The sequence below is a fragment of the Lates calcarifer genome, linkage group LG6 (assembly GCF_001640805.2).
Source record: "Lates calcarifer isolate ASB-BC8 linkage group LG6, TLL_Latcal_v3, whole genome shotgun sequence".
In the NCBI taxonomy this organism is placed as follows: domain Eukaryota; kingdom Metazoa; phylum Chordata; class Actinopteri; family Centropomidae; genus Lates; species Lates calcarifer.
Window position 1 is genome coordinate 6,925,195 of NC_066838.1, and position 122,268 is coordinate 7,047,462.

General features: G+C 40.6%; 9 protein-coding genes across 12 annotated transcripts; 3 read left to right on the forward strand and 6 right to left on the reverse strand.

Moving 5' to 3' along the window:
- Window positions 1-292: 292 nt before the first annotated feature.
- Window positions 293-27,095, reverse strand: spen (spen family transcriptional repressor). The gene is made up of 15 exons (XM_018675161.2): window positions 26,538-27,095; window positions 23,543-23,863; window positions 16,094-16,708; window positions 13,132-13,289; window positions 12,753-12,953; window positions 12,524-12,675; window positions 12,284-12,409; window positions 11,993-12,106; window positions 11,793-11,906; window positions 11,593-11,693; window positions 3,662-11,471; window positions 3,152-3,496; window positions 2,850-3,044; window positions 2,513-2,671; window positions 293-2,393 (listed from the first exon to the last, which is right to left on the reverse strand). Exons 1-15 carry the CDS (start codon window positions 26,618-26,620, stop codon window positions 2,262-2,264), a joined length of 10,626 nt encoding a protein of 3,541 aa, XP_018530677.1. The 5' UTR covers window positions 26,621-27,095; the 3' UTR covers window positions 293-2,261.
- Window positions 27,096-30,264: 3,169 nt separating this feature from the next.
- tmem82 (transmembrane protein 82) lies at window positions 30,265-33,138 on the reverse strand. Its single transcript, XM_018675160.2, has 6 exons — window positions 32,810-33,138; window positions 32,628-32,697; window positions 32,280-32,478; window positions 31,665-32,079; window positions 31,221-31,408; window positions 30,265-30,717 (listed from the first exon to the last, which is right to left on the reverse strand). Exons 1-6 carry the CDS (start codon window positions 32,901-32,903, stop codon window positions 30,643-30,645), a joined length of 1,041 nt encoding a protein of 346 aa, XP_018530676.1. The 5' UTR covers window positions 32,904-33,138; the 3' UTR covers window positions 30,265-30,642.
- smim1 (small integral membrane protein 1) lies at window positions 32,097-35,478 on the forward strand. Its single transcript, XM_018675005.2, has 4 exons — window positions 32,097-32,237; window positions 34,098-34,370; window positions 34,603-34,773; window positions 35,070-35,478. Exons 3-4 carry the CDS (start codon window positions 34,679-34,681, stop codon window positions 35,191-35,193), a joined length of 219 nt encoding a protein of 72 aa, XP_018530521.1. The 5' UTR covers window positions 32,097-32,237; window positions 34,098-34,370; window positions 34,603-34,678; the 3' UTR covers window positions 35,194-35,478.
- A 1,738-nt stretch (window positions 35,479-37,216) lies between these two features.
- mad2l2 (mitotic arrest deficient 2 like 2) lies at window positions 37,217-40,257 on the reverse strand. Its single transcript, XM_018675159.2, has 9 exons — window positions 40,156-40,257; window positions 39,915-39,970; window positions 39,403-39,521; window positions 39,229-39,300; window positions 39,049-39,149; window positions 38,835-38,929; window positions 38,270-38,343; window positions 38,071-38,163; window positions 37,217-37,924 (listed from the first exon to the last, which is right to left on the reverse strand). Exons 2-9 carry the CDS (start codon window positions 39,952-39,954, stop codon window positions 37,886-37,888), a joined length of 633 nt encoding a protein of 210 aa, XP_018530675.1. The 5' UTR covers window positions 39,955-39,970; window positions 40,156-40,257; the 3' UTR covers window positions 37,217-37,885.
- Window positions 40,258-41,782: 1,525 nt separating this feature from the next.
- On the forward strand, window positions 41,783-46,994 carry LOC108882586 (solute carrier family 25 member 45). 2 transcript variants are annotated; one of them, XM_018675156.2, is made up of 7 exons: window positions 41,783-41,914; window positions 42,399-42,455; window positions 42,546-42,589; window positions 42,672-42,743; window positions 42,846-43,034; window positions 44,007-44,241; window positions 45,058-46,994. In XM_018675156.2, exons 2-7 carry the CDS (start codon window positions 42,419-42,421, stop codon window positions 45,336-45,338), a joined length of 858 nt encoding a protein of 285 aa, XP_018530672.1. In that variant the 5' UTR covers window positions 41,783-41,914; window positions 42,399-42,418; the 3' UTR covers window positions 45,339-46,994. The 2 variants fall into 2 exon arrangements, with proteins under 2 accessions (XP_018530672.1, XP_018530673.1); XM_018675157.2 differs by having other exon boundaries at window positions 41,783-41,898.
- On the reverse strand, window positions 46,664-53,447 carry LOC108882585 (solute carrier family 35 member E2A). Its single transcript, XM_018675155.2, has 9 exons — window positions 53,133-53,447; window positions 52,236-52,674; window positions 51,372-51,507; window positions 50,994-51,121; window positions 50,559-50,679; window positions 50,429-50,482; window positions 50,261-50,333; window positions 49,774-49,919; window positions 46,664-48,872 (listed from the first exon to the last, which is right to left on the reverse strand). Exons 2-9 carry the CDS (start codon window positions 52,513-52,515, stop codon window positions 48,644-48,646), a joined length of 1,167 nt encoding a protein of 388 aa, XP_018530671.1. The 5' UTR covers window positions 52,516-52,674; window positions 53,133-53,447; the 3' UTR covers window positions 46,664-48,643.
- Window positions 53,448-54,886: 1,439 nt separating this feature from the next.
- LOC108882584 (uncharacterized) lies at window positions 54,887-63,545 on the forward strand. The gene is made up of 9 exons (XM_018675154.2): window positions 54,887-55,054; window positions 56,521-56,617; window positions 56,917-57,091; window positions 58,574-58,719; window positions 60,702-60,878; window positions 61,441-61,557; window positions 61,645-61,731; window positions 62,659-62,806; window positions 63,017-63,545. Exons 1-9 carry the CDS (start codon window positions 55,041-55,043, stop codon window positions 63,034-63,036), a joined length of 981 nt encoding a protein of 326 aa, XP_018530670.1. The 5' UTR covers window positions 54,887-55,040; the 3' UTR covers window positions 63,037-63,545.
- Window positions 63,546-64,011: 466 nt separating this feature from the next.
- nadka (NAD kinase a) lies at window positions 64,012-81,084 on the reverse strand. 3 transcript variants are annotated; one of them, XM_018675151.2, is made up of 12 exons: window positions 80,918-81,084; window positions 79,939-80,101; window positions 77,202-77,285; window positions 69,729-69,858; window positions 69,495-69,603; window positions 69,306-69,391; window positions 69,113-69,215; window positions 68,891-69,033; window positions 68,103-68,202; window positions 66,885-67,042; window positions 66,512-66,594; window positions 64,012-66,006 (listed from the first exon to the last, which is right to left on the reverse strand). In XM_018675151.2, the coding sequence occupies exons 2-12, from the start codon at window positions 80,085-80,087 to the stop codon at window positions 65,859-65,861; spliced, it is 1,293 nt and encodes a 430-aa protein (XP_018530667.1). In that variant the 5' UTR covers window positions 80,088-80,101; window positions 80,918-81,084; the 3' UTR covers window positions 64,012-65,858. The 3 variants fall into 3 exon arrangements, with proteins under 3 accessions (XP_018530667.1, XP_018530669.1, XP_050927033.1); XM_018675153.2 differs by lacking the exon at window positions 80,918-81,084 and adding an exon at window positions 80,750-80,893; XM_051071076.1 differs by lacking the exons at window positions 77,202-77,285; window positions 79,939-80,101; window positions 80,918-81,084 and adding an exon at window positions 72,451-72,863.
- A 1,677-nt stretch (window positions 81,085-82,761) lies between these two features.
- Window positions 82,762-117,318, reverse strand: gnb1a (guanine nucleotide binding protein (G protein), beta polypeptide 1a). The gene is made up of 11 exons (XM_018675150.2): window positions 116,924-117,318; window positions 95,566-95,672; window positions 94,818-94,856; window positions 94,544-94,650; window positions 91,019-91,082; window positions 90,241-90,403; window positions 88,794-88,860; window positions 88,193-88,394; window positions 87,577-87,793; window positions 85,511-85,626; window positions 82,762-85,012 (listed from the first exon to the last, which is right to left on the reverse strand). The coding sequence occupies exons 2-10, from the start codon at window positions 95,620-95,622 to the stop codon at window positions 85,520-85,522; spliced, it is 1,023 nt and encodes a 340-aa protein (XP_018530666.1). The 5' UTR covers window positions 95,623-95,672; window positions 116,924-117,318; the 3' UTR covers window positions 82,762-85,012; window positions 85,511-85,519.
- Window positions 117,319-122,268: the final 4,950 nt, after the last annotated feature.

Consider the following 122,268-nt stretch of genomic DNA (forward strand, 5'->3'; position numbering starts at 1 on the left):
TATGTGCTAATATAAACTTTGTGAAACTGGAACCAAGGCTAACTCAATTGAAGCAAAACCAAGCAAAACCAGGAGGGATGTCTCAGGTATTTTCACCATTTTAATTGTCGTAACTCTCGGAAAGTGTTGCAGCACGTTTCAGAAGCATGAGATGTTTTCAGATAGTGAACAGAGACTGTAGCTGTCAGGCTGTAAACTGCAGGAAGTCTTTTTTGAACCCACCCTCAAGATCCCAGACAAATCTTTCTCCATCAACATAACTTCAGACGCTAAAGGAAAAAAAACACAAAACCAGAGTGACTGACCATTTAATGATCTTCAGAAGTTAAACAACAATTTATTTTACAGTTTAAAATGTCCTCATGGAGGAACAGCAAAATACACTCAAAATGAAGATTGATCAAAAGACAGTTTCATATTAATCACCGTTTTAAGTTTGTTTTTTGTATTTTCTTCTCATTTGTTTATCAAAAATTATAAGTGCCTTCAACATAACCATGAGAGTATTCAGCTTGCAGTCATAGAAATATTTACACCACAAAACTGACAAGCATGGTTTTACTTTCAGCATCGGTTTCACGCGCCTCATCTCCTGTCTCTTTCAGACTGCTTTGTTTTGTTGCACAAAACAAAAATAACGACCCTGAAGAAAGACAATTATAAAGGGGAAAAAATACACAAGAGCACAGGTTAAGGACATTAGTATTTACAGCTTGGCTCAAGGAGACAGTTAAGGGAAGGGATGGAGACAGATGATCAACACATCCATTAGCGGCATGATGTCAAGTTCAAGTCACATTCTTTGCCTTTATGATTTTACTTTACCCTTTAAGATTTGAAAATAAAGCATGCTATAGCAAATCTGTCATGAAGTCACGGCTTAAATGACCTCAGGATGCAGTCCTTAATGTGTGAATGATTTCCAGACAGCAGGGGGCAGTAGAGGACCACATCACGGATAAGGAAAACAGGATTACAAACGCAAAGGCAACCCCTAAAATACAATACAATGGTTCCTTCAAAACGAGGATACAGTTCCAAAATGTAAAAGCACTGTAGTAACAGAGTTGGACTGATGAACAATACCCAAAAAAAGGAATCAAGTCTGCCCTCCGAGTGGCAAAATACAAAGTCACATATGAAAATAGGTTCTGATCAAATTTTGTTTTAGATACATTATGTGTTGAGCGTTAGCAAAAGACATTTTGGCACTGAATCAATTTAAAAAATATTTTTTGTGAATATCACTCCTGGATCCTGTACAGATCCTTAACACCGTTCCCCTTCATGCCCTTGCCCAAAGAAAAGAAAGAGAGAGAGAAAGAAAGAAAGGAAGAAAGAAAGAAAGACAGAGAGGAGGAAAGAAAACATTGAGATTTGATGATCTGTCTTGTAAAATAATTCACTTGGTCTCTCCACATTGCTTCAGTCTTTAAATATTTATAATATTTACAGTTTCACAATTGTCCACAATACCCTTAGGCTTAAAGAAGATGCAAACAAAAATAAACAAATTAAATATTCTTTATATAGTCCCCTGTTGAGGCATTGAGTGTAAACTGTACAACTCTAATCGTCCCCTCATGAGTTCCTGGGGTAGGGAACACTTCGGGATGGAGAGTTGAGTCCGGAAATGAAGTAGAAGTTGCCTGATGCAGAAGGAGCAAAAGCAGTATGACTGATCAGGCTGAAATGATTCTTGATCATTTTCCGGGCAATGATTTTTCTTTTATCTTGCGCAAGCATGGCTGATCATGAGAGTAATTCCATAACATGTATCATATTATACTCAAATCTGTACAAAGTTCACAATTTTTTCCTTGACATAGTGCAATGACTTCTCACATCATTTGTCTTTTAAAAAAAAAAAAAAAAAAAAAAAAAAAACACAATCATTTTTATGAAGGTAAAAAATATCCCATAGGAAGGTCTCAATCCATAGCTTTATGAATACTATGAATTAGAAAAGGCTATGCACAACACCTCCAAAAATGGCAAAAATGAAATGAGTAATCAGAAATGATCATCAAAAATCCCAGTTTGACCCTTCATATCCTCTCCATAAAGGTATAGTTTTTGGAATTCAATGTCATTGAGTGACTTAAGGACTCGGTGAAGTAAAGGAGAAAAAGGTGAGTGCATGCTAAATTAGATTGTTAAAAAAGTTAAACTCATAAAAATATGAGGCAATTCCAGTTTACAAAACTGGACGAGTCCAAAAGGGCTGGTGTTGGCTTTGTTCAGGAAAAAAATGGAGGTAATTAAACAGAGGCAATGACAATCATGAGGTGAGGGGAAATGCTGGAGATGCTGTTGAGAAGGTCTGGTGCCAGGCGTGAAAGGTGGCTCTCCGAGAATTCACACGGTGGGAAAATCTGCACCACATAAGCTGGCTGTGAATCCAGAGATGAAAAATAATATGATGAGAGAGAGAACAAGCTCCTCATAGTACAGAATTTCATTATGAAACACAGGTTGAACTAAAAGAGGAAAAGTGTAAATGCAAACAGACCTGATTAGAGCCAGGGTTGGGCACATTGATGATTCCAGCTGCCTGTTTGGCTTGCAGGTAGGTGATGAAGCCACTTTTCAAGGCTTGTGTTTGACCAAGGACATCTTCTTGGTCTCGACCACAGGGTAGAGCCAGGAGCAAACAGTAGTCACTCTCCACCTGTGGTAAATAATAAGTCTTGATTATAAATGTAAACGTAAAACATACATCTAGATCAAAGATAAATGCATTATTTTACATTCTCAATCAAGTCTTCATATTAATTAGTCTCATTTAATATATTAACATTTAATTTTAAAACCTGCTGCTCAAGGGTAATAAAGAGCAAAACACTCACAGTCATTCTGCGTGCCACACTGTCCAACTGGGAAGCCTCAAGCCTCATTCTCTGGACGATACGGAGAAGAGAACCTCCCTCTGGGGGTGGCAGAGAACGCTGGGCGAGGATGGTGTTGCCAGAAACAAAGTGCAACTGGACAGCAGCCTGGTCATTCTTCAGTGCCAACAGACCTTGCCATACAATAGGATATTTCTGTACAAAGAAAACACAAACAGGTTGGAAACTTATTTTGCTCTCCGGTATTGTCTTGAAAATATATCCCATGCATGACGACAGTGCTGGTCCATCTGTCTTCCTACCGTCAAAAGCTGCACCATGTCAATGGAACGGTGTCCTGTATGTTCCAGCTTAGCATCAGGCCGTGGCTGCAGTGAACTTGATGTGGGTACTGCTGGCGGAGGTGCTGGCAGGAAGGCTGGGGGGCCTTTCTGCAGAGACAGATCTGGCTTGTGAGTAAGACTCATGGGGGACGTCATGGGAGACTGGTATGAGGGTGAGACTGTATCCCCTGGTATTCGGGAAATGTGTGAGAGGTCAGTAGAGGTAGCATGACGAAGATGGGAACTCTCAGGCTTGGAATCACTTCCTCCCCCATGTGACTGAGACATTTTACCCCTGTGACCCAGGTCAGGCTCCAAAGGGACCTGATTTAAAAAATACACCAATAAATAAACCAAATTAACAGAGCTACACATATTTTGTATGAATAATATGAGTATGATCTATAACTTCAAAATGCAATTGTACATACTACAAAAATGTTAGAATATTTGCACAAAAGCACAGGTAATAAAAGCATATCAAATGACCTGTGAAGATGCAATGCCTTGGTTGGCCAGGCTGTGTCCCGATGAAGGATGTCCTGGAAACTGAGATGGGAAGCCCCGCATGTCCCGATATACTGGAAAGGAGCCCACACCTCCTGGATGCATCAGCTGAACCCCATGAGGGTGAGGGGACACCATGACAGGACTAGATGCATGGACTCCCCGGATTCTACTTTCATTGGAGGGTGGATGTATCAGCTTTCCTTCTAATGGTTTGAGGGATTCTTTTGCAGAAAGTTCAATGCCCTTCCCCACTATAGCACTCTTTGAAGGCCCAGAAATGTTGCTTGAAGACGTTGTCCCAGGATCTGAGGTGCGTGACTGTCTTGTTTCTACAACGGCCTGCTCTCCCAGTTGCTGGTGCATGAGGATGCGCTGGTGCATGTCTCTGTACTGGTCCATGCGTATGCTTGGATGGAGCCCTCTGTGATCACTGTGAATCAACATTACGTCCGACTGAAGCTGGGGCACTGATGGTCTACTAAGGGCTTGGTTAAAGTGTCTGGGGTCTTCTTCAGTTACATTGCTGCTGCCACCACCTGAGACTGACCCCTGGGGACTTGAGTGAGACTGCAGTACCATATCTCGGATGACATTTGGCTGCGGTGTATTTGAGCGCTGCTGAGGCCCTGGGTGGGGAGAAGATAAGGAGTCACCTCGCCTTCCATAGTTCCCAGATATTGGTGGGGTGTTCATCCTGGCTTCGTGAGCCATTGACTGGGTGACACTGTGAGGCTGAATTATGACAGAGGACTGTTCTGAGTGTGGGTGATGCATACTAGAATGATATGTAGACATTGGTGGCATCCCATGACCTAGAACAACAGATGTTCCAATAGGGGAACCACTCGGAGGCCCCGCTTTCACAAAGGGTGAAGGGGAGTGAACAGCTGTTCGTGGAGACTGGGGTTCTTGCTTGAGGTGGAGAGCTGACCGATCAGTTGGGATGCCGGGGCTGGGGCTCATGCGGGTTCCAGATAACGATGGGTGGTGTGGACTCATGACTGGGCTGAGGTTAGACTGCTGAACAGTTTTGCCAATGTCCATCTTCTTTGATTCTGTCCCCAGTCCTCTCTTGCCATGCTGCTGCTGTATCACAGCTTGGTTGTACATCAAGACTTGAGGAGAACTAACTGGCTGATGGAACATCTTTACAACACCACCCTGGGATGATGTGTGATATGGAGCTTCAGATTTGTCACTCCCTAGACTCTCCTGCTTGGTACTGGAAATAACAGGTTGAGAATTATAGGACTGGCCAGTCAAGAGGACCCCTGTGTGTCCATAAGTTGTATGAGCTGGGGCTACTTTTGGGGTAGGTGACTGGGATGATGTTATGAGTGGCTCCTGCTTTATCTGAGATTTAGACACAGATTGCTGAAACTCTATATCACCAGCACTGGCTTGGGGGATCTGACTAATTTTGGCTCTCATCCTGTGAGAACCCTCAGTTTTTTGACCCGAATAACTCAGAACAACAACACCTTCTGATGTATTGACCCTTAGGCCCAAACCAGAGCCTGTACTGTAGGGAGTGGTCTCAACAACTGAGCGCCCTCTAGTCCCATCTTCTACTATATCTATGCTGTGGTAGCGATTATTCTCATTGGAGTTTGATCTAAATTTTTGCTTGGGAATAGATAAGCCAACACTTCTGTTGCTTAGGGAAATTCGTGGAGTTTCCTCTGTATCATAAGGCATTGGAATTCGACTTATTACTGAGGTAGCAGGAGAAATAATTGTATGTTGGGTCTTCTCTCCACAGTTCTGCTGGGATTCTGTCAGTGGAGAAGGTTTGTGGTGTATGGGCTGGATGGGGAAAGGTGGTCTCTCTTCAGGATGCAACTGTCTTGAACCCAGCGTATCAGAGCGATTTTCAATCTCTGACATCCGTGAAGGATCTGACAGTGCAGATGTAACTATGGTGGTGGGTATGGAATTGCTGTTTGATGCAGACACATATTTGGGTTCCATTAGAATTTTTCTTAAGGTACTCGAACTAGGGTCAATATCTGAAGCCTTGGTGTCAGGGGGCATTGGGGGATTTGTCGAAGGGGTTCCAATTGCAGTTGATACAGAGGGAGTTACCACTGTGACGTGACATGAGGATGCAACATATATTCTGCTTTCTTCAGATCTTTGAGGCCAATCAGGCGAAAGAGGCATTTTGGCTGACCGCAGCAGGGGTACACTGAACTGGGATACAGTCTGAGGGCGAGCAGGAGCAGGGGTAAGAGTAGGAGTAGATTGCTCTGCTGCTTGGGGATGCTTTTTACAGCTGGAGATGTTGCCTGTGCCTGAATGAAAGGCAGATTCTTTGGGTACAGGCTGTTCAACCTCAGGCTGTTCTGCCTCTTTAGGCGTGTCTACAGTTATAGCACTTGTAACATCACGCCTACAAGTTGCAACAGCAGTGACCACAGAAGCTGCTGCAGTTACCCCTGCTGTAACAGTAACTGCTTTAGAATTGATGGTTTCTGGGTCCTCTGGGATTGACTCAGGTAACTTTACTGGAGAGGTTTCTGGTTGTGAAACGTCCTCAGCAGGATCCCCTTTCTTGTTAGCTGCACATTTACGACTTCTTGATTTCTTCGGGGTTTTTGCTCTAACTTTGCCTGTTTTCTTGGGTGTTTCAAGTAGAGGGGGATCTTCAGCTGCCTTAGCCTCTGTCATTGGCCCCTTTGGGCTGGGTGTTAAAGGACCATCATCCGAGTCTGCTGCAAGAATATTGTTGATCACCATGTGTGTTTCAGGTTCCATAATTTCATTGGAGGAGGGGGATATCAAAGATTCAGGGGTAGGAATAAGTGCAGTGTAAGTAGGAGGAGCTGTGAATCCATCTGCATCTGCACATGTTTCTTCAGCTGTAATTGAATCAATAGCAGCTGCAAGTTCAGTTTCACTTGCAGGATTAGCACGCTTTTCCTCCTCAACCTCAATTTGTGGCTCCACTATGACAGGAGGCAATATGGTAGGTTGTACTGAAGGTGGTTCCTTATATGGCCGAGGGGGTTGCTCAACTGTAAGTTTGGCAATATTTTCAACTGCCTGCTCTAGCTCCATCTGCCGTGCCAAAAGGGCAGCAGCTGGATCAGCAGGAACTTCAGGTTCTGATAGAGTGTCTTCCTTTTCCTGTACACCAAGCTCTTTTGATTCTTTTGGTAAGCCTATCACCTTTGTTTCCTCATTTTCTTGTGCTACTGTCTTGGTTTTTGTGATAGCAGAAGCTTCAAATGACTCAGGCTCATCATCCTCTGAACGAAGTAAACCTTTTACGTCATCAACACTTACACGAATCTCAAGATTTTTTAAGCTGTGCGATTTGTCTTCAGTGACCTGCTTGGTATTTCTTTTCAACCTTGGTGTTTTCATTTTAACACTCTTTTCAGGCTGTCTTCTCTCAGAGGAGCTGGTGTCTGTCTTTTCACCATCAGTAGGTTTCTTTCCACAAGAATCTTTTAAATCTTTTTCCTTTCCATGTACCAGTGGGCTTGCATTTTCTGTCCTTTCTGGTAACTTCATTAACAGGTCTGAATCAGCCTTAGGCTTAAGTTCTAACTCATCATGACTTGCCAGATCAGCTAACACTGTAGGGCCACCAGACTGTTTGTCTATTCTACCTCCTTTCTTGTTAACTGCAGGAGATGAACTTAGGTGAGTTTGTACTTTCTGGGTGCGGGGTGAACGCCATCCCTCAGAGGCTTTCACAACCTCCACAGTACTTGGGGTCTCTTTGACCTCTGTGTCATCTTCAATCATTTTCTGCTGTTCCCCTTTCACTGGTGAGGCATCCTCACCTCGTTTGACACCTCTCTTAGGTGGACGTCCTCGCCTAGCATTGGTAGATGGAATTTGCACATCTTGCTGTATTGGTTCTTTATCAGCACCACGTTTGCGCATGGAGCGTGATGACTCAACCACCTCTTTGCCAGCTTGGTCGTCTTCAAGTGGCTTGGCATAGACAGACCTTACATTCCTGCGACGTGTTCTCCCATGGATCAAACTTGACTCAATGGTTTGTTCAGAATCTGATGCATGAATTGGTGACTTGGATGTTGTTTTACACTCAAATGATGCTTTTGGTGCTTCTGCTCGAGGAGATGAGGCCCTTTTGAGTTTCTCTCTGTCAATCCGTTCACTCTTTCGTATTGCAGGTTTCTCAGTGGCAACATTTTGGGAAGGCTGTGAGGTACGCAATACTGATAATGGTTTTGACCTTTTACTCTTGGGCTGCCTGCGGTTTGGTAATGGTTTTATTTCAGCCTCTAGTTCTGGCATACATGCCTCACTATCTGTCTCAGTCTTCTGAGATTCCTCAATTGTTTCCTGATTTTCCATTTTAGGTTCTGTATCAATTTCAGATTTTTCTTCAATTTTTGGATAGTCTGTATAGGGAAATTCTGCTGTCTCTCTTTCAAACCCACCTAGGCAACCACCAGGAGTGGGAGGCTTGTCCTCCACAAAAGGAATGTGTTCCACTGTCAAACTATCACCACTTTTGATTTTGGGTTCATTTAACTCTACTTTTGTTTCCATTTCATTTTCCGGTTCGGAAAGCGCAAGTGGAGGGGTTATGGTTAGCTTAGGAGCAAGTGGTTTGAAGTTTTCCGTAGGAAGAGAATGAGGTGGAGATGACTCAAGAACTGGTTCAACTTTTTCTTCTTTGACAATTGACACAGGCTGGTCTGAGGATGGAGTTTCAACTTCTTTCTTTTCTGGTGACATTTCTTTAGGGGAAGGAACAGATGGCGACACGGACAAAGTTAGTGGGGGGCTGACTGATTTGTCACCAACCTTCAGTACTGGCTCAGATTCCTTATCAGACAGCACGTTATCACAATTCTGCACTTCATCTCTTTTGATCTCGGTCACTATCAAATCATTCTCTGTATCAGGTGGGGTATGGTCCTTGTCCTTTTGTTGTTGAAGCTCCAAAAAACGACTGTGGAAAAGCACTATGGGCTCTTGTGGGATATCACTTCCCCCAGATTCAGGCTGTGACTCAGTAACACCTGGTTTACCAAAGGGCCTACCAATTCCAGGCTCTAAATCTTGGTCTTTACGTTCAAGATGCTGCAAACGCCGGGAATCCTGTTCAAAGATTGAGCTATGCAGGAAGCGAGAGGCAAACAGTTCCTGGCGTTCTTGGTCCTGTGGCTTAAGCTCCTCCTTTTTATTGTGCAGCTTTTCCTCAGAGTCAGTACGAATCTTCTTCTTCTTCATATACCAAGAAGGAATAGGTCGAGGCGCTAGCTCTACCTTGTCCTTATCTGAGCAACTGTGGGAGGTTGGAAAGCGTGAGGGAAGAAAGGACCAATTATCTTCCCTGGAGGAATACAGCGTCTTGGCTCTTTCAAGGAGTGCTTTTGTATCAGGAGTTATAGTTTTATCTAACGCAAAAGAATAAAACTTATTCTTTTCCAAGGATCCTGAAAGTTTAAGGTCTGTCATCCTCTCGTCACGTTCCCTGAGGATATAAGACAAGGAACTATTGGGCTTGGGAGAGATGTGTTTATTTTCTACATCATCATCTGAATCAGACTGCACTTCACCAGGTTCTAAATCCTGGCCAAGGCGTTTGCAAATACTTTCACGTTTTGCAATATCACTTGGGAAAGTCATTTCCATTCTTAGTGAATCAGACTTGATCCTTCTCTCCCAGCGTTGCATTAGCTCCTCATCACATCCAAGCAAGGTTGTCTTAAGTTTAGGGAGGTCAGTGTCAGAAGACTGAAAATGTCTGGCTGTCAAGCTCAAACTGCTTTTTATTGACTCTGTGTGTGAAAATTTATCATCTGCCGGAGATGATTTTCTTTCTTTGTTAATAACTGCCACAGAAATCGGGGCAGCTTCATCTTCCTCATTGGCAGAAAAGTGACCAGTTGATATTGATGATGTCATACTTTGATAAATGACCTCATTCAACTTTTGTGAGGTTGCAAAATTACGCTCACTTTTTGCAGTGACTAGTTCAAAGTCAAAATTCTCCAGTTTCTTTCGTTTAGAGGAAGAAAACTCATCACTGGCCATATCCTGAATTGGTTTTCCAACATCATGTACGACATAATCCTTTTCAAAGTCCCGAGTTTCATTACTTGGTGGGTTTTCAAACTTGACTAACTTATCAGGATCGCAGAGCTTGGGTCGAAGCCATCGACTCTGTTCAATTTGTTTTGTACCAATATTAGTCTGGTCAACGTGCACAAAGTGTTCATCTCCGTCATCGGAGTCTCTGCACTTTCCTCTCCCTTGTTCATTTTCTAACAAAACCTGTTTCTGTTGTTCTTTTAATTCATCCAAATCTAGACTGCCATCATCTGACATCTTTGTGAGACTGGAACTGTTTTCACTTTTTGAGCTCTCTAAATCCATTTTAAGGTAAGTAGGATCTAATTGATCTGTAGAATCTTCAGGCAGCTCCCCTAGCTGAGACTGCCGCTCCAGAGAAAGGCCTACAGAGTTGCTTTCACAGTCTCTACCATCTTTAGGACTGTTTACTGAGACCGTCCGGACACATTTGTCCTTGTGGTGCTCCTTTTTATGCATCCCTTTTATCAAAAGGTTCTTATCCAAATCTGTCTCCTTAGCACTGTTCCAGAGTTTATGAAGTCCAGGTCTACCAAGGTCCTCCTCACTAGTTCTCTTTTGTCGATCAGTTTTCCCAGAGTCTTCAAAGCGCCTTTTCCTTGCAGCTAATCGATCAATATCCACAGAAATACTGCTGTCAAATCCCATTTCAGATTTTCCGTGTTTTTTGGATTTGACTTTAGCATCCTTGTCAATAATCTCCACTAAACTGTGCACATTTTTGTCTCTGGGCACCTTTCCATGCTTAGGGATATCACCTTTCAATGGTTCTGATCGGAACGGTGGACTCCTCTGGTCAGCTGAGGGTGATGCCAATCTAGGACTGTCACTCCCACCCCTCTGCATCTGTTTTTCTTGGACAGCATGACCAATCAATTTTCCTTCTTTTTCTTTAACACGGGTTAACTGCACAACACAAGGCAGAAGGTCTAAACGTCCTTTGCTTGAGTTTTCCTTTGGAATTTTACTGTTTTTACTTCGAAGAACAGACTCAGGGCTAACATCTCTCTCAAGCTCAGGTTCCATTTCACATGGTTGGATAATAGGTGATGCAACTTTGAGCTTCTTAAGCCTCTGTTTTTCACTTTTGTCCTTGTCCCCTCGATCCTTACATCCAGCCCGCTTCTCTTTTTCAACCAGATTCCCTCTTTCAACTTCAAAAAGTCGATCCTTCTCAAGTTTGTCAGTTTTATTATACCTTTCAGAGCGTGCTTTTTCAAGTTTTTCAAATCTCGGTGGTGAGATTGAGCTGCAGCTACCACTTCTATCAGAAGATCGACAACAAATGCGGCGGTCTGAATCACTTGGTATCCTCTCAGAGAGTGAAGGGGATGCAGTGGGGCTAGCAGGACGACGAGTGGCAATGTGAGATGGGCTTTGGCTTCGCTCAATGGTCCTCCTCCCATGATCACGTCCACGATCTGTTTCAAAGCGCTCCCTCTCTCTTTCACGTTCCCGTTGCAAATAACTATATTTGCGAATGTCCTGCTCATACGGGTCAGCTCTGTATTCCCGATACTCCCGGGGATCTTCAAAGTATTGTGGATCGTAGTAATCTCCCTGATATGGGTCCCATTCAGTGTAGAACTCCCGACTTCTCGCAGGGTATTTACGACGTGGATCTTCAGTATATGTTCCTGTCGTTCGCACATTTTCATAATATTGTCTTTCTGCTTGAAATTCATATTGAGTTCGTCGATCATCCCTGCCAAGAAATAAACCCAAAGGAACAAGCTATAATTTCATCACACTCAATAATTTCAGTTTTAACATTAAGACAGAACTTAGGTGAAATTAGTATCATTCCTTCAGCAATCTACACAAACCTTCTTTCAGAGAGAATGTCGTAGAAGTCTCGAATATCCTGGCCAGATGCCTGCATTGAGCGATAGAAAGCCATCTGACTTTCTTGATTGGCAAAGTCCACCTAAAAAACAAGAGAATTTTAAGTTGCACTTTTTACAGCCTGTCAGACATTGAGAGCACAATATATTACCATTTTAGAGTAAAGCTGAATCTTACTTGCCTTGATTTTACTGCCACCTATCTTCCACCCCTTTGTATCTTTGACAGCAGCTTGTGCATATTCAATGTTGTTATACAGGATAAGAGCCATTCCTTTCATTCTGTCAAATACAACCTGCGGAAGACAGAGGAAAACAGAGTCACAAAGTGCCAGAAGTAAACAATAAGCAACTATGGGGGGAGAAAAATAAACAGACTTACCTTGACAACATGTCCATAGCGGCAGAAATGACGAGTAAGAAACTGCTCAGTTGTATTTGACGCTAATCCATCCAACCAAACACACGTCGTGGGCATACTCTTTCCAAAGCCCAGCTGAAAAAGGAAGGATGAAGTGTCAGGTTGCAAGTATTTTATTTATTAAACAGCTCAAAGAATTCAACAGTTCATATAAATTGTGCTCATAAATAACAAAGTATGATTGTGGAGGACAAGAATGTGGTAGCAGTGTGAAGACAAGATTTAAAACTAAATTAACATGAATATTCTCACCTTTAGTCTGTTGTTACCAAGGTACTCGCCATCCATCTTCTTTATGGCCTTGCAGACACTGGCAATGTCGCAGTATTGTAGAAAGGCATACTGTGGGGCTCCATTCACCTTCTTAATGTCAATATCCTTTGGAGATAATGAAAACAGAAATGTTAACAGTAAAAATGGGAACCTCAAACTGTGGAGGATGGTAACCACTGCATATAGCCTGATTCTCAACCACTTACAACATTAACCTACCACTATTTCTCCAAAGCGTTGAAAGATATTCAGCAGGTCATGGTAAGTGGTGGTCTTCTCCAGGTTTCCAATGAATAATGTCCGTGTTGCTTTTGGATGAAATTCATCTATCCTTTCATCCAAGGGCCGAAATTCGTTCTCACTTTCTGTCTCTGAAAAATAAGTTCCTATTGTAACTTTGTGCATTTTGATAATCATTGTGTTTTTACTTTTTAACAGCAAAACTTACCAGGGCCATTCCAAGCTGTGACGTCAATTTGCATGCCAAAAAAAAGCTTCCCCTTTGATGCGCCCAGTGCTTTCTCTTGGTCCTCTTGCTGGCGGAAAAACACAAGTCCGTAGCGTTCCTCTGAAGCTCCGTGGATTTGTACAGATGTGACCTTTCCATGTTTCTTAAATTCATGGAACAAACCATCCTTCAGGCTTGTATCTGTAGTAAATATATCAAATATTTTATTAAGTATGAGTGCAGAAAAAAGTATCATTACTAAATAATGAACTATTTGTGATAATATGTGTCAATATTTGAGGGATATATAGGAATACAATGCATCACTATTTCGTGCATATAGAGCTCTATGTGCCTGCAGGAGCACCCCATCACCAACCTGTAGAGCGCACAGGAAGATTCTGGACCTTGATGCCAAAGCTTTTACGTGGTTCATCCTTGTCAAGGGAGGATAAAGGAAGTGCTGAGGGTGCAGGAACAGCAGCAGACTGCACTGAGCGTGCCGGGGAGTCATCACTTGAACTACTGCTGGAATCACTGTCGCAAAAGAGGAACATGGACTTAGAGGAAAAAAATGTGAGGCTTGCAACATCCTCTAAAGAACTTAGAGATAAAAGGAGGTTAATTTATGTTACTGTCACTGGCTGTTCACTTTGCCTACCCATGAAATACTTAAGAATAAAGCCATTAATAGAAAACTGAAAAAAATACAGTGCTACACTGGAAGTGCTACATATTCTGTCTCTAATTATTCATAGTTTGGAGAATACATGCTACTAGCTATATTTCAATGTGCAGTCAAGAACAGCAGTTAAAATGTGGTTTCTGTAAACACTGACTCAAAAAAGGTGACAAAATGTGTGGTTGTTCTGGCCAAACTAGAGGAAAACAACAGAGGATTAAGTTTACTTATTGTACTGAAAAGGCAATATTGTGCACACATTTTAGATTTAATATATAGAGTAATGCATTTGCATTAAAGCTTGTGCAATGCACTGTGAATGTGTCTTTCTACTGTTTAAAACCGCAATCTCTGTCAGCTGCATAGGAAAAAAACCTCCCCCTTTCTCCTCCCCAATTGATATTTATATAGCACCTCTGACTGTCAGTATAAAAAGATGGATTTGACTGTGGAAAATTCATGGCTGCCTCGTGCACCTTTTTTCCCAAACCATTCCCATGCCTGTCTCAGCTTTCTAGGCCCTCTGCTGTTTGTTTCCTTCTCACTTTCTCCTCCTGTGCTCAGACACTCCCGGAAGTGCTGCTGACGGAGCCTGGCCTGTGGGAGTGGGCAGGCAGCCAGCACTGGCCAGAAATTTCCAGTTCCAACTGGATCTCACGGAGGGGGGGAGCCATTACCCATACAGAGAGGTAGGCAGTGAGAAAAATATACCAGCCGTCTCCTGAAATTCCCCCCATAGCACTACCTTGTCAAGCCACATGTGTCGCTACATGTCGATCAGAGCAGTGGACTCCAAAGGTGATGCAGTTTAACAGAAAATAAACAACTGCACGAGTGAGGTGAATTAATGCAGAGGAGCGAATCCCAGGGGCAAAAATGCTTATGTTTTTTAAAGTGCAGACCTCATTTACATTTGATTATCTTTACCTAATTATTAATTTATTAATTGCTTGTACAGTTACTACTCAACAATAACCCAGATTAACTAATGAAGAGAAATAAATTTACAAGAACTTCAACACAAACATTATTACAACAAATGCAGCCACACCAAGGAGAGCACAAAAACAGCTGAACTGGCATGTCAAATTTCAAACAGAGCTGAGACCAGATTGACTGGTACAAAAACACACACACACACACATACAAACTGGCTGCCACTGTTGTGTTGACAGACATTTGGTTGTAACACGAGAATTAAAACACACTCACAGCATGCCAGGAAAACATCTTAATTACTAATAGTTATGTCTGCAATTGATTCAACCAAAGGTCAGGGTGTTTCAGTTTATTTCTCAACTTAAAAAAATATACTAGAAAATACTGGATGAGATTTCTCTGGCAATGAACAAAGTGGTTCATTTTGTCCAAGGTACATAAAAAGATGTTGGTGACACTGTAAACTTGTATATGTATCTGTGGTCTCATGACTCATCAATGGACTGAATACATGCAACTAGAAATAACCTCAACACCATCCTGATGAAGGTGATATGGTTGAAAACATTTAGTGAATCAAGCAAAGTGCACTGGAGAGCGAGTTTTAATTCTGCAAGAAGTCAAACAGTTCTTAACTTAATCCTAAATAAGAACAATGGTAATAAATTCATTCAGATCAAACCATAAGTCAGTGGAGCAGCTGCATTTAACAAAGGTTCTTTTCCAGAATTTGACCCTTTAGAAGTCAACCTAGTGAACACAGGTTTGTCATCTGAACAGAGACATGGGCAGAGTGGATGTTTGCAGACTGAACAATGCTTCAGAGTTTACACATTTACAACTTGTGTTAAACAAATGGATTTGAAATGATGGAGCTGCTGCAAATCTATATAATGGACCTTATACATGGGGTCATCCTTACCCATAGATTACTTTTAATTAAAACCAGAACAGGGTGTACATCAATTAATTTTCCCTGTCTTTATGCATCTTTGTAGTGTTTTTCTAACGTGCAGATGCGTGAAGATGATTGGAGCATGGAGGCATGTTCACATGAGCCTGTCATTGCAGCAGTTACAATTTAAGTGAACTTTTGAAATATGCAGCCTTGTCTGTTTTTGTTTCAAATCACTGCAAAGCATTAAAGGCCAATTCCATTAATCATCCTTGAATGAAAGTAATGATACAGTATCTGCTGGAGAAACAGACTTAATGACACAGCATTAGGAGTTATGATATGTTGAAATGGTTAATGTTATAAACCACAGCTTCTGCATAGACGGATGTTGTGCAACAAAATGTTCGTAATGGGAGTCCCCACTAACCAGTGACAGAAATTAAATGCACACACAAAGCACACAAAGCTGGTGTACAGCTGCAGAAATACAGCATGAGTTTAGCCTTGAATTCATGTTAGGAAAATTTCATTATGTTTAAAAAGACACTAAGCTCAAAAGAGTAAGCTAAAGAATTCTGTTTAACAGTGTGTATGGTGTAAAGGCAAGGACGGTGGCATTGTTAACCTTCTTAAACATGTCCAGTTTAATTTTGAAAAATACATTTTACAGTAATTTGAAGCAGCATTCACTGTCACTGCATTCAAACATTTTTCTTTAAATGCTCTGTCCAGCCCCTGTTCAGGACCCGGGTGCACAGAGGTAAACAACAGTCATTCACATAGCAAAAAAAAAGTCTTGACAGTGAGATTGGCTTCACTCACCTGCCACTCGTGCTGCTGCTGGTACTGCTGACTGAGTCTGAACTGGAAGAGCGACTGCGGGAGCCTGACCCACTGTGGGAGCGTGGAGGACGGGTAGCCTGACTTGCTAGTCTCTGCGGAGATGGATTTCGCGAATGCGTTGAGTGCGGAGACCGGCTGCGACTGTGGCGGTACGACCGCTCCCCACGTCGACCCCTGTCCTCCCGGTAAAGGTCCCTGTGAACCACACTGGCCAAAGTAAAGGGTTCCCTGGTACGAGACTCATAGCGAGGCTCCGGTGTCTCAAAGCGACAAGGGCTCCTGCTGTGGGATCGGTAGAAGCCGACCCCGCTGGACGTAGATCCTCCGCTTCCTCCCGTCGTGGCCCCTGCTGAACCACTTGTTCCTGTGTTGCCAGCAACAGCACTAACGATAGTTCCACCGACTCCTGACGACACCGTTGTACCGCTTCCACTGGAGGTACCAGACCCGCTTCCTGCTGTGCTCAGAGTCCTCTCTCTTGCATCACGATAATAGTCTGTTTCGTAGTGCCGCTGGCGCTCAAAACTGCTACCAGGACGCTCATGATGTCCGTAAGTACTGTGATCATATGCCCGCTCCCGACTTTCAGCAGTCCTAACAAACAGGAAGAGAGAAGAACAGCACATTACACTCACATTAAAGATATTTAGGAAAGTTGCTGGCATAAAACAGAAGACAAACTAAATGATCAGGTGTCTCTGGTAGGGTTGTCTTAATTGGACACATGGGGAGACGGGGCACTAAAGTGGAGTTTTGAGGAGGGTCGATTTTAAGCATCTAAAAAGAGAATTATTTACCAGCCTACAAACTGAACTAGAGGGAGGTTTAAATGATTGAGTGTTTGAGACAACTGAGCATTAGGTCTTGCATGTTTTCTTAGCCTAACTGTTTATGACTTGGAGATTAAATGTATCAGATCTTTCTGCCACCACACCAACCACTTATTTCTATAATGAAAAAGTTGTTGAGTAACTGTCTCTCATGCATTTCTATCAGCTGTGAGGTGCTGACATAAATTTTAAGATGACTTTGTTTGAACATATTTTCTTTGAGTGCAGATGTGTTTTCATTCAGGAATCAAAGAAATACCTGTTGGTATATCCTATTGTAAAATGCAACACATTTTATCGAAAATACAATCAACACAGATCAACGAGAGGACATTTTAAACAAACATGCATTCAGTGTTTAATAGAACAGAAATCTGCAGCTTATTTCAAAGTTTAAGATGTAACAGACTTGCACAAAGATAACTTATAATAAAGGGAGTTAAATGAGAGACTATGACTTTATAGATTGCCAAGTCATTCTGGTCTTGTAACATCTGGCAGCTGTAACAAAAGCCACTTTTGAGGCATTTTATCATTCATCTGAGAGGCTTTGTTGAAGGTTTTTGGAGGTGACTTATGACAAGTCTTTTGTTTATGATGTTACACAATTTGACACCATTTGTTCTCCTGACAAAAAAAAGCTCCTCAAAGCATCTTTTATGAAGATGCACATTAGAAATGGTGCAAAAAAGGATGTTCTATTCAGACCTGAGCACCCTCTGTCTGAATAAAGCAATCAGAATTTAATTTGTTAATACGACTGCTGTGTCATTACAGCAGTCATATTACCAAACTCCCCGTAATGAGCAGGACAGGACAGCAATTACCACTGTTTGAATTCAGATTAAATTATAATCAGCAAATTAGCCATGATGTTCCAACACAGGGCAGAATATGTTTTAATATAACAACAGTTACAAACCCTCATTATACTGGTAATTAAAATAAGAGAGACTGTGTTTTATTCTTTGTCCGGTTCAAACAACAGCATGAAAAAATTCAAGGCTGTAATGGGAAGCAACCCTCAACTGTCAAAATGTTAAAAACTTTATATTTCTGAATAATTTGCTACAAAATTATTTAAAATAATATGAATGTGTATCTGTACATATGCAGGTATATATCTGTGCTGGTATATGAGTTGTACTGAATGGGTTTATCTATGAGTTTCTGTAGATCCTATAAAAAACTGCTACAGGAATAGTGTTTTGTACTATGTGACGTGTAACTAAGAATGAATAGAATGAGTTAGTAATGAGTGTGTCTATATTATCATAGAAATCAAGGCTGACTCGATGGAAATCCTAAAAGTAATGTAGTGTTCAAACCAGAAATGATGCAACCTGGTTGATGAGCATGGCGTCTTTTGGTTTCCTGTTCTAATGTCCATATCATCTCACTGTGACATTCTTGGTTTGAGTCTGGGCAGAGACAAAGGTCCCAGGCTCCTCCTTCTCCCATCCTCATATATGTTACACACCCATTCTCCTTCTACTATGTAATGAGGACAAGATGGTTTAAAGAAAAAAAATCTTGAGTCCAGACTGTAATCTAAGTTTCAGTATGATCTGCTCTGTTTCCTCTCAGGTTGATAATAATCATATCAAGTATGAGAAAAGAGGTCTGAACCTCAAGAAAAATAACCCCAACTGATTCACAGATTTTCCTTGCTGATAATTACTAAAGGAATCCAAATATTTTGGATCTTTTATTGATTTGGACAATCAGAGATGTTCTGACTACATCTGTGTAATGAATTCTGATCACTCCCTGGCTTTCATGCCGCTAAACTGTCTGTGCCAACAAAGATCTCTATGTACAAATCAAATAAATCTGCAGAAGGAGAAACTTCTGAAACAGTTTATCTCATTAAAGAGAAGTTGGCAGCAGCTTTTGGTTAGTATTTTCTTAATAGTAGTGCAAAAGAGGGCACAATGTGTTTCATTTTGAATCTCAAGCAAATGTTTGTAATTGCTTCCTTCAGCAACATACTCAATGTTTTTATGGGCTCTCTTCTTTAATGTTTTTATTTTTATGATTTTCCAACTTTCTTGCGCTTTACAAGTTTGAAAGATGTGTAATGTGGTGTTTCCTCTGGAGATTATCGATTCATTGCTTTGGATTGTACTAATTTGTCAACCAGTCAATGGGGAAGCTGGTCCTCACAAAAAAGAACAGCTACAAACATTTCAGTGTTTTTCAGTAGTTTTCTTAAGTCTGGTCCTGGGGTTACTCAAAGATTTGAGGATCTAAATATGTGAAGTTACTGAAATGATCTGCCTGCATTTCAATCTGAGCTTTTAGAAACTAACCTGGGCTACATCAGGTGCTAACAAAAGGCTGCTGTAATTTCTCTGAAGATATATGACACAAGCCGTTTCCTTTGCACCACAGAAACGATCTGGTGAATGATCCATAGGATGATTTCCTTAAAATGTCCAACCTGACCTTTACACTTGACAAAAAACGTTTTACATATATTCACATTTTACTGCTCATTTTAATAGGATTTTAACAGACTGCACTCATCCTTAAACCCCTGTACCAAATAATAAACCCTTTAAAAATGACTCTCATTTTAATTTCATCCCTCGCAAAGATATATAATTTTTAACTGGGCTAAATTTTAAGTCTACATCAAGTTAATATTATTTGATGAAAAGTTTGCACGATTAGTCTCTGTGCAATTATTTGACACTAAACTATGATAACAATAAGATATGAGTGTAAGAGATTTGACATAAATAATGCTGACTAACATTATTTTAGGTAATAAATGGAAATCTTGCTTCACACCACATTGTTTTGCTGTAGGGCACAAGAACAAGAGACTGCATGGGATGCACATACTGTCATGTATGTAGAGATAAACTGTTTTAGGAGACGGCCACAATGTCTGTATTTCACTGCACTATACATAAAGTACAGCAGGTCAGGGGCAGATTCTGTTTTAGCTTATTTGATTTAATCATGTGTGTGCAGGATTCATGAATAACATCTATGGCATAACGTTTTCTGCTGTGAAATTGATGGATTACCTTGACCCCTAGATGCTCTCGAAAATGCTAATTTGGTGGCGCAGGCTCGCTGCTCAATAGATAGCTTTCAATTTCACTTCAATTTCACTTTACACAAAACAGCTTCTACATTATTCATGGAGCTTAAAAATAATTCAGTTAGACTTTTTTTGGCAGAATTTCCATCAGTGTTTGATTATTAGTCTGCTCTGGTGCATGCTAAGCACATCAACTGTTTTGGGATTACGTGAACAGCATAATTATCAGGATGCATTCCAGCAGCATGCAAAAGAGGTGTCTGATGTGGAGGCTCAGTCATGTGGGAGTAAAACATGTGTTTCAATTTGATTAAAAATTTCCAAAAGTGTTATCAACTGTTTATTGTTAAATATCCTTCTGCTAACAGTTTAACTGTGCAGCTGTGGAGCATCCTGTTGTCTCTGCAGACTAAAGCACAGACATGGAGCTGGGGTCGGTTTTTAGTTAATCTAGTAAATGAAATACCTGACAAATAAAAGTAATCCATCAATTTGTTGCAAAAATCTTGTAAACCCAGTCCTACCATCAGTCAGTCCTGCTCACTGATTTACAACATCACCTACAACAGTCTGATACAACCAGAAGAATCTCTGACATCTCACAGTAATTATCATTTTACTGGCCAACCCTACGAGGAGCTGTGACACCCTGAGTGTGAATTCAGTCAGGAAACTTGGATGGATGTTAAACATCTATCTATATACATATCTGCTGCCACTTACTACAGTCAACTCTTTACAAAGTGTGAAATGCTACAAAAATAATTTTAAACGTGTTAAATTTCTCTCACAGTTTCTCTCACAGTTCATGTCTGAAAGAGGTTTTGAGTCTGCTCCCTGTGACAGGTTTTACAGTATTTATCTTCTACTATCCTCCAATAAAAACACAAAAACTGAGGAAATTTTAAAACAGTAACTGCAAGGCTGGGACAAAAGATACTGGGGCTGGAACTAATGATTATTTTTTTTATTACTGATGCACTGATGCATATACATATCTTTTCTAATTAATCAAAAAAATGTATAGAATAAGAAATTTCAGCAGTTTTTCCTGTGAGATATTTGTCTCACCAACAATCCAAAGAGTATTTTATCTAAAATTATTACAAACAAATCCTCATGTTTGTCATTTTGCTTGATAACACTTTTTGTGTCTTTTTGAAAGACACAGGGAAAAAGACATACTGCGTTTATTTATTAAATCTTTGAAATTGTATATTTTTTCTAATTTCTAATCCTTTTTTTACTCTTCATTCATTATTATTATTGCACGTTAGTCTTTTTGCATGTTCTCTAGAGTATGCTGCCCCCGCTTCTCACTGCACATACTGCAAATATGAGTATGTGAAACATCTTTGAATCTTTAGGTTTGTTTCCACAGGCCAATCCTTGTGTCATATTAAGATGTGTTTTGCTTTGATCACTCATCAACAACTGCAATATGGATCTATTGATCATAAGGAGGACAGGGGATAGGAGCTGAAGGTGGGGTCAGGTAAGAGGAAGAGAAAGGAAAACGATACAAGGTAAGGTACAGATTTCTGCATTTAGACACACAGGCAGTGACAATAGTTTATGTACCAGCTACTTCGGTTAGTGGGGAAAAATGGAGAGAGACAGGGGTTCAAACTAGGGGGTTAGAGAGGACAGCTAAAATACACAGGGCAGGACATACCAACCTTTTGAGAGAGTGGTAACTTGACCTATAATTCCAAATACAATCTAGGGAGATAGAACTTTGTGAGCAGAAAAAATGGGCAAAAATGTTGAGTGGAGGGGTAAAAAAACTGAAGCAAAATTGTTCACAATAGCAAACGTAATCCTTGTCTTCAGGGCAGGGGTCCTTGTGTGCACAGATGAGCTGGAGTGTCCATTTGCGTTAAAATGATGAAAACAAACTTGGTCTTGTACGGATCCAGGTCAGGACATTTTGTATGCTGGAAAATGTTTATTTGAGTCTATATATCCATCCAAACACGTGGGGAAAAAATAAGAGTTGCACTTGAGTCCAGTGATATAAATACATGATATCCAGGAGTCCGTTTTCACTAAGTACTGCAATGTTGATTCCCCAACATCAGTGATGGAAAAAGTCTTGCATCGTCATTTGTGAAGTCCTGCACGTTCCAGTTTGATCGAACTGTGCACAGCAGTAAAGTAGTCAAATTCCTTTGGTAGAAGGAGGGAAAAAACGGCCATGGCAGATTAAGAATAAAGAAGTCTCTTAATGGTAATCCAGGTTTTTGTTCATGGTAGCGCTGTAGTCATTCCCTGGGTGGAGAACATTGAGTTTGAAGCTCATGGACGCTTATGTCTGTCGTCTATCATTTACAAGCAGCAGAGCCTGTTTGCAGTCCAAACCTGAGCTGAGTCAATGAGAAATGCAGTTCATGGCTGTAACATAGTCCTATGATTGTGTGTGTGATTGTATCCAAGGTTTAGTTATAGTTCCACATTCAGGAAACAAGAGATAATCCACAGACATGAGGTGAGGTTATCTCCAACATTGCCAGTCACAATTTCCAGCTTTCTTCTTTGAACTGTACGATCCAAACAGAGTCCATCTTGGTCCTCGGCAGATCTGTGAGTCTCAGGTGTTAAAAAATAAAAATATCTCCACAAAAATAAGGCAGAAAAAAAGTCATTTGCTCACTTGTTATTGTGGTCTCTACTGACATGGATCACCAGCAGAGGTCTCCCAGCACTCAAATTGAAATGCCCTGATCTCAGACATAATCCCAAATAAAATCAAAAACAAAAATAAAAAAATAAAGTACCAAGAAAACAACCCATACCTTTAGCATGATAGAGTATCCTTTTGGTGTGTGGCCAGTATTAATCCAACAGTGGGGAATAAATATCCTGTGTACGTTATCCACATGACTCCAGCCCACGAGAGAAGTGAACACCTCAGTGAGGTGTGCACCATAATTGAAAACCAAATTAGACTAATCCAAACAATGGTGTCTGATACATATAATGTGTGATCTTGGTTGTTTTGTTATATGAGGAAAAAGGGTGACATTAATCCATCGAGCAGGGCATGTAACTCCAGATTAGGGGAATCCCAGGGATGGCCGTTGGACCACTCTCTCTTTTTTTCTCTCTCCCTCTCTCTCTCTCTTTTTCTCTCTCTCTCCAGAAATCTCCAATAATCCTGGGATATTTTACGATATCCAATCTTTGCCCCGTGTTTTCCGCAAATGATATATCCACCTCACAGAGATGTTTAAACTCACAAAGATAATCCCCAACAGCCATTTAAACTACCCCCTACTCACTTAAGTATCAGATACACATGTGTACAAAAAATGCTTTCATTTATCTCAGGGTCTACCTGTCAGTATGAATCCAGGAGCGCTGGCCACGCTCTGAGGACTTTAGAGGGGATCCCTAAGAGATTTAATTCTTGAGCATGAACTTGTTTTCTCCTCTTTAACCCCCAAACAAGTAAATGAATAGATGGTGGAAAGATGCTTGGAGGTAAGGTGTTTACCAGAAACCACGGTTCCCCCTGCCTTCAGAGAAACTTTGTCCACTTACCCGTCTAGTCTGCGTTCATAGCGTCCATCTCTGCTGTGGAGCGACGTGGGGGGCCCATACACGGCCCCCCCTGCCGCCCTTGTGAACCCTGATACATCCCGGCCACGAGAGCCTAAGGACAGACTATCGTCCAGCCCCCTCGCGGCACTAGGAATCGTTCCTGGTTCATTGTAATCAGTGCGCAGGTCTCTGTCCCCCATCTTGTTGATAGCATTATGAGCCTTCTGAGCACTTTTAATGTCAACAAAATCCACAAAGGCTGCGACTCCACCCTCTGAACCCCGCTTGGGCAGGACCTTGACACTCTCCACACGTCCATATCTAAAGAAAGCAAATGAAAAAACAAAGTGATCATCAGGTTTTCAATTGCATCTGTGTTTATGAGTTTTGAAACAGGATATTCAGTTTGAATTATTAGTGAAAATCGTGCAGTTTGTCAAATGACGACACCTTTTTCAAAGTGCTTAGTGTGTGAGTGTGTGTGTGTGTGTGTGTGTGTGTGTGTGTGTGTCTGAGAAGGGGTGGAGGGGTAAGGTGGCTTTGCTACTCTGATTTTCTGCTCTGTGATACGTTCTTACAAGGCAACAGTAACCCAGCAACTGGACTTGAAACTGTGGCACAATGCATGTTAATAAATGCATATACTCTCCAGTATTAGCATATTGTTTTGTAGGAGGAGGTGCTTTCAGCTCTGCTCTGAGCTCAGGGAGAGAACACACATGAGGTCTGGGCAGCTTTTACAAAGAGGTGATATTTCCTGATTTGTGAGTTTTAAAAAAAAAACTGTATGCATTATGCAACTGTACATGTCTATTTCACTCAAATAAAATAACATTTGGTGCAATTTTACAAATATATCCTAATATAAATCCCCACCCCCTACTTAAATATAACTGATTTAAATACAACGAAGCTTTTAACACATATAGGTGAAGCATTTCATTGTTTCTTTAATCAGCCTGTAAAGGACAAAATGCCTCGCTGAATTGACTGATGTGAAGCCTATTACACTAAATTTAACAGCCCAGTGTAGGATTACAAAGCCTGCTATCATCTTTAAACGCTCAGTATTTCCCTCTAACAATCTCTCGGCCGTGCATTTTGTCTGTCCGACAGAGACAGTGGGGTGCCCATAAATTTATTGGCATGCCAGTTCCCAACATTGAACAGCCTCCGACGCCATTTTAGAAAAGCTGTTCACACTGCTTACTCATTCTGCCGTCCCCCATCTTCAATGACTTCTATCACACATCGGGCTGTCATGCACCTGCATGCTCTGACTACCTCTGGGTTACCGCCGGAGCTGAGACAGCAGCTAAAAGCACCGGCCGACACCGTTTCCCCTCCGCTACCGCAATAACATGCTGTCAGTCACCACCCTCCCCCCCAAAAAAACATAACCATACGCACATTAAAGCACGGGCTAATGTAAATAAAAGTACACGGAGGTAGAGCGGGACTGAGCGTCCTGCAGGGCTGCATGAACCAGGCACGGACCATGTTCATAGTTTGGCCGCTGCATCAGTTTACCGTCAATAATAAGACTGTGCAGAGCGACACATTATTATCAGATTGTAGATTTTACAGTGTTGTATGTTTTGGGGGGGGGGGGGGCTGTGCCTCTCGGTTACAGCTCAGTTAAACAGACATGTAGGGTTTCTGCTGGTAATTCAGCTGCTTTGGTCCGATATGGCGACGCCTCCACAGAGAAAAACGCAGCGTTGCTCACATAGGTAGACTGATGTTTTTCAGCAGTCTGCTCTGAGCACATATGGACGGAGAGGCGGGCTGCTATTTCCTTGACAGCCGAGTAGAGAGAGGGGCGAGAGCGCGCAGACAATCGTGAGAGCCACAGAAATACACATCTACATTTTCTGTCCGTCTGAGGAAGACAACAAAGAGCTAAAAGCCCAGAAATGCCCCGTGTGTGTGTGTGTGTGTGTGTGTGTCTGCTCTACTCCTGCAGCCCAAACAAAAACAGCATCTCAATTCCAATCTCATAATTGAAATATCGACGTGTTGTCTGATGTCTCTTCAATCGGATCAGGTTGTGCGAGTCAGCAGCTGTGGCGAAGCAACGCGCTGATAATGTGGCAAAGAAGCATTTAGTGTGCACAGAGTAAACAGCAGTGACCGAGCCTACTACAGCCTGACAATGTAGCAGATCAGTTAACACACAGCTCCGTGTTCAATCACAGCCTCCTACAGTGTTGCAGCGTGGACGGCGGCGTGATGTCGCGTCACCTTTGAGGTTTCACTGACTTGTGTTAGATTAGGAGGAAAAATCCCGTCTGTTGCAGCGGCCGCGGTGCACTCTGATAGATGAGGTACACGGTGTGCACATTAACCACGCTCTGTGCACACGTTTGGTTTGGAAGCAGTGACCTGACAAACTCACACGAGAGTCAAGTGAAACACCGGGAACCAGAAACACACAGACCTGATCCGGTCTGCCGAACATGCAGAGCCTGTTCAGGAGCTGCAGCTCCCCCGGGTTCAGGCTGAAGTTTGTTTACACTGTCTGAGGCTGTTCGCTGCACAAAACTGTTTTGTTTCCGCTCACCAGGTGGGAAGGTGGGCTGCTCTTACAGTCAGACTGTTACCTGGTGGGAATGTAAAGCCACGCTACATGAAAGTCTCCTCGCCTGCAAGTTAGTAATCGTGTCAAAATGGCAAAACCATATGTTGGCTGTCTGTGTGAGGAGCGTGCTGCTGCTGGCCCTGCTCCTCTCTGCCTCAGCTCAGATGCAGCAGCAGCAGCTCAGTGGTGGTGCTCATGGAGGAGCTGACAGCACAGAGCCAAATGGGACTTTGCTACAGGGGAACCTCCTGCTTCATCCCGACTTCACTAAAATGTGACACAACAGAGAGAGATGCTGGCCGTGCACTCGTCGTTACATTACAAAACAGACACACACACACACACATACACACACAGAGAGAGAGAGAGACGCACGCAGGGAGACACACGTCGCTCATTAATGTTTCTACTCACCGCTTGAAGTGCTCAATGATTTTCTCTTCTCGCACATTTTCGGGTAAATTTCCCACCCATAAATGTCTGGTTTCCCGGACCATACTGTGTGCTCCTGCTCCCCGATCATACAGATGAGTTTCCTATGTCAGTTTCTTCCCGTGCAAAATAGAAAAGCTTTGCAGAATAAACGCCGGACGAGGAAAAAAATACTCGGCGCAAATCATTGACTGGTCGTTGTGACCCAATGTAAACCATTAGGTTGGATCCCCGCACGCTGTTTGATACTCTTCACTGTTAAAGCGCGATCTTGCACCTCATGAACGCGCCCCGGACTGTTCCCGTGACTAGGCGCGTCCCTGACACCATGCGACCTTTGGGTATCGAAAGAAAGCATGTAGCTTCCTAAAAAGATGCAGCAACTTCGCTTGTAATGAGAGGCACACAGCGCAGGCGTGGCTTTGTGTGTGAACTTCTTTTTTTCTCCCCGATGAGATAGTCGCCCGCCGCTGCGCATGCGCGAGAAAACCCCTGGTTGAATGTTGGTGCTTTGACATCCGAGACGCTTTTTGACTCACAGGAGGATCCCATCAGTGCATGTTGGCTGTGGCAGGGCGAGGCACTTAGCATGTAGGAAAACTAAATTATTCCGAGAGTTGAATGTTTTATTTTAATGCACAGTGCATTTCACTTTTTATCAGTGGGGGAAAGGGCAAAATAATCACCCCAAAATGAACCATAGGTCCACATTTAAATAAAAATAACAGGAGAATTCAAGATTGTCCCTCTTGGCTGACAGTTTGCTGAGGTATATCAGTCATTACTAATAACTGGCTAAATACTAATGATTACAGGGTGTGTGCCGGTGCAGGCTCCAGCACTTGTGAACCTGAACAGAATAACTTGTTTGAAAAAATGGATGAATGGACTGATTACTAATAATCTATTAGTCATCACTAATCGTTTTACAATACTACATGCAGAGATTCAGACGTACAGGGTCTGGCGAGTTGAACCACCTCCCTTTAAAAGTCTAAACAGTTGTGTTGAAGACTTACATATATGCAGGAAGCAGGACACTAAAGGCATGTAATAGGCGACTCTGAGTGTTAATGATCAGAGCATTTTTGCCTGTGACACAAGACTCCATTAAATATCATTCAACTATTTTCAGCTCCCTAAAGACTAGACTCTATACATTTAAGAGAGATTTTTTTATCCTTAATTTACGAGCCCGAAGAGCCTGGAGAAACAACATGTGGGGCACGAGGGCTCATTTGTCACCCATCTGTATAATATCAGACCAATTACTGTAGCCTGTAAACTGAAAAACTCAGCTCTCACGTCCATAACATTAGGAATAGTTCTGAGGAACTGGGGAAATTCATATTTGTCACTTGTACATCACCAAAGCTGGTACAGCCATTAGTGAAAATAAGAGCTAGGGCCTGTTCTCCATTAGTGTCAGAGATTAACAGAATATTCTCAAAAAGTTAAAAGCAGCTGTTGGATTGACGTGTCGCAAAAGAAGAAACAGGGAAGTCCCTGCTCCGTGTCAGTCAGTTGATTGGATATATTCAGATGAAGAAACTCTAATATTCTCCAGTGATGCGGTAGAAATTGTGAGAAATGAATAGATCGTGTTAGAAGGTTTTAACTTTATTCTGTCTATTAACCTGCTGTCTGCATTTTGCTTGTAATACTGTCGGTCTGTCAGGACAAATAATGATTTGACTACTTTACCTCTACAGCTGTTTGTGGGTGACAAAATGCCTCTGAGACTATTAAGTCAAGAACTTTGACCTGGTCTGAGCTCTGTTTTAAGCTAATAAGTAACATAAGAAAACTGGGCCCATGTCCAAAGGTCCAAGAGACCAGTGGTGATAAGCACTGATGAGGGGTAAATAAAACCTGTGCTTTCGTGTGTTTTCCCTTAAACACTTTATACATTATGCATGTATTACAAACATGTTACTAACAAGTAGAGTATTAGAAACATGGCAACCTTATCAGAGGGTTATTAAAATGGTGGAAGAGCTGAGTTTTTTGTGAGTTGACTCCTCAGAACATTTTGTCTGAACCCATGCTGGAGCTGAATGTAAAGTATGACCTGTAGAAAACAATCCCTGAATTAAAGTTTAGGTTGGAAAAGCTCTGTTACTACACAACAGCATTATTCTGCTTTTGTTACTATATTAAGCATGCTTATTAAAGGCTGAAGTGCGCCTGCGTTAGCATGCGGTAACAGGGGACACGCGAAGCCGTTGTGCGCATGCGTGCAGCGTGCCTATCAGATGAGAACAGAAAAGTCTGGAAATCTCCAGAGGAGGTGACAACAAGCTTTCAGCCATTTCAATGGGCATTTTCACCATATTCGGGTGCTCATGGAGAACGTCCTCCCTGTGTCTACTGAATCCGTCCTGATGTGGAATTTTATTCAATCCAAAATCTAATAAACCTATGGGAGTACAATTTCCTATTTTGGTGGATCGACTAGACACCAAATCTAAATGTCCTCTTCTGTGGTTTTCCAGATCTGGATTATCTTGGAAACTGGACCGCCAGGCTAATGTGCCCACTGTAATTTCACAAGCCTTTTTTGTCACGGAATGACGGGACTGATATCACAAAAACCCTCCTCATGGAATATGTTTCTGTCAGTCCTCAGCTCTCAATAAAGACACATCTAATGGGCATAATACCGGCGTCAAAGTGTGGATTTAATTTGACGTGGGTGTCAGTGAATGTCTAAATTGTCACAAGAAGTCAGGTTGTAACGTTATTGAGACAAAGTAGCAAAGACTCGCATTTAAAGGCGGTTGTAAAAAAGAAAAAAAAACAGTAACATCCCTCATAAGAAAAAAACCTCTCGGGTGATATGAAGTGAATTTGGTATCAGTGCGCCAACAGAGTCCATTGATGCGTGTTGTTGACTTTTGAAAATGGTCTTTGTTCGACAGAGCAAAGGTCAGAGTAAAACCAAGTAACCTAGCCTTTTCTTTGTCTAACGCCATTTTGTGTGACTTTGAAGCACTAACGGTGTCGTCAGCCATTTTGCCTTTTCTTTTCAGCGAGCAGACAATCTCTGGAGAGGCATGACAAAAACGGAGCGATATTTATAGACCCGTACGTTATGTGGAAAGGAGCTAACCGACAATATAATACAAAAAATAATAAGCTTACCCACTGCATTAGCTGTTAGTGTGTTAATGAACGCACTGCAGAAAAGGTAAATATTTCGAGCTGGGTCTTTTTTGTCAAACGTGTCATCACGTGTTGGGTTCAGTGCGTTTATGTGTTTTAATAGCGAATAAGAACCTGATGTGAGCTGTGTGTTACTGTTTTTATCAAACACATTTATGGGTTTACGTCTTTTAAAGGTAGAAAACGTTTATCCCATTGTTGGAAAATAAAAGGAAATAAAGTGCATTCTTTAGCTGTGAGTTCTTTCTCCCTCCTTACAGCACAATTAGATAATTAGAGGTAATTGGATACAGCCTTGATTGCAGCAATAGCAGTAAACCTCACTTATTTCTATCTTCATCTGTCAGACGGCAGGAAAGGGTTACAACACCCTCAGGCTTTTGGGCCCCACAAAGAAAATTTGGAACAGTGAATCTTCCCAGGAGTAACTGGCCAATATTTCTCCAAGATTACAGTGTTAATTCACCCAAGAGGTCACACAGACTCCTGGAATAACATCCAGAGCTGCAGATCTGTTGCCTGAATCAGTGTTAGTGAACAGACAGAAAGGAAATGAGATTTATTTTTAAAAACAACAGTCAAAAACATCAATTTTTGACTTAGAGAAAAACATAACGATAAACCCCAAGACCTCTGGAATAATGTTATATGGGGCAGTTTACACTGAGGGTCATGTTACTGTTCTGCTCAGAGACTGTGGTTGTTAACATATTGTCTGTGAATAAATGGGATAACGTGCTACATCTTAATCTAATTGTGGTTGAAGAGCTGGAGATAATTTTCACAAGTCTGAGTTTTCCAGTCACATTAGTCATAATATGCTGCTTTGAATTTTTAATGAAAAAATATTACAAATACAAAAACATGAATTGTTGGTGTTACACTAAATAACCCCATAAAAAAGTCTCTCTAGATTTTATCTCTAATGCTCCTTCTCTTGTGCTCGTGGTCTTCGTTGTCGCTCCCTCTTTACGTAGTGTGTATAATCCTCTTCATCCTGTATGCACACAACAAACATGACAGATGAAATGCATGACATAAGATATAGCTGCAGGAGGAACATAGACTAAAGGATTTCTACTGATAATGCCCTTATATATTATTAGAATCAGTGCTATTAACAAAACATTATAATAATAGGATTAATAATGTATTTAATTTGTGTCAGGGGTTTTAACCTGCATGCATTCGTATGTGTTACTAGAGTTGTGTCTTAAGTTATCTGTCTAAACAAAATGCTTATTGAAGTTCTCAATTATTAAATGAGGCTAGCTCAGTAAAGAGAAAAGTAGGCTCAGTATTCTGAATCAGAGAATACTTTGACCTGAATCTGTCTTGGGGGTCTTAAACCTTCTCCACCTGGGATACAAGTTTGAGAAGTTCATTCTCAACTTGGGACCCAGTCTAATGAACACATTGATATTCTGCCCCAGTTTTTGAGTCTCAGTGGACAGAGAGTGCTTTTGGCCCTGTGTGCTGCTTCCAGGGAGACTCACTGACCTGTGAGGATGCTGCATCCAGCAGATCCATGGTGGGGATTAGACAGCTGGCCTCACCCAGGAAACACATTAGGATGTGGAGCACGTCAGCCCAGCGTCCAACAGTCAGCATCAGGACCATCAAACCTCCGAGACGCACCACCACTGTGTTGAGGACAGCCTGGCTGCCAGGCAGACGGTGCTGCTCCTCTGCACCAAAACACAGCATCACAGGGGAAATATTGGACAGTAGTTCAATTTTCAGGATGCTTAGATTAATGACATATTGCATCGGTGATCAGACAAGACCAGAGGGAGGCAACAAACTGATAATATATCCTTGATTTCTTGAAATGGGTCCAGACTATCACACAGTTAGAGGCTGTGATTATTGAAGGTCCCGCCCAGGTTTATCAGAATCTGATGAGCATTGCACCAATAATTTGTATGTTTTCACGTTTCTCACCCTGCATGTACACCACCAGCAGTGTGTAGCAGATAGTCAGTGGTGTCCAGAACCTGAGGGCCTCTGTTGCAGAGAGGAAGTGTTGATTAATGATGGATACAGCAGCCACCACAGCCACAGAGAAAGTAATGACCATAGTCCTGCACAGCATGGGCAGCAGGCAGCGGCCTGATGTGAGGAGGGTGATGCAAGTGCCGCAGTAGCGCTGTGAGCTGTGGAGTTTATACAGAGCCATGACATGGTGCAGCAGGCGTGTGGCCTGCCGAGCCAGGAACCAGCTAAGTGCTGCTGCCAGCAGCAGGCATAGCCAGCGCTGGGATGCCCCCTCGTGGAGAAAGTGCAGACTGCAGGTCAGAGCGCAGCCCAGAGAGAACTGGCTTTGAACTAACAGTTGCTGCAGAAATTTCCTGGGCTCCTGGGGGAATAAAGGAGCACATGAACAGAGCTGAAGGATGAATCAAAACAGATGATAGTCTGTTTGTTATAACAGGCATCCTGAGTCATAATGACACAACAAGAAATCAACTCAGCAAAATGTAGCCATAGATGAAACAAACAACTCAATTGATACAGGTGAGTATCAGGTATGTTTTTATCATGTAACTGCTTTCTTACCGGTCCAGCTGTAACGCTGCCAGAGACAGCACGAAGACAAAACTCTAGTACCACCAGGGAGGCCACACGGGAGCCAACAACAGCTAGGATCCCAGTTACAAATAGAAAGTGAAGCTTTTCAGTAAGGCCAGTTATGGTTTTCCTTTGATGACTGGGTGCCCTCTGTCTTGATTTGTCTTTATCATCATCATTATTCCAGCTGTGTGTGGTGTGGGAAAAACACAGGTAAGAAAGTAAAGTAGAAACAGTCTGAAGCGGCAGTGAAAATTTGAAATCCTGAAAACTGATCAGATTATACATCTTAAATTTACCTTCAAGTACAGAGCTATTAAAGAGCATTTTCCTCACCTTTCCTCTAAAAACAAGTGCACTCTCATCAAGGAGCACAAAACAGAGATTCCACATGCACCCACCAGTCCTGCAGGTCACACAACACTGAATTATAATAACACACTTCAGCCACCTGTGCAGTTAAGAAACAGTCTGTAGAAATGTTGATGTCAGAGGAAATGAATGGATAAGGGGCTCACCTTGGAGTAAACTATCCAGTGGGTTTATATCTAGAGTCAGCCACCCCGGTAGGAAATAGGAAGTCGGAAGAAACGACGTGATAAAGGATAACATCGTATTACCTTTGTCTTAACAGAATAAAATTTGATTTAAAGGTCACTGGTTTTACAAAAATGCATGGAGATAAAACTTAAGAAATCAGACACCCAGGAACCATATTTAGTGGTTACTCCAGATCAGGTTACAATAATGTGGATTATCTGTTCAGCTCTTCTGTTTATTTCGGTTGCCTCAGTGTTGAGCTTTGCTAGAAGCCTGTTCTATGTCCTGTACCAAAGGTCATCTGAGCGTCAGTAGAGCCCTCAGCAGACTGAGTCATAACAAGATAATGGAGGTTATTGCACCATGAGAAAAACTTTACACTCTAAAGTGATGGCAGGCGTTAGTTGAGCTCTAGTGGTCCAGAAGTTCCAAAATAAAAATAGATCTTTTTGAAAAATAAAACCTTCACAAAGAGCAAGCTTATTTACACAGCCTGACATCTCAGAGGGGCTTTTAGTCTGCACAACACACAACAGCCTATATTCTTATGTAATGTTAATATAAAAGAAGTTTGGTGATGAATATATGGGCTTGTATCATTTCTCGGTACAATATCAGAGAGGTAAGGTCAGAGAAGTAAAGGTTTGACAGATGTTCAGAGCTTACAGCCTGTCCCTGAGGAGGCAGCACCGTACAACATTCACACAGTTAATAAATGAACAGTTATTACCTCCATCAGTTCCTGCAGGGTGACCAAAGGGCAGCAAAAACAACACAAGAGCAGGGTGGAGTCTTCCTGTGGGTAACATAAAGCCCACTGGTGCCTTGCAGGTTCCCTGTGTAACTGTGAATCCCAGAGTCATGTTTAATCCCTACCCTTAATATTAGTGTAACAGGCAGTATATTTTCCTTTGACACGATCGGGTGATTTGGATTTGGAGTTTCAAACATCTGGCTTCACATGTAGACATCTTAAGGAATCTGTTTTCCTGCTTAAAAGGTCCTGTACATGACATTTAAAGATCTTCACCTCCTGATGCACTAGTATATTTACAGTAATAAAATGAGTGAGTAGCTGAGATTACTGGATTTTTTTTAAAACACAAGAGGGCACTGTTACTCTGACTGAAACAGATCTGCATGATTCTTTAGTACAGCTACAAAAAAAAGAAATCAACATTATAATATTAAATCTAACCAAACCACAGTTTTTTTATGCAGGTGGGGAAGCATCATGAAATCAACAATACTATTTTTGCTCTGCAGCCAACTATCTGCACAGGATGTGATGAAACCGGAGGCTGACGGCAGCATTCAGAGTTTGAACTACCCTTTATCACTGAGAAGGAGTCATATAAGGAGAAGAAATACAACAGCTGGATTACAACCAATGAATTTATGACAGAATGGCCTCAGTGAACATCTGAACTATGGTCAACCTCTCACACCAAGGAGGAATGGCTCTTAGTCTCAGACGTGACTTTAAAAGTGCTGCAGACCGGATCTTTAAGTGCAGACTGTCGACTGGTTCAGACTCAGGTGAGTTCAAATTAACTTTGTTTGAATGTGTGAATATAAACTGAATTAAACAACATGAATCCTGGACTAACATGATTCATCTGCATCAACATTTTAGATGTCATATAATCACACTTTGATTAAACATAAAACTGTTTTTGTGGTCGTTTATCAACACCAGATCCAGACATTTTGTTGCACACAAACGGTTCTTGATCGTCACAGTGTCAGTGAGCAGAGTGTCTGTGTGCAGGCTGAGCAGTGAAGCAGTGAGTGAACAGTGATTCCAGGCAGCTGATAAACCTCTGAGGAGAGGAAAGACTTCCCACATGGACTCTGAAGGTGCTAGCAGTGTGCAGTATGATCGCTGGAACGAGGACAACATCAACTTGAACGTAGAGGCATCACAGTCCACAGTGATGAGGTGAAACAGAAGCGAAGCCGACATAAAGACTGAACACTGAGTTTTCATATTAATGAGAATTTTCTGATGTGATTTAACAACAAACATGTAGAGATGCAGGAAGATGTGGATGAGATGAAGCCAAATACTGGTACTTGCTTGGTTTAAGCTGATGAATGGGGTTGAAATAATTTAACTTCATGTCACTAAATATAATGTTATCTTTTAACCCTGCTGAATGTTATAGTAGTAGTAAATGTTCTTTCCAACAGCAGCTGTGTTCCTCTTTGACTCTGCCTCCTCTTCTACATTCACAGGCTCTACAACAGAGTGTGTGTCGGCAGCACTGGAATGGCAGTGAAGGTAGCAGGAGCTCTGGCTGCGCTGGTGTCCATCTACATCATAGGATACGTGACAGGATACTACGTCCACAGGTGCTGATGGTGGAGCCTCATCCGGGGAAGACAAAAACCTGGACATTGTAGATAAATTTAGGTTTAAAACAAACAAAACAAAACTCATCAAAAAGAGCACACTCACAATGAAGTGTTTTTTCTGCCGATTTCAGCAGTGACTGGTTTAATATGGGCATAGATATTACAAGTAAAACATCAATTTGTGACAGAATTTTGTTTTGTACATGTATCTCTCACCATATTTTTTATATATGGAAATTGAAAGTTATATAAAGGTTTCAATACATAAATAAAGATTCAATTCAATTAATATCTGTTGTCTTAATAAAGTTAGTGTTACAACCATGCTTCCATGTTACTGAAATTTCATTCAGGAGATATAAAGTGAATATAGTGACAGAGGCAATAATACTTTATCAAACAAACTCTCCATCATTGTTAAAGTTGTTGCGTCCTGCTTTTTCAAGGGTTTTGAACTTCTCAGCTCCTCATGCATCATGTTAAACCTTGACTGACATCTTCATGCCACTGTCATTGGTTTTAAGATCATTTTTCTTTTGCCCGGTGGTGCAGGTCACAGGGCATTAAACCTTCTGTTTATCAGTCTGCTGTGAATTTCTGAATCCTGGATGGTTGCCCTGCTGCAACATTGATTTCATTATATTCATCAGTCTTTCAACACATGAGAGACAGTATTTTTAACAAATTGATGACAGGGTGTTTCCTGCTTTCGGTGAGACAGGCTCACTCCCATGTACTGATACAGCAGAAATGTGTTCCAGTTTGTTAAAGATGCCTCAAGATGCACTGATAGTGACAGCAGCAGTCTTAGTCTGTCTCAGGACAAACTCATCAGACATTTTGACCTGGTCAGAATGTGTGCAGTTAATGGATGATTTTGACATTTTAATGTTTTCTGCCGCTGGTTTAACTGAAGCCTAAAGAGTTTGTTACATCTTCTGTCCTGCACACGGATGCACATGGATCCATTTAGTCTTTTATACTGCATGTTTCCTCAAGATGTCCACTCCACACACACAGACGGTGACTTGACCTGTGAGTAAGCCCATTCATAGTTTACCTAAGGAGACAAGGAGCCATGTTGTACCAACACACAACCTCAAACAGATCCATTACTGAGGTTTTCATGTCAGTTGTCTATTTCCAAAAGTCAAACACTCAGCTCCTGCTGGTTCCTTTCTATGAAAAAGGGAATGTATTTTATTCTTAGATTTCTGAGGGGACTGTGCATGAGCACCACCACATACTAAAACTCAGACTTAACATCAGTGCCATTAGTTTTATTATTGTTACAGTTGGGTAATTAGGTTTCAAACTTACCTCTAACCCTCCTTATCACACAGATTAAAACAACCTGCTCTATTAACTGAATCTTAACAAGGGTGTGATACCTTGTATTAGCTTAGTTATGTGTCAGAGTCTCTTGCTCATAAACTCAAATAACTTTGCCAAATTTAAAAAGTTTAATTATAACAAGTGATTTCAGCACAGACAAACTACAAACTACACCGTATCACTGATTCCAAACTGACTAGAAACATCAGCTGTGGTCTGACAAACAGTAAATACTGTTCACTGTTCTCATGTATTTTAAGACGAGCTTTACCACAACCAGCCTGAGAGTCCCCCTTTGGCATGAGTCCTGTCCACCATTAGCAGCTGTAGCAAACAACACTGATAGCTAGAAAAATATTGTCGAAAATAAACATTATAGTCATTACTGCAGACACCTGTACAGAGCCAGTAATTTTTAACATAATGTAGATATTTGGAAGTCTAGAGATTTTATCAAATTAACCTCTCTGTCCTTTTCCATGTGGAAACTAAACAATCTGACATCTATCAGGGAAACATGTCATTTCTGTGTGTTAAAACTTGTTACCTGTGAAAATAGCTGCCCTATGTGGTGCTGGTGAAGTTGTAAAGACTTTCTTCCTGAAATGTTAATTCAAAGCTTATTTCATTGAACTTATTAGCATGTGTCGTTCTACTCAGACCTTTCTACATACTCAGACAGAGATTTGTAATGCTGGTGCTTTAAAAAGGTTTTATTACATAAAAAATACTTTTTACATATTAATTCACAAAATGAAAAGCAAATCACAACTTTGCATTTGTCACATAACAGTGGAAGGTACAAAATGTACTCGTGTAAACACACACTTTGACACAGTATTCTGGATGCTGCTGTAGACACCATTATATGACATGGATCAGTGAGACAATGTGGTTGGTTTAGAAACCATCCTTCAAACAGAGTGACATGTGTTAACCTCTGACCTCCCTGTGTGCGTGATGACATTACTTCTTCTCAGGGAACGTTGGCAAAACAATTTGCCCACAAGGAAAAATGGGGGAGTGAATATTTTTACAGCAAAGTTACAACACAGCTGAGGGCATTGGAAATGCAAAGATCTGCATTCAAAAAAAACAAAAGACACTATAATAAAAGAACTGCATTCATGCATGTGTGTATGGGATGTGTTTTAATCACAGACAACAAATATCAGCCAAATATACCAGTTCAGCACAGACTGCAGCATAATGCAGGAACATCTCGCTCTAAATAATCCCAAGTGTTCAACAAACACTCATCTTTCTCTCAGACTGAGAGCATTGTGTACTTTGCTCATGATTCAGTGTTGTCACAGACTCGACTCGTGCAGCGATATCCTTCATCTCTGCAAAATGAGGATCTATGTTTTCTGGGCTCTCTCTTCCACGTAGAGCTGCATCTGTCAGAGACAAAGAACAAACAAGTCAGATATCAATGACAATTCAACAAAACATAACCACAGTGTCAGTCCACACAGTGTATATCAAAGTGTTAATCTGAGCAACTCCACTTGATTAGAACAGATGAACTGATGTTTCTGCTCACCTTTACTATGTCAGATGTCATGGTCTTCAGTGGGATGAGTCTTGGCTCTTGCATGTGAACTTCTTGCTCATCAGCAACTATCCATGGGAAATCCTGAAGAGGGAAATACCCAAATATGAAAACCAAGAAATAAACATGCTGTTTGTGATAGTACATCATGTTTTTAATCTGTGGAATTGCTCTGTTTTCAAAGCCTCACCTTGATGACTTGAACCTTCTCCATGTTTCGTGTGGCAACATCTCTGGTGTGAACTAGAACTGTAAATGAACACCCTGTGACAAAAAACAACAAGTCACACAAACAGCTCTATGATTTGTATCTACTCCCTCCTGAAAATTATTTACATGTCATATAATCTCCTGAACAACAAAGGCATTGCCATTACAGGCTTAATTCCCTTTTAATTGTGCAGTCCCTCCACTGTCAGCTCAGATAGCTTAAAGAAGTCATCTACTTCCTTGAATTCTTGTTCAATAACACTCTACAGTGATTTCAGAGACACATATATGACCCAGGAGAATGTTACACCCTGAACTACACTTCACAGGCGTACCCTTTGTCTTGGGGTTAAACACAAATCCTGCCTCCTCCACGGCCCTAGCCCTCATTATAACCATCACAAACACAACCTGGTGGACTTAGTAACCTGTAAAAAAAAGTACCTTGTCCATTGTGTGAGAGGCAATCAAGCACTTAGGAGTATAATCAGAATGTTATGTGTTTGTAGTGCACTTTGTAGTGCAGTAATCATCCATGATGTTACCTGGTGGATTATTATTTAAAACAGCATCACACACACTGATCTTCAGGATGAATGCCCTCAACAGTTGCTCCACATGTGAGAGTAGTGTGTCAGAGCTGTAAAGACAAAACCAGAGTTAGTCACCACCATCACACCGACAGCATGTCACTAAACAAACATGTTAACATATAAAATGTTTATATTCAGTTTTAAATATGTTTTAGAGGGTAAAAACCTGATGGACAGCAGTGGAGGTTGGGAAATCTCAAACACAAATCTCTCTACTGGGTGATGTTCTTTATCCATGATGACCACCACCACCTTCTCTGCATCATTCTGGGAAGGAAAGGAAAACTTCAGCAGGGGTGACACGTGTTACTTAATATTAACCTGTAAGTTTCAGGTCATGTCTTACCTTCTCAATGAGTGGCTTTACACAGTGTAGTGTGTCCTGGATATACTGATTCAACTCTGGGTGACAAGACATCTAGAATAAAACACACCAAAGACAGAGGACTTAGAGATTTAAACAGATGTGTCTCCCTACAAACTGTGACCATATAATAGGCACACGGATGTTCATCTCTACCTGCACAGGTACATTGTATTTCTTTCTCTTCTGAAATATTCCAGAGGGATAAACTTCACGGACATACAGGATGAGATGAATGGCGACCTCCAGAAACTCACACAGGATGTCAGCAACAACTGAAAGAAGATGAGTTCACCGGTTAGTATATTTGTTGCAGTTTTTTTTTTTTATTTCTATATAAAGAGACAGTTGCCACTTAAGTATTTCCTTATTGGCTTGCATATAATGACAAACAACATAGGGCGACAAAAAGTTAGGGAGGTTTTTTTTAATGAAAATACACCGCTGATTTGTATTGAGCCGAGCCGAAATGACCAGCATATGACAATGATTCAGCAAATGTATCAAATACATATCTGTGTAAAGGAGTTATTTACTAATCGGTAATGTCAAATATAATTGCCATACATGTCAATTAGATTTCGTCGACTCATTCGCTTTACAAATCAGGGGCGATCACAGTCAGAGGAATAATACTTCATCATTTCGTGCTAATTTAGTTTCCTCACCTTGTCCAAAATTGAGGTCTTGTCTTGTCAGAGTTGTCATATTTTCTTCCCAGAAACTGTCAAATAAAACAAATTGGTAAATTTCTAGCTGGCTAACATTAGCAAAGCAGCCTGTAAGCGTTCATTTTCTATTTGAGGCTGATTTTACTTGTCCGATATTATTGTTTTGTCGCTGCTTGACCTGACGATGTCAATCCAAGGGATAGGAGAAGTATAATTTCAGTTTTTACAAAGATATCACCAAATCAACTGCAGCTTGAATACATTTACGACCCGAATCTTAGCAAAGCTAAATCAAAAGCTTCTTGGCGCATCACACCGACATCATTCGTTGTTTACATTCTGTTTGCCGTCCACTAGTGATGACGTTCATACTAAAAAAAAAAGTGTACTTTCTGCTAGAAAGAAGAAGAATCTTTAATGCATTTGTATTACAATTGCGATTTTTCCCCTGAGTTTTTGGAAAGAGGTAGACAAATATTTAAAGCATAATCATTGACATCCATTATTTGGCAAATATACAAAAATCAAAAATTTCCAAATTTAACATCAGGTTTTTTCCCCCAAGGTACTTTGAAATCAGTTACTTGTAACACAAAAAATGTTAGGGGAACATATAATCAGCTACTCATTGGCTATTGAGGTGGTAATAGGAATAATTAATGAGTTAGTGTGTGGTGCTGTTGAGATTGTAAAGACTTTCAGCCATCTGCCTAAAACATAATTTCAAATCTTATTCCATTAAACTTATTCCCAAGTGTCATCATCATTATTATCATTACTCAGATCTTTCTACCTACACATATCACAACTTTGCTTTTGTCACATATCAGTGGAAGGTAACACTACCAATGGCTGCAAATGTACTCGTGTAAACACAGACACTTTGACACAGTATTCCTGATGCTGCTGTAGACACCATGTACAGAACTTGCTGAGTGAGACAATGTTTAGAAACCATCCTTCAAACAGAGTGACATGCGTTAACCTCGGACATGCCTGTGTGTGTGATGACATTACTTCTTCTCAGGGAGCGTTAGGCAAAACAATTTGCCTACAAGGAAAAATGGGGAGTTAATATGTTAATGATCAATCACCTGACCTCAGTGTCACTGAGACCTGCACAGGACCAGTCACCAAAGAGAAAAAGTTCCTGAAACAAGCGATGATAAGATGACAAACAGTACATTTCTAGGCATGCATCACCAACGAGGAGACAGGAAGGAGCCTATGATTGCAAACAACAAATATGAAAACTTTATTTAAGCTTGTGTTAAATCATGCACTACACAGTTTCTGTCCCTTAACATTTGGAAGACTGTAAAAACATGGATACAATAACTGTTGATCTGATGTGGATGTAAAAAACCGTAACTCAGAGGGAGCACTTCAGTCAGTACTTTAATTTAAATACTTTTAACTCCTGGAGTAAGAGAAGACTTCGACCACACAGCAAAAGTCAGATCAACTGAATAAGATTTGCGGAAGTTGTGCGATTTCATCTTAATATCAAAATAAAATCACACACACCTGGAGGAAGCGAAGCTGTATAAAACTCTAAATCTACAAGGGGTACTATTATATTATCTTAAATCGAAATTTACGTAGGTCTAATAAAAACCATTATTAGCTTATGTAAAGCAGCTCGATTTACAGCAACACCACTATGAACCTACTACTCAGACAATTTATGACTTCATGGTAAAGCAGAACCAGACTTAAACTGTATTAAATTAAGTCATAAATGTTTTATTGTTTATTATTTAAGGTGCCAGCCTTGTATTTAAAGGCTGGCCTACAACATTGCTATTGGTGGGTTGCGTTTATGAATTTCCATGCAACTTTTATTTTGAAAAGGCAGACATTCAAACAAGAAACGCTGCCTCTTAAATGTCAGTTGACGGTGGTGTTGGTCTCTCAGCCACAGATCATTGATGAGCTGTGATACCGCAGGAAAACATTCCGGAGATGTTCTAATAATGAGGTGACTTTTACTGAAGGTAAACCAGCTGTTCTCAGATAACAGACCTTTTATTTGCATGATGTAAAGTCAGTGATACACCGTATGATAACACAGTGTAAGTGTGTAACGGCTTGTCCTCGCGAAATCTTTGTTTTAAGCTAATATTGGTCAAGCTAAACACAAGCGGAGGAAACGTCTAATGTAGAGGTGTGGAAAATGGCACGAAAATGAAATTGAATCAGTCACATGATGTTGAATCATCTGCACAAGAGCTTTGATAAAATTATAATAAATGTACTTGTATGAAAAGATCATTCAGTTTTACATTTTTATGACGGTTGAGCAGGATTTTGCCATCACCTTGGCCCTAAATTTGATGGAAACATGCAGCTTATCCGTATGTGACTAGTCAGTCATACATTAACTATCCTGAGCTGTGAGACCACAGTCAATCCTCAGGTATTATCTTTATGACAGTTGGTCTCTGAGGCTGTGAATAAAAAGACTGCTCTTCTTTTCAGGTTGTGAAATTGTGCAAGCCATGCCTTTTTTGGAATTCATAGCTGGGAGCATTTCAGGTAAAATAAAGATTAAATACAGCTGGCATATGTGGTGTAGTAGTACCCATGTGGAGAACTAACATGCCTGTGTTGGTGATTGTATTGCAGGTGCAGTGGGACTGGCAGTTGGACATCCATTAGACACTGTGAAGGTTGGATGACACACTGAAGTCCACAAAAATGTGCAAATGCAGAAAAAACATGTTTTTCTGACCCCTCATGTTTCATCTGCAGGTGCGTCTGCAGGCTCAGTCAACGTACAAAGGGATACTTCACTGTGTGGCTAAAACATACTCTCATGAAGGGGTAGGTGTCACATCCTCTGAAATTGTTCCACCAGTTATCGCTGTGTAAGGATAGGAGGTACTGATGCACACTTATCTATTTATTACTCTTTTCTTCTATCAGATCCGTGGATTCTTTAAGGGCATGGCGTTCCCGGTGCTGACCACCGGCATCACCAACTCTGTTGTCTTTGGCTCTTACAGTAATGCCTTAGATTACCTCACTCAGTCTAAGCGCAGTGACCGCACTCAAGACAAACCAGCTTCTGCTGCACAGGTCTTCACCGCCGGCTGCTTCTCAGGTCTGGTGCAGGTAAGAACACCTGACATTCACTGGCTGGTTTCATCCAAAGCACCTTGCAGATATCACTAACATGATGAATGCAGGGCTCCGCAGGGTGTGAAAGTTCTCCATTCACAGAGATAAAGTTATTTCTGCTTTCATTTAGTGTGTGTGATCCCTACCTGCTGCACGGCAACATGGAGAATTCAGATGTTGAAGGAAAATAAGACCTAAAGTGCAAAGTGCTACTGACCCCTAGAGGTTGCAATGTTCACTACAACCCACTAGAACAAACCTCTTGATCAGAAAAGGGTTAAGGGTGTGAAATTTGACCTGAGCCAGGTGCCAGAGGAGAGGCCAAAGGTTCATGAAGATCAAAAATGTAGCAATCAGCCATGTAAAGGTTGATAATAATTGTATTTGATAGAGGACATGCACTGAAGTGTTGTTCATGAATTAATTCTGCCCTGATTAAAAGTCAGCAGATCACCAAAATCATCCTGAGTGTATCATGAACACCTAAAAAAGAGACAAGCTCTTGAGGAAAGAGAGAGGAGGCACCTGAACACATTCGCCATGGACGATGATGTGTTTTTTTGGAATGAGATTTACTATGTGGACAGTGATTGGACAGTAGAGGTCTCTACGCTGGCTAATTCCTCATAGAAATACAAAGTAGAGGATACTGATACTGTTGCCTTAAAACAAGGTGTTGGTGTTCAGTCTGTGGCTTAATTGTACCTGCAGCAGCTCTGCATAGCATATCTTTCTGTCATCAAAACACTTTACTTGTATTTTAAGAATAAAGTTTGCATCATTCTATATTTGTCTCAAACAGCACTTTACCATCTCTCAGTACTTGGTGACTTCCCTACACTTCATCAGCCTTATCCTTTAAAGTATCATAAATGTTTCAACAGCACTGACTAAAATAAAAAATAAATCCTCATGGCTTTTGAACAGTTTTGGGTGGACTGACCCTTTAACATGATCTGCTTTCAGGTGTTTGTGTGTGCACCCATTGACTTGGTGAAGGTGCGTCTGCAGGGTCAGACAACCGCTGACCGATACCGTGGACCCTTTCACTGTGTCACTGTGATCCTGAAGGAGGAAGGACCCAGGGGTCTGTTCAGAGGAGGACTGGCCCTTGCCCTGAGGGATGTACCCTGCTACGGACTCTACTTTCTGCCTTATGAGGTCACTCGTAAGGCTCTGACAGAGAGCGGCAAACAACCAGGTCAGTTACAGAGAATACGACTCTGCAACAGAGCAACAGAACTGACTCTCAGAGTCTGAGATAAAAAAAATACAAAGTTAGAAATTAGAAAAAAAAATACTCATTGTAAAGTAAAATTATGAGATGCTAACGGTTTTTCTCCTCTGGCACCTGGCTCAGGTCAAATTTCACACCCTTAACCCTTTGTTTTTAGTAAATATTTAAATTAACCATGAAGAGTTTTTTTTTCCATTCCTATCATTTTTATCTTTCATTTCCTTTCCTGGCATAAATGGGCTTCCATATAAAAGATAGATATTTCAGTTCAGTTCAGTCATTTATTTATCCCAGATGGGAAACTTGGCAGTCTGGTGATGACGCTAAAAAACAACAAAGTACAGAAAGAACAACACAAAAGTTTACTTAGTCAGTCTCTCAAATACTGGCTATAGAAAATTATTTTTTTAAAACGTGCACATTTTTTAAATAATAATTTATATAAAATTACATGTGCAAATTAAGCAGGTTAATTGCACTCGTCACCTCACCAGTCACCTTCACAATATGGCTCAAGTGATTTTTATCATTGACGTTCAAGTTACCGTACTAAGCAATAACACACGATGTGAGAACAGATTAGTTAAAAGACTTGTAGAACAAGGACATCATTTTACTGTCTACATTAAAAACACTTAACTCCTTTCAGGAAGTACAAATAGAAAGATATTTAAAGAGTTTTTAAAAACTGTTGTTCAGAAGACATTTTGGATTTACAGTAGATCAGTGCACACGTGACTTCAAAGATTTAAATTAATTTCTAAGAATTTCTGTCATCAGGCACGTTTGCGATATTGATGGCCGGTGGCGTGGCGGGCGTGGTGACCTGGTCCTTTGCCACGCCCATGGACGTGGTGAAAGCGCGGCTCCAGATGTCAGGGGCTGGCGGGCGTGAGTACAGCGGGGTCCTCCACTGCATGAGAGTGAGCGTGCGAGAGGAGGGACTGAGGGTGTTTTTTAAAGGCCTCCTGCTGAACAGCCTCAGGGCCTTCCCTGTCAACGCCGTCACCTTCCTCAGCTACGAGAGTCTGATGAAAATTTTCTGTCCTCCGGTCAGGTGACCTCTCTCCTCCTGATAGTGAATGTGTTCATGCTTTGCCTTGCAAATTCAAAGATCTTCCTGCAGTGAGGAGATTTCAATACACACCATCAGACTGTAGGTCAGATATTCTCAGGCTTACTTCATGTTACCAGCTGAAACTGTCTCAGGTTTACACTCTTTTCTTTTAAAGATGATGAGTGTTGAAGTACTGTTTTTAAGGTCAGGATAGGTCAACTCTCACCTGGCTGCCTGAACACACTTTGAGGACTGTTTGATGAAACTGTTGAAGCTGCTGTGAAGTCCTCTGTCAGGTTTCAGCTGCTCGTATTTACTGGAGACCAAATCCATTTTACTTGACAAATTGTGAATGTAAACACTGTAACTTTGTTGCATATAAGACAACACCATGTTCTACATGTTATTGACTGTAGGTTTATTTTTTTTATTTCAAAGCATTTTACCCCTGTCAACTGGACACAAACACAAAATGATTTCTTAATAAATAAACAATACAAAGACTGTCACTGACTTCATTCTTGGGGAGCGGCCCAGTGTGGACCCCACAGGCCACATGTAGATGATAAATATGGATAGGTAGAGCATTATAAGATGTCACTGATAAGATGTTCTGCTATGTGAGGGAGGGTCCTCACCACTCATTCTTTATGTTTCAGGTGGTGGTTGGAGTTGAAATTGTTGAGATTTAAAATGACAGCTGAATAATCTCCATGACAACTGAGCAAACTTGACTGCTGATAAAGGCCATGAGATGTGGCTGAAAACAATCCAGTACTGGACCTTGAATTAAAGCAGCTATAATCAATATTTTTATGTTAAAAATGAATCAAATGATGGAGTTTCATGTGAAGAGGGTTGCTTGTAATGACAAATTCAGAGAAAATGATCACCTGACTCTATCCCCTCCCAGCTTACTGAGCTGTTTACCTTTTTTACTGTGTTAATTCACTCCCACTGCTCGCAGTGTTTACCCATTGAACACTATTTGTTCTTAACCACAAAGCAGATACAGTTAGTAACTAGCTGATGAACACAGGGGAGCATTTAGTAACTGAAGATATTTCCCTCAAGAGTTGGTGGAGACCAAAGATAGAACAGGAAGGAGGAGGTGGATAATGGCTGAGCAGACAGAAACAGGATTCCAGATGAACGCTAACACTGATCCATGTTTGCTAACACGTTCATCACATTCACGTGAACTTTCAAGTCCAACATGAATATGATGTTTACACATACCAACAGGATAAAGGGGTATTTCTAACAGGATCCTGATGTGCATGTTGATACTGGCTGATGATCGAAATATAAAAAACACTGACAAGGTGCTGAAGAGAAAATACATTTACATCACAGAATATTTTTTACATCTATGATTTGCACGTTCCCAAACATACAGTTCATAAGCGCTCTGTCCTCTACACCTTCCACATGTGAACCTTTGATGATACAGTACAAATACACAGAAAATCTGCCTCTTGAGGCAGCGCCTCCATTACTTACTATGGAAGATTAGTGTAAAAAGACATATTCAAACAAAGCAAAGCTCATTCCTGGAGTTTTAGAGACGCTTTACAGAGAACCAACTCCTCAGACAAAAACAGGAAACAGACAAGTAGAATGAACATGTTTGTTATGTAAAAAAAAATAATAATAATAATTCAAGTCAGACAAACTTTATGATCAAATGTGTAGTGTCTGAGTGTAGGCAAAACACAGGTGAGAAAATTAAAAAAAACAACAACTTTCGTTGAGGCACAAAAAGTAAAGCAAACAGAGCATTAACAAAATGCTTTGAAAAACAAAAACACCACACAGCTATCTGACAATGATTAACATAGGTTTGTCCTATCAGACACCTGATGGACTCTGTTAGTACCTGACCTCTGAAAAATTGGGAAAGACATCTGTACACTCACACAGGAGCAGCATGGGAGACTACAAGCAGTGAGCGGACAGTAAGGCTCCTGTATGTTAGACTACTGGCACCGTGCAGCTGTTTTTGGCAAAACTGGCAAAGTGGCACTGAAGAGTTTCCATGGAAGAAAGACGTCTGTGGAAGAAGCTCACGTTCACCACAGAAACTGAACTGAGGCTCAGTGAGGACAGAAGGGGAAGCACTGTGAATAACGGTGACACTACTAGAATAGATCCAACAGGACGATCAATTAATCAGATGACTAAAGAACAAACCATGATTTACCACTTTATTTGGAGGTAAAACTAAATGTGAGCATATCTGTACTATCACTAATGATCCCTCATTGCACAACAAGAAAGTTCAAACAACTACAGTGAATACAGTGGGTCAAAGTTGAACCAGCAGTGATGGATCATTAGAATAAACAGTTTGTGTGTCTTATTTTACCGGGCCAATGTGCTGAGCTACAAAAACAAACCCAGCTTGTAAGAAACCTTTTTTCTTGAAGATTCAGTTCATTCTCTAAACTCCCTTTCCTGATCAGGGCTGCTATCCCAGCATGCACTGGGGAGGGATCAGTTTACAAAGAAAAACGAAAACACAGGTTTTTAAAAAAAAAGTCCCTACACACACCCACAACCGTTCATGATAGATGATGAGCATTCCCAGAATGCATTATGTGGCTTTCAAATGTTCCACACATTTATTTAACATGTGTCAAACAGCTAAGTCTAAGCTTTGGCTGGACAAGCCTCCAAAAAGCCTCACATCTCAGGCACTTGTGCCCTCTTCACATCTTAAATTCAGATGCAATCAAGAGACATTTTTACATTGTATCAAACAGTGTAGGTTACACCATGACAAACTGAAATCTTACAGCTTCAATGCTCTACAGATATTCACAATAGCGTACATTCAGCAGCTGCTGTACCACAGATGAGAGATAAACCGGCACACTCTGGAATGTAAGACAAAAAGCTTACAGAAGTCACCTCCTTCAGAGAGCTGAAGGACACCCTGAGCTTCCACTTTACTGACCAATATTAGACAAAGCCAAGGATCAGGGATGTTTAAAGTGTGAGTAAGATCACCAGGACAGGAAAGAAATACTGTATATATTGTTCCACAGGACTGAGGACGGCTTGGTCTAACACACAGTGACCTTTTTACCAAGCCAGTTCCAACAGTTTGTTTTAAGCTCTAAGACATGACAGAGACACTGAGGAGAACCTGGAAAAACAACATGACTGGATCCTCTTTAACTGGAATGTGTACATGATGGAGAACAAACTAATATCCAGTCATTTCATCCAGACAGCCACAGAACTGAATTCTCTTAATACCTTGATCCCATTTCAAGCAGTGCGTTGGTCTGAAGTGCTGAGCTCTCAGTGAGACTGAGAAGCTTGGAAGTCCTGGTCCTGGAGGAGTGGTTTGTGGTTCTGCTCAGCAGCCATGGCCTGTAAGGTTTCCCTCTGGATCTGCCTGGCCTTGTTGTACAGGAAGACGCCGATGAACACGAGGGCAGTGCCGACGGCGCTGAGGATGGTGATGTGGTTACTGAACACGATGATGCTCAGCCACACTGACAGGGCATGCTTGACAGTACTGGCAACACTGAGGAGGAGATGGGGGTTGTTACAGTCTGGGTTAAACTCAAATTCATCTAGTTCACGGCCTGGGTGAGATCAATATCTGCTGGGAGAAACACTGTGTAGCTGCCTGGTTTACTCTCTTTTTAAACTGGTTTATCTCCCTGCTTTCACATGATAATAACATCCACACTGCAGATCACAAACATAAACTCAGTAGGTCACTAGTAGTTATTATGTGGTATCATATGTTTCCCAGCTCCTCCCAACAGCCAATTATGTGGCTGCAACTCAATGCATGAAGCCTGCAGCCACAGTCAGGAGGTTTAGTTACAGGCTGACTGTACATTAGAACAGCCTGACACTGTGGGCCTGTCCTGAGACAAAAATAATACAACTACACCACCAAACACCCTCATCTGAGACTTTCTGAGACAATAATGACAAAAGGATATTGATATTGCAACATGAATAAAGTTTATGTTTATTGATTTTGGAACTTGAACTGACACCATTAAAGCTGACTGAATTAGCGATTAGCAGCTCCTATCTGCAGAATCTATAGAGGTACAGACAACCGTCACTGGAGTTAAAAAGAGCTTCTTTTTTCTCTGATTTCCCAGGACCTGTAAACAGATGCTGATGTGTCAAATCAGTGCAGTTCTCCTTTAAGATAAGGTGAAACTCAGGGTGTGCACACATGGCTGGAAAATCTGTGGACGCTGCATGTTGTTATCTAATGAACACGTTTCTAAACCTTACCAAGAACTCTGCTGTAAATACAGATAAGAGGGAGGCGTTTGTAATAAAGTGACCAGCAGTGTGCAGAATTATCTTTAACCAAAACCTGCAGCCAGACTGGCTAACATCAAGTTCAGTACAGATGAAGTTGCCTGCTATAGAGGGGTTTTGTGGCTGTCTCCTACCTAAAGGTAACAGGTGAAATCCGTCCCATCAGAGCATAGGCGGTGACACTCTGCAGGTGGAACAGGCCGCCGTCGAAAAGCAGCAGCAAGACAATGTCTTGACTGAAGATGAAGCTCCGACCGCTTTTCCCAATCACTGGAATGTCCTGAAAACATGGACACAGGCAGCGGCTGGCATCAGCATTACAACTGGTGAAGCAACCTCGACCTTCAGGCTTGCCACATTTCAAATGAATAAACTCTCGAATTAATAATAATAAACTATCTGTTCCACACATTCCTGTCTGTTTTCTTATGTAAATGTTGCCACTCTATTGTCTAACATCTGATTGAAGTTGTCTGTGTCGCTCTGCTTTTCTATTGCAGAAAATTAATCTCAGAAATGATCACAGCCTTCAGCTGTATTATCTGCTACAATTACACCGGCTTAGCTGTGACAATAATTCAAGACAACAATAACTGCAGCAAAAATTATGTGTTGACATACCAAGAGGAACACCCAGGCAGGTATAAGCATGATGACTGCGGCTGCACTGGTATAGAACTGCAGCTCTGGAGGGCTGAAATAAGTCAGTTAGATAATTAATGAGTTTTTATAGAACAGATGTATGTAATAAATAGAAAGTTATAAATAGAAAGTATCACAGTCTTTCACCTGAACTTGTATGTGTCTCCACTTAGCAGTTTTTTGGAGAATACATTCTGCAAACTGAGATCAGAGATACAAGGTTAGAGAATACATCACAGTGCTGTGGAGCGGCTGTGTGGAGTCAGTGCTGCAATACCAGTCCATGATGTTGGTGGAGAGAGCAGCGGAGAAGCCGAGCATGTTGAAGCTGATCTCCGTGGCTGTGCAGAGCGCCAGGCCGGCCATGACAGGGAACAAGGACAGGTTCACCCAGAGCCCTGCATATCAGAAAACAAACAGTACGTATAATGAAATGAGCCACTGCACTTATCACCACACAGCTATTGATCTTGTTTTCCTGTGGATGTTCAACTGGTATGACCACATTTCATGCTTACGCCAACAAAGGGTTGGCATCTGATGGAAGTGTTGTGAAACCCAAGAAGATTTAAAGCATGAGTTGAAATGCTCTGCAGAAGCAGTGATTTATGTGTCAACTAACCCATGACAATGTTTTCAGTGTGTCCTGGCTCACTAAAGCATAGGGCTGGTGTTACAGACATACGTCGGTGCACCTGTCAGCAGTGTCTACCTGTGTACTCCCCGAGGATCAGTCTGGACATGATGACGGTGAAGATGGGTGCTGAGCTCTTCACTGTCTCTGCAAACGACACTGCCACATTCTTCAGGCTCACCAAGCCCAGAACGACTGTGGTGAACCTGACAGAGAGACAGAGTGTCAGAACTGGACTTTAAGACATGCTGCATTACTAAAATTCATTCATTCATTCATTAAACTGGTATGACTTTCTTTGAAGCTACTAGTCTCTAACTGGTGATTTGCTAATTTTGGTTGCACTGGTAAAAAAAAAAAAAAAAACCACAAGTAAAACCCTCAGTGGTTGTTATTTAGACATGCTTCTATGTAAAGAAACATTTGTTTTAATGTAATTATTTGTAAGCAGCTCACCTCATGAGTCCAACAAATAACATGATCATGATGAAGTTGGGAGGGTACTCGGTTCTGGACTTGTGCTGGTACAGGCAGCAGGGGACAAACATCTTTAGGCAGCCAATGACTGTGGTGGAGAGCATCTGAACAGCACCTGGGGATGAAAGATGACAAAGCAGAGTTACAGCTACAAACCCCTGCAGCATGACTGTCAAACAAACGTCTCGAGCTGCAGCTATAACCTAATATTTATCTTTAATTTTGTTTTTTTTACATCTATATCAACAAAGACAGAGGCATTTATTCTAATGACGTACAGGAGTACAGGTCCTCCTGTAGGGTTTGTGTGTTTTGGACATGGCCATAAATCAACTGGCAGTGACATGTAAATACCTGAGTTAGGAATTCCACCAAGGTAATCATTTTGATGTTATATTATCTTCATATGTAATTGTAGCTGTACAACTACTGCTTTAATGACTAAAAATTCAGATCCAGTCATTTGAACTTGGTTGTGAACTTTGAATTACAATTTTTGTCATTTGGCAAGAAATTCAGGGTATTGAGGTGTCCCTGAATGCACCAGAGGAGTCTCATTAAAACAGCCTCTGCTCAGGACTGCACTACCACTTATTGCGTCCATTTGTCTTGAGCAAGCTTCATGTCTCTCCATGTTGTTTTTCATGCCTGGAGGGAAGTAAAACTAAAGACTCATGGTATGTTTCAGATCAACAGTGACACAAAGTGCTGACGTAACACTCTGGATAGTTAAAGAGCTAAAAACTGCAAAACACATTAGCTAATACTGTACAAGTCTCATCCCTTATACAGTCCAGTCTATACTGATAATAGTAGTAGCACAAGTGTATCATTTCTTCTTACCCAGCATGCTCGGCTCCCCCTCCAACAGTGACAGAATGTACTTGTTGAGGAACAGGGTGCAGAAACTGAAGAAGTACCAGAGACCCAGGTAGGCCAGGGAACGCCAGTTCCAAACCCCGGACTCTGCCTCGATCACCGTGGTCTCTGTGACTGTGATCTTCAGTACCTGCTCCCCGGGCAGGCTCTCGCTGCGGGCCAGCACCACCCGCTCCTGTCGGGTGCGGAACGGTGACAGGAGGCGCCACAGCGGGTGCCTGGCAGTCTGCCTGCTGCCGGGCATCACGCCTGGTGCCTGAGGGCCCTCAGGGGGCCCAACAGGTGGGTGAGAAGAGGGGAGATGACGAGCTGATGACGGTTTTTAAAGGTTAGTCCATCTTCTGATTGGTCCAGGAGCTGATCAGACTCTCAGTGGCTGCTGGGAATGTTTTAAAGACTGGATCTGGAAATAAAAACCGTCTTCAGTCAGGTGATAAAAATCAGGTTCTTTATAAACAAGTGTAAATCACAACTACTACAACTTCATGTATTGTTCACTGCTCTGTATTTAACACGTGTGTGGCATACTGCATTGACTGCAAACACCTCACTTTAAAGACTTCTTTTCCTCCATAATTCACATGTGAAACAGAGACAGAGATCAGAGAGAAGATAAAAGATGAACTGAGCCCAACCACAAGCTCAACAAATATTCACATAAATGTGTGAAAACTGCTGTTTTCAGGGAGTTTCCGTATATTCAGAAGCCCCTCAGGTTTGTTTTCAATGCAGACGATATAACGTTACCTTCACACACACAGATGAGATATGAAGTTTGGTGCAGCTAGCTGCTTCTGGCGATAACTCAAGATGTAAATAACAAACTCCAGATGTAACCGTGCCAAGTAGACTGGCTCTTACCTCTCTCTATGAACGTGAACGCTTCAGTTTGGATTGAAAAATAAATCCAGCAGTCGGTCACAGCAGTGAGTACAATAAAAGGAGGAAGTTGCACATTGACGTTAGCTAACCACGGTTTGTTTGCGGCACCACAGGACGCGGCGGAGCAGGAGCTAACATGCTAACAGAGCTGTCCGCCACAGCCCACAACATGAGGGAGTGTTAAATGAATCTACACCAGCTACGTGCAACTGTTCGCCCTGCTGTCTGTGCTCACCACATCTATGCACCTGACTTTGAGACGTGGCTGCTAACAATCACCGCGCAGTGTCAAGCTAACACCAAACAACAGAATGCACGGAAAAACCTTCAAATTAAAACCTCTACTCGAGAATTATCTTCAATATTAACCCAAATGCTGGTGACTTAAAGTTTATAATCCACTACACTGAACATTTTAACATTTTTGTTTTTCAGTCAGATAAAAACTTGCCCCTAAATACACACCTTTCGCCAGAATTTTAAAAAGAATGCTTTTATTTTAAAAATACAAACATAGTGTTTCCTGTTAAACTTGACCCGGCTGCCACGAGACCGAATAAATGATGCTAAAATGATGTTTTCAAAGTCTGCATCCAAGCTTTCTATTCAGAGTGTGACATGTTTTTGGCCATTAAAAACACGCACATTTCAGTCTGTTGGAAAGTGAAATTTATTAATTAAAAACTCAATAGAAATAATAAGAATCAAATCAGTGTGTTGTAGTTCCAGGCTGAGGCCAGCAGAGGCCAGTGAACACATCTGATGAGTCTAGATCACAGTCTATGGACATAAATCAAAAATCAACTCCGCTGCATCAAGTGTCAACCACATTAAATTTCATAAGGTTTTAGTTTGAACTAATTTACAAACAGTATGGAGGTTTGGTACAGTGGTTCCCAACCTGAGGGTCCGGTCCCTCTATATGGTCACCAGATAAATCTGAGGGGTTGTGAGATGATTAATGAGAGAGGAGTCACTGTTTGGGCCTTAAAAACTGTTGAAACCATGTGAGAAGCAGAGAAGGGAAATGTCTCTTTGATGGACATCAACTCTTAGACACCAACAGACAAAAAACCCCACCGGTTTAATCTTTAATAAAGTGAAAAGAGAGAAAACATTCACAGTGGTAGTGAATTATTTATTACAGGAATACTGAAATGAATTCAGTTGTACTGTTTGAGAGTCAAGTGATGCTTTTAATCTCTTCACAATGATTTTAGTCCAAACCTCAGTCATTTGAAATAAAACTTAGAAAAAGGAAATTAAGCATCACATCTGAGAAACTGGAACTGTGAAATATTTAGTATTTTGTAATAAAGACAAATTTAGTTATCCATGAGTTTTGTCAGTTGACTCATCAATTCAGCTCTGCTTGTCCTAAATACTGTTGTATGGTTTAATCATGTCTGTAAAAAAAAAAAAAGCTCAGTCACTAAAACTGTCATTATCCCTCTGAGATGTGGAGGAGTAAAAATGTAAAGTGACTTATGGGGAAATAAGTTCAAGTAATTCAATTTTATACTGAAGCACAGTACTTGAGTAAATGTACTCCGTTACATTCACCACTGTGTAACTGTTGCAGGCAGACCCACCAGGAACAGGTCTGAGAGTCCAGGAGGACCTGGTCCAGAGTAACTCATGTTTCCTGTTTGTGTGGTCTGGTCCTGCAGGGGGCAGCAGCGCTGTGGAGCAGCCGCGGTAAAAGGAGGAAGAAGTAAAAAAAAAAAAAAAAAAAAAAGAAGCAGCAGCAGAACAAGAAGCAGATGATCTCTGTTCCTGTTTATATTGTCAGATGTGAAAGTGAAGTTGAGAGAGAAGGAGGCAAGGAGGACTCAGATCATCTGAGGGATGTGAGCTCCGGGTCCCACAGTCTGGTCCCGAACAGACATGGACGAGATCAGGTCAGAGGATTTAACTTCTTTATAACTGGTTGTTTTTATGTTCGGTGGTTTGCGTCTAGAGGAAAAGTCAAACCCCGTAACTGTCAGACAGATTACTGTGGATGTAAACTGTCAGAGCAGGTTCATATAGAAAGACTGTATCAATATATGATCTGTCTGCTGTGGACTGACCCTGACTCTGGATATTACATCTGCATATACATGATTTAAAAGGTGTAAATAGAGGAACTAGTATAAATGAGTGTTAAATACATTTTCCTTCATGCAGCCTTTAACTCCTCAGGTTACCCTCAGGGACCTGGTCTGTCCTGTTCTGTCCTCAGACTGGTCCCTCAGTTATTTTCCTCTGAATGGAAACATTGGGGAAGTCCAGGATATGATTATCCTTCCTCTCTGACCGAGCTGCTTTATTATCTTATTATGCTCCTTTACACACAAAAACCCATGGAAGTACAGAGGTTGTTCTCCTTATTAAATCAGTCATCTGAGGTTTTACTGGAGTTTAATCTTCCACTGTGACTGTCATTTCAGACAGTGGAAGTTTTGCTTTGATATCTTTTTATAGCTGCTCCTGTTCTGTTGGTATCAGGCCGTTTCTTTTTCACATCCTCGGCCAGCTGTTTGAAAAAACCCATTAATGTGAGCTGACCAGAAAAGCTTAGGTCTGTTATTAAAGTGCTGCTCAGTGAATGAAAACAGAATATGAATATGGTGAATTTAAATTGTTAAAACGCTTATAGGCTCTATAAATGTTGTCAGATGTGCATTTTATCGTCCCGTGTTTGTTTTTATTTAAAACTGATTCTGAAAAGATCATTTTAACCTTGAACAAATCATTTTCCACCTCATCACGCTCTGACTGAGTGTTGATGGCTTTTTCCTCGTCCCAGCTGCTCTGTTGTTTTTTATCATTTACCATCTGAACAAATCATCAGTGTGAATCAGAGTCTGAGACAAAATCAGCTATAGATCCACACCCACGCTGTTCTGGTCTCACGGGAGGATCAGTTTCAGGACTCTCCTGATTGAGGCTGTGATCCTCAGACAACAGGGTCAACAGGGTGTCTGACAGGACATGTGTCGAAGTTTTGTGTGTAGTGTTGTTTCTCTCACTCTGACATGTCACAGGAAGAAAATCACAGGAGCGAATAACATTAATGAGTCACTGTCACACTGTGATGATTTACTGAGACACTTGAATACAAGAGAACGATTGTTAAAGTTAGTCACACCTGTGCTTTATTATCTCTGGATCATTTCCAGTTGCACTTCGAGGTAATGAATTACACATATTCTCAATGTGGTTTGGTCCAGTATTCGTCTTTATATCAGAGCTATAGGGGACACTGTAGTGGCCAAAATGAATATATTAAACCCCTGTGTCTCTCAGTTCCACATGAATTACATTAAAGAAACTGCACCTGTGTGTAATTAATTCTTTTTTAAAATTTTATTTCACCCTTCAGTCCTCTGTTGGGCAGCCAACCACAAGAGAGCCCAGACCTCCTGTCTCCGAACCTGAGGCCCAGACACCAGGAGCTGATCCCAACACCGTGTGGACCGGTGAGACACTCTGCTCTTTATCATGATGCTGCAGACTGACTGAGGAAACCAAACTCAGACAATAGAGTTCAAGTTTAGGACTGAAACTAACTTTGTGGGTGTAACAGAAAAAACTGGGGTTCTACAAATGTTCACAGAAATGATCATTAAATTAATAGGAATCTCCCTCCGTCAGTCCTCCTGTATTTATATTTCCATTTGTGAAACACTGTTGGTCTTTAACTTGCTCAGACCTGAAGACACTGTTCATCACAGGAGGTTTCACGGTCTTTATCGTCTCCATCTCCACCCTCCTGCAGATAAAGTCCTGGTCGGAGCTGTCATGTCTGCTGAAGCTCTACTTCTGCTTCACCATAGCGTCTCTGTTGGCGCTGCTCGGCCTCACGCTGAACAGTATCTACAAGCAGCGCATGGAAACAGACGTGTCCGACGAGGACAACCTCACCGTGTCTCTCATCCAGCTGCTGTCAATACGTGAGTACCATCTCTGCTCCATCGTCACTCCTCAGGAAGCTGGTGTCATACCACGCCTGTTAACGGCCAACCACACTGATGTGTCAAACATTTCCTGGTGATGAAAACAGGAGGAGATGAATGCAGTGGTTTAAATATGCCACTCTGTGTGTGTGTGTGTGTGTGTGTGTGTGTGTGTGTGTGAGATTTTATGAAATGATCCCACAGTGCACGCTGTGTGTGTTACCGGTGATTCATTTCCTCCACGTGGCTTCACTACCTCATTCTCTACAAGCAGAAAATAACTGTCTGCTGAAGACTGAGGTGTCTGGATTGATCTGTTGTCTCTACAGTGATTTACACCATTCCACAGTTAAACCTGTACAACAGCCACCTCTGTAATAAGCAAAGTTGTCAGGCTGAAAGTACCGATCAATTGCCACATCTGTCACAATAATTTACAGATTATTTTCTAGATTAATCTGCATGTCGCATGTCTCCAGAGAACTTACAGTCACTGAAAACTAGAACATATTCACATTTACGAAGCCTGAATCAGTTATTTGATCATAGTTATCCTCAGTTATCAAATGCACATTAGTGCACATTAATCAGCACTGCACTTTAAACTTCAGTGGAAATGTGCTGGAGTTAGCTAAGAAGCTCATTTTTATCCATCGTCCCTTGGCAGGATATGACAGGTTAGTGCTTGGTGTGGGCTGAACAGAGCCTCCAGTTTTACAAAACACTGCATACATGTATCACAGAGTTACTAGAAAGTAAAGGCAGCACCAAGGGTGAAGTAATATTACCCCTGATCGCATGTTTGGTTTGCTTTAAACCGCATTTTAAGATTAGATGTGCATTCTCTTAACTCAGTAGGTACTAGGACTGTTCCAGTAGTGGGTTAGTCTGACTGAGAAGACTGTTTATCCAGATGAATTACTGTTTATTGTTTTGGAATAAGATGTTTCCTCCCAGTTTCTCTGAAATGTTTGGTTATGTGATTTGTTAATTTCCTCATTGAGCGATGTGGAGTGAGGAGTTGATGAATGAATGAATGACTGATGGTCATGTCTTTGGGGGCAATGTGGGGTTTCAGTATGTTGTCTAAGGATACCTCAGCATGCAGACTGGAGGAGCAGGGCCTCAAACCACTGACCCTCTGGTTAGTGGGCGACCCGCTCTACCTCCAGTGATGAGCAGGACAGATGCAGTTAGACTGGAAATGTCGTCGCTCGCGCCCTCAGCCTGACGGCAGCAGAGGATGTGATGAGTCTACACATGTGTTCTCTGTTATGATCAGGAGAATGCCGGCTGTGTGTTTGTTCATGTAAACATCATATCCTGTTTTCAAAAACCAAAAGGTTTTGGGCTTAACTCAGGTTTTCTGGATTCATGAAGGTCGCTCACCTATAACCACCACTGTAATATAACACATGCTGCAGGGTCTGTCAGTGAACTGACCTGACCTTTGACCTCTGTGCGTTCTGTCTCCTGCAGTGTTCTGTATCTACTACATCAGCCGTGGCGTGCTGCAGGAGAACAGACAGGAGCTGGTGGCGTTCGTCCTCAGCGTGTTGGTGGTCATGATCCGATCGGTGGTCAACTTCTCCGTGCAGGGGTCAAAGGGCAAACAGGAGCTGCTGGTAGGTCGCCCTCTGCTGGAAGAACACACTGTATGATGAGTCTGTGGAAGCTCCTTTTATAATGTAGTTTATAAGAGATCACGAGATTCACGTAATAAGAATTTAAAAAGACAAACACAGACACAGATTTGGCTTTGTGCTGACACCAAACTGTTATTTAAGGATGTTTTCATGACCTAGTTTCTTATTTCTTCAACAGATTTATTGATTTTATTTATGGATTTACAAGACAAACAAGAATCTAAGAGATAACATGTTAGAGTGAGAACACATTATTCCTCTGTTTGTATATGTTTATATCAGTCACACAAATGACAAAGTATTTTTAAATGTTTATCATGTAAATTAGATACTGTGTCAATTGCTGCATTATTAATACACTGACCCTAAGATCCTGACCCAGTGCTTTCTGACGTTCATTCTAGGTTCTTCTATGAGAACATTAACTGCAAATGAAACATATTTTGAATGTGTTTTTTTTTTTTTTTTTTTTTTTTTCACTAAAAGACGTAGGGAAGGTGGAAAAAAAAATCTGTAGTTTTCTTCTCAGGCTTCATACAAACCCAACAACCTCTGTCAATGCCTGTTTTCACGGCAGAGGTTGTTGGAAGGTGCTTGTGTGGAAACTACGACCTTCAACCTGTCAACAGTCAAAACATGCTACAGCTTTAATTTCAAAGACCACACAGTATCTCAAATGATACCGAGTGGACTTCAGCACATTGTGAAACTCATTTCAGTCTCACCACAGTTGCAGATGAACTTTTAGTTTTGTATTTGACTCTGTGATCACTGGATTCAGGAGACAAACCACCTGTGTTCCTGTGTTGTGCATCAATATTAAAACACAGTGAACAGATTGGCACTGACATACAAACCTGACTGACAGTGATTCACAGCAGCTGCAGACAGCTGCCAGTGATCTGACAGGAAACAACCTTCCTTCCTGTCAAAGGACATCATGTTTCCACCACCTGATGTCACTGTTGTTGCAGGTATCAGTCACAGGTAGACATGTAGCATGCAACAAGTACATAGACCAAATAATATGCAGTATAACAATAAATAGAATACAATAAAAATAGAATAGAGACTAAAAATGGAACTATACCTACACTGTGTGCTGAATAGACACTGTACAAGGATTTTAATATACTGTAATACAATAGAGGATAAATATCAACAACTTTACACTGATGTTTAATATATGAATAATTTATATACATATGATAATAGTATAAACAGAGTTTGGTGAAAGTGAACTGATGGTAAATTATGGAAAACTGGCTCTGGTTTGTACAGAAATAAAAACCATTTTGTTCCAGACTGAATATTAAGCACTGGGGAAATTTCCATTAAGTGTGTTGAGACATTCATGTCCTCCAGAGGATGAATCCTGATGATTTTGATCCCATTACTTTTCCTCACTTTTTCCATCATGAGGCTGATGTTTGAGGTTTGTTGTGAAATGTCACAAACAGTTATTGAAGACACTGACATAACTTGCACCTGTGGGTGTTCTGTGATAACTTCAGTAATCTTTTCACTTTCCCTACAGCACCACTGTCGAGTTGATGTTTCACTTTGTCCAGTGCATTGGTTTGTTACAAAATACCTGCAAAATTAATGACATTCTCATCAGACTCAGTTGTGTTTGAGTAGTAGGTAAATGTTAGTGTTGTAGCCCTCCAAACAAAGTTAGTGACATTGGTAAATATTTCACCTGCATTGTCATTTATCTCAAAGAAGCACTGCGCCAGTAGGCTGTAGACTTTAGTCTTGTTGACATGATACATGTCATTAGATAAATAATAAACACATTAAACTTGCGGTGTCACTTTGTCACATCTGCAGTGTGTGTGTAACATCACTGACAAATGTTTTCAGATGATTTGCAGTGATGTTTGAAACGACGTCATGAAGCTGAGAGACTGTGAAAGTGTTTATCCGGAGTTATCAGCTGTGATGTGTTTGTGTCGCAGGTTCGTTTTGTGTGCATCATGTGTCTTGGTGTGGTGCACGTTTTCTGCACCTCGCTGCTCATCCAGAGGCCCAACATGATGGCGTTCCGTGTGGGCGGGGCCTTGGAGACCCTCCAGGAGCAGTACTTCCTGCTCAACCTGTGTTTCTCCATGGTGACCTTTGACCTGCAGGCTCAGGTATGTCTGCAGTCCTTGACTCTGCAGAGGCCAGTAATTAGAATGCTAAAAAACATAATGATCATACCAGTGTTTTCATGAGGTAAAATCCACTGTCACACTTTAAAATGAATTATTTCTTGTTTTTTTTTTTCCCCATGTGATTGTTTAATTGAGCCAGTTTCCCTCTTCCAGAGATTTCTCATCAGTCTTAGAAAGACCTTGAGTCGCGTCCACAGAACAGGTCTGGACCTGCTGCACGAGACTGGCTTTGTTATGGTTCTGAATTAAAACAGTGAGAGCAGACAGAGGGCAGGTTTTTCTGGTCAGACATCACATGTTGAGAGATGGTTGCATTTATTACCAGATCTATTCCTGCCACTGTTGTTGGCCTCTGTGCTTCATCTGCAGAGTGTTTCTTCTGTGTCTGATGAACATTTGTTGGCACAAAATGGCCGACCTACAGGAAAGCCCTGGTGTGTGATTTTAGAAGAAGAGGGAAAAAAACAAATTGAAATACAAATTTGTGTTTCAGAGAACCGCTGGCTGGCTTCATTAACGATGTGTTGTTGGTGTGTTTCAGTTGTGTCTGTGCATTCTGATCACGACGTCGGACTCGGCCATGTTTGCACGCAACAGCATCATCCTGGGTGTCGGAGTGGTCTGGGCCTGTCTGACTGCCGCTGTAGGAGCTGTCGCAGTGAGTGAATCCAAACAAAAAAACGAATGGCAAAAATATTGTGAGGCTACCAGAGCAGCCTGGTCGTAAACACATGTTGTTTTTCAGGTTTTAAAGGAGGCCAAGGTCCTGGTTTGGGTCTTCATGGTGCAGAACCTTCCTCAAGTCGCCTTCTTTGTTTATCTGATGTACACGGTGAGCTGACTTTTCCCTCATTTATTTCAATAGTTGAATTTCTCTGAATGGGTACAGTGTGCTTTGTGAAGTGGACTGGTTCCATACTGATTCACGTATGAGCCAGTCTCAAAAGGTTTCCCCCAGAATGCAGGAAACTCAGTTTATTCCAGCTGAAGACATCCTTTTTAAAAACAGGTCACAGCTGTACAGTTTCATTTTTAACAAAGACTCAGCCATTTCCTAAAGTATCTGGGCTCTGCAGTTTTCAATGAATATCACTCAGACAGGAGTAAATAGGTCATTTGTTGGGGACTATTTTCAGCTACGCATTTGTACACAGCAGGATGGTGTCTGTGGGACTGAGTCTAAATAAACATCAACGTCCATATACATGTTTGTGAGGCTCAGTGAACTCTAGAAAACTAGTTTCGTTTTTTTAATTTTTCCAACCTGACAGACTTTAACATCAAGTAAAAGTACAGAATATACATACAAATATTTTCAACTAAACATATTCATCAAAATAACTAGTACAGATGTTAAATGTAAAGTTAATAATTTTTTTCCCCTCTCAAATGGAAAATAGTGTCTAAGTAAAAAAATACTCAAGTAAAGCCTGGCACACACTAAAGGATTTTTAAAATCTTAACTGATTTAGAAAACATGAGAGACTACACACACAACGAGAAATAATGACAGATTTCACAGTTTTGTTCTTATAGTGTGTGATGTGCAGGGAGAAGACCAACACAGCACACCACACACTAACAGATTCACCACCAACAACCTGCTTCTGTCTGTGCTTCATCTGAGGAGACAGTTCTTAAAACAGTTCCGCTTCACTAAAGCACAGTCCGCTGAAGGGCTGGAGTCTTAACACGATTTCTGTACAAACTCTGAGGAGCTGAACATTCAGAAACAACTGCTGCTTTGCTTTGATTCCAGGTGGCAGTGAAATGGTTCGCGGACAACACATACACACTGGAGGCAGCTGCTGTCACCGGAGCTTTGATTTCACTGGTGATTAAACTGGTTTTATTCTGGGGCCTCATCAGGCTGGTGCACAGCTTCGGCCAAGGCCTGAGGGAGAGAAGTGAGTACGCTGTCTGACACCAGGCTGAGCAGGAGACTGGACACACACCACATTAGGAGAAAATTAACTTTGCAGCATCACAGATTTCTAAATATCCCTCTATCTGTTGTCCTGATCACATCCCCTGACCTCACCTTGAGGGGTGTTTGTGTTGGCTAGAAAGTAGCGAAACACCAAAACGTTCATGTGACTTTTTTTTTCTTTTTGCAGTGTTTGCAGCCAGTAAGTGATAAAACACGCAGCGGCCGTGGACCAAGGACACAGCTGCAGATGAGGGCCTGACATTAAGATTTATCTCTGAGGAGCTCCAGTTTTTATTCAACAGTAACTCCACCACAATAATCAGTCTGATGTTTCCTGTATAGTTTCTATTTTATTCTGCTAACGTGTCTTTGGTCAGTGTGCCTCTCGTTTATTTTACAGGATGTAAAATCAGCTGTAAGACTGAAATCAAACAGTTTTATATGAAACCACAGGAGATGCCTTTGTAGCTTGGATACACGATAGTTATTAACTGTTCTCTGTGTAGACACCAAAGTTTTTAAGTGGCCAACATGCTCCATTTAAAACAGAGTTCTTATCTTAAAAGGGTTTTTTGTGTCGAAGTTGACTGACTTTAGTTTGCTTTTTTAAATCGTAACTTAAATCTTGTGATCTGCATTGTCTTGGCTCCTTTTTTGGGCGACTGGAATATTTTTATTGACAGAATTTTTTTTACTAAACTTTCTGCTGCACCTTACCTCATCTGCTCAAGTGTTTTTTTCCATTCAGGGTTCCTAATGAAATACCAAAACTAGTTGCTATTTTTTGGTTTCAGGCATGAATCACTTGGATCAAACACACTTCCTGGTTGAACTTTCTCTCCGTTTATTAAAGTGCTCTGGGAAAAAAAGTTCATATTAGAAACATTAACAATCTTACTGATACAAAAGAGTTAGAGGGTCTGAGTTACAAAAGTGAGAAGAGTTGACAGAGAAGCTGAAGTCTGGACTTTACTGAGATTAAACAGTTCAGACAACAAACTGTATCAGGTGGCAGTATCTGCTTTGAAAACTAGGGTTAGACTAGCTTTGGCTTTATTAAATGTTGGAGTACTCGCACTGTAGTACAGGGTATTTTCTAACCAACTACAAGCTGTTGAGAAATCGAGTTAGAGAGAGAGAAAACTTTTCTCCACCAACAGACAGAATTAACAAGTGAAGAGCTTATTAATGTAAAAAAAAGTACCAAATAGATTTATTTTCAGAAATGATACATTGTAAACTGGTTAATAAACATATAGACGTTACAAAATACATCTTCTTCAAACATCACATGTATATACACACGCAGAGTTAAAGGAATGATTGCCTTTCAGAGCTCAGTTGGTCCTCTTGAGTTACGACAAGTCGACACCACATTTCATTTTTTAGTTTGAGCCAATTCACACAGAATATATATTAACATCTAGACATTATATCTGAGCAGATGTAAGGTAGGCCACCTCGAAATATTCAGCAAAGGCTGTGCAGTGGCAGACTGGTAGCAAAGTCTGTAATAATTTAATCCCTCAACACCACACACACACACACACACAAACCATTAAAGCACCCAGAGCCCACAGATGTCGGTTTATAAAAACTACAGAGTTCAGCTATGGCTTAAAGGACAGACGCTCCTCTCTCTGCCTGGAATGAATATCACTCAACACATTCACTACATGACTGCAGAACAGAGATACTGTGGAACATAGATAATTCAATTAGTTAATCAAGTGTCACGTGCTGCAAACAGCAGAGACAGGTCGACATCTAGTTATAGTGAAAAATGCACGAAACCACAAATCTGTGCAGGTGTGTGATTAAAAACATTACCATGATGTAAACCTTAAAAAATAATATTTCTATACATGAGTGAAACCAGTGTTTAAGGCACAGTCTGTACAGTCGGGCCGCTATTGCCAAGTAGATGTCCTGTTAAAAACGTGTCATTCAATGACGGTGGAACATCAGTTTCTCCTGATTTGATAAAACTGAATTTGGGAAAGTTTGAGTCAACAGGTTTTTTTTTTTCTTCCATAAAAGTGCAACCTGACCTTCACCTCTACTGGGACAGGGAGCTTATTATAAAGTAGCAGACACGTCCCTGCCTGTTGTCTCAAAGAAAAAGTGCTAGAACAGACTCGATACCACCGGTCAAGAGTATTGTAGTAAACTGCTGTCCACAGCTGAACTTGTGCATTTAGTCTCAGGTTGTCCCATACTTTGCATTACCCTCTGATTACTGGTCCAACAAATTGCATTGGACAAAAGACCAGACTGAAAACACACTGGGACAATCCTGGACCAGTAGTGATGCCAAACTCCATTCAAAAATCCACCATTTTAACATGATGTATAATGAGGCTCCTTATTAACGCTGCATTTTTCTCATGTCGTCATCGAGGTTCTCTGAGGAGAATGAGTGAGTGTCTCTCTATGGAGACACAAAGTGTTCAATAAACTGTTAAGTTAGTAAGACAAATATTTTGTTTTTTTGTCTTTTCATCTTTTTGTTTCATAGTAACAGTTATTTAATATCATTTGCGCTTCATTACAGCTTTTATTTCCAAATGTCACTTTTCAAGACTGTTGAGTTTCAGCCAATTGAAATAAAAATGAAAAAGAACTGAAAGAACATTTTACAGTAATTCTGTCATTTTAAAAATGATTTAAGTTATTTATATTCTATTTAATTCATTCATATGATCTTTTTTAAATGTCTTATTAAATGAATTGAATTGAATTGAATTGTTGACTTTGAGGTTTCATAGTTCTCCTATTTTTTCTCACATATTTATTTTTGCCAAATCCAATATGGAGGACCACAGTAAAGAGCTGTTTGGCCCAGTTCTTTCACCACAGTCATTCTAATACACACAAAGAGAAATATTATTTTGAGATTTTTTTGAGTGGAGTTTGGTGAGACCCTCTTTTCATAAAAGACCAAGCGGCACGGAGCACGGGCGAGCTAAAACCAAGACTTTGGAGTCGTGGAGACCTCGGAGAAGATCCTGAAGATCATGGAATCGGCCTCAGAACTCCTCGTCCTCTGAGCTGAGGTAGTTCTGCTTCTTCCTGACGTTCCAGTGCAAACACTGGGCCAGGCTCTCGAACCAGTCGTTGACCGGGTCACGGAAACAGATGGAGGGAACAGGGAAGCAGGAAGTGGTGATGGTAATACTGGAAAAGGAGTGGGGAAAAAAGATCATCAAAGACAATAAAGATCTGAAAAGGTTTTGTGTCACAAAGGTTGGAGGTGGAATGAGGAAGGAAAAGTTCAGGTATTTGCAATCACAAGAACAACAGAGGGGGTGTTGACATCAGCTGCAGCAACACAACTTCCTTCTGAAGCAACACTGAGTTTTTCTAAAAAAATTTCCAGTGAGTAATAATGATGGGCAGCTCATTTCAAGAAGCAGGAAGATGATTATCTGTGGATGAGTTACATAAAGGAAGAAGCAGGATCTGGACCAAGGGACAGTCTTGGCCTCAAGCCCATTAAACAGGTTAATAAGGTTACATAACAAAGCCTGTGAGTGTTGAGGCAGCTGCTGAGTGAGTTAAACGTATTATCCATTACCAAACCTGTGGCCTTTATTTCTGCTTCATTTACTCTGCTTCATTGTCTCTCTTGTTCAGTGTCTGTGAGGCTGTGGATTGATGACCAGCTCGTATGTGGACTAACCTGTCTCCATGGCAGATCTCTTGTCTCTTTCTTCCATCAAATGACACCCAGGCCGTGTTTCTGGCGTCACGTGACAGCATTATCTGGAACAACGACGAAAAAAGAATGAAGAAAAGTCACAGGAGGAAACAGTTCTGTATGTTTTATCTCCTCATTGTGACATAACACAGCCAGACAAAACAGTTAATAAATATTAACTAAATTAAATGTACTAATAATGGCAGTGAAGAAGTGCAGGAGCTTTACCACTTGCATGTTAAAAACACATTGTTCAGGAAGAAAATGCTTTGACTTCTGATATCAGTGCAAACCAAACCACTTCCCTGACAAACTCAAACAGTCTGAGTAAATATCAGTCAGTCAGAGTAAATACCTTGAGCTCCACCCCGGCAGGCACCACGATGGGTCTGAAGGAGAGCGAGTGAGGGCAGATGGGGGTGATCATGATGGCGGGGACGTTGGGATGGATCATGGAAGCTCCTGCAGCCACAGCGTACGCTGTACTTCCTGTAGGTGTAGATACAATCACACCTGAGGACGCACACAGACACACACAAACTGTGTTAGGACACAGTCACCACAGGATGAGACAGCAAACACCTCCTCTCTGCCAAAGGCAATAAAAAGGGGTTGCTGTGATATATTTTTTCACAATAAAAAAAATGACACAATGATGCACAGATGAAAAATAATTGTGTTGGCCTGTATGTTATCCTCACATTAACAACCTGCCGTGACTAGGAGGAGTAATGAGACTGGGGCCGCAACTAAAAATTGATTATCGATGAGCAGATTAATTGTTTAGTCTATGTCAGAAAAAGTGAGTGATGCCCATGGAGCTCAGGGTGACATCTTTAAACTGCTTGTTTTGTCCGACCAACAGAACAAAACTACATTAAATTTACAGTAACATGAAACTGAGAAAAGCAGCAAATTCTCACACTGGACAGACTAAAACCAGACATACGTTATTATACATTAACATTCCAACATAAACTGAACAGTACAGAAGACGACTGACTCAAAAGGATCCACAGGTTATACTTTTTGTATTATTGTTGCTGGTGGATTCCATGCACATGTTGTTTAGTTGAACATTACTTCCCTTAAACTTTTACCACTATTACAACAATGACTATGGTGGTGGTTGGGTGTGTGTGTGCGTGTGGGTGGGTGGGTGGATACAGGGTCATATGTGTATAAAGTGAATAAATATGTTGTTAAGCTACTGCAGTTTCTAGAGTTTTTAGAGTTTTTGTGGCTATTTAATGTTTATTTAACAAAGTTCCTCTCTCACAATTCAACACTGATGTCTAGAAACTTCTGTACAAAGTGCACTGCTGCGAGGTGAAGGCCAGGCAGAGAAGCAGAGACTAAACTTTGCCCCGTACCCATGTCTCTGTATCTGTCAGACAGATTTCGTGTTGAATACCACTCTGTCCTGGAAATGAAAGTGCATGTTTGGCATTTTTAAAAACACACAACACTGATCTGGTTCATGTGTTGGCACTCTCTTACTTTGGACTTGTTAAAAAGTAAGGTTAAGTATTTATATTTCCCCCAACCTCTGACAGATGATCTGTCCACTCACCGTCTCCCTGCACTGTGGTGATGAGGTGTCCATCCAGGAACAGGTCCACATTGGAGAGATAGGAGGAGGGTCCTCTGTCCACCACCACCTCGTTCAGAACCTGAAACACACACACAGAGGAAAACACATTCACGTGTTAACATCTGCAGAATCCAGTCTGCTGTAAAAGTCAGTGACAGCGTCTGCAGCTGCGAGCGTCGACACTGCACCAGTTCAGCCACATTACTTCACACACCTGTAATTATAAATGTGCCTGGAGAGAAAAACATAAACAGGCTGAAAGCCTAAAAAGATGCTTCAGGTCGAACTGAAAACATGGCTGAAACATGAGTCGCCTCTTCTAATGTGAAGATTAGTGATGGTAAAAAATCAGAGACAATGAAGCTCCTTCCTGCACAGCTATGGTTCGTGTTACACAGCTGATGGTATTATTTGCTCATGTGAACAACAGCTTCAAAGAATCACAGACATCAGGCTGAAAACAGCTGAGTCATGATGTTGACATTACATAGGCGAGCTGTTTAGGAGTGGACGTATTTTACAGGGGAGAGTCTGAACGCCTCAGAGTCTTTTGTCCCTGTTTTCTCTCTGTCACTAGAGTCAAAGCCTCAAAGTTGTTAATGTCTTTCTGCCCTGGGCGTTAGATGTCTCCAAGTCATGCGAGAAGCAGAGCCAATCGTCACCAAGCAAAGATGTGCATACATATGCAAGCAGAGTGTGAATATTAATGTTGTCAAAAGCTCATTACACAGGGACACCCCAGAACTGGTTTAAGGTGCTGACTCTACCTGATACTGCATGGCTTTGCTGCTACTTTCGACGTCCCCGTTGGTCAGGATGATCCCCTTCTCGTCCACTCTGGCCTTCTTTTCCCAGTTCTCTTTAAGAACTCGGACTTTCAAGCGACTTCGCAGAACGATGGCAGCATTACCTGCAAACAGTACGCATGTAAATACCACGTCTCTGCAGACAGAGGGTTGTGTTGTTGTAGGTTAGAGAATGTTCAGTACCTTCAATAATTTGGGTGACCTGAGACTGATAGGTGTCAAATTTAAAAGGTGTCAGGAAGCCCAGGGAGCCCAGGTGGAAGGCCATAACTGGTGGAACACTCTCCTACAAAAAAAGAAAGGGAGGTTTGTTACATCCTACCAGTAAATACACAAACCCACACAGGCTGTTTTTAAATTGACGGCTGCTGAATACCTGGAAGAGCGAAGATGCATACAGCAAAGTCCCATCTCCACCAAGACAGATGATGAAGTCCACACGGTTTGAGATGTCATCAAGATCTAAAAACATCAAGACAATAAACTGTTTAAATATCTTATAGAGAAAACCACACATTATTTTTTATATACAGTGCCCTTAGAAATTACTACAAAAATCTCATACCTTCTCTGAAAGTACAGAATTTCTTGGTAATGGCCCCAAAGTTTTCATCTCCTGAAATGGCTGGGTCCTCCAGAACTTTCTTTTCCACATAAACAATCATGTTTTTCACCTACAACAACACAAAAGGACACAACAATAGCAATTAGCACTGCAGCAATACAGGTTTTTTAAAAATCAGCATCTAAACAGATCATTATCCACGCCAAGAATGAAGTGTTCAGCTCGTGGTCGTACCTCGGTGAGGAATACGCAAAGCTCTTTGAAAGGCTGAAGCAGACTGGCATCTCGAATCTTCTTGATGACAAGGACACTTTTTGGCGGCTTGTTCCACGTCAGTCTCTGGCTGGCGGGGTCCTGAATGTGCCTGAACACAAAAACACAACTTTCACCTCAGGAGGACGAAGCAAACTCAACAGTCTTGTCAAGGATTCCTCAAATTTTACATCAGCTATGACCTGAACACTGAGCCTCAGATCATAGCTGATGTAAGAGCTGTTAACTAACTGAAGCATTGCTCTGTTCATCATAACCAGGACTGATTAGTACCTATCCAATTAGAGACATCGGCTTAAAGTCTAGCTCTGCTGCCACACAGTGTACTGTACAGCTGACCCCCATGTGTTGTCTGCAGGGCCTTCACCTCAAGTCAACCCCCTGACAGACACTGTGGGACATCATGAGCACAATGAAAAATGTTTATAAAAGTGAAAAAGGAAAGATTAAAAACATGGGAGTTGATAAAAAAAATCTCTCCAAAAGTCAGCTCTAAAAGCCAACATGCATTCTAGGATGGCAGGTGAGGAGCCATGAGTGGTGAAGACAAAAACACGATATAAAAATGACTAAACCAACAGGAGGCATTCCCACAGACTGAAACCAATTCAAAATCATATGGAAAATGGGTAAAAGTTAAAACTGGAAATTGCCACAGGGTCCAAGCCTATGAATATTTAACAACACCAGTGTCTGTTGACTGGAGTTAGTTACGGCTCTGTCAGTGTTAGGAAGTTACTGATTGTACAACAGGCTGTGTCTGCCTCTTATACAAGGGTTTATCTGTGTGGTATGATTACAGCTTTGAAGCAGCCATTTTCTAAATAATCAGCCATAAACGTTTGTCTTGGATTTCAAATACAAAACCTATTGACACAATATCTACTTGGAGTCATATGATCAATACATAATCTATATTTGCAGGCAGGGTCATATCGCCACAGGCTGCCCACACTGTACATCTCAGTCACTTTCAAACAGCTTGTGCATTAGCATCAGTATCACACTTTGACATTTACGGCGATCACATGTGGAGAATGGCAGTTTCAAGCCTGGTTAAAAAAAGCTGTATCAATCTGTGGACGTCATCCAGACTGAACGAGAGGAGGAGGAGATGATAACTAATCAGCATCTGCTCAGGGGAACAAATCATTTGAGTGAATCTAATCACATCAGAAAACATTAGTGACTAGTTCAATGTGTCAGATACGTTGTATGAACAGCGCAGTGTTGGAAAGAAGGGGGGTTATATTCAATATATCCAGCTGTTATTATATGAGGTTTTTATGAAGCTAATGATGACTGAGAGGTGTTACACAACACAGATCATAAGAGCTTGTGTGTGCATAAAGTTGTTGTTGCTGCAGGGGGAGTTTAAATTCAACTTTATTTATTTATTTATATTTATTTACTTTGTCTAAAATCTGCCCACCTTGAACTTGATATGTTACTATACTGCCTAAATAAATCTTGATAATCACGATCTGAGATTTATGATATTCCCAGATGTTGACAGATGTTCCCTCTGCTCCTGCACGTCATGTCAGTTTTACCGTGAATACGAGCTGCAACTGCTCCATGAGGTGATTAACGGGTCATTTTTTGCACGCTCTGGCAGATTGCATCAGAGTGTCAACAGCAGCTGCACATGTGGTAATTGATCTGCTATTGTTGATAGTCCAAGATAAATATTAAAATTATCAGACAAACAATGTGAAACTATTGTGATTAGCTGGAAGTTGCAGCCTCGAGAAATAATCCTGCTCTTTTATCTCTTTATTAGAGATATGACCTGTAACATAATGACATGAGTCTGCAGGTTTCCTCTCCACCTGAGGACACTGGGAGGAGAGCGTAGCACATGCTCTGAAATGTGGAGCTGGAGTGTTTGAAATAAAGACCTGCAAAGTCCTGACTCTAAAGTCCTTAGTCCTAGCAAACAAATGCCAGAAGCAGCATCATTTTAACATATCCGGTTCCTGTTTTGTAATCAAACACAAAAACACCACAAACTAAAGCCTTCAAGTGCCTCAGACGATTTACAAAAGTAGTGATTACCAGGATCAAATTGCATTGTATGCAGAGGTTGTTGTGTCCATCTAAACTTTTACAGTTGGAGGCAAACACCCAAATATAGTCAAACATTTCCTAAATGAAGTGAACCTGAATGACCCAAACGGACAAGTACAGAGAGAAAACTGAAACCGAGCAGAGCTGGGTTTCAAATACAAGTAAAACAACACAAAGCAAAACTTCATTTGCATTAGAAACTGCGACAAGCTCTGATCTATTCATCCTCCTCTGACCAGCTCAAAGCGTCCACACCCTGACCCCTCCAGTTTCATTCAACAGCCTCCGCTTTGTCCACATCACAGGGCCTGAATGTGATAACATGCAAACACTGCCACTTCTAAAGTCTTTCAACTACCACTTTATATGAACCTATAAACACCTCGCTGCAGCCCTGCTAACTCAAGATGAATCTGTTTTTATTAACTGTCCTGTTTCTTGTATAGCATTGTTCTCTACTTTGTCCAGACTTTTGAAGCATAGCTCTGATGTGACATCAGTTAATAACTCTGTTAGCTCACTCTCTGAACATCTGGTTGGCAGTGATCCGTGCGCTGTCTGCTGGTCACCTATCAAACACGCTGACAAAGAGACAGAAAGACACTCCTCTCACCATTTCCACACTTTGTTGTCGCCATGGCTCCCAGGTGTGTCCTGCAGTACGCACTGGTTGAACTTCATGACTGTACACATGTAACAAAGATGTTTCTTTAGGTCAACTCAGCTGGAGAACGGGACTCTGCTCAGGTGGCCCGCTCTGACAAAACAACTCAACAACTTCCTCCAATGCTGCACATCGTGGAGCAGCAGCAGCAGCAGCAGCAGCAGCAGCAGCGTCCGTTGGTTTGTTGTGGAGGAGCTGTGAGTCAGCTGGCGGCTGTCTGAGAGGCTGAGAGCGTCTCCATGCACTGTGGTCAGGCCCCGGTATCAGCTACCAACCCCTCCAGCTGGATTCACAGTGGCTATATTTGTTCCAGTGAGGACTTAACACTAAACCCTCGTGGTGCATTCTGCCGCTGAATTAAAGCTCTTGCTCATCTTAAGGTTGACTTCATCTCAGCTCCCGCCCACTCTGAGCTGAGCTGGGCACGCCCACTTCAGGGAAGGGCTTTCCTCATTGGACAGGTGTGATTCAGTGAAACACAACAATGACATGGCTGTTCCTAAAACAAGTATATCCACTATAATGACAGGTATTAGGGCTCAGTGAGCTGAGGGTTGTTCCAACATTATTCTTTCTTTTTCTAAATATTTTTTCTTCTGCTGCAGCTATTCATTTTAGCTGCAGAAGAGGCCCATCCTTCACTCTCTCTCTTCCTGAAAACTTGTCATAAAATGACATGGTCTGGTGATCTGCAGGAGGGGGAAGTCCAGGGTAAAATATACCAACAGGACTACACATAAATGATGTAACGATGTGTTATGGGAAACACAACAGGATGTACTAATGTTCCTAATGTTTTTACAGTCCAACCAATTAAACAAAAATAACCAGTTAACATTGACTGCTCACTCTAAAGAACTATCTCCTCCACTACTGGACTATCAACCAGTAATCAGATTACAAAGACAAAACATCAACCTCTACACATGATTCATGTGAGTCTGATGCAGTTTCAAAACAAAAAAGAAAAGAAAAGCAGATTTGCTGTGAGGCACAGGTCACTGGCATGTCTGCCTCTTTGGCTCATTGTTGCTTTTTGTTCCAGGGTGTGTTTAGAGTCAGAGGGGCCGACATGACGTTTGGAAATTCTCTCTGTAGTCAAAAAACAAATGCTCTGCAACAATTAATGCCCGAAGCTAAACTGTGCAGTATCACTACCACACCCCTCCACAGAGAGTGAATACAGTGTCCAGAGGCAGTTTCCAGTCATGGAGGGTCTGACCAGACTTTACTCTGATATCTGCTGCCATGTCACCTGTATTATTGCTTCATGTGCTGAAGCACAACACCTCCTGCATTTATTTTGGAATAAAAATAGCCTGGTCTTGCTACTTTTGACCTGTCGAGCAGCTTTGAGGAAGATTATCCTTCAATTACTGCCACCTAAAAACAAACAGTGCTGGGAGCCACTTATGTGATTGTAGGAGTCAAAAGGCCAGCAGTCTGACCGGGCTCTGACGGGAAAGACTCCTTCTTATCTCTGCTCTGATTCATTATGGAGATCTATGCAACAGTTTGTGCAGGTGGACACAAAACACAATGACATGAAACTCCTCTTATCTATGGAAAACACAGTCCAATGCAACAGCTCTGCAACAATTAAATACCTATGTACCTTTGTGAAGTGGTCAGCCTCTGTTCATAATCTGCCTGAATGGTGCTGATTAAATTATCATCTAATTAGTTGGACTGATTATATACTGAAACTAGATTGAGCATGGCTCTGCATCTACAGGCTTACAAATGTATTAGATGAACCTACACCTCTCTGACACAGCCTGAATGTCTGAAGACTGAATGTCAGGAGCTTTATGGGGGTGGTGTATATTTCAGGGTTAATTACTGGATTACATCTGTCGATTAATCAGTCATAGTTTAATTCCAGTCTCTCAAACACTGGGTCAAACAAAAAAAGAAATTTGATGGCATCAGATTGGGCATTCAAAAAGTGTAACAATGATATGATATTCTGACTTTTAAGACCAAACTACTTGTTGAGAAAGTAGTCAGATTAATTAATAATGTCGATAATTGGTAGCTCTTGTTATTTTGTCCATAATGTGTTTGCAACTTCAGTGGAAAACCTAGTTTAGGAGTTGATTAATCAGTAAATATGCAGGGGAGGATGAGTTTAACCTAATTTAGTCAGAAACAGGTGAGGGTGATGTCATTCAGCTTCACGCTCAGAATAAACTAAAGGTTTTGATGCATGTTTCTTTGTGTTTTCATGCACAACTGCCTGATTTAAAGATATATTTAATAAATAACATATAGTGCGGAAATCAAATTTTAAAAAGTCACATTAGAATGAACGAATGGTGGTTTCCCTCTCTAGCTGAATCTATTGTTTGTGGGTTTTTTTTATTAGCTAGCCATAATATTGAAAATGGATATTGTTTGTGAAGGCTTAGAGAAGTGCCAGACTTGGGAAAGCACCAAACAGCAGCAGATTTAACAGTCACATATCTGGGATTTTTCTCTACCCAACAACAGAGAGCAGTCAGAAAATAATCAGTCAGAAATGTGGTGGAGACACATTTTTCACATTTTGCCTCTGGATTCCAGCACGTAGGATTTAACAGAATAATGAGGTTAAACCTTCAACTTTAATCTCAGGGTCAGTACGTACACATCAGATTAACAGTGGAGGAACTGTTTTATATTGGTCCAGTTTTAAGGGACAAATAAATACATGGATGAGTTAACATAAACTAAGATAATATTTATTGTGCTTTTCTCTGATGATGCTCTGTCAGCTCTGTACCAGACATCTTCACTTCTTGTTTGTTTCTAGGTCTGAGCTGATACAGTACTTCAGTTTTGGCACTTTGAGACACATTGACACATTTTTCAACAAAATCTTTTTTTCCATTTAACATAAAAGGACAACATGAGTTTTCAAATCTTAAATGTTATCTGAAGAAAAAGAGTCGTACATGAGCTTAAAAAATACTCACTAGTTAATATGTGATTAAAAAAATGAGAGAAATCAAGATTATGAATTTGACCAGGCATTTTAATGCCAAATCAGTACTTGATACTCTTTGATTCCTGGTGCAGGTGACACATTTCAGTTGCTCTCAAAAAAAGCACTCAATATGTATTTCTACAGATTTCAGGGGCTTTCTGTCAGTCTGGTCTTCAGCAGCTCATGTTGACTGAGGTCACGTGACACTGAGCTTATAAATGCCAGGGTTTCCATGTCTCAGTGTGTAGGCTGATTGTCCTGCTGCAGCCCTCACAGTCACTGTTTCATTAAACACTTTTTAATCTCACCATCACTTTACCTGGCGTTGTATCTAAAAGTAGTAAAATCTATGATGCTGAACTAATAGAAAATGTCAATACAACAATAAGTAATATTTTGTATTTTGTATGTATTAGTGCAGCCATAGAGCACATCCTTGGTTTCCTTATTTACTTTTAGGCCACTAAACAGAATAAATATGTGACATTACCGTACCACACCTTTTTCATTCTAAGGTGAGATAAGAGGACATTTGGAAATTTAAGACTGGGCTTGTGAATTTTATCATAATCAGCTGTTGACTGTTGACTGATCTGTGAGGTTCAGCAGTTAGACAGTAAATACGCAGGGGAGGATGGTTTAACCTAATTTACTCAGGAACAGGTCAGGTTAATGTCATTCAGCTCCATGCTCAGCAGTGTGGTCTGTACAAGAAGAATCAGTAGAGATTTACTGTATGTAGACTAAACGAAAGGTTTTGATGCATGCGTCTTTGTATTTTCACGCCCTGTATATTCTGAACAGCTGCCTGATTTAAAGACTTATATATTTAATAATAACTAAGCTAAGCTGGTGTCTGAGGTGTTGTGGTTAGTTATCACATGTGGCTGCCACTGTGGGGTCAGTTACCACATGTTGAACTTTAACGTTTTTTCCAGATGTTGCCTGGAAATGCCCACATACACAACAGACATACTGAGCCTTGGCGACTTTATTTCATGATATTTAAAATCAATCAAATCAAAATCAAAATTTGTTATATGTGTAAATTAACAACTGAAATTTATAGTTTGATTACATATGAGTTTTGTTGGCAGTGACTGTGGTATAAGCAGGATAATTCTCTCCAGGTTTGTTATAGATGACAGGGGACATAAGACAGTAAGTCAGTGTCCTTTACATAACACACACCATAACTTTGACACTCCCTCACTACATTCCTTATCTGGACTGGTCTGCCTTATTTTAGGTTTAATACTTTTAGATGTGTTAAAATACTGAACATCTGAAATATTTTTAAAAATACCATTCTTATGTGCAGTACAGAGAAATCCCATTCGGGCTTTTACTGAACAGGTAAATCTGACAGCTAACTGTGTACTGTCCAGTTCTGCAAAGCCCCACATAAAAGGTAAATATTTGCAGTGTTACAACTAAGCAAATTCATCAACAACATGCAGAGCAGTAATTTATGATGAGATCTGACTTAAGCAGACCAGAACTGGGCCTGCACAGATGCAATATGCTCCCTGTCTCCTCAGATATTAAAGACCTGGTGTTATAAACCTTAACTAGACCAACAAGATCTAAAAGCAGTTTTCATGGTTTCTGGTGTCGTACAGGCTCAACTCTCACTACTATGCAAATCTGTGAGTCATGACTGTAATAAAAAAAGGTACAAACACTCAACCGCACCTGAGGTCATGGAAACCATTGTGTTTGTCTGACTTACATTACTGCGTGTGGATTCTGGAGCATGCATGCCTTTGGGCCGAACGTGGTCACAGGGCTTGGTCCATGAAGTGACTGAGTCCTCCTGACAAAGACAAGATAAACATTCGGGTTTGATTAAAGAAAGCTGCTGGACAGGTATGCAAATGAAGACCTCTATGATTTGTTAACACAACGGTTTCAAAGAGAGAACTATTTTTAAACAGCTAAAAAAAGAAGTGAAAGTTTCCTTTTATTACAGGTGCAATATGTAAAAAAACACACAAACTCTCCTATGAATTCACAGGATGAAGTAATAAATCTGTGCATGCTCGGCTGCTGATGGAGGTCTCTGAAATCCCTACATTACTACACAAGTCTTTATGTAAAGTTTCAGACCAAATGAATTTCAATTTCATTTAATTTCTCTGTTGTTAAGAAAATGGAGAAGTGAGAGAATAATGATTGAGACATTTAGAGTTAGAGTCTGAGCTGAATCATTTCCACAGATTAATTAACAATCAGCTCTGTGACAGTTCTCAGTGGTCACCCTGCTATCATAAATCACCAGTCTACCTAATATATTACATAACATCAGAACTTGACAAATGGTGCAGCCCTCTGTGACCTTTCACCCAGTACTGTACTTTCACTGTACTGTATTTCACAAGTGTTGACAAATGGTAAAAATGCATTGTGAGACATCTGAAAAACAAACACTTCTATCTATCCTTCCTGTATCAGTAAATTAAGAAATCAGCCACAACAGTTTAATAACCACTAACATTATCACATCAGACGTTTTAATCTAATGTAGAAAGGTTGCTTTCTGGTCAGTGATACCGAGCTGTGGAGCGTAAGAAGATGGCCGCCTCGGACTACAGCAGCTTTTCCACTGCATCTCATCACTCGACCAGAAAATCCTCTTATCAGTCTGACTCTGTGAATTCACCTCCTGCTGTTTGCTGTTCTTTAAAGCTGCATTAATCAATATTTCCATAAGAACACTGAACAAAGTGGATGTGTGTCATGTGATAAACCAACAGGAAATTGTCACCAGCTTTGCTCTGTTTTTCAGCCTTTTTTAGCTCATTGTTTTGGTGTTAGTCAGGAGGTCAGAAACACAAATCAAATGGGTTGATAATATTTTCATATAACACAGTTGTTGCTGTTTGTCTGTCGGCCTGTTCAGTGGCTTTTCAAGATCACCGGCCCCACCACTGTTACCACTGGTCCAGGAACATTACTTTTAATTCAGCAAATAACAGCAAAAAAAATATCCTCTGAATGAAAAAAAAAGATCTCATATATAAGCAATTTATTTAAATCTCTATTAAATTTATGCAGCTGTTAATTCACTCCAGAGGTTTCGCCAGTGTGGCTGGGGCTTTCTCTCCCTTTTCTTCTAATACACCCCATCACTCTCCCTTAACTCGTCCGGCGACTTTCTTTACTCTTCTTTATGCATGTTTTTGCCTGGCTTTTGTCCAAGAGCTGGAGTTTCTAAAAACATTTTATCATCTATGACAGAAAAGAAGAAAATTAGCGGTAGCATCTGATGACACAGCAGTGTGCAGTTACCATGCTTCCGTAAATAACAGAGATGACTGCACAAAAATCACTGGCAAAACAACTGTATCACAGGAAAATAATTAGATTTTTTTTGTCAGTATTTTACGAATGAACTGCCCTGGGGTCGTTAAATAGTGTGCCAGAGAGCCAGTAATAATGTCGAGCCCTGCTGTTTATTCTGCCCTCTAATGGACAAAAAGTCTTTAATGCAGCTTTAAGATTGAAACATGGACCAACTCACAAGACAAGAAATAATCATCCACTGAACTATTACAAGCATGTATTTTCTAATCACTAACAAAAGGCCAGAAATATTATTACATTATTTTCAATACCAATTATTTTTGCTTCCGAATGTTAGTCTACATAACACGAGTTTAATCACATGACTGAAAACCATCAAATAATACGTCAGTTGTGTTATTAGAATAGAATAGGCTTTTATTATTACAGAGATAATGAATGTGTTGAACTCTTGTCTTCATCTCTGACTTTATTTCAAGTTTGAACCAAAGTCACACTCAGATACTAAAAACCTTTGAGCCAAGGAAACCCACTTCCCTTATTTATGGAGTCACTGCCCTGTAATCATAGAGTAACGTGAATTTATCATCTTCCTATTTCAATTTCTAAACAGAATATTTTCCTACATTTATTGCAACATTTTTCAGTCAAATGTCAGAAAAATGAGAAGTGACATTGACAAATGTGGAAAAACTCAATAAAAGTGTATTTGTGGGCATGTGTTTCAAAATACTGGAGTGACTGTTTATTTCCTCATCAGTAATGGGACAGTCAAGATTAGTTAAGGACGTTGTTAAGAGAGGATCCTGTCGTCTCACTTCTCCATGCAAGAAACTTCATCACTGTTGCTAAAACAGTGATTAAGTCTAGCCACATGGCTCAGACTTTCTGTTTGCTTGAAGACATTTCTGTAATGGCTGTACATTTCACAAATGTCTGAGGTGGTGCAACACAGGTCACACCACAAGGTTGTTTCCAGAATTTCTCAAGTGACCTAAAGCAACAACAACTGTAATTTGAACCCACACAGCAGAAACTCAGTCAGGTTACTGTGCTTTGACAGTGAGCCCTACTTCACTCAAATCCTTAAGTACATAAAGTATGTAGTCACCTGGTAATACAATTCTTCTGACTTTTAACTTTCTCCTCTCCTGCACACCTACCTGTACTCAGAGCTGCTGACTGAGGAGGTGCTCAGGCTACGGGTCTTCCTGTTGCGTCGAGCCAGGCTGCGGCCGGAGACCTCCCCTCCATCACAAGTGGAGCAGCAGTATGGAGCAGCTTCCACTCGCACCACCTCTCCACCGTCCATCTCAGACAGCCAAGCTGGAAGAACACAGACAGGGCACATCAATCATTCATGAAGCCAGAGTTAAATGTGAACAGGCTAACAATTATTAGTCAATTTAGTTACACAATTAGACATCCCTGATCTAAATCTCCGTTCCAAACCTCGTTGAAAAAATGGCAATTTAATTGATACTTCGAAAAAACGCGAAAAACGGACAGAATATTATTTCACACGTACTATACGCTAATAGGTAAAAGTCGACCTATAATTCGGCACTAATACCATCCACCAGGCTGCACACATTTGGGCGACTTTTATTATCCGTTTAATGTCTTCGACTAATCACAGAAAATACAATACTGTGCAGCTGAAACAATTCAACAGGTTGACATGAATATGACATGAAGTGCTACCGACATTTCTGAAACGCTCTGAAGTTCTGATAAAGTGTAAAGCTGTATATTAGCGGAGTTTTTTCATTTTTGATCTCAGATGAATTATAGGTTTTCAAGAGTTCCACCATGAGAGGTTATCCAAGGCTAACCAGCTAGAAAAAATAGCTATAACCTAGCTACATCGTATATTATCATGTTAAAGCTAAACAAGGCTGCCAGCCCGCAGCAAGGTAGCTTTATGAGAACAGAAATGTATAAAAAATCGAATTATTGATAAACGTTAGCTACCGCAAGACCTCCACCGACAGGCGGCTGTTTAGCGGATGAATGGCGCCGGCTCCAGATGGCAGAATATCCACACTTAGCTAACTAATAGCGTTGAGCTAGTTAGCAAGCTATGCTAGTAGTTATACATATTCAGTACAAAGCCTTAATATCATCCGCTTTCAACACTACCTGATTCCCAAATCGTTACAGTTGACAACGCGAATCTGGAGCGCAGCAAACTGCCGTGGGATCAGTTCCTCGCCATCAATTCATCAGTTAATAACATTAGACCATCTTATTTACAAAAGAGCTGTCAACAGTCAGCTCATCACTTCCTGACACCGACTGACCAATCACAGGCTCTCTGCTCACCGACGTCATGTTGCATGACCTCACCAAAATGAGCAAAACAAAACTTTTAGATAATTTGAGGATTTTAGAATAATAAACAACCATGTAATCATATAACAGAGAAATCACATTTTAGTTGTGCACACTGTGAAGCTGCCAACTTGGCATTTTAATTAAATCAGTCGTAAAGATACAGCTACTGTTTGAATTAAGTGATAATCCACTATATTAACAGTTTACAGTCATCATGTTGACTCCTCTGTTCATATATTAACAGGCTGTGTAATTAACCATGTGTGGATTTACAACTGAATGCACTTGTGCATCATTTATCTTTAATCTTTTATCTTTTTAATTAGGAACATAATAACAGTGGATATTATATATATATATATATATATATATATATATATATATATATATATATATATATAGACAGAGAGAGAGAGAGAGAGAGAGAGAGAGAGCTCTATATGTGGCTATTTGAAAAATTCCAGTGTTGTCTGTACTACACGTCTGCAGTGATGAAACCTGACTGAGTGTGGTCTGACCACTCTGCAGGACCAACTCTGGATCATCTCCCAGATTTAGTTCAAAGTTTAGTGCCCAACCTGTGAACCAGAGTGTGAGAGCGCCACCAGCTGGCTCTGATTCGGTTTAACTCAAACTGTATGTGTGTGTGTGTGCCTCATAGCAAATATTCATGAGTCAAATCTTTTCTCAAATTGTATTCTATTTGTCCTATTGAAGAGTATTTAACCCTCTAAAATAATAATAATAATAATGAATGTTTTCAAAGACATGTTGTTAAATTAGCATGTTTAGCCGTGACCAGTGGGCCTGTCATGATTTGACTTCAGTTGTCCACAATTCATATCACTTCATTTCTCACATAGATTTTTTCCTCAAACTCTAATGCAGGCTCCTGAATGCTGGGTCATATTATTCAACACTACATAAGAAATAAATGAGCTCTGATGTAATCATTTAATATGCAATATTACTGCTGGAATAAAAGCAAAAAAAAAAAAAAAAAAAAAAACATATCACATATCAAAACCTGACATATAATGTGCATACTATACCTGTATTAGTGAAGTATTTTTACTTTACAGACTACATCTTAATCTGTGCTTTTATTTAGTGAGCACTATATGGTGATTAAATATTAAGTTACATTATTTTAAAACAATATAGATTATATATTCTTCTATTTGACATGTATACAGTATTTTACATATTTAAAATCTGGCCTCAAAACTCCTTCGTTACACTTCATGTTATGACCAGCAGAAGGCGATAAAGACCAGGAAGTATCCCAACATATATTGAGCCATACTGGGTTTTACAGGGACCAGCACCTGAAGGGGGGTCACTGGTCTGACTCTCAGGCCTGCCAGGGAACACGTCAGAGAGTTAGTGGTGGAAATGCCCTTTAGCAAGGCATTCAACACCTGACAACTGAGAGAAGGCATCTCTGCTAAATAAATGTGACTTAACCACAGACACAGCAGAGGCTGATGACAGTGACGGTCTGCGGTTTCAGTCTCGATCCTCACAATAACTACACATAGAAACAGGACTGTAGAGTGTCGGTTTACTCTCAGTGTAAGGCTGATGGACCTGCTGTGAGCGGCTGCCTTCATGCAGGGAGAAGAGAGCGTACAGAGGAGCCAGGCTGATTCAACAGTGGATAAGAAATTGTTTATTTGACTTGAACATAATTACAAGGAAACCAAACAGTCTGCAACATTCTAGCTCCAGTGGGAACCGCTCTAAGTGAATCACACTCAACACAGTAGGTCATCTCAAACTGCTTTTTATTACATCTTAAATAACAGTACATTTTAATATAGTTTCTATCTTGCATCCAGCTTTCGGTTGTACACTGACTGACTTTAAAATTAAATACAAAAGGTGAAAAGGGAACAGTGGGGGTGCAGAGCTCTACAGTTATTTGATGGAGAAAGAGAGAAAAGGAAAGGGAATTTAATTAATTTTTAATATTTTTTATTTCATTTTATTTTTTGCCAACTCCAGGCCTAACGCACAATTACAGCACATTTTTTGTACAGAATGTCGCAGAGAAAAAACAGAATGGAAAAAATGTCACTACTGCTAAAGAAAGAGCGTCTCTGTTTACAAGGAGAAGGGAACAACAGAAAGTTCTGCCATTCAGATGCTGCAAGATTTTTTTTTTTCATTTTTTATTAAAGGACAGAAAAAAACCTGTTATAAAATGTTTTTCTTGTAAGTGGAATTTTGTTTGCTACAGTAGGAATGAAAATTTATTTGTTCCATTTGAGTTTGTGTATGTTTAGGTGAATGAATGTACGTATGCATGTGTGTACAATTTAAACATTTACGTTAAGTCTTAATTTGTGGAATCCCTCCCAAGTATGGACCATTATAACCGTTTATGTTGCAGGGTTTGCTTCTCAAGTGCATAGCTTTGACATTTTAGTTGAATCATGTATGCACAGAGTAGCCAAAAACAAAAAGAAAAAAAAGAAAAAAAAAGAAAAGAAAAAGAAAAATATAAATACCATTGTATTGATATATTCAACAGGTTATTTTCTTAAAGAAAAACATCAAAGGACTTAATTCCATATGCACCTTTTTAAGCAATTCTACAGCATGCGATTCTAAGAGATAACCCACCCATGGCAGACAACCAAAATCTTTTTTTTTTTCGTTTTTAACTTAAAAAGTTTCAATATCATTATTTTCAAACATTGATTTATACAACATGTCATTCACAGAGTAGTAACTGCATTTCCAAGCACGGAATGGGCACCTCTGTTAAAAGAGAAACGTCCGGATTGTAACCGGGCTAAAGTGGAGGTACTCCCTACCCGACCAAATCACATCACCGGTCCCAACCACGGGCAACAGAAACAAGGGAAAAAAAAACGAAATTAAAGGAGAAAAAAAAAAAAAAGAATAAAAAGGGGGGCGGGTGGATTATGATCCGATGGGTTAATCTTCATTTAATTATTCTACACTGTCGCCAGACAAAAAGGTGTAAGAATGGTTAAAATGGTTTGTTTTTTTTTGTTGTTTTTCGTTTTAAAAACGAGCATTCATTATCATAAACAGCATGTGCTTGGTTAGTTAACTTTTTTTTCTTTAGACATTATTCTATATATGCAAAGTTTAATTTTTGTGCAAACAAAGATTCGTGGACTACACTGGAAAAAAAAGAAACAGTAAAAGTATCATGGGACTAAATATACAGAAGGGCCGGAAGTGGCTCGAGGACTCCCTGTTGAAGCTCAATTCTCTCGCTTTGTTCTCCAGTGGGATAAAGCTGGATTTAAAATGACATGATCTGGAGGTTCTTTTATTTTTCAACTTAAAAACATTCTCTAAAATGTGTAAAGACTAGGAAATAAAACAAAGCTTTGATCCTCATTTGAAACATTAACTGACAGTTACCTGATCTACTTCTCTTTAACAAAAAAAGAATCATGAAAACAACAGAGAAACAAAAAGGAACAAAAAGCTATGAAGAGTTAGATCACTGTCATAATAACCTTCACTCAGACCTGTGTATAATGAGGACGCAGGACACGTTTGCTTGGTGGTGGCGGCAGCGGTGGTGGTGGGGTGTTTGTATTTTCACTTACTACAATACCAGACCATGGTCATGGGAGGAATGCACAATTTTTCCCTCCATTCCGTTTAGAAACCACTAAATTCCTCAAGCTTTTTTTTTTCTTTTCTTGTTTTTTTTTTGTAGCTGAATGAGTGACAGACAATTGTGCTCTTTTAAATGAGAAGGAGAGAGAGAGAGAATTTTTGCCCTTGATAGTTTTTTGGGGTGTTTGGAGTCAGTATCATGGTGTTTTTTGAAAAGATTGGATATGCAATAAAATTGAACATTGTGATGTTGGAATGGTCTTCCGCTCAACTTTGGAGTCCGGATGCCATCTGGAAAAAAAAAAAAACACAAACACAAAGAAACATATTAAGTATCATGACTCAGCAATATTACTCATTCACCAGACAGCTGGAAAATTACTCCATCAAGCATTCATCATATGTGCATGTCACTTTGATTATGAGCAGTAACAAATATTCACAAACTGGTGACAAAAATGTTCATGTATTTATTTTACTCATGTTTAAGACGTAAAACTACAAGTCCAACGTCATCATCAAGTTACTGATTTTAAAAAGAGATCAGACAGAATCTAAAAGAAAAAAGATCTAGCTGGAAACTTTAAATTTAACACAGGCCACTCAGGTAAGAGAATTCTACTATATTTAGTGAATGTGATATTATACATAATGTTTGGTTTCACTTCACGTTTCATATGTTGCACCTTCATTTCCAACCCCCAGGTGGCAGTAAACACAAACTCTGGCTGTTACCAAACAATCACTAACAGACACACACTGAAAACCCTCCACTCTCAGTTCATTTACCTTCAGACTCTAGTTCCAGATCTTGAGGAAGCTGTCCCAGGACCCTGTTGCCACTGCCATGCCGTCGTCGGTCACACCCAAGCAGCTCACCCGGTTATCATGACCAGCCAGGACACCTGCAGAGACAGCACAGACTGAGACACAGATCTTGCTCTGTCTGATGGATATCATACATTACGTCAGATGGGAAAGCAAGACCAAATTAATGCATACAAGCAAAAACAGTGAGTTTCTACATGACGATGACATGTTTGTGGAAACCTCTGCCGACTCCTGAAAGGTGAAACATACTGAGGTGCAGCCTGCCTCAAATGTTTTAGTTGTGTACTTGAAACCACAAAGAGCTTTCAGGCGGTAATTAAAGGCTGACCCGCCCACCAATGGCTCAAATAAGTGTGTGTGTGTGTGTATTTTGTATTTGCTCAGATGTGGGCCTCCTCTGGTCCCTGTCAATATCTGTAAAGTATTCATGCCTCCATGGGGGCCCCTCACTGCTGGAGCAGGTGACGCTCATCATTCTCCTAGATCTTCTGTTTCTCCTCATACAGACACGTTATCAATATCAAACTGCTGATGTAAAAACTGGACTAAGGAGAAACTGCTTCCTTATCAACAGTCTGTTAAAGAATAAGGAGGCTTGTCTCCTGCAGAGTCCAGTCCTCACTTGGTCTACTGACGTGTACACAGTCTGATCTGCAGACACTTCAGATACAACCAAAAATACTGTACTGTACTATATATACAAAATTTCACACCCATCACCTGTGTATTGATTGGTGGAGTTGTGTGTTTTGTGTTGTTGGGACTATACCAAACACAAAGTTTAATGCAGCAGCTAAAAAGCTTGTTTTTGTTCAATCCCACCACTAAAATTTCTTCCATTTTCTTTCCCAGTGTTTCAGAGTTGCCTTCTAGCAAGCACTAGTCCACATGTCATGTGAGTTTTTTTAAACAGGCATAAAGCTGCGACTTGTGAAGCAGCCAGGAGAGAATTGTTGTATGATTGTGTCTCACTGCAGCCATGGAGCCCTGCAGCTCCTTCAGGGTATCCACAGACCTCTTGGTGGTTATCTGTATCCTGTAGCAGATTTAGAGCCTTCAAAGATATGCCTGTGTCCTGCTCAGTTAACCTTTCACTACTTTGTTTGGAAATGTTCAGTTGCCTTTAAAGATGTAGGAGATCAACTAACCAACTGTTTAAACATCCAGTACAGATGTGTAAAAAAACCTATGATCACATTGTGAGAAAGTTCAGGAACAAGATCTGCATATTAGAAAAAATGAACTTCATTAAAGTTAAACTTACCACAAACCCCTCAATCTGCTCTGTGGCTTTAGATATCAGGTTGGTATCAGACTTTCCTCAACAATTAAACAGATGCACATAACCCTGTTTTATTACACAAACCTGAATCAGCCTGAAATGTTTAAGAAACAGATTATATAAAAACTCTTAGTGTAAGTATTATATCTTTAGTCAAACTGTGATAAATGGTTGTTTGGATTTTCGATCTGTTGTAATGAATAAATAATCTTTCTTATGCATCAGTTCAGTTATTTAAAATGAGCCACTGGTCTGTGGTGTTGTCAACCTCTGACATGACTGAGGTTTGTTCCCCAATGAGAAGCATATGCATTAATGTCACCATAATGCAGATGTGGCCTTTTGACGACAGTGAACTAATCATACGCTTAAGTCAATTTTTATTTATATAGCGCCAATTCACAACAGAAGTTATCTCGAGACACTGTACATATAGAGCAAGTCTAGACTGTACTCTTTATCTTATAAAATTTACAAATGTTTACTTTAAAGGTAAGCACTGCTCTATAAATGCTGCAGGGTGAGGCAGTTAAAAAAAAAAAAAAAAGTGAAGAACGACTGAAACCTGGATCAGACTCTGTTCAGTTTCTTCCAAAATCTCTGCTCCATGTTCTTGACTGAGCTGACACTGAGCCTTGCCACTGCTTAATCAAAGAGGTGACAGTGATACCATTGTAATGGTGCAGATCAAACTGCTGACATATGTGGCTGCATTTAGCTCAGCTCCTGTGTGGTTGCTTACCTGCACGGTCGGCCTTCAAAGTGTCCCAGACGTTGCAGTTGAAATCATCGTAGCCAGCCAGCAGTAGGCGGCCACTCTTGGAGAATGCCACGGAGGTGATGCCGCAGATGATGTTGTCATGTGAGTAAACCATCAGCTCCTGGTCAGCACGCAGGTCAAACAGCCGGCAGGTTGCGTCGTCTGAGCCCGTGGCGAAGGCATTGCCGTTAGGGAAGAACTGCAACAGATGTCAAGGGAGATTTTTCAGATACTTTGGGGAATGCATCCTTTACTTTCGAAAGGAAATTATACATATGCCTTCTTTTAGTCACTGTATTTGTTATTGTCTTGAAGTTGTGTAACAGAAGCCACACCCTCTAGTGTGAAATTAATATGTGGCACCAATTGTCATTGTAATAAGCGCTATCACCAGACCTGAACAATCTGCATCTTAATTTGAAATTTGTGTCTAAAACGTGACTTTACTCTGCCTTAAAAACCTAAGATTTGCTCTGACAGACTTCATGGATATGTCTTGAATGTCTAGATGCCTTAATATGATTAGTATATAATGTGTGTGTGTGTGTGAAAGAGAGACAGAGAGAGAGACTGTGTGTGTGTGCGCGTGCGGCCTTACGCAGATGGCATTGATGTCTGACTCGTGGCCAGTGAAGGTCTGTCGGCACATTCCTTCTCTGATGTCCCAGAGCTTGGCCGAGGCATCACAGGCTCCAGACACAAACAGCCTGGTGTCAGGTGCCAGAGAGAGACTCATGACATCGCCGGTGTGACCGGCAAATGTAGTTGTCTGCTGACCAGTCTCAATGTCCCACAGAGCACTGCAAGAAATGCACAGGAAACACTGTCAGATTACAGCTGCAACATACAAAACTACATCTCGAAATTCTGAGAAGTCAATCAGCAAGGAAACCGATTGAGCCGTGATGCGATACTAGTGTCTGTAGGAAGTCAATCTGATCCAGGAGACTCAGTATTTAGGGTTTAAAGTTAGACTTAGATTGAAAAGATAGCTCTCTAGTCGACAGTGTTGGCTGTGAATTCAAATGTTTATCTGATACTGATACTGGTGCTATGTTTCCATAAATATTGTTGACAACCATAAAACACCAAAGGACACAGACTTAATAAATCCTGCACCTAATACTACAGTATATTTGAAGTTCTGGGGTCCAAATCTGTGGTAGTGTAGCTGCAGTGGGCGCAGTACCACAACTCACCAGGTGGTGTCTCCAGAGCTGGTGACAATCTGGTTGTCATCCAGGAAGCGACAGCAGGACAGGTAACCTGTAAGGAATCAAACACACTGATTCAATAACTTGTTAATCATGGACCATGTTTCCCGTGATTTCAAAAACTTCATGTCTTTGCTGTCTGCGCAAAGAGAGATAAATTTTATTCCAAAATGTCCTCACACGCCCTGGGAATGCTGTGTTTACTGGATGTGGAGGAGATGAATCGACCACCTCACTACCCGAAACAGATTTGACCAAAAAAAAAAAAAAAGGCTGCAGGGCATCTAATGGGTCATGACATGCTTCCATGGTTCATCCTTTACTAGCTGGCAGTGTGTATGTACCCCTCCCTATAGTGAGGGAACTAGAGCTAAAATGCTGACACACTTCCTGCATCATGTGACACTGATCAGATGAATGCTCCTTGCCTAAGAGCTCAACACTTTCATTAGTCTGAGCTGGGATACGACTCAACCAGCGCCTGTTTTTTGTGGACACAGACACATCATGTGACTGGCATCTTTTACATGTGAAAATAATTAAAGTCGTACAAGTACGTCGGGTTCACAAAGAAATAAAGAACTAACTGGCTTACATTTGATTGTAGGAAGGCTTTAGAACACATGTAAAATACTCTCATCGGTACAGGTAAAGTGTCCCATCTTTACTATCTGATAGAATCTCCCTCCTATTTCTAAATTAACTGTGAGGGGTGTGATCTCTTCTCCAACAAAGGGAAAGACACAATAAAAACATTAGTGTGAATACAAACTACCTCTAAAAATACAGAGATTGAAGACTCTCCCATGTCATTTTGTACCTGTCTTGTCCCTCAGGTATCCTGTTGTATAAAGCTGTATACATGGGCTGAGTAAACATGGTCACACTGGATGTTGACTATTAATGTGTCACATTTTCCAGGTACTTTTACTGTCATTCATCAAACTGATGTGTATAGATCTTAGAGGAGATTTAACATTAAATCATAAAAATCAAAAAACTGTATATGAATAGTAAATATCAGAATTAGTTTTACTGGACGAAGGATTGGTGTTTTTGCTGCTGCTGATTGAGGGCCCTCCTCTCTGGGCTAGGACGCTTGAAACCTGCCTGTGTTATGTGACATTTTAAACTCGATTTAGATTATTCTGCATGATACCAAAAATGTATTTCATACAAACTTTGTACCAGAGTCATTATACCCGTGCTGGGCAGTGGAGTCATACGGCTCTAAGGGAGCTGAGTGTCATTCACACAGATAAATGACAGAGGTCAGCACTGAGGCATTAATTAAATAAAACTATGTGAAAGTGGGTTCAAAAGACAACTTTATTGTCCTGTAGTAAACAGAGTAGATTTTGAGGAGATGAGTAGAAATATGAACTTCCAACAGGCCGATCTAACCTTCATAAAACAGATATGTCGAGCTTACCTGTATGCCCGGCCAGCTCACGGCTGACACGCACATTTCCCTCGCGGGTCTTCAGGTTGTAGATGGAGCAGATGTTGTCCAGACCTCCACAGGCAACATAGTTCCCAGAAGGGGCATAGGCGCACGTCATCACCCAGGAGGAGCGCAACGGGATGGCGTGGACCTGGAAGAGAGGAGGAAGATTTAATATTAGATAGTATGCAGTGACAGATGGGATAGAGAGGGGGAGGGCATGTGACAAAGTCGGCCCGCAATATTAACTTAACCTTTCAAGGGCACAGTGCCCACTATAAATAGCATTAACTTGGCACGTTCAAACACTTGTGAATTGTTTTATAATGAACTCAGCGTTTTGTAAATCTAAATAAAACCAGCTGACAGAAATGTGGTCCATTCTGACTTAAGCTTGATGAGCAGGAAAAGTCAATTATTCACCTGAGAATAATTCAACAAATCAAGTCACTGACTCTCATCTGGTGAGAATCAATCATACACATCTTTTCATGTTTAGACTACTTCAACTCATTATTCTGTTATTAATCAACCTCTTATATGTCCAGATGATTTGAAATCTTATTTATCTTTGATTTACAAAACAGCAAAGACTTGTTTGTAATGTGAATATTTACATGCTCAGCAGCTGAACCTGCAACACTTTTCTGAACTGAACTCAACACACACACACTAAAAATGTAAATGTTTGAACATACACATTTAAAAGCTTAAAGATTACAGGACTCTGAGATTGTTTCAGTTCATTGGGATGTGGTGTCTTTACCTTGTTTGTGGTGTAGCTGTCCCAAATAATGAGTTTACCGTCCTGGGAGGCGCTGACCAAAAGCCTGATGAAAAACAAAGAGACAAAATAGCTCAAACTAAAGAACAATTTAACATAACTGTAGTTGCTTCAGACCGTAGGAGAAGTTTCATGTCAGAACCAGCAGACAAATACAGGGAGAAGAATGACGTTATCACACAAATCAAATCTTATTGTTTTCTGCCCCACCTTTGTTCTGTTGCACTGTCCAACAATTTGGGGAAAGATGAATACAAGACACAACAATCTGTACACTGTTAAACAACCCTTGAAGTCAGCACCTTCACTCCATAGTTATCGTTTCATTTTAAACCCAATATGCTGGAGTACAGGGAAACTATGCTGCACTTTATATTGTATACACAGTATATATATTGTATTGGCTTGGCTTGTGCTTTGTTTTGCTGATTATGGCTATTATATGTACTTGTATTGAGAAGAAAAACAAGCTGAACAATGTATTTTGATTGTATTAGATTTATATAGATTTTTTGGATTATGAGCAACTATGACAACTGTTAGCAAACGATCCAGATCATATGATCCAGTTTTCTCTCTATATATGTGGGTGTAGAGATAAAGGGTTTGAATGTTCAACAAAGATGTGAGTAGAGATTCCTGCAGACTTCTCCTCACCCTTCTCCAAAACAAAATCTGCAAAAATTCACAGAGCTGAATTTAAAAGGTCAGATTGACTGGTGAACAAACACCATGTTGTCCAGAGAATATGCAGTTAAATCATGTTTGGTAATGAATTAAAAAACCTTTAATCTAGTACCTGTACACAAGATAAATGTGCCGCAGCAACATCACAGTATCACACAGGATGGACACAAACAACTGATCCAGAGAGCCGAGGCATACCAATTCATTTCTGTAATTCTAATACAGTGTAAATTACTTTCAAGACAATTGATTTACTTTGAATATTTTATGTGTCTCAAAAAGACAGCCAGCAAATTGTGCACGATAAGCAGAGTAATTCTACCAGGAATAGTTATAAACCATGTTTTTTGCCTACTTGAGAAAGGCTGTCTCAGGTACCTCTGCGGCTATGCTATCTGGGTGAATCCAACAAGAGTAACCACAGTGACGGTCCCAATGCACACAGGAACAGGAAGAGGAGTGAACACACCAAGGTCTGCTGGGACCATGCAAATCTTAACTACCACGTTGACATGAGCGCGCTCACATGTGCACACTGCAGCAGATAATAAGCCAGGGACAGAATAGAGAATCATCTTCACAGCAAAAACCTGGGATGATGTCAGGAGCAGCAAAATGTATCGGCTTCAGATCAGACTCCACATTAACATCCAGTGCAATGCAAGTGTGTGTGTGTGTTAGCTGGGAGACGATGATGCAATGCTTTGAGGTGCTAACTTTCTAGAGTGTGACATAAACAAGACCAGGAACAGACACCCAGTGTTTTCAGAGATGAACAACTCAAACCCTGTTCATCGTATTTATTGGTTTTATTTGTTATTTTCCTCTCATTGTTTTAGGAAAATGCAGGGAGCAGAGTGTGTGTTGGGCAGTTTTGTTAAGCTGAGGTGAATAGTTAAAACCAGACTTTCTCTAATGTTGGTAACTCTTGTTATGAACCTCAGCTCATGTAAAGGACTTCCATACTAAACTAAATTCACACAAGCACCCAGGACTCACTCAGACAGCTGTGTGGTGAGTTGGGTTTTAAAGAGAACAGCTTTTGAGACTGGAGTCCATGAGGAGTCAAAGTTAATGTGAAAAAATTATTAACAGTCTAATAAAAAATAATAAATGTTTCATAATATAGTTCTTTACTGATGCCAACGTGTAATCAACAGATCAAACTTTCTCTCTGTTAGATCGACTGCGGCTGTGGTATTTTAGGTGTTCTGCTCTGCAACGACCGAATATAATAAAATTAGTGAATATTTCATTCTTAAGAAATCAAGATTTATTGAAGAATCGTCTCAATAAAGCAACTGTAACAAGATGAGTCTTCTGTGACAAAAACCAAACACAACTGTTGGGTCAACTGTGGTTGTGAAGAAATCTTTTCATGTGGGACATGAGTTATGACTCACTGACTTCATGAGGACTGAGGTTAGTTAGTTAGTTCTACATTCAAGCTCCCTTGGCTGATGCCAATACAGAGTACTATTGTATCAACGTTTTAGCAAAAATCTTCTCTGTCTGACTTCTAACATGCACTGAAATAAGACGAGAGAAGAAGAAAGCAGCTCTTTCCCTGACTGTGATTTCACTGTAGTTACTGAGTGATGTTGGACACTGAATCACTGTCTCACATTAAGGCTGTTTGCAGACAGGTTGTTACACTAAGAAGATGATCAGCAGCAGCAATGGGCTGTATAGTTGCCATAGAAACAGTGCCAAACACAACCAAGTTTTGTTTCCCTTTTCATTTGACATTATGACCTTGAAAAAGTAGGTTTGAGCTACCAAAAATAAATAAGCTGTTTTTTTTTGTTGTTGTTTTTTTTGTTTTTTTTTTTTACATTTAATTATCATACAACTACTACAAACCTGCATGTCTTATGGGCATTTTCAAGTTTATAAAGAAATGTTTGTGTTGTGGGTCCACAGAGTACTACACCCTCAACATTTTACTCAATATATTATGGGCTACTAAAGGGAAGTGGAACTGACTGATGGGGTTTGTTTCTCAAACTGGTGGAAACCCACCCCTGTCTGATTCAAGAAGTGTCTCCGTCGGGCTAAAAATAGCAGACTTAGCCTAGACTATGGGTCAAAACATCTTCATGTGACCTTGTTTCTGGGTGGCTGAATCTCAGCAGGTAGTCTAATAAATACCCCAACTCCTGTGGTAGGTGAAACATTAACAGATGAAACAAACAAACAGGAAGAGCTGAAGGTGAGTAAACAAACTGCTAGATTTTTTCTTAGGTACAGGACTGGGAGGTGACATAGCAGTTTGTAAAGGCCTCTCTGTGGACTGACGCACACCAACACCACAGTGATTAAGTTGCTGGTTGCTGAGGTGAGAGGTGTGTGCAACTCTAGGGAAAAGGCTTTATACAAAGTGAGGAGTGTTGCCTCATCTGCCACGGCTCCGACAAAAGGCTGACTCCATTTTGAGTATTTTCCCTACCCACATACCCCACCCCCAATGCACACAAACACAGCAGACACAAAACACAGTGGACACACTCAAAGATAGAGTGACTGATGAATGCCCAGTGTGCTCTCCATAAAAAATGCATTACCTACTGCGCATGTGCACAAATATTCTACTGCTGAACTGTTAAAACACAGATTGATTTGGACAGATTCTGGATGTAAAAGTGAGCTATTGTGGAAGGTTGTGATCTGATGAGGACCCTCAGGAGAAGTAATGAGCACAAAGACAGTCGAGCATGGTTTTATGTCAATATCCTGCATTTAGGGCGAGGGGTGGGGGTGGGGTAGCCTGCTGGGATGAAATATTTAGTTAATGGACAGAATAGAGCTGAACGAGATTACCTCGAGTCAGTGCCCCAGTGCATGGCATAGATTTTAGCCAGATGCCCCCTCAGTGTCCGTCTAGTGCGCATCTGAATTCGGCCAACAGGGTCGATGTTAGCTGTGATCTAAACAGAAAACAGCCAGCTGGTCATTTTTCTGTAGTTTATTTTGGTGAGGTGTTGGTACTTCTGTTTGTTAAAGAATGTCAAATCATGTGTTAACACTACGCAGTCAAACACAGAGGCTGATTAAATAAACACTGGTGAGTTAAGATCATAAACGTATTTCTTACCTGAGACAGGGTAGCATCCGCACACGCTTTCCTGGCATCCTGAAACATAACAGTCAAATCTGTTTCAGACCAGGAACTCTTCACAGTTAGTTTAAAACCAAACAAACCTGAAAACTTTTTGAGGACCCATATATTTACAGATAACAGTTACAACTTGTGTGGGGCTCCTTTACTATCAAATCAAAGTGGTGTGTCATATATAAATCTGTGGTATCACCTTAATTGCACTGTGACAGTGATAATAACCATTTTAATAATATGCAGCAACACAAGTGAAAAAAATTATAACACAGAAACTTGTGGCAATCTTCTAACTACAGAGGAATTTTACATATCACTATGACAACGTTAAGGTGCAGGCTTTAACTTGAAGTGAATCAATCATCTGTCACATATGGTCCAAGGGCTCATGGTGGATTCATATGGCTGCCATTGTTGGCTGTTTTACTGCACTGTAGGCAGTGGTTTCAGTGAATGTGATCTTTAACATACTGGATATAAAATCTGTAGAGTTTCTGGTGTCCAGACTTTTAACCAAGACAGACCTGTGTTTTGAGGTACAAAAACATTTTTACTCAGCAGACTAACTCTGAAAAAATGGCTTCATTTGTGCTTTATGTTTATATAATGTCAACATTAATGAAGAAGCATCATCAGAATGTGAAGCTTCTCAGTCTCTGCATCTGTAAACTAACAGGGAGAGATGTACAACAAAAACAGGCCAACCTGAGGACTGTGAAGGACTTACTCTGATCTGGTTCTTGAGCTGCTCAGCCTCCTGGCGTAGCTGATCCAGTTCACTCATTTTCCTCTGCTAATGGTGTGCTTCGCTCCGCCGCCTAGACTCTTGCTGATCTGGAGGAGACAAGAAAAGAAAGGCTCAACTTACAGACAACATGCAGCTCCTTTCCTGTTTGTAGAAACTGATGACTGTTTAATGTGAATTAAAGCACACCAAATAACATATTGCACAAAGTGTGCTTTGTCTTCCATGATGGTTTTAGGAACATGGTTACTTCAACAAAATGCAGCTGAGGACCACACAGTGTCTCTTAAATCCAGTATGTAAGGCCCAGACAAAGTTGCAGTGAATCACAACAGCCCAGCTCTTTCTAGACAGCTCAAGACTTGTCCTTGCCAGCTTGAAACTGTTACCTAGCAACAAGCACTAGGCAGCTACTTTAGGCTTAAGATGACAATTTTGAGGATGATGTTGAATTTGTTCTCTCTCCCAAACAACAACAAACCCTCGACTAAACATCTAGTCACACTAAGCAGCTGATAACCATTCCTCAACAGCCATGGTGAAAATAATAAAAAGTTTTTAAAAATCCACTTGACCATACAGGACCAAAACACGTACCCCGGTAATGACTCAAAACTAAACAAGGATTTAGATTTAGAGATATGAAGGAAGTGGAGAGGCAGAACAGAAGACCAGCCTGGGTTTCGTTGCACCACTGGAACCCCGAGGAGCTAAGCTGATGGGCAGGGTCTGCAGAGGCTGTCAGTGCTCTGGCCTCTGGACTCTAAACTCTCCTCCAATGTCATCCCTGTAATCCTGGGACACAGTTGATTCAGCTCCTCCAGCCAAATCCGGTTAAGACAAAACCTGCTGATGATCCTAAAAGCAGTGGCTATCCCGCTGACCCCAATCCTCTGGTTGACGCTCTTAACTCTGACACTTTCACTCTCCATAGAAAGACTGATTTACAAATAAGAAAAATACTATTGTAACAATTGTGACATCTGGCCTACAGGCTCAGAGCATCCTCGACACTGATGGAAGGCAGATCGTGGGTTGTACAATCATCACTACTTCTAGTGGCCGGATAAGTCACAGCAAGTCAGCAGATAAAACTTTCCACTGAAATGTTAACTCCAGGATGATTCATAATTACAGCAACAACATCCAGAGAAGTAAATTAAGGAACTGTCTTCCCTTGACGCTCTCTTCTCTCATCCACTCAAGGACCAATTATCCTCACAATTATTAAAAACTAAACTTTGATACAGGGAAAACTCTATGATCTATATATAGAAGCTATAGAAAACTATAGAAGCATCTGTCCTGCCAGCAGACCTTACCTCCCTTTTTCCCTGGGTTTCGATATAGGTCCTTTGTCCTGGGGAGTGTCGAGACCTTCTGAATGAACACCTTATCCTTCAAACACCTGACATCTCCCGGGCTACCTGTCACCTGATTGGCCAGTGCTGCTAAATGGGTCTGCACCTAAGCAAGGCGCCTTAACCCCCTAATCTTGGTGATAAAAACGTCTCATGGTGATATCACTGGCTAATGCTTGTCTTCTCTGTAACAGCCCTCTCTGTGTAACAGGTAATGAAACCCACCAATTGACTTATCAGTAAAGGCTATGGTCAGCATATTTCACCACATGCATACCAAACTGTGAAATGTGAACATTTGGAAAAAGTGTATTAGGCCTTAGGTGTGATCCACTGGCTGATCTGGTCTAGGTTCAGGTGATTCAAATACTGCACAATATAAATAACACAACAATACCTGTACTGCTGGCAATTCTGTCCATGAAGTCAACCAGTTCGTTTCCATTTTCTTTGTCTCATGCCACATTTTTACCTTATTTGAATTATTTATCAAAAATCAACTAAAAGGCATAATTGCATCCTGCTAACACCATTAATCTGACCACAGGGATGGTGAAGCATGACAGTGAGTAGAAATAAATACTTTCGTCACTTGATATTCAGACTCTGCTGCTCTACTGTTTTGTCTCATGCTGTTGGTTCTTCGCTGTAAATGTTTTCAAACTCTGCAAAGGGCCACTGATCCTGCTCCTCACGTACAGAGGAACTGTGGTCCAGAACTACAGGGGTGGAGTCTGCAGTGCTAAATGTTGCCTTGTGGTTGCTACTATATGTGAACAGCATCCTTTCTGTATGTAAGCCAGCACTGGTTGTCCCAGCTTTAAATAACAATGCAAGAGAGGTCACAACCAGTAAATCCTTTGCAGGCCTTTATTGGCTACTAACTAGTTAACTAGTTACTTTATTGGCAACTAACTAAGTGTTCGGGCAATCGTGGTCAATTTGTCTGTGAATATATACGATCAAATAAATGTACATGGTGTCAATAAAAAGAATGGAGAACAAGATGTTAGAACAAAGGAAGTCTATTGCTCCTGCACAAATGACAGAAATATGATAATCATACCCAATATTCATTATTTTGTTAATTTATTGTCATAATGTGCTGCTCTGGCTCTCAGTCAGTTGTCTGTCTCTGAAAGGTTTATGCTTGTAGACTGGTTCAATGTCTCACCTGCAACATTACTGCACTGGTTATACATCACATGTAAATGGCCAGTCAACACTGTTCTCCATCCATTCAGCTGAAGTTACAATAAACTTTACAATCACTATAGTCTATACTTAGTTTTCATTTCTACTGTGCAAATGTATATTGAGACCAAAGAGTGTTTTTGGGTCTCTGTGATTACTAATAATCTGTACCTGTACTGGCCCTGAAAAAAACAAACAAAAAAACAAAATAAAAACAAAACATACTGACTGACCCCTGTTTAGATGAAAATAAAACCACCCAACTTAGTCATTTAAAGTCTGTCACATGCTGGACTCCTTATGGTTAATAGGCAGGTTATTAGCTTTAATTTAAGCATCTTTAAATCTAAATTGGATCCTTTAAAATACAGCCTGTCAAACAAAATCTAATACAGTGAATAGAATTAAAGCAAAAACTGAAGTAGTCTATGATCCATTTACATAAGGAAAAGCTTGGCATCTCTCCACGTCTGTACTGCAGCTATCTTCACTTCTCTCTTGCTTTAAGGGCTTTTTGCCGTCACTTTAACAATTGAAACACATGCTCAAATGGACTGAGGTCAGGTGATCGATGCAGCCTGTCAGGCACATTCCACTGTTTGGTCCTTAAAAAAAAAAAACTTTCCTAAAATTGTCTCTGTTCGCTGATGTTCTGTATGAATGAATTATAATCACTACTCCCTGGCCTCTAAACTGCAAAAAATCTGATGAGAGGTAATTTCATATGGATGAAATCTGAAAGAATAGATAAAAACATAAAATAAGGCAGTGCTCTTTACTGGTGATTAGTATTAGGTGTGATTCAGAAGACTCTTTTTCCCTTGTGCTGGTGGTGGGAGTGTTGAAACCACTGGCAGCCCAACAGATAGAGCCTCGACTTCACTGCCTTCTCTTTCTGCCAGCTATTTTTAGAGAGGTGGTGGGGGAGGAGGAGGAGGAGAAAGAGGAGGAGGGAAGCAGACTTCACATTTTCCAGCCACTCCTATCAGCTCCGACATCTCGAGCACAACACACTGAGAAGGAGAGAGGAAGTGTAATTCGACTCCACACACACACAAATGCATTTCATTGGTATTTCTCCTTCCCATACCGCGATGATCATGCATGCACCATTCATTTCCACACCATACACACTTAACAGTGGGCTACATGTGTTTCTTTATGCAGGACACATAATGATAAAGTAATGTGAGTGGACAAAAAAATATTTTTACAGAAAAAAATGATAATGAGAGAATTTTCAATTTTCTTAACCTGGTTCTGTAACCACAGATGTACGGTGTTAAGGACAAGGACAACAAAAAATTGTACTGTTCCACTACTACTGGCACAGATAAACAAAAGTGGACCTCTGATAAGACTGACAGTGTATTTTTTAGATATTAAAAGGCTTGATGATGAAAGGCTTCCTGAAATACAAAATCAAAGTGTGAAGTGATCACACAAATCACAGGATGGTCTAGTGGGGTTTGGCAGTAGATTTCTGGGGCAGAGGGGAGACTCCACCCAGATGTCACAAGGGGTGGGGTAGGTAGTGAGATGTTCTGGTGCACAAGAGGATAGAGGCAAGAGAGGCAAGCTGGAGGACAGAGCCAGATTAAACTAATGAGAGTGAACAAGCAGAGGACAATTGGGAGGGGAGCTGCTAATTAACCCCTTGGTGAAGGGGAGTGAGGCTCGGTAAGCTTCCTGGCATTAAACACTGAGCACAGGAGGCCTACACTTACTTCACCCTGGATTTCTGGGCCTTCTCAAAATATAGCTTTTCTCCTCTGGTTTTTAGTCAAACACAGTCTGAACACAAAAAGCATGACGTATAATGTTCAAAGTGTCGAGGTACTCTGAGGTTGAATGATCTACATTACACTATTACATCATTCTGTATGCACAAGGCACAAAATAACAAATGTCCCACTACTGTGGCAACATTTTAATGATTATCTATGTGACGTGACTGATGAGCAGAGGCAAACACAATCAAATGATAACACAACTGTCAGTGATGGGTTTTCACTACCATTTTCCCCATGGAGCACAATGTTCTTTTTCCACTCCAAAGATGCTGAACTGTATTTTTAGATCAGTCTCACATTCAGGGTTTTTGTTAAATACTAGAATACTACACCTGTAAACAGGCTGAATCTGAATATGTATCTTTCTTTTGTATCTATGTAGCTTAGGCCTTTTGCAAAGTCAAAAACTGTTGTTCAATGGACCTAAAGTCTGGTTTTTATCATCAGAAAGCACTTAAATCAAATATCATAGCACATAGCACACGTCTAAAATCACCTTCATAAAAAGATCGTGCTGTAAAATAATGACATTCATCATATGTTTCAAATTTGATATTTGCCCCAAACTGTAACAAGTGTCTTCATGTCTTCAGGTTACCACAGCAGAATAGAAAACAACAGTGAATCATTACTGGCAAAGAGCTGTGTATGGCCAGTACCAATCCATTAAAAATGCCTGCATCTTTAATGGATTGATACTGGCTATACAAGCCCACAACAATTTCCAGTCCTACACTTCTTAGCTCAGAGTACATCGGGTGATAAAAATGCGGCATCCTGGCCCATTACAATACTGGAGCTGACAATGTTGTGATCACGAGAACAACAGACAAGGAGGAATTCACGAACAAACAAATCATAACGAGGAGTTTGAAATGACACAGCAGTGTGCGTCTGTTAAAAATGCAAGCAGAGTCATAAAAAATATCTTTAAGTGCGCATATTTTAAGTTTCATTTGTAGGGGGAGGGTGTGTGTAAATGTTGTAAGAAGTGTCGTAGAGAAAAAGGTGATTGAAACATCCAAAAAACGCTCTGAACAGGGGACATAGTGCACATTGTGAGTTTGATCAGTATTGTTGAATGTGAAGAGAAAAGCTGTATGTAATGAGTTATTACAGTGTTTCAGTCTGATCCGTGGTGATTTTTTTTTAAAATATATTACCCTGCTGTGAGACACAGACAGTCAGTCATGTATTAAGCACAAGTTAGTGTTGGAAAGGTGGGGTAGATATGGTGGGCTTAATAATTTACAGCCTCCTGCTTGGATACCAGCTGCCACACCCAGAGCTGCATCCCGTCTCCCCCGTCTGATCGCTCCCTCCATCTCACTTCTCTGTGGGACTTTATATTCCAGTGCTTCAGAGTGCCATTAAGATTGCGGCTGATTTCCTGCTCCTGGAGTTGTACAGTATGAGGGGTTAGAGCAGGATATGGATGGGGTTGGTCTTTGTTACAGTCAGTCAGTAGCTGGCTGTGGCAGAGTCTCAGCTACTGATCATCTGTGTCAGCATGCTGCCTCCGCCTTAATATGAGCGCAGAGCCGCTCTGAGCAGGCGTTTCCTTTTTAAGGGTGTTTCCCTAGCTCTGCTTGTCTTTCTCTCTTCCCTTTGTCAAAACATTCAGCGGATGTGGCGACAGCACACACACTTTACAAATACACTTGCTCTGTGGTTTCTGCTACTACCACTGCACTTGCCAGTGTCCATCCAGGCTTTGAACCAGGCTGTGCAATCAGCTGCATTACAATAACAAGTTACAGAGGACATCCTGACAGGCAGGCTTATGTTAACAGACAAATGTAGGGATAGAGAAACAAAGAGACACCAAGGAGACCGGCACTTCACACAAAATTAGGTCAGTCTGACTTATATTAAGCCTGGCCCATGAACACATAATCAAGACTGACTGAAGGTGAGTATACTGAGGATGCCATGAGACAAGTGAATGTTACTAAAGGAAAGAAGCAACAGCGGTCACAATTAACCTGATAACCAAAAGAGCTGTTATCTGTTACTATATGTACAGAACTGATTTTGTCGAGTGTACATTTAGCACAAATAAGATTATGTTCACTGTTTAGAGATTAGTTTTGAATTTGTGCATAAGCAGAGGAATACACTCATATATGATCAGCAGCAGATACAGGTCAGGAGCTTCAGTTCACATCAACATCAGAGAGAGGTAATACGTGATTTCAGTGACTGTGACATGATTGTTGGTGTCAGAAGAGCTGGTTTGAGTATTTCTGAAACTGCTGATCTCCTGGGATTTTCACACACAACAGTTTACAGTTTCTACTCAGAGTGGCGCAAAAAACACAAAACAGTGAGTGAGCAGCAGCTCTGCAGACGGAAACACCTTGTTGATGAGAGAGGTCAGGAGGAGAACGGCAGGACTATTTGGAGCAGAGAGGAAAAGCTGCTAAGGTAACTCAGATAACCACTCTTTACAACTGTGGTGAGAAACATTTCAGACTGCACGACACTACAGTAGCAGGGGACCATGGGTTTTACTCCTGTCAGCCAAGAACAGAAATCTGATCTGAGGAACTTGGATTTCTGTGGAGGTACACAGATGGTTGAGTCAGAATCTGGCGTTAACAACATTAACCCATGGACCTAACGTGCCTTGTGTTGACAGTGTAGAACATACCCAGTATTAATGTGGGGTTCCCTATAAACTGCTCTACATACATCACATTTTCTTTGGGACTGAGGTTTCTAATAAACTAAAGCAACATTTTAGTTCAACCAAGCTCATACCAGAGAGATGACAATGTAAACAACTAACTTTTTATTTTAGAGCTAAATACTTCTTTAGACTTGTAGACTTTGTAACGTGCAGCTTGTCACACAGCTTCTTGACAGCCATCTGTTCTGCATCACCGTATATGTGCCTGATTTCATTTGGAGATAAATATCGCAACTAGCTTAAAAATGCAGGCTGTGAGAACGAGTGTGGTTATAGTTAGAGCACAAGATAAGTGTGAATCAAATACAAATCTGAAAGTTAAAAAAGAAAAAATCTTATCCCCTGGTGGATGATCAGGTCAACAAAGAGAAACCTCACAAGCAAAAACAAGCTAACCGTGCACTTGTAACTGTTTTGTGTGTGTTGTTTTCATGTCATTTTTTTATTTAAATGGACACAAACGTTGCATCCAGGTCAATGCCAGATTGGTAATATGGCAAATAGCTCCTATTCCTGTCTTACAATGTCTTACAAATACACTTAAGAGGTCTTGAAGCAGCTGGAATGGCTTTTAGAAAAGCACTCTGTCTGAGGAGAAGCCACCACCCCCCATTTCTTCTTCTTCTCTCCATCTGTCTATCTAGCCAGTGGAAGAAAACTCTCTGCAATATTTACAAGAGTTCTCCCACCCCTTGCTCTCTCACTTTGAATACGACAAGTCTCTTACTGTGCCTCTGCACCTCCAGCCTAACCACTAATGACAACTTCACCTCTGAGTAGATCCAACTACTGAACTGGCAACAAAATGACCAAGTTAAAGTAATGTCAAATACAGAGTGGTGCAGGGATGATGTATTTTTGTAGTCCAACCGTGAAGTTAGCACCACCCTGTTTCCCTCCACAAAAAGCCAATGAGATGTTTTCATTGGGTTTTGGATTATTACAGAAAATAAACTGTAACCAACCAAAGTTTCTGGTCCTTACAGGTTTAGTTCATCAGATAATCTTCACAGATGAACATCACTGATGTCTGAAACCTAAATCCAATCTTCAGAAGTAAAAAGTTAATGTTCAATTAAATTAAATTCAATTCAATTTTATTTATATAGCACCATATCACAACAAAAGTCATCTCAAGGTACTTTTCATATAGAGCTGGTCTAGACCATACTCTTTAAAATAGGTATTTACAGAGAGACCCAACAGATCCCACCATGTTAGGCTATAAACCAACTACATCGCGGTCACATGACATCAACGTCTCCACCACTAAACTTCCAACTTATCATTTAATTTAAAATCTTCTACAAAATCCTTTCTTCTTAGAAAGTTACTGATCGTTTGAAAGAGTGTGAGTAGAAACACAATGAGGCTGTATAGGTGGACTGGTGAGTAGACTGGTTTTCATGTTAACATCACCAACACCCTCTGAAGTCTCATTTAGACACTTGTTAGCGGTCGCCTTTTTAAGACAAGTAAAAGCTTCAAACATCATCACTGACAGTGAAATGTGAAAATGTCTTGAACTTGGGTTAAAACCACAGAGCTTATTTCAGGCATTAAACCAAAAAGCCCTTCTAAAACCCAAAAACCCATTGCTAACATGCTAACTTATTTCTAGGTTTTACTGCTAACAGGAAACTGCCCTGATCCACATCTAGAGAACCACACCTTTAATTCTGCTCTGTTAAAAGTACAGTCAACTTCATGCTGTGAATGAGGTCCAATCCTGCATCCACATCATTTTGTTTCATTAATTTACTGTAGTCTCACTTTAGCTACATGTGCACTGTGAAGCTGAACAATTAAGACTATATTCAGTAGTCTGAAGTACTGAAGTAATAAACACTCCTGACATGGATGTTATGTCAGTTTTAATTTTCTGGGTCTGAAGATCTCTAGTTTTGACATTTTTAATCACACACACAAAAAAAAAATAAAAATAAAAAAAACAGATGATACTGTAAATGCATGTGTTTTTGTTTTTTTTCCAGTCCAGTTGTTGGGTGAGGGTTGGTCTAAGTGCTGTGGGGAAGTGATGCATGGTAAATGTAGCTGAAACACAACCAGGTCACAGAGGAGGCAGGAACAAGGGGGCTGATGAGGCAGTAAGAGAAGACAGAAGGGGATCGCTCCTGGACATTTCTTAAAAGCCCCATACAATCTCTCTCGCTTTGTCATTCTCTCCAACACACATATTCCTTCTCTCTCTCTATGGCTTCTTGGTGTTTTCCTACCAAACAAAAGGCAACTGCAGCACTGTAGAAGAGAAAGCGAATCCTTACTTGCCATGTCTGGTTAGCATCAGTATGAAAGAATATATTGCAACATTTTTAAGCTGGTGTTGGCAAATACCAGCATTTCAATACCAATACAAAAACAAAGCACCAAGTAAAATTGGCTGCACATAAAAATATGAAAAAATACTGCTACAATTTTGCAGCTTTTCTTTGAACAATTAATGATTAACTAATGATTATTTTTTATTATTGACCAATATGCTGATTATTTTTTAATTATTCATTAAGTCAGTAAAACATCAGAAAAAAGTGGAAAACTGCCATTGTCTAGATTTCTTTTTTTTTTTTTTTTTATGGTTTGTCTCAGCACTAACATGAAGGAATGTTTGAGAATACAAACACCAACCTCTCTAAAACATGTGAGGAGAGTCAGCACAAAAATATAATGACAGGAATATTTAAGTAGCTACACTCAGAATGTCCACCAACCCTGTAGAATCAAACAGGAGAGCCGTGGTCGTTCTTCATGTCACAAATCTGACAGTAAAAAGACAATCTGAGATGTTTCTGAGCATCTGCTCTGACAATGACATACAGGAGATAACGAGCAAAGATTGACAAATTTTTTAATCAATGTCTGACAAGTAGGTGGATCTCAAGTCTCCTTATGGGTCTCAAGAAGAATGGCTGAACTGAAAATGAACAGCCTCGGGCTCCATAACCCATTTTGCTCCACTGAAAGTAGAGCAAAAATCCTAGGGCTACAAATGAGTATGCATAAGCTGACACAGTTCTGATCATGATGTTCTGCTCAGTTTATGTGCCCAATTCATCTGACAGAAAAATGAAACAGTACAGTGCAGCAATTTTCTAACGAGCCTACATCTACCTTTTCCCTGCACAGTCAGAGATCGTACCATAAAGACGGTTTCATTATTCAGCTGTTCTTGTCAAGTCAACTCTGAAACATCCATACCAGACAAACGTGCTCAGAAGAATCTCACATGCATTAACAAAATACCTGACACACATTTGCTTTATCTGCTTTCAGTGATATCATGCTACTATCTAATAGCTCGGAACAGGGTGAAAGGCTAGCTTTAAAAAATTTGTGACACAAAAACCTTTCCACATCAGTGGACTTGGAGCCAGGGGCAATAAGTGTGCAGTGAAACCCTTGCATTTCCTGGACAACAGTCACACTACCTAAAAGATTAAGAAAAATAACCTACTATCAAGTGACACAGTGCACCGACACCGTGTTTCTGTTATCAACAGCTTACTAATTACCACGTTATTGTTATTTAGCCTCTTCAGAGAAGTCTGAATGGGCTCATGGTAGAAGTAAATGTAATTACATGAGTTATGAACGGTTTCTATACAGGTGAGACAGACTGATGACATACTGTCTTTCATGTGTGTACCCCACCTGCTGCCCCATGTGACCCTGCACAGGTTAAGCTTATACAGAAAATGGAGGATGGATGAATCAAAGTTGTATATAAGTGTTTCTATGGCCTTAAATGACTGAATTTTTTAAACTGCTGCCTTGTGTCTTATGGTGCTATTTTCAGAGTAGGATATTACTGCTATATTTAGAAATTTTGCTAAAAACCTTTACATTTGACTTTTCATGAATATGTACTTACTACACTTCGCAAAAATTATGATTAAAGTGTCTTTTAAAACTTACAAATACTGTTCTCAGATTCCAGTGGCGCCAAAATACTTTTTAACTGATAGTGGTAGTGGCCATTACCTCCGAGTGCCTCTCATATTTTTTTATCAAGAAAATGTGCTGAAGAAGTACTATTCCAACCAAACATGTTTTCATGCAATTTTTTAATCTTTCCTGAAACTAGGATCCAATGTAGCTACTGTCACATTGATTGTTTAAGCTGCTACCTATAGTTGACTTACTCCACACCTAGTATCAGCAGATATTCTATTATGTCCTATTAAGTCCTTTTTTGCCTTTATTAACGGTAATATCAAAACATCTTGCACTTTGAAAAGAAGTGCTTCTCAGTAGCTTTCTTTTCTAACACACACATCCCTTAAACACAGTTGATCCACTGTGACTTGAAACAGGCTTGGGCCTTGCAAAAAACATTACTGAGGCTACATGTGGAATTTGGTTGATCTGTCCCTTTAACTGATCAGAATTTTATATGTGTGCACTGTGAATGTGGCTGCCTGCTGTCGGTAATGTCTGATGATAGGAGACATAACATCAATGGTACTGACAGTAGAGTTTAGGTGATTGATTAGTAAAACATTCCATGATGCTGTGAGCTCTTGGTAGACTGGGTTGAGAGGAACAGCAGACACTGGCTATTGTAAGTGACTGAACAAGCAAATAAAACTAAATGAAAACAACACATATCTGACAATATGATTCACCATAAGCTGGTCTGTAATACAATGCTCTAACCATCACAACACTGGAACAAGAAAAAAAACAAAAAACAGAAAAGACGACTGAGAACAAGATTCAAGCCAATGTTGGCCCACTGAAAAACTGAGTCACATACATTAACAAAGGTATGTTTTGTGCTTTGGACGGCTGCACAACCAGCTTTTCATACAGGAAAATGAATGAGTTAGATTAAAAAAGGAAAGAGAAAAAAAAGGAAAGGAAGATCAGGCTAGCCCAAAGCCAAAAGCATGACTTTATTTAAAACATAAAATACACTCCTTTGATTGCATTAATAATCACACCCCTCCCCCCATGCTTTCTCTCCGAGCTTCCAAGAGAAGAACAAGTGTGTGTGAAGAGTCACATGACAGCTAGCCCACTCTTTTGCTCAAGTGACTATGGCCTCTCCTGCTTTAAAGAGGAAGAAGTCTCACTAACGCTGGCAGTCTTTCCTCGTCATCTCGGGATTCAGGTTTGGTTACATTTTCCCCGTGGCAGTCAAATGTAAGGGCTAGAATGTAAATAGACAGAGAGGCAGTCTCTATTCAAAGCAGAGCAGAAGTTGACATGTACATGCAAAGTACTGCCAGGGCTTGTGATGGGCTTTCGGCAGGATTACACAGCGTCTGAGTGGTGACAGGCCTGTGTGGGGGTCATTAAGCAGGCCTGGTGCCACTTAGTTTGACTATTCAAAATAGTGGCCAAGACCTTTGGGCCAGTGGTGACAAGCTGTGGATGCATAACTGCACTACAGTCAAACTACACACAAATCTACACTGTGAAAACATTAGGAAGATGTAATGTTGACCCTGGAGAGAAATAAACAACTGATAACAGAACAGACAAAGAGTCAAACATACTTAGAAAAAACAGAGATTTGGGAACACAGATGTACAAAAGTAAAACAGGTCCCAGCTGGACTACAGTGAAACTGTCAGAATACATATTTGCCTCCACCTTGTTGTGTGATGGTTCCCAGGAGTTGTAGCCTGAACATGTCAAGTCCACATCAAATACTGTTAGATATTACCAACACGTTGCCAATGATTTTAACCAGGAAGTAAAAAGGTGTGTGTTTATTTTCATGTCAGGAGAGAAGACAAAATGCCTTTCACACAGAAGACATGTACATGACGTGGGTCTGCTGAGTGGACATTCACCTCGTGCTGGACCCCTCCATGTGAGACAGTTGTCACAGGCTAATCTCTGGTTCTCACTGCTGCCTGAGACACCATTCTGTAGCTCCATCGACTTACAGAATTGCCAAATAAAAGTTAGTTTTCGGTTTCACTTCTGTCCTCTTGTCCATATATGCACATCCCTTCTCCCTCACTTGCCCACATATGATTATTTTCTGTTTCTTTCTCTTTGCTTTACTAATGTCAAAATCATTAAATTCATTGCAATTTCTTATACATGCAGTGACAGTTACATCATACCTAACATTAGAACCAGTTTTCTAGGTAGCAACCTGCAGCAAGGATCCCATTAAAACAAAAGCTGACCTGAACCCCACCCTCCTCCAACAAAGTCAGGAGGACTGACCTAAACCAAAACTTTCATGATATTTGAATGACTATGTATACTGGTTAACAACCTGTGTGTCATCTGCCAGAGTCCATCAGTGAAGGAGGTGAAGGAACTTATTGTCTATGTTTTGTCTCACAACCTTGACCTGGGATGCAGTTCATACATGTGGTCTGTGCTACAGCTCACTGTTTGCTGGGTAAAAATACAAATGCTTTGGATCTCAGTCGCCACAACAGTCTCAGGCCTGGGGTGATTCACCGTACCAGTGCACAATTTAAATGGTTAATGTGTCATGTGATTAGATTCGCCTTCATACGTGTTTTTGATTAACTTCTGATAATTGGTGGACCCATTGTGACAAGATGAATCAATTCCACAAGAATCAGGAACAAGTCCAGTTTTCAGTGTCGATTCAACTCTCAGATCATCTTTATTAGCACCTGCACATCTTTCAGGTAAATACAAGAGGACAGAATTAAATTAATTAACATTTCAAAACATGTCCACTCCACGTCCTAATATTGATACTGCTGGCACCCAATACTTTCTTACTATGAGAATGAGGTTTGAGGTTTGTATTTGACCAATCACCAGCAAGCAATACAACATTAGAACCATTAGAAAGTCCTATCTCTGGGGTACTAAAAAGATTCTACAGTTCCTGGAAAAGTATGTGTGATTAGAACGAACTGGAATCTTCTTCCTCTTGTATTATCAGATGGAACTTGTAGTGCAGTCAAAGCTGGTATTGTCTTTTTATGTAGCGTACTTTCCGGACTATTGAGTGCACCTGAATATAAGCCGCACCCACTAAATTTAAAAAGAAAAAAAAAAAAAAATGCACATATATAGGCCGCACTTGTCTACAAGCCGCAGGTGTCTACATTGTAACATGAGATAATTACACATTCACGCTGCCGTCTCCAGCGTCTCACCATCGATTCACTGATGCCAAGCTTACGTGCAGCAGCTCTATTTCCTTTTTCGACAGCCAGATCGATTGCCTTTAACTTAAAAGCTGCATCATATGCATTTATTCGTGTGTTTTCCATGATGAGGGTGTGTGCATTAAGCGAAAAATGACTGATTTGAATTTGACTGAATTTGACTGAATTTAGTGTGAGAACGTTTGATCTAATTCGAACAGTTTCATTGGTTCACTGTGACCTGTTTGGTAATCTCATTGGTCTGATGTGACGAGGCTAAATGTTTTGGCGGCATGAAGCTCGTTAGCCCGTAAAAATCTATAAATTAGCCGCATCGTTGTTTAAGCTGCAAGGTTCAAAGTGTGTGAAAAAAATAGCGGCTTATAGTCTGGAAATTACAGTACTCAGCAAAGCATTGGAAATATAAAACAATGAGAGAGAGCAGACGTGTTCAAGTTGTAATGGCATCACATAGCAGGGTGGCAGCAGGATGTATGCTAAATATGTATTCTGACAAATTTCCTGTAGTCCAAGGCTGACCTGTTTATACACTGCTTTTCTGTGGGGTGGGGGGTTAAATGTTGGGAATATTTCCTGCATCATCCCTTTCACTACAACTCACAGACTCCACCTGGTTCTGGTGTAGAGGAAAAGACGTCCTGTTGTTTGGAGTTTATTGTTGTTTTCACCTTTGAGAATATGTCAAATTTGATTTTGACAACAGTAAACTGGAGCCCTGAACCTTCTACTGACACTTAGCGTTAAAAATAACACATAGACCTGCAACTAGTGATAACTGTGTGTGTCAAACAGTGTGCAGTGGGTGTGGTGTGTATACAACTAATACAGAGGATACAGGTCAAACTCAGTTGCACAGACAACGTCTGACCAACATGTAGTTAAAAACACAACTGTAGTGACAGAGACGCAATCTTTAGCTCCACATTTGCCTACGGATGTGCTACACACCCTGATGAAACCATTTCAGTTGTGTTCTGTTGGACAGACAGTCAAGAGGAGAAAGGATTTAGATTGCTAAACCACAATACATCAGTCCTAAGAGTAAAGTAATGGAAAACATAATGCAGAAGCCACCACTAATGGTCCATTTATATTAAGATACAAGAATAAGATAGTTGATGAAGACACCACTGTGGATGGAGAGAGTTAGAATAGAGCAATGGACAAGCCAAGGCCCATGTATTAGCAGACATGTTGTCCTGAGTGTTTTCTACAGCACTCGCACTAAAACGATGGAATAAGGAGACAGGAAATAATAATAATAATTATTATTATTATTATTTTTAATCAGAAAACTGAGTGTAGGGACACTTCAGCTACAGTAGGATGAGTTTTCCCTTATGAACATGTCAATGACTAGGCCTTTTTGTTTTAAAATGATTGAGATGATTATAATCTCACCCACAACATCCTCCTTTATAAAGAGCACTCCACCTTTTCTGTGTTACAATTCACAACACAGGAGGATACAAGGCTGACCTATACCACAATCAGCACCATCATTACTGTTGTTAATTACAAGACTATACAAAAAACATCACAGTGTGCCAGGAACTTTCATTACATTATACTTACATCCGATGTTCTAAACGAACTTGGTACAGACACATATCTGAAGTCACACCTGCACGTCGGTGCCTGTTTATGCCTTCCTGTGGTAACAGGCACATTTGGGTGACTTGCAAATGTGTCTGCACTTTGGATACAGCTACAGTATTTCCACAGGCGTGATATTACTCGTCCTGGGTTCAGCAATAATGACACACAGCTACTGGAAAATGTACTAACAGAGGAAGTTAATTCTATCCAATCATGCAGCATTCTTTTAGGAATTGACCACCAATCCTCAACTGGCACAGCAGGGGTTTGTTGAGTTAGCAAGACAACACAGGCTGTTGTTTAAATGAAGAAGGTTGGGTAGAAAGTCAAGCATGTCATCACCTTAAATGACAACCTCAAATGTACAGAGCTTTTCTGGATAAACTAGAGAACAAGATGTCAGTTGTGTGATGGTCGTTCTGCCGCTCAGAACTCATGTAGCCACACAGCTGTTAAAATCATCCCGAAAGGGGCAATGATACAGACTGATGACATATACTGTTACTGTGCCAGTAAAGACAGGAGAGTTTACCACCTGAAGCCACACCATCCAATAAAACAGAGAGTGAAAACACAACACCAGAAATAAGACCCATCCGCTCTCAAAAATTAGGGATTTTAACTACAGAATGTGACCGACCCCTGGCTGTAAATATTTCAGACTATACCTGGGGTTCTTATTCTAATCTTCATTTGAATAATTGATATCCACTCATAAAATCAGATCCATCTTTTAAAAGTAAACCTTTTACAGTCTATGTATAGTCTATGGACTAGTTAGTCTTGTGCAGCCAGTACAACGAGATCCGGCCACGTATGAGACTAAAAACATGGCGGGAGCAGCTCCACTGCACCGCCAAGCCTAAAGCAAGGTGTCTCATTGCATTTCAAATTCAAAAACTGGTGAAATACTGAGGAAATCTCAAAAAAACATTTAACCAGGTATCACTCAGATCTGCTGTCTGCAAAAAGACAATCAATCTGAAACAAACCTCACTGGAAAATGTATTTGCATGTAACTTAAGATCCAATTCTCCATGTGCCCAAAAAATAACTTTGGTGCACGCAAGAATTTACCGCCATACAGCATTTTGGCTCAAGCGATATCTTTGCATCACCAGGGCCAGTGTTTCTTCTGTATGAGTTTTCTAAACTATGAGCAATGCTGTTACTGCACAAAGGAGCTGTCTCACTCCACAACACGTAAATCACCTCCTCTTCTTACAATCTGGAGGTGAGATAACTATGGCATGACGGGTTTCATGGACTTCCCAGTGTCGACTCCAGAGGTTTTACAAGACTGATTTTCAAAATGTTCCAAAAGAACAACTCCTGATTTACTGCACTATTTTAACAGGTAATTCATTGTTGTTGGTCTTTCACATACAACTGTTGTACCTTTTGGTTGTTTCTGCTTTGATATTTACTCAGTGTGTGTCCCAACCACTGTAGCTGATTGCACAAAAGCTTTGAGAGACAATCACAGCAAAGTGTAAGTTTCCCTGAGGTCTTAGTGATGTTGACATTGGGTATGTCTTATTTACACTGACTACCTGGTAAAGAGATTTAAAATCTAAAGTTGCTGCTTATAATACGCTAAGGACATGTATACATGGTTAATATATTGGATTTGTTTACTTATTCTGGGTTGTTGTCTTGACACAGAGTGCAGTGTCTCTGCACCACACCCTCTGCACTACAGAGAGGGCTTATTGGCACATGACTTTATAGAAAGTTCAGTGAAGTAACTGCTTTGGGGTCCATTCTTAATGTGAATTCAGTGCAGCCCTGTTTACTTAATTACTTATGCAGACGTACCATACATTACCAAGTATAGATAAATATATGCTGAAAAATGTATCAAGACAGCTTTTACTACACTTACCTCACTGTGATTCTTGTTGTACACAGTATTTGAGGGCTGGAAATGCATGTAATGAAACATGTGTATTCATATGTGAATGGTTTTTATATCATTTATCTGCAGTAAAGCTGGGCACTCAACAGGAGACCTTGGTCCATTTCACCCTGATGTTTTTTCAGGTATTTGTTCACAAAGCCACTCAGCGCTTTCTGCCTTGTGGACATCCAGTTAAAAGCTGTGTCACATCAGAGGTGAAGAAAAATCAGCACTATCACTGACCAAAGCCATATAATCCCAAAGAGTGAAATCCACAGACTAAGAATTTAATCCCATTCATATCCTGCACTTGCAGATTAAATAGAAAAAATAAATAAAGAACAAAGTACATTAGCAGGATGAAAATCCTTATTTAAAAACAAAGGACCCCCCACCCCACCCCACTCCAAGCGCAGAGGACTAATGATTCAGGTTTTAAACACATGGTCATTATATGCTGGTGACACTCATCCTACTGACAAGCTCTGCTGTGTACAAACCAAGGGACAAATGTCCTTCAGACACACATTACTGTGTTTACTGGAGGCAGTCAGACAAGCTTGTCATACTCCACTTGTATCATCACAGAGGCATCAACACATTTTTCAGAAATGCCTGCAGATTATGCCGTCACTGTCCACCAGGGCCACTGAACAGTCAGATACATTCAGGGTGGCAGGACAGTGTGGGTCATATCCACAAAACACAGCATGCCTTAAATTAACAGTGATGGGACAAATAAGCAGAAAAATATACAATACATCAAATATGAAACTCCAGAGAATCAGAGAGACAGCAGTTACTGTGAGTGATAAGACAGAAAAGACAATCGGTACTACTTTGGGTAAATGCTTGTCAATTAAATCCAAATCTAAGTATGAAATTCAGTGACATTGCGAATTTTCTAAATTTCAGACCAACCAAACTCATAAACTACATAGCCAAAATAAAAGATAAAATAAATATAAATACGTGTATATACAAATGAACTCTAGGAGGAAGAAATGTGACTCGTAACAGCACAGAGAAGGTAAAGTTTTCCAAATAAAGGTAAATAAATGTTCATGTCCAAAATGTCCATTTGTTCAAATGATGTGTTCTGACTAAAGACAAAAATGTGGGGGGAAAAAATAAAACCTAACCTAAAACCTGAGACTTCTATGTCTAGATTTTATTTTTAATATAGAAACACTGTTTTTAAACATTAAGTAACATTTTACTGTGACTTATAGTCTGGAATAAGAAGAATGTCATTTTGCTAAGGTGTGGTTACAGATGCTTCAGGTTTAGTTTTGAAATATGTAAATCTATGTAAATCTAATGTTTATTTATCATAAAATCACAAAAATATTTATCATAGTTGCCATATTCCCTGGTATTCAGGTTCACAGTCAAGATGTACAACACCCCTTCCCCACCATGTTGTCCTGTATCTAAGGTGCTCATATTAGATTCATCTGACCGGGAATCACATTTAAAACGTTTTAATACGGAAACACTCTGTACATTTTTACGATAGGGGAAATCAAAGAAATCTTTCCTGCCAAGCCTGAACTCATCCGATGCTCGGCAGCTGTCTCTCTCAGTCTGAGAAAAAGCGGTGATGAAAAAGGCTTTGAACGCCATCTTGTTCATTGCAGCTGCTTGGGCCCTGAATACAGGAACCCATTCATTCGAGGAGGCGGAGGGAGGGAGGGGGCACACTGGCAAAATGAATTCATCTTTGTGAACCACTAAATACAAATAGCTCTTTTAAGAAACACCGAAAATTTCCTGAAACGACTAGAAATCGCCTATTTTCAGATATCTACTCTTCAGATGTAAAAGCTTAGCAGAGCTGGTCAATAACTTCGTCAAAGCGGCAGGCTACAGATCTCTCGCCTCGGTGCTGGTGGAGGCGCTCAGCTCGGCTTCCTGCGACAGCACGTCTGATTCGCTGCTAAACCATCTTTCGATTTGTCTACCGGTGAATAAAAACCTCCAAACCTCACTTTTCTACTCTAACGCCATATGCTGGTGTACAGTCTGGGATCTGGTGCTTCATATGGGGTAAAACGTGCCCGTTTAACCAGGCTGGAGCTTGAAGCAGTACGGAGCAGCGCGGCCCGGTGGGGCATGGTTACTGTAGCTGCTAACAACTCACCCTGCAACAGACCCGTGATCGAGATAAACAGATTGTCAGAATCCAATTAGACAATCTCATTTTCACATCATTAAAAGAAGAAGTTCAAATTAATGCTGAACTGTGTTTTCGTAAACCGAGGCTGGTTTAACACTCGTCAAACTAAAATGGCTATTTCCACTGCCAGGTTCTCAGCGGCGCTTATACTCATTTTATCCCCATGCGATTTTACAGCTAGGTTACCAATGGCCGATAAATGTAATTGTCTATTATTTCTTATGCTTTGTTTTCTCAGAAAGAATTGCGCTAACGAATTAGCCATTTCCTTTCCAGCTCAGCCAGTGGATGGCTGACTCTGCAGACTAAACGTGGGAATGTTAACATATAACATTACTGAACACAGCTATAATCCATGATGGTTTGGTTTCGATTCACTCAATTAAACGCTGCTAGTCCAACTGGGCCGTTTGAACACGGTCTGGCAAATAAGTGTCCTCGGCTGAGACAGTCGACATTACGTAAATAATTTTAGCAAGGCAAATATTAGCGCTTCAATGCGCGAGTTTTACATAAAAGCGGTACTCAACACCACCACCGATCATTTCACTACGGACACAGGCAAATTGTTGAGGCTGCCATGTTCGGGATATACACACCCAGATCAGCCATACCAGGCTGGAGACGTAGGCTGTGGCCACTGCTGGCTAACTTGTATGGACTGGCTACAGAGTAGTGGGGGTGGTGGTGGTGAATCTGTTGGTGAAGTAGCCATTTTTAGACTCCCTCCGTTGACAATATGCATGATGCTACACATTTTCAACATGAGTGGAAGTAAATCCAAACTCTGTTCACGTTTGTTCGAGTAATGCAAGAGTAAGAAGTTGCAGCTATGTGGATAATGTTGAACGGCTCGCCATGGCTTAGTCAACATTAAACTGAGAATATACGGCCAATTAGCTTACCTGGTAATCATTTGCCATGTACAGAGTAAAGATGTGAAAAAATGTGGGCCGACATACAGGTCCAAAATGTTGGTAATAACTGGGATAAATATTTTGTCTTGGTTAAAACCCAGATTGAAAAACATTTTGCTCAAAAGGGCTTTTAAATTAGAGCAGATACAGTTTAACCAAGACAGCTTATTTCTTGAAAGAGGGAGAAAGATACCCGGACGTTGGAGAGGGGTGCTGGCTAACCTACCGAGCTGTCACCAACTAACCTGCTAATTAACATTAGCGCCGGCCATTAACTACCTGGTTGCTGGATGGGACCATTAGATATAAAACCAGTTCAATATACTTCTAGGTAATTCACACTTGGGTTAACGCAGTGCTTTAAGTTTGTCCAACAGTGGCCCACACCCACTCTCTTGGCAGCAACGACTAGCTAGCAGCAGGCTAACAGCAGCTAACTCTAACGGAGGAGCCACTCAACCCAGTTTAACCCCTTTGGTTCATCCTCCCTGCTCGACAGGCTAGCCAACTGCACAGACACTTAATGCATTTCCTGAAGCGCAATTTCAAATATCAATACACATTCTTACCCGCTTTCAGTCGAGGGTATCCGTTGTTTATATCACATTGACTGGAAACAGCGAAATCTTGTCTCTCCTCTCTCCGCCCAGGCGCTCAGATTTAGCTAGTTTAGCTACCGAGGAGCGGCACTCCCCGAACCCAGTTTTTGACCCGCCGAGGGGGGAGACACACCGGCACAGAGGCGCAGAGACAAGGCGGTGTTTCACCCTGATAGACGTGTCAGAGTCCCGTTAGTGCGTTCTTCCGTTTCAACGCAAATTCCAACTCAAGGCAAAAATCCCTTCTTGTCTTTCCCACCGTCGTCGTCCCTCTTTTTTCTTCCTTCACGCCAGGATCTCAGTTGCTTCTTCCTCCAGCCATCAAACAGCAGAGATGGGCGCGGTAACCCTGCACTCAGGTCTGGGAAACCCCACGTTACGGCAGCGTCACAACGCACGGCGAAGGGTCGGCGACCACTTCAACAGATCAGGAAATACTGCCATCTTTGGTAACACAAGCACACCTAGATAACAGTTACCTGCTTTTAATTTTTCTACTTTGTTTATTTAAAGAGTTAAAATATAAAATATTAGCATTTTCCAAGTCAAAGTGGGTTAGAACAACAACCTAGCTACACACCAATCAATGTTTATGCCAGTGGTTCTGAGACTGGCCGACACAGTTATACAGGTTCTTTGGGGGGTATTTTCATTATTATTTACGGGTAATTATTATTTTAAATAATTTAATGTATAGCGCATACACTTTTTTATTGTTTTTTTAATAATAAAAAGTTGTTTTTTTAACCAATATTATATCTAATATATGCTTAAATATACCCCTGAAATCTTTCTGAATTGGATATAAATGGACATATTTGAGAACTCCTGGAAAATGTGACTTTCATTTCAGTATAACAGCCACTACTTAAAGCAAACAACTGTCTCATTTGCAATCCAAACCAGACTGCACCACAAATTTAACTACAGACATGCATGTAGCTCCCTGCCAGCATGCATGGCTAAATCCAAAACACAACCTTACTACATGTACACTCTGTATTCTATACATTTTTAGAGGCTGAGCTTGATCTAATGAAGTTTAAAAGATAAGAAATAATTGCCTGAATATTATTCTGATCGTCATTTCTACCAGGAAAAAAACATCCATCAGTAGAACATTCTAGACATTTTCCCCTCACTGATAGTTTGATTATCTGTGGTGAATAATTTATACTGATCCATTAGTAATCCCTTGACAGTCATCAACCTGGTACCAGAAATTCAATCAGTATAACCAGCAATGGAAGGTTTTGATGATATTAACTTTGCCATAATTTCTGGTTTATAAGATGATGCCCTTGTGCTTGAGTTCAAGCCGACAAATCAGTGGGGATTTTCCTCCTGAGCTGAGTGTTTGTGGGTGGACCATCACCGCAGCACATAGAGGACTTGATCATTATCTCCAGTAGTCTAGGTAGAGTGCTCAGAGGTGGTTTTAATGTTCAGTGGGTTAAGGCGTTACTTGGAGACATGGAACACTTTGACGTCCTCCGGGACAACAAAGTGTGTGTGGACTTGGTCCGATGGGGGAAGACAACGGCAGCATCAGATGAAGAACGCTCCTGAGAGAGCACTGTCCCGTCTACTGTAGCCTGGTATTTGGGGATGTACTGTTTGTGCCAGATATGTTTTGTTGTCTACATTCACATTTTACATAGACAGGGAGATGGTTCATATCACACTGAATTTAAAATATTTAAGGTATTAAAGGTCAAAAATAACTGATTACTGCACATAGAAAAGGCATTTGTCAGTGAAAATTACCCTCTGATGTATCCTCCTCTTTCTCAGTGATTTGAATTTCCACCCGAAGTGTGTGTTTGTGTGTGTTCCTGCCAGTTCTGTAAACCTCAAACATGTAGGAGGAAGCTGGCCTGCTTGCCTGTATGAACAATCCTGTGCTGTGGGATGGTCAGCTCTGTAACCACACATTAGTTCACCTACAAGAGGAGCATTCCCCAAAGTAACTGTACAGCGCTGTATGGGGGAGAGTATGCACACATACAGTGTGTAAACCCACCCACCTAAACCCACTGACTCACGTTTTTAGTTGTATATGAAGGAGCAGCTGATGTTGGTTTAGTTTATAATGTTCATGGATTAGAGGCTGGATTAGATTCTTTTTATTTATTTAACTTAAAAACAGCGGTAGATAAACAGAAGATGAGCTGAAAACATGCCCCCTGTGTACCTGTGTTCTAGGTGTGGGTTTCCACTGGGACTCATCTGCCCAAGTTAATGCTGCTGAGATTTAGTTGCCCCTGGATACACCGCTGCCCGTCTGCATACATGTGTTGTGAAGCTTCTTTAGCAGAGCTTCAGACCACCCAGGGGACAAAGCTTATTGTCTGCATCCAGCCTTTTGATGAGGAGAGTGGAAAGAGAACAGTCCACACCTCGATGTGCTTTCTGTGTCAAACTAAGCTCTAATTTAGTTTTCATATGTATATATATATATATATATATATATATATATATATATATATATATGTATGTGTGTATATATATATATATATATATATAATGAAGCCACTATGATAAACATGATGATCACTGTGAGTCAAACAACCACTGAAATGAGGAAAACTCAGTCATTTCTCTATTTTCTCCTGTAAAAACATTAGTTGCGTCTTTTTATAGCTTTAATCGCTGATGATATGATGATGACAGATACATCGACCTATAAAAACTCTGCTGGAAATAACTTGTGCACTGTGTTTTAATGCAGTATAAATCAATAAATTCATGGGTATGACCTGCAGGAAAGTTGACTTTTATGAGCATCTTCACTCCCCTGCACTGATTCAGTAAAGGCACATTCACCGACATTCATTTACCGTCAGACAGAGACACATCCTCCACTCGCCAGCAAAGCAGGGACGGTAAGTAGCACTATCTCATAGTATTAGCGAGAGATCAGAGGAGAAATCAGATTAGAAAAAGAGGCAAAATGGCAACACAAATATTGCCTAATATGATCTCATACATTTCATAAAACGAGTGACATTACACGAGGCTAAGCTCATAATGACCTTGCTTTTTATAGGCAGGTTGGGATACAGTAATCAGATTTAGCATAATCTCCTACAATCTCTGATAAATGCTTACGACATGTATCTCTGAGAGAGGTCAGAGCCTATTGGTCCGTTCTGAGGCATTACTGACATCTGCTGTTGTGCGTGTTCACAGGGCCTCGTTCACATTACAGTAAGACACACTGTGGAGTTTATCAAGTTTATCACGCTTTTGTTGTTTAATGATTTAAATGTGACTGAGTAATACTGGGAAAAAAAACATGAACAAATGTGTGTTTAGGAGGAAAATGTACATCTGAACAGGATTACTAATTGGCGTAATGATTTTGTAAAGTTAAAGTTATTGTCACTTTAATCAGTGAGCTACATGCTACAACAGGCTGACTGTACAGTACCAACCCCCAACCACTATGAGTCAGTTGAACCATCTAAAGCCACATGTTACCAGTAAGATGACATGCAAACTGGTCAGCAGTCAAAAAGCTGCTTGTTTAGTTACAAAGTAATAGACAGTTTAAATAATTATCTAAAAAGTTAATGTGTAAATGTCTGAAAGAGATAACTACTAGTAATGGATGAACAGCTGGAATAATTAGCAGAGGTTCATGGAAAAATGGTTGAAATAGCTAAAAGCAATGGATAATGCAGACTTGACTAATCTGTCCTAAGTACTGACAATTCAACCATACTTTAAAAAAAGTACTGGAACAGTATCCACTTTTTGTAGATTGATGAGAGTCCAGTACATGAGTTCATACAAACAGTCATTCAGACATGAGAAGCTGTCAACTGCTCTACAGTGTGTCACACCTGTTCTTCTGTGACTGACAAACCAGAGGAAATAAACCTGGCTCTTCCATTATGCATGTATGCATGCAAATACTCAGTGAAATAACAAAGAAATCTTTAATCTTGAAGCAAACCTGGCTCTTCCATTTGCAGAATTTTTTACTGTAAAATAAACACTAAGACATTAAGTTAGTCTAGAGATTTTTGGTGTGTGGCAAGCCCCTGAGAAAATTTCCTGATTTTTTTTTTTCTTCATACACAATCCAGTGCTCAGGTATATGTTTTCACCTGTAAAGATTTTATGGATGTGTGGTATTCCACCATGACTGGATGAAACATGTTAGAAAACACATTCTGCTGAAGTGAATGTGTCTGTTCATAATAAACTCTGATAATTCTGGACTTTCCTGGATGACTCAAACTGTAACTCTTTCAAACACACCTCACCTCCTCATCTGCATGACATTTCAGGATATCGCTTACCATAGTAGGACCAGGTGGGCTTCAGGGCCTCCTGGTGGCAGGAACTTGTAAGTGCACTTATGTGGTGTCACAGTGGGCTCTGTCCAGGTCCTCTGGGTGGGGGTGGTGATCTGAGGATAGACTAAGGCAAGCTCCATGCTGTTCAAACATCAGGTGAAATCAATTTTGATCTTCATTAACAATCAGATATCAACCAGTAAGTTTCATCTACAAGACAACATCACTGTGTGTTGTGGGAGAATGATTACTCAGCAGTTTCTGGAAACCCTTCACTAAAGCTGACAAACTGTTTCATTAGACTTTAGATTGACACATCTATGGTCGACTAATCACTAGTTCACTACTTCATTTTCTCCATAAAAAGGACAAATTCTGTGAAGACACGCAGGATATGTTTTTCTTCCCTATTCAGGCTGTTTATACATAACACGAACAGACCGATGGAAATTTGATGAGCTAAATAACATCACCAGAACTTATTTGGTAACTGTCAAAATGCCAAATAAACCAATGAGCTGAAGCAGTCAAAAGATATAGACAGATATACTGCTGATATGTTGATAATAATAATAATGATCAGCCTACTGCTATCTCTATCATTGATATCACCACTGTTATTATTTCATATATCAGGCCTACAGCTCCAGACACTGCTGTTAATACTAACAGTATTGGAGTGTTGGTCTATGTCTGATCAATAATCTATAATTCCCGTTGCTTTTATATCAAACCAGTGTTTTTTTTTTCATCATTCATCTCCATGAATCTGGTCACAGTCTGGGTCATATTTCACAGACTCCACCTTGTTTGAACTCAGTGTGAACTCTGCCTCTGTTCACTTCATGTGTACAGTACCAGCACTGCTGCAGTATGAACTTTACACATCTGCTGGTTCACATCAGCTGACACACCATCAACCAGCTGAGAACATGGCCTCACACACACCCCCTGGTGGTGGAATAAGGCCCATATGGTCAAGTTCTTTACAAATGAGCTGCAGAGGGT

Bases quoted from the DNA above. Each gene is read 5' to 3' on its own strand.
- spen (XM_018675161.2), bottom strand. From the start codon at position 26,620: ATGGTCCGGGAAACCAGACATTTATGGGTGGGAAATTTACCCGAAAAT. The intron at 3,497-3,661 runs GTCATTTGATAT...TTTTTAAATCAG, and splicing joins AAGGCATTGCATCTTCACAG to GTCCCTTTGGAGCCTGACCT. The intron at 2,394-2,512 runs GTCTGTTTGCAT...CTGGATTCACAG, and splicing joins CCAACCCTGGCTCTAATCAG to CCAGCTTATGTGGTGCAGAT.
- tmem82 (XM_018675160.2), bottom strand. From the start codon at position 32,903: ATGTTATCCTTTATCACGTCGTTTCTTCCGACTTCCTATTTCCTACCG. The intron at 32,080-32,279 runs GTAAGAAAGCAG...TTATTCCCCCAG, and splicing joins GCAGCGTTACAGCTGGACCG to GAGCCCAGGAAATTTCTGCA. The intron at 30,718-31,220 runs GTCAGTGAGTCT...GTGTGCATACAG, and splicing joins TGGATGCAGCATCCTCACAG to GATGAAGAGGATTATACACA.
- smim1 (XM_018675005.2), top strand. From the start codon at position 34,679: ATGGACTCTGAAGGTGCTAGCAGTGTGCAGTATGATCGCTGGAACGAG. The intron at 34,774-35,069 runs GTGAAACAGAAG...CTACATTCACAG, and splicing joins TCACAGTCCACAGTGATGAG to GCTCTACAACAGAGTGTGTG.
- mad2l2 (XM_018675159.2), bottom strand. From the start codon at position 39,954: ATGACAACTCTGACAAGACAAGACCTCAATTTTGGACAAG. The intron at 39,301-39,402 runs GTAGAGATGAAC...GTTTTATTCTAG, and splicing joins AATACAATGTACCTGTGCAG to ATGTCTTGTCACCCAGAGTT. The intron at 38,930-39,048 runs GTTTTTACCCTC...TTGTCTTTACAG, and splicing joins CCTCCACTGCTGTCCATCAG to CTCTGACACACTACTCTCAC.
- LOC108882586 (XM_018675156.2), top strand. From the start codon at position 42,419: ATGCCTTTTTTGGAATTCATAGCTGGGAGCATTTCAG. The intron at 42,590-42,671 runs GTTGGATGACAC...TTTCATCTGCAG, and splicing joins ATCCATTAGACACTGTGAAG to GTGCGTCTGCAGGCTCAGTC. The intron at 44,242-45,057 runs GTCAGTTACAGA...TTCTGTCATCAG, and splicing joins AGAGAGCGGCAAACAACCAG to GCACGTTTGCGATATTGATG.
- LOC108882585 (XM_018675155.2), bottom strand. From the start codon at position 52,515: ATGCCCGGCAGCAGGCAGACTGCCAGGCACCCGCTGTGGCGCCTCCTG. The intron at 51,508-52,235 runs GTAAGAAGAAAT...TTTCATCCCCAG, and splicing joins GGGGGAGCCGAGCATGCTGG to GTGCTGTTCAGATGCTCTCC. The intron at 50,680-50,993 runs GTAGACACTGCT...TCTGATATGCAG, and splicing joins GATCCTCGGGGAGTACACAG to GGCTCTGGGTGAACCTGTCC.
- LOC108882584 (XM_018675154.2), top strand. The intron at 56,618-56,916 runs GTGAGACACTCT...ACCCTCCTGCAG, and splicing joins TCCCAACACCGTGTGGACCG to ATAAAGTCCTGGTCGGAGCT. The intron at 60,879-61,440 runs GTATGTCTGCAG...GGTGTGTTTCAG, and splicing joins CCTTTGACCTGCAGGCTCAG to TTGTGTCTGTGCATTCTGAT.
- nadka (XM_018675151.2), bottom strand. From the start codon at position 80,087: ATGGACGGTGGAGAGGTGGTGCGAGTGGAAGCTGCTCCATACTGCTGC. The intron at 69,216-69,305 runs GTATTCAGCAGC...CTTTTTTTGTAG, and splicing joins ATGCATCTTCGCTCTTCCAG to GAGAGTGTTCCACCAGTTAT. The intron at 67,043-68,102 runs GTGAGTGGACAG...GTGCGTCCTCAG, and splicing joins CACCACAGTGCAGGGAGACG to GTGTGATTGTATCTACACCT.
- gnb1a (XM_018675150.2), bottom strand. From the start codon at position 95,622: ATGAGTGAACTGGATCAGCTACGCCAGGAGGCTGAGCAGCTCAAGAAC. The intron at 94,857-95,565 runs GTAAGTCCTTCA...GTTATGTTTCAG, and splicing joins AGCTCAAGAACCAGATCAGA to GATGCCAGGAAAGCGTGTGC. The intron at 91,083-94,543 runs GTAATCTCGTTC...GTTTTTCATCAG, and splicing joins CACTGGGGCACTGACTCGAG to GCTTTTGGTCAGCGCCTCCC.